Source organism: Rhipicephalus microplus, chromosome X (genome assembly GCF_043290135.1).
Source record: "Rhipicephalus microplus isolate Deutch F79 chromosome X, USDA_Rmic, whole genome shotgun sequence".
NCBI lineage: Eukaryota > Metazoa > Arthropoda > Arachnida > Ixodida > Ixodidae > Rhipicephalus > Rhipicephalus microplus.
In genome coordinates this window covers 213,511,745-213,655,923 of record NC_134710.1, presented here as the reverse complement: position 1 = coordinate 213,655,923, position 144,179 = coordinate 213,511,745, and the positions used below count along the sequence as shown (strand labels likewise).

Sequence of the window (144,179 nt, the reverse complement as noted above, 5' to 3'; positions counted from 1 at the left end):
ACGACTTCGTCTATAGAGACAAAAAATTTAGGTTAGGGCCAAAGCTATTTTCTGGCGACTTTCGACTTATATAGGGGCGCAGTTCATAGCCATTTTTATTGTTTCCAGATAAAATACCAAGCAAGCCCAATAGCTACCCTTTGTTTCTAAGCTTTTCTGACGGTAATGTCGATGCATGCAGCACCCCCCCCCCCAGCTATCTGATGCTCGTCGACACACCTCAACGCAACGCGCAGCGCGCCTTCTAAGCATGAGTGACGAAGTTCTTCTTCTGATTGTCCACTCAGTGCTCGTCACGAACATTGTGTGGGATCGGAGAATTTAGTGGTTTTCCACATTAGCATATAAATCCAAGCGGGAAGGTGTAATTTTAACCTGCAAATAAAGAAGAAAATTATTCGCGCCTTCTGGCTATCAGACTGGCGATGTAGCGTGCCAAGTCTTGTCTACTGAATACTATCGATCCTCATATACATTGCGCATATTATAGGTGTGTGTATGTTGGTTCTTGTTAGCATGTGTTTGAGACACCCTGTGGACTTGCAGATTGCCTTGAAAACATTTCATCTATATTGTGCTTAGTCATTTGTGTATGCTCTTTCCTTGTTCTATACACAATTTCCGTGTGTTCGTATCGTCGTACGATGGAGTAATCTTTTTCTAAAATATCAAGATGTTGGTCGTGCTCCAACAAGGAGGATCAATTCTCCTTGTGCCGCAAGGAGCAACATAACAAACAAAATAAACCATTTTACTAGCTGCACGAGGTATGTTAATCACGAGGAATTGATCTGGAAGCAACATTATTAATAACTCCTGATGCTTAACGTCCAAACACCACGATGTGTTTATGAGAGATAAAGCAGCACAAGACTCTGAATGAAAATGCGCATGAATATGTGACGTAACCATTTCACATGTAGGCACGGCACATAAAACACGTAAACACGTATGGGACACAATTACAACAATACCCCCGCCCCTCGCTCACCGGAAAAAAAATTGTTGCACCTTTGTTGTGAAGACTAAATATGCAATGACATTATAAGCTGCTATTCAGCTTTAGTCAACACTCCGGTTTCTTGCAAGTATTTTATAACCTGCCCCAAAATACACATTTCGACGTGTTTCCAGAGAAGTACTTCCTATGGCAAGCATTTGATGAATACTCGGACTACAAGTAACATGAGGTACATAGGAGAAGCACACACACACACACCACGAAAGAAGCACTTGTTTTGTATTTTGTGTTTTTCTCCGCACGTCACTTGCGGTGTTTTCAAGGGTAATTTCTGTGTCGTTTGGGTGGTCAGCCTATTTAGTTTCGCCATCTGGCTATTACCTGTTTATTTTTCAGCTCTCGTTGTCATTTTAGCGAGGCAAGTGCACTGTCCAAGTAGAGAAATTCGCGAACATAGAATGAATTGAGCTCGCTCACAGTATTCGAAATATTTCTCAGAGAGGCCTTCGTCCTGCACTGGACATGGAACCGGTCGAGGGTGAAGATTATGATGGCAATCATTATTTGATTTGTTTATTTGTTTGGTTGTTCAATTCTTTGTTCGTTCGTTTATTTATTTTTTCTTTCAATCGTTTGTTTCCTTGTTTTCGAATGAAGAATAAGTTTCTCGAAGCAGGTGACCTATTGGTTCGAAATCCTTTTTGTTGCAAGATCTCAGAAGGTTACTAATAGACTTCAGCTCGTGCTGTTGTGTAATGAGTTTCAAACGTTTAAAAACTTTGCAAATTGTCGGACATGTACTTCTTTTTCTTGAGGAAGTACTCGAAAAAGTATTCCCCTCCCATTGAAGTAATTGAGCTCAAGGATACCATTCTGCGATCGGCCACCAACGTGATTAAGAATTCCGTAACCATGTAATGTAGTAACAAAAAGCGGACACCACAAATAATTATTGAAACCTGTGTGAGAAGTGGCAGTACACAATATTTGCGACTCGTCTGCTGCGTTACAGCGGAAAGCGAATCAGGAAAATCTGAGCTACAGTTTGCTCTGGCCTGCTTCTTTAGATTGGCGAAGGGTGACTGGGGAGTGAGAAAGTGGTGACTGACCATGCTAATGTAGGGAAATGAGAAGATGGTCTTGTTAGGTTGGGGTAATTCTACAGGCGTGCATCCAGTCCAGTGGCTTCTAAAAACGTGACAAGGATTCCTATCACCACATTTGTGCTGCTTGCGTCAGGACAACGATTCTAACAACAATTTACTTATTCACAACACACATGTAATGTCCACGTTACCTTCATCGCTGACCTAAAAGACACAGCACATACCTTACAAGTTAGTCTTTTCCAACAGAATGGATATCTGAAAATGCCCTACAGTTTATTAAAATATGGATATTTTCATTGTGATGTTCCTGTTAACTTCACGTGCTGTAGTCACCTCAACGGTAATGATGGTTTTATTGACAATAATGCTTTTTCGGTGCACTATATATAAAAAGACACCTTCAATCATGACCGCCCTTGCCTCCGTAGAGCTGATTACTCTCATTGTTGATATTCATAGCAACGCTATGGAAATACGAATGCCAGCCTTGCTCCCCGTAATAAATGCAGCGTGGGAGATGACAGTGGGAGATGAAAGATGCTTCGAGAAAAAAAGAGCTTTCAGCTGTTTGGGGAACACTCTAACCAGGCCTAACGTCACAATTAATCAGGCGGGACTGCAATATTATCGTTTATTTATAAATCCAGTGTGACCAAAAGGTAAACAACTTCCCCGAAGCAGTACTTGCTGCTGTACGGCGTATGATAAAGCACACCCGTTTTGGTCATCCGTATATAACGTTCAATTTGTCCAAGTACACGGCGAATTCATGCCGTGAGTCCCCTGAGCAGCCGCTGCACACATGGCCAACACACAACCTGGAAAGGCGCATTGCTATCTTGCAGGAAGCCTTCAGGAAGTGAGAAGCCACTCACGGCGACCCTGCAGTCCGTGCGTTTTTAAAATGGTTGTGCAGGATCTCGCAGGCCTCTTCAAGGAATAAGAAATGTGGTACTCGACACGCATGGCGGTACCAATCCAGCCGCACATGGTGCTCAGGGAGCTGTGCGTCATCATGTGGCCCAGCAAGAAACTGGACATAAAACCATGATGCTGGCCGGTGAAGTACTCTGTGAGTAGCCGCAGATGCTTGACGTAGCTCAGGCCGTGTAGTTGACGCAGAATGCATGTGCCGGCCTTGAAGCACACAGAACGCTTCCCTCGCTGACGTCCCCACGGTAGTGCTTCCACAACAGCCGAGGGTGACAGCAGGACACGACCGGAAGGCGTTTCGCGAAAAAGGCACAGGTGCGGAGCCGAGGCACTTTGTGAATAAGCTCGCGGCCGTGCATGACGATGTCCCATGCTTTTCGCATGAACCCCGCAAGTAAGAAACGGCGCTTCTGACACAAACGCCAGGTCTTCAAGGTCCCCCTGCGCTCTGCGCTTCGAGATGGCGATGCCGCCGTCGTGTTGTCCGATGCGAACACGGTGTCGCTGGGTAGGCTCACGAAGCAAAGACATGCGTAGTCTTGTGTCTTCACGACGCTTTACGTTAAACGGGGGAGACAACAAGGTCTCGTTCGTGCTTGTGGGCACCTGTCGAAAGTCGCGACGAGCACATGCTGAAAAATGCCGGTCGAAGAGTTGACTCGGAGGCTCCAACATAATAACGAGCGAGCTGACGTGGAGCGCCTTGCAGAACGAACGACAACGCGCATATGACACGCGCGCTCGCTAAGATCTACGTAGCAATTAAGAAAAAGAGGAAGGCCAACGAAAGCACTAAGGATGATTCACCGTTGCGGGTAGTGCCATTCTTACGGGAATCACCATCGTCATTATCATACGCGAAGTGCAGGCCTCACGGTGGCTAGAATAAGGCGCGTACGTGCCAGCCCCGCAGCAAAAAGTCAATCTATATGTAGGCTTTCCCGAAAATTCCTTTCTGTCTCTCTTCCTTTCTTCCTGCCGTTGTTTGCGCTGTGTTTTTAATCATGTATTTGAACCAACTCGCCCAAGCTTTAACCTTAGCAAATGGTGCATTTAGTTACTTTGTTTCTCTCTCTCTCTCTCTCTCTCTCTCTCAGCCTTTCTAGCTCTATAATATGCCTCTTTTTTTTCTTTATATTTGTTTTCGTGTTTCTAAGTATTTCTTGCGCTCTGTACTGGTTATATCGAACATCCGTGTTAACTGCACTTCACGTCGGACAAGTGAGCACGCCCAGCGGGTGAGCGCATGCCAGGTGCACTTGTTTGGGTGGCCAAGCAGAAAATGAAGGAGAACGCGAACAGGCATCACAGTGTTTGCGAATGTGAATCGGAGACTTTCCGAGGAGGTGAAGGCCTTGCTAATCAGACTTTTTAGCGTGTATTATTTTTTGCCTTGCGCAGAGAAATATTGTCTTTTTTCCAGCAAGTCAAGCAAAGTTAACTGTTTCAACAGCTCTGTGGTTATTTATAAGGAGGCGTCGAAATTGAGGGCAATGGTCGTAGCCGTGTGCAATGGGCGGGGACATGCTAGGGGGGGGGGGGAGGGGTCTTGGTGTTTTAGTCACTGAGGGCGAAAACGCTGTCCCACAATTTCATAATAGGGGATGGGAGTGCTGTGAGGACCTTTCACCTAAAACCCCTGAAACTTTGGAAAGTAGCGGCGCTCGAGACAAGCATGTAAAGACTTGATGAGTTTCGCCCTTAATGAGGCTCTGAAAGGCCGCTCTTCCAGCTTTCGCTGTGACAGCCGTACTCGTTCCGCACAGGCCTGGTGCTTTTTCTTTGTTTCTGGCAATTACTCCTTATATTTCTACATGAGGTATATGCGGGCGCCCTGAACTTATGCTTTGTTCATTTATTTGCAATTTTCTTATGGTTCGAAGATCAAGGAAGAAAAGAAAAAACTGTGAGCCAATTCTATTCAATCGCTCTTTGAAAATGATATTTTTCATCGTTCAATGCCACAAACTTTTTTTTTTCATCAGGCCGCTTTTCGACCATTTGGCTGCAAGAGCGATGAATTGAACGGCTTGGCCAGTATGGCAACCTTCAGCTTGAGTTCTGGCTCGTTTTCCAGTCCACCCAATGGCAACCCTCGTGGCGTTGAATAACAATGATTTATGGACGGGCAAGCGGTCTTCCCACCAATACCCTTATACAGGACGTTTTTAAATACGTAAAGAAGATATTTATTAAAACTGCTACATCCCAGTCACCTGCTGATGGCACCTGTCATATTTGTGCACGAACAGTACTGGCCAAAAATATTTGCGGCACCTAAAGTTACACAGAAATGAATGATTAACAAGAACTCAGTTAACTTTTTTGTTATCAACCCAAGGGCAGTCATATATGTTATCATTCTCTTTTTAAACTATAAGAAAGCGATAACACTTAGCAGCAAGGATGCCAGTTGGATTTTCTTGTGCTCACAGACTTTTTCGCAGTTTGGAAACCAGTCTATTTCTTGTTCTGATAGCTGCTGGCACTGTTCACATGGCCGTTATTTGTTTCATTTTCTAGTCTTGGCGTAGCTGTTTGTTTAGAGGATGTCGAAGGAGATCAAAACTCTTTTTGACAAGATAAACCGGGAACATGGGAGGAGTTCATATATTTCAAGGAAACCATCGAGTTAGATTTTCGCAAGGAACTAAGAGATAATAAAACGTTTTTGGCTACGGTAAACTAGAAGAATGAAAACATTTGGAAAGAAAACCAAGCCCAAAGAACCTCAAATGTTGAATTAAAGGTGTAGTGCCTAGATTTCGCACGGCAGGAGAATGACCATGAGAATAGAACACTTCTGGACCCTCGACGATGCTCTAGTGTTCAAGGTGCTTGACTGGTAACCCGAAGGTCGCGTGATCAAACCCCGGTTGTGGCGGCTGCATTTTCCAAGGAGGCGAAAATGTTCGAGGCCCGTGTACTAGATTAAAGTGCGCGTTAAAGAACCCCAAGTGGTCTAAATTTCCACATCCCTCCACTACGGCACCTCAAATAATGATATCGTGGCGTTGAGATGTTAAAGTCTCGATATTCTTATTAGAGTACATTGGGCTGAACGTTATTCTCTAAGGGCAATTGGCAAAATGAAAAGCACTCCTTACTAGTCCTCCAAAGACCTTGTTGAAGTGATAATACATATTGGGAAAAAGGTGGGCGGGCCACCTACTTGTTGTGACTGATATCAAACGAACACAAAAAGTTCCATCGTCCCAAAGCTCAAACAAAAACCTTGTGGTTAAGCCATTCAAGTAGAGAATTGAGTTATATGATTGATATGTGGAGTTTCACGTCCCAAAACCACCATACGATTATGAGAGACGCCGTATTGGAGAACTCGAGAAATTTCGACTACCTGGGGTTTTTAACGTGCACATAAAAATTTTAGCACACAAGCTACAACATGTCAGCCTCTCTCGGAAATGCTGCCGCCGAAGCCGGGATTCGATCCCGCGACCTGTGGTTCAGCAGCCGAGTACCTTACCCACTAGACCACCGCGGTGGGGCATTCGAGCAGAGACTATGGCGGGATAATTTTTTTATGAATGCTTGCACAGCAAGCCTGACGAAGCTTCTCTGACGAAGGCTGGTCCACCAGCTGAAAACGTTAGTAAAGGCGCTTCCGTGAAAGTTTCGTCGTCTCTTTCTTGCATACAATACATCGGGTCCAGCGTGAATGACGTTCAACGAATCTGGTATATATATATATATATATGGGTGTGTGTGTGTGTGTGTGTGTGTGTGTGGGTGTAAAAGCAAGAAAAAAACATGAAATTTTGGGGACCCTGATTCGCTTTTAAGAGTTTAATGCGATAGCGAAATCTGGCCCCTAGTGCGGCCTTTAACCGCTAAGTGCATACTAATAATATGTTTTGTTACATACACACACACGCATTCACGAACACACACACAGACACACACACACACACAGTAGATTGTACCAGCGCACGCATGCGAATGGTTTATATAGGTTTCCGATCTAAGCAAGAGTCGCAGGGCCTCCTAGATACACGCAGCACGCTTGCCATCTGGGAGGCCGTAAAGAGTCCGACAATGCCTCACAGAATTATCTAGCGTTCGCAGTTTGCTTGATCAATGCCTGTGAAAAGGAATGACATGTTTTCCGCAAGGTGGACTTAGTCGTCCAATTTAGAGCTGTTTGAAAGTTTCTGTGTGTTTTTAGTGGTGATTGCTGCAATATCCCAGCCTTTTTCGCCGTAGTTTGAGGCCTTCCAAATGCACCTATAAATTGCCGAACGGGCTGGTTTTCGTCGTCACACCTGTCGAACAAATTAGTTAAAGGGGCCCTGAGCAGCTTTTTTTAATAACCATGGCATACGTTGACTAGAAAAGCTTACTGCCTCACGAATTCAACGCCGCAAAAATTTTAAGAATCCGTCCATTGCGAGTGGAGTTACAAAGGCTTGTCACATGCTGCAATTGCATTCTCTCTTCTCTCGTCCCGACGAAAGCGTTGGAAGCCAAGCAGGGAGAGGTGACACGAGCAAAGTAACTACATCACCTGCGCCTCGTGACCTTGAGCACTCTTTACTTCTTTTTTTTTCTTCAAATATGAGGCTTTCTCAGTGTAATCGCGCGCACACGCGTGGACATGTAGCGGCCTCCCGCGGCGATCTCCGTAACGAGCTTTTTCGCTCACGGACGATTTTACTCTCACAACCAACGAAGCCGAGCCGACGGCGGAATTTCTGAAACACGAGCTCTGACCACGGCTTGCAGCATCGCACTTGGGACCTCTGCATCGTGAGTGCGAGGCGTTAACCACTGCACCAGAGAGGACCTCCTCCTTCAACGTGTAAACGGCAAGCTATTTATATCTACCACTTACCGCTGGTCACGGGCATCTCGGGGAAAGTACTATCATGTTTTCAGCAGTAGCAGCGAGATGACGCAGTGAGCGCGCGTAACCAGATTGTCATGACGCGGCGGCGCTCGCTCTCATCTTCCTCGCGTACTTTGCCCCGCGGAGAGGGGACGCTCTCGCGGGCGCTGGCTTATCTCGCAGTGGGGAAAACTGTAGTCTTATGGCTTTCACGGGAACGATTCTGTTAGTTACCGGGTGCACAAAGGTCAGTGCAATCGTTGTACAGTCTCCATTTTGTGAAAAGGGCGCGCTTTTCAGAGATAGCGAAGTAACAACTGAGACGTTCATGTCTACCTGTGTTCGCGTTCATGTTGTGACTGTGAGTACGTTTTGTGCTTCATTTGTGCATGAGAAAAGCGGGGAACGTCATGATATGCTTGCCATTCTTCACGCGACCTTCCAATTTGTTGCTCTGGCATTCATTACTTCGCCTTTGCGGCAAATCTGTGACTTTTTTTTTTCAATGGTGCAGCTATCTTTACTCGAAACTTTGTTCGATAAGAATAATTGTCGCTAATTTTGTGTTTGACCTGTCGCCCCAACGCACGCTTTTAGGATGCATGATTTTCGCGATTTGCACGGTTTTATGCCCTTCTACGCACGAGTTCCTGTTGACCTATCAGCACTTAAAATGAGCACTTCTACCGTGAGTCCATAAGAGTTATTGCCCAATACGGTTGAGAAATGCGATTCACATCTTACTTTTATTCATCCTAACGTGCAGTCAACAGGCTGCCAACAGGGTGATTTATGTATATTTGTTAGTGATTTCGGCTTCTCGTTTTCTTTTATTATGTCGACAGAAACGTGGGTTTCGCCTGATTATGAAATACACAGGGAAAGTTACATAACACAGTTTGAAAATAGAAATGCCTCAGAACAGGTGGAGGCGTATGCATGTTCAGTAAACGTGGTATCAATTATGAACTGCTTTATGATCTATTTTTATGTACTTCAGATAAAGAGGTAATATGTTTTAAATGTGGAAAGTTTGATTTCACTGTCTTGTGCGGTCCATACGATGGTAAATTAAGTGATTTTTGGAGCATCTCGACGACATATTTTCTCGTGTTAATACACAGTGGTATAAATTAGTTCAGCGTGGTGACCTAAGCACTGACGGTTTTTCAAATACACCAAAACAGGTTCAGTTGTGTATGCTTCTTGATTCGTATTTGTTGTCAATCGTGACACTGCAACCGACTCTCGTTTCAGTAACTATAGCGCAACACTCAAAGAGAAGATCGAGTAAAGAAAGGCGACTTTTTGTCCCACAAAAATAATGATCATATATATCTAGAGTTCCTGTCTTTTGACTATCGCCGCGTGGCCGGCGCTTTCAAGTCACGAACCACCTACGCCTTACAGGGGTACAATAGCCTTCTTGACAGGAATGTGGGCAGCACTGAGTTTTCAAAATGTAAACGCAAGCCAGATGGTGATTATGGTTGATTTGTGGGGTTTAATGTCCCGAAACCACCATATGATTATGAGAGACGCCTTAGTGGAGGGCTCCGGAAATTTCGACCACCTGGGAATCTTTACCGTGCACCCAAATCTGAGCACACGGGCCTACAACATTTCCGCCTCCATCAGAAATGCAGCCGCCACACCCGGGATATTATCCGGCGACCTGCGGCAGCCAAGCACCTTAGCCACTAGACCACCGTGGCGTGGCCAGATGATGATTACACTAAAGCGCTTACCTGGGCCAGTTAGTACATGATTCGCTTCGTTGGATAATGATCATTGTTGTGGGACAAAAAGACACCCTTTTTACTCAATCTTTTTTTTACATTGTACGTTATTAGACATTTAAACTTAACACATGAAAACCTGCTTTCTCGGACAGTCGACATAATTCCTAGTTATTTGCCGGGCTTGGTGGCATGCAAGCAACGATCATTCTTCAACGCTACCCGTTTCTTCTCATGCAGGTGCTTTCGGTGGTGTGCTGTTCGCGTGTCCTGATTCCGCGCGGAGTCAACCGGTGTCATCCCGTGGTGTCCTCATGCCATTGCGGGCAGCACGCTCTCCTGGGGGAGGCTACGGCATCGAGTGCATGCCTGTAGGAACACCTATACCGGGCGACCCCTTCGACTAGTAACCCATGGCTACTACCTTGCGGTGAGCCTTGCCTAAAGCATGGATGTCCCACCCCGGATCAATATGTGCCATCTCCCCTTCCGCGAATGTCAGCTCCAGAGACCGGAACATCTGATCTGCCACCTATATGGCTGTCTTTCGATAAAACACGTGTGCATCCCGTGGCCGCTTCCAGTGGGCTTGGTGGCACGCAAGCAACGAACATGCTTCAACGCAACCCGTTTCTTTTCATGCAGGTAACCAATTGCCACTGGCTATTTGCTAAGCGAACTCATTTTGCTGGTTTAGTCGTGCTACGAAGCAAACACACTCTTCTTACTATATTTAATGATTGCGCTTCTGTCGTATCACATGTTTGTCAGTCCGGAAATATTGAACGAAATACTGGACCCAACACATGCTCTCCTGGCGATGTGTCTTCTCTTCTGTGTCTGACCTTCTCGCTGTCCTAAAGGAACTGAAAGATGGTCAAATACAGCTTTTTTTCGAAGTAAAATGGATTCGAACTAAACCGGCGACAAATGACAGCACATTAAACGAAATTCAACAAAGACTCACCAAAATAGAGGAGGACTGTAGCTCGATTGGTACAATCAAAACTCAGGTGTAGGAAGCGCAAGCTTTCGCAGAAGGCAACTCAGACAAGATAGCATCTCTCATGGCCCGTTTAGATGATGCGGAATATCGCGCGTCGTTGTAATTTAATACTTTTTGGATAAGAAGGTGTAAAAGGGTAAGGCTAGAAGGATTCTGAGAAAAAGTAATGGATGTTTGTTCAATCCATTTCAAAGACGCAATCCTCCCCAAAGAAATTGAGCGCGCACACAGACTTGGATCCTTTACTGCAAACAAAAACAGACCCATTCTTGTAGAACTGGCTAATTTTGAATACAAAGAACAAATTCTTCAAGCTAGCAGAAAATGCAAAGCTCCTGGGACTAATGTTAGAGAGGATTTCTCTGCCAACACGCGTCTCGCCCGTTGACACCTGAATGAATTTAAAAAGTTGCAGCCTTTTGAATCAAAGCTGCGACATCATAGACTTACTGAGGGTAAAGACACGTATGTTTTACACCATGCCAGAAACGAGGTTGTCCGTAAAACATCCTGGCAATTGAAAGAGCCAGCCAGTTCCTGTGTAGACAAGGATCTATCTTTTCAATATACTAACATTACGAGAGCATTACCTAAGCATGGAAAATTGTGCAGCGTGCTAGAACCACCAAATTCACATCTCTTGCTATTAACTGAAACATGGCTTCAGCCCTTCATCAATGATTGCGAAATTCCGCCTTCTCGTCCTAACTTCGACATATTTAGACGAGACTGTGAAAATAAACGAGGAGGACGCGTACTCATCGCCACTCACAGTGACCTAACTGCATTCCTAGATCAGTTTCCTCAACCCTCGAAATCGCCCCGCCGCGGTGGTCTATAGTGGCTAAGGTACTCGGCTGCTAACCCGCAGGTTGCGGGATCAAATCCCGGCTGCGGCGGCTGCATTTCTAATGGAGGCGGAAATGTTGTAGGCCCGTGTGCTCAGATTTGGGTGCAGGTTAAAGAAGCCCCGCTGGCCTAAATTTCCAGAGCCCTCCACTACGGCGTCTCTCATAATCATATGGCGGCTTTGGGACGTTAAACCCCGCATATCAATCAATCAATCAATCAATCAATCAATCAATCAATCAATCAATCAATCAATCAACCCTCGAAATCATCTTTGTCATCTGCAAGGCCTCTATCCTCTTATCGTAATAGGTGAGTGCTATCGGCCGCCCGATTCAGAGGTGTCATTTGTCGAACGTTTTCATGACGCCCTTCATCACGTAACATCTGTATACAGTCATGCTAGCATCTTGCTCTTTGGTGATTTTAACTACGCTGCAATTACTTGGTCCAATCTGTCATGGGCGACAGTGAAACAAAACAGTGAAAGTGATTTTATAAACACGTTCCTAACATTCAGCATATCTGAAGTTTTACTTCCATCACTGGTGGCACTACTACATCGAACATTCTTGATCTCATACTTACGTCCGATCCTGAGAACATACCCCCTCTCACTTATCTTGATAGAATAAGTGACCACCTAACCGTTCATGGATGCTTCCATTGCAAACTTACACGTCCCCCAAAAGATAAAAAAATGCTCACACTTCATGAAAAAGGAGATTATAAAAATATGAATAGGGAGCTTAATGAATTTTGGCATTTTTCATCAGTTCACTTCTCATCACGGTCCGTTGAAACAAACTGGCCCTTTTTTTTAAAACAAAAATACACAGGCTTATCAAAAAGTACATTCCCACAGTTTCCGTTCAAGACCGTGCAACGTTACCTTGGTTTAACCATGAGCTAAAAAGGCTGAAGAATAATTAAAAAATAGAAATTTCAGGCAGGCGAAAAATTCTAACGCCCACGCGCTTTGGGCAAAATATCGCACTACAGCTAAGGTATACGACGCTATTCTAGCCCAGACCCAGCGCTCTTTTGTTTAATTTCACTCTGCCTCAATTCTTGGTTAATAACCCCCAACAATTTGGGAAGATTATCAATCCAAAACAGCATATATCCTCCTTATATCTCGAAGACGACACTGGTAATGCCCTTCCCAATGCTGCCGTGGCGAATACCCTGAATTTTGTGTTTTGCTCTGTTTTCACCAAAGAAAATCATAATAACCTTCCTCGATTTCCGCTCTCAAATCACCCCATTATGCCCGAAATTACAGTCTCATCCGAAGGTATCGTCAAAATCATTGATTCACTAAAGGTAAGTTCATCTGCCGGACCCGATGGTATAAACTCCAAAGTGTTAAAAAATACCAAGTGTTTAACCAGTGTTATTCTGTCTCATATTTTTCATTAGCCATTGCCATCCAACACCCTGCCACATGATTGGAAGTTGGGTAAGATTGTTCCAGTCCCTAAGTAAGGCCCCTCGAGCTACCGCGCTATCTATCTAACCAGTGTCTGCTAGAAAATCATGGAACATATCACATATACCCACACTGTCGCTTTGCTAAATTCTGTAAACTTTTTTAAATCAGGGTCAACATGGGTTTCAAAGGCTTTTTTCCTGAGAAACCGAACTTGCGCTTTTTCTCCACAATTATCCATGTTGGCCTTGATCAGAACATCTCCCTAGATGCACTTTTCATTGATTTTGAAAAAGCTTTCGATAAGGTGCCACATAAACGCTTGCTATTGAAACTTTCTCGACTTGACTTATATTTCCTTGTTTTCGGTAATATTAAGAAGTTACTCACTAACCGACAGCAATTTTTGCATGTAAATAATTTATCATCGACTTCATCCCCTGCGTTATCTGGAGTGCCACAAGGCATTGTACTGGGCCCAATCCTTTTCCTCATTTACATCAACAATTTTCCCAGCAACATTTCTTAAACCACACGCCTTTTCGTCGATAACTGTGTTATTTATCGCCCGATCATCAACGTCACCGACAACTAAGCGCTCCAAAAGAACTTACGAATATTTGATAAATGGTGCAGTGACTGGTTGATGGTGGTGAATACTAACAAAACATCTCTGGTTTAATTTATTAGACGGACAGACTACCAGGCATTATAATATTCTCTTAACGGCAGCGTCATCTCCTCAGAACTTATTGCTGAATACTTGGTTATTATTCTTCATTACGACCTCACTTGGGCTGCTCACATTACTAAAGTTACTAATGCCACTAACCGTACTTTAGGCTATCTTGAGCGAAATTTAACAAATGCATCTCCTCCCGTAAAATCACTAGCTTATAAAATACTAATTCAGTCTAAATTAGTGTATGCTTGTTCCGTCTGGGATCCCCCTGAACGCGTTTCAACCAATCTAATAGAATCACTCGAAAACCGCGCGGTGAGATTTATTTATTCTGATTATTGTTACACGACTCGTGTACCTTACCTAAAGAAAAAGGGAGGTCTAACTGCTCCCCAGACTAGGCGCAAATATGCAAGGCTTTCACTCTTTCAAAAGTTTTTTCATGTGCTACGTAACTTTTCTCCCATCAATACATCATCTCATCTCTCAACGCATCAGTCATGATAAAGCCGTATACCCTTCCCGCCACACATCTGCAATCATTCTCTGTCAAGACTGCCATTGACTGGAACAATCTTCCCCCAGACATGGTCTTTCACATCAGCCATGCTCATTTCGAGAACTGCGTTGAGTCACGCTTTGTAAATATTAACTAACTTGTTTGTTTCTCCTACGCCATCATGTAAAACACTATGATGTATAGAGGGTCCTTGAGGTATTTCCAATAAATAAATGAAATAAATATGTTTAGTTAGTAATAAACGCCGAATTGAATCAAACCCTAAATAAAACTTTTGGTACTAGAATATAACCGAAAACCCTCATTCGCAGTTTCGAGATGAAATTCGTCAAATCTCCAGAACTACTTGAACAGCAGTGTTTTCTGACTCATCAGTGTTATGCCTGCGAGTCGACAGCGAACGTCCGTGCCTCTGAAAAAGGCAATCTGATTCAAGGCCAGCCCGCGAGCCCCGCCTGACGCGAACAACTTAACGGCGTCATCACGCCACGGCGCCTCTCTGGCGTGCACGTGCAGTGAGTCACCTTAGCAAGCGAGCCCGACGAGTAAACAACGGGCGTCTTCATGCCTGGGGGTCTGACGCAATGCGCCGCGACGTCACTCGTCCTTGGGTGCAGCCACCTGCAGCGCAGCCTCTCCAGATTCGGTGAGAAAGAATGACGCGGCCCAGCGGCGACCCCCATTGGAGGAGTCTGACCTGACGACCAGCGGCGCTTCTGGTTGGACATTTGGTTTGGACCCGGTGCATATAAAAGAAGCCCTGCGGCGCGTCGAGGGAGACTCCCTTTGACAGCAGACCCATTTGAGAGTAGAGCTATGTGTTAGAGAGAAGAGCTCGGCTCTTCGCGTCTCTGTCGGCCCCAGTGCCGAATTTGTAACGCCTCTGTGTATATATGCTGTACATAAACCTTGTTTAACTCACCGTCGTCTCGTCCGCTCGTCTATCAGCTCAGCGCAGAAGCAGTCGCGAGCTGAGAAACCTACGCTACCAAACGGCTGGTGACCTTCCCTGCGGAGTTCGAAGCAGTGGCGCTTTCGGGACCGTGTTGGCGTCGCCGTCTTTCGCGGTAAGTGCCTGATGTTTTCCCCTCAGTTCACTAGACTACTCTAGCTCAGGTTATAGTAGTTTAGAGAAGGGCTGTGTGAAGCATTAGAGTGAGCTTTAATCGTTTCAAGCCAAGTCGAAGCGCTTTGAAACCAAAGTTAATGCGGAGGGGGTAAACACGGGAGTGTGAAAAATTGCTTGCGCGTCTTGCTAGTTGACTTATAGTGGGTACGGCAAGTAAATTGTTAACAGGGGCAAACAGCAAGAGGCTAGTGTGAACGATGGAGAACCTTAAAGTGAAGGAACTCATCGAAATTTGTGAGGAACTCGGCATTACTTTGGGCCGTGCGAAACGAAAGCAAGCGATCCTTGAGATCATGAAGGATGAGGGAGTGTCGGCTGAGGAAGTCGATGAGGCCTGGGTGGATATCAAAGCACGCCGCGAAGAGGCTGAAAGGCGAGAAGTAGAAGCTCGCGAACGTGAAAAAGCTGAAAGGCGAGAAGCTCGCGAACGTGAAGAAGCTGAAAGGCGAGAAGTTCGCGAACGTGAAGAAGCTGAAAGGCGAGAACGCCGCGAGGAGGCCGAGAGACAGGAGCACCTCGAGTTGAAACGACTAAAATTGGCAATACTACAGTGTTCACAGGCGCCTAGCGTAGCTTCTCCGACGATTCAGGTCAGTGGTTTTAGAATTTGGGACCAACTGCCACCGTTCGTAGTAGGCGAGGACATGGCGAAGTTTGAACACGTCTGTGAGCGAAACGCTTTGGAGCGGTCTCTTTGGGCGCAGAACCTATTAGCTCTTCTTCCCGGCGAAGTGTCCGACGCGATAACTTGCTTGTCGAGGGAAGCGTTTGAGAGCTATGGCGAGGTTAAGGAAGTGCTCTTGAGACGTTATAAGTTGTCACCCGAGGCTTTCAGGCAAAGGTTCCGGTATGCTAAAAAGGGGAATGAGTCACACGTTGACTTCGCGTTTCGTCTTAAATCCGATTCAATTGAATGGCTCAAGGGCGAAGGTGTTTATGACGACCGCGATAAAGTGGTGGAATGCGTTGCATTGGAGCAATTCTACCGCTGCATCGAGGAGGATGTCAAACTTTGGCTGCAGGACAAACTTGGTGAAGTACAGCTAAACAAGGCAGCAGAGTTAGCTGGGGAGTATTGTACTCGCCGAAAGTTGCACAGCAGGGCAGTGCGCGTTGAAAGGGATGAGAGAAAAGAGGGCTTTTCAAAGAAACCTGATCAACGGAGACCCGCTCCGCACCGTAATTTCAAGAAGGACCCGTCTCTTACGAAGGACAGTGTAGGGGAAGGGCAAACAGAAGCGGAGAAATCGAGTGAGGTTCCTAAACAACGCACTGATACCACACGGGCATTTGAATCACGGAAGCCGCTAATCTGCTACAACTGCAAAAAGGAAGGACACATCGCGATAAACAATCAGGAAAAGTTTGCCTTCGCAACAATCCGAGAATCAGAAAAAAACATGTGGTTGTTGGAGCCGTATCTCCAAGAAATTAGGGTGAATGAAAAAACGTGCCGAGCACTTAGAGACTCAGCGGCAACCATGGATGTTGTCCATCCTTCATTGGTGTCTCCGGATGACTTTACAGGAGAATGCGCGTGGATCAGGCAAGTCGCTGAAGAGCTGAGTATTCGCTTACCAATCGCCACGGTTGTCATTGAAGGCCCGTTCGGTAAGCTTCGCACCGAAGCGGCTGTGTCTGCCGCGCTAAACGATCGTTTTCCTTATCTTTTCTCCAACAACTCAGAGCAGCTTCTCAAAGAGCAGGGTAAATTGTTCTTCCCCAACTTAGCGTACATGGCCCTCACGCGATCGCAAGCGCGGAAGCTTTCGCAGAAGCTTGATCTTGTTCAATGCGGTGAACTCTCAAGTGACCTTGTCGGCGGGTCGACGGAACCCCAGAAAGGAAATTTTCCGCGTGAGTCATGTGAGCAGTCACGCGAGCGGCCCGTTGCCGAAGCGACCGGCGCGGTATGCGTAGAGGGAGACGACATGGCGCCATTGAGTCAGAGCGAGAGGGTTGCAACGCTCTCGCCTATAGCGGAAAGTTCGAGCGAGCGTTCAAGGGATGATCGAGAGACGCCCATTCAAGAGCAGCGCGAGGACCTCTCGGTTAAAGCGCCAGTTGAAAGCCACATGAAAGCTTCACAAGTGTTGTCGAAAGAGTACTACGACAAATCGGCGAAGAAGCGCGGTTTTGAAGTTGATAATAAGGTAATGCTGCTGCAGCCGTCCAAAAGGAACAAGCTTGAGATTCATTGGGAAGGACCCACCAAAGTGATATCGAAGCTTTCCGATACCAATTATGAGGTGAAATTAGGAAGGCGGCCGAACAAAATTTACAATTTGAGGAAACCATACGTTTAACGTCAAGCAGTCGTAAATCTGCTGTTGATTGCTCCAGAGGAAGAGGGAGCAGAAATTTTTAGTTCTTGTGAGGTAATCGAAGGGGGATCGAAAGTAATCTGGGAGCAGATATACCTAGAGCCTACGTTAAGTGAAGTCCAGAAGGACGACCTGAAAAGGAGTGTTTTCGAGTTTGGAAACGCGTTTTCGGACCGCCCCGGAAACACGAGGGTGATCGAACACGATATCGAGCTAAGCTGTGAGGAGTCAATCCGTAGCGAGCCGTATCGTTGTTCCCCTGTGCAACGTCGCAAGTATGAGCCGCTCGTGGTACCACATAGGTATCGTCGCCTAAAAGTGGCCGGTTACTGAGATGGAGCGTGATACTCCGACAGCGCAACTTTGACGTTCGCTAAAAAAAGGAAAGCTAAATACTAATGCAGACGCATTGAACCGTGCGTTTAGTTAGTACCTTCTCAACCTTTCGGTTTCTCGCTGGCAATTCGGGGCAAAATTTTGACCTCATCACGACCTTTGCTGAGCGCTCTCGTTCAGAGTGATCTCAACGAGCCAACTTTATGCTGTATTCTAATTCGTTACGTTGTTGTACGTGAGAAAAAAAATTGAGTTGTCATTTTAAGAGTCTTGTGTCCCACATGTGCCTCTTGATGTAGAGGGAACGAAATTCCGATAGACACGTAGCTAGGTATATGTTGTACTATACTTTGTTTGGTGTTCTGTCGGGTGACCGAGGGCACTTGCTTGTGTCGTGTGTTGTCTGTTGTCGAACCGTTCTTGACAAGTTGCAGAACCATGGACAAGTGCTGAAACCAAGGATCCTCAGAAGAGACGAGCGAAGCTGGCCGGCAAGTTGTGGCGACAAGCCAGTGGAGCTGGGATGCGTCCTCAAGAATGGGATGTGTTCCCGGAACGGAGTCTGAAGCTGCATTCTCCCCATGGCCCTGGAGGCGAACCTGGAGGGACCTGGCGAACGAGCGCACCTGACATACGAGCCCCATGGAAGCAGCTCATCTTTTCGGCGCATTGTCTGGTGGCGGGGGTGCTGTTATGCCTGCGAGTCGACAGCGAACGTCCGTGCCTCTGAAAAAGGCAATCTGTGTCAAGGCCAGCCCGCGAGCCCCGCCTGACGCAAACAACTTAACGGCGTCATCACGCCACGGCACCTCTCTGGCGTGCACGTGCAGTGAGTCACCTTAGCAAGCGAGCCCGACGAGTAAACAACGGGCGTCTTCATGTCTGGGGGTCTGACGCGATGCGTGGCGACGTCACTCGTCCTTGGGTGCAGCCACCTGCAGCGCAGCCTCTCCAGATTCGGTGAGAAAGAATGACGCGGCCCAGCGGCGACCCCTATTGGAGGAGTCTGACCTGACGACCAGCGGCGCTTCTGGTTGGACATTTGGTTTGGACCCGGTGCATATAACAGAAGCCCTGCGGCGCGTCGAGGGAGACCCCCTTTGACAGCAGACCCATTTGAGAGTAGGGCTATGTGTTGGAGAAAAGAGCTCGGCTCTTCGCGTCTCTGTCGGCCCCAGTGCCGAATTTGTATCGCCTCTGTGTATATATGCTGTACATAAACCTTGTTTAACTCACCGTCGTCTCGTCCGCTCGTCTATCAGCTCAGCGCAGAAGCAGTCGCGAGCTGAGAAACCTACGCTACCAAACGGCTGGTGACCTTCCCTGCGGAGTTCGAAGCAGTGACGCCTTCGGGACCGTGTTGGCGTCGCCGTCTTTCGTAACATCAGTCAACCCAGCATATTTTTTTATTTTTTTTTTATTTTTGATACTGCCAGTTTCATACGAGACCAAAGCAGAAGGGCATCAGTTCTTGGATACACAATAGAGTTTTCAGTTTCACATTTGTTCAGCGCCATATTTGTCAGAACATTTAAGAGTGACTGGAGGCAGAAATGGCTGAAGGGGCCTCGAGGCCATTACAAAATTCAATAGGTACATTTTGAAAAAATGGCGTTAATTGCATATAAACACTGAACATTTCGACGTGTTTCCAGAAAAGTACTTCCTATGGCATGCATTTGATGAATACTCGGACTACAAGTAACATGAGGTACATAGGAGAAGCACACACACACACCACAAAACAAGCACTTGTTTTGTATTTTGTGTTTTTCTCCGCACGTCACTTGCGGTGTTTTCAAGGGTAATTTCTGTGTCGTTTGGGTGGTCAGCCTATTTAGTTTCGCCATCTGGCTATTACCTGTTTATTTTTCAGCTCTCGTTGTCATTTTAGCGAGGCAAGTGCACTGTCCAAGTAGAGAAATTCGCGAACATAGAATGAATTGAGCTCGCTCACAGTATTCGAAATATTTCTCAGAGAGGCCTTCGTCCTGCACTGGACATGAAACCGGTCGAGGGTGAAGATTATGATGGCAATCATTATTTGATTTGTTTATTTGTTTGGTTGTTCAATTCTTTGTTCGTTCGTTTATTTATTTTTTCTTTCAATCGTTTGTTTCCTTGTTTTCGAATGAAGAATAAGTTTCTCGAAGCAGGTGACCTATTGGTTCGAAATCCTTTTTGTTGCAAGATCTCAGAAGGTTACTAATAGACTTCAGCTCGTGCTGTTGTGTAATGAGTTTCAAACGTTTAAAAACTTTGCAAATTGTCGGACATGTACTTCTTTTTCTTGAGGAAGTACTCGAAAAAGTATTCCCCTCCCATTGAAGTAATTGAGCTCAAGGATACCATTCTGCGATCGGCCACCAACGTGATTAAGAATTCCGTAACCATGTAATGTAGTAACAAAAAGCGGACACCACAAATAATTATTGAAACCTGTGTGAGAAGTGGCAGTACACAATATTTGCGACTCGTCTGCTGCATTACAGCGGAAAGCGAATCAGGAAAATCTGAGCTACAGTTTGCTCTGGCCTGCTTCTTTAGAGTGGCGAAGGGTGACTGGGGAGTGAGAAAGTGGTGCCTGACCATGCTAATGTAGGGAGATGAGAAGATGGTCTTGTTAGGTTGGGGTAATTCTACAGGCGTGCATCCAGTCCAGTGGCTTCTAAAAACGTGACAAGGATTCCTATCACCACATTTGTTCTGTTTGCGTCAGGACAACGATTCTAACAACGATTTACTTATCCACAACACACATGTAATGCCCACGTTATCTTCATCGCTGACCTAAAAGACACAGCACATACCTTACAAGTTAGTCTTTTCCAACAGAATGGATATCTAAATATGCCCTACAGGTTATTAAAATATGGATATTTTCATATTGATGTTCCTGTTAACTTGACGTGCTGTAGTCACCTCCACGGTAATGATGGCTTTATTGACAATAATGCTTTTTCTGTACACTCTATATAGAAAGCCGCCTTCTTCAATCACGACCAACCTTGCCTCCGTAGAGCTGATTACTCTCTTTGTCGATACTCATAGCAACAATATGAAAATCTGGGTGCCAGCCCTGCTGCCCGTAATAAAGGCGGCGTGGAGATGACAGTGGGAGATGAAAGATGCTTCGAGAAAAAAAGAGCTTTCAACTGTTCGGGGAACACTCTAACCAGGCCTAACGTCACAATTAATCAGGCGAGACTGCAATATTATTGTTTATTTATAAATCCAGTGTGACCAAAAAGTAAACAACTTCCCCGATGCAGTACTTGCTACTGTACGGCGTATCATAAAGCACACCCGTGTTGTTCATCCGTATATAACCTTCAATTTGTCCAAGTACACGGCAAATTCATGCCGTGAGTCCCCTTAGCAGCCGCTGCACACATGGCCAACACACATCTTGGAAAGGCGCATTGCTATCCTGCAGGAAGCCTTCAGGAAGTGAGAAGCCACTCATGGCGACCCTGCAGTCCATGCGCTTTTAGGATGGTTGTGCAGGATCTCGCAGGCCTCTTCAAGGAACAGGAAATCTGGTACTCGACACGCATGGTGGTACCAATCCAGCCGCACATGGTGCTGAGGGAGCTGTGCGTCATCATGTGGCCCGGCAAGAAACTGGACATAAAACCATGATGCTGGCCGGTGAAGTACTCTGTGAGTAGCCGCAGATGCTTGACGTAGCTCAGGCCGGGTAGTTGACGCTGAATGAATGTGCCGGCCTTGAAGCACACAGAACGCTTCCCTCGCTGACGTCCCTACGGTAGTGCTTCCACCACAGCCGAGGGTGACAGCAGGACACGACCGGAAGGCGTTTCGCGAAGAAGGCACAGGTGCGGAGCCGAGGCACTTTGTGAATGGGTTCGCGGCCGTGTATGACGATGTCCCATGCTTTTCGCATGAACCCCGCAAGTAAGAAACGGCGCTTCTGACACAAACGCCAGGTCTTCAAGGTCACCCTGCGCTCTGCGCTTCGAGATGGTGATGCCGCCGTCGTGTTGTCCGATGCGAACACGGTGTCGCTTGGGAGGCTCACGAAGCAAAGACATGCGTAGTCTTGTGTCTTCACGACGCTTTACGTTAAACGGGGGAGACAACAAGGTCTCGGTCGTGCTTGTGGTCACCTGGCGAAAGTTGCGACGAGCACATTCTGAAAAATGCAGGTCGATGACTTGACTCGGAGGCTCCAACATAATAACGAGCGAGCTGACGTGGAGCGCCTTGCAGAACGAACGACCACGCGCATATGACACGCGCGCTCGCTAAGATCTACGTAGCAATTAAGAAAAAGAGGAAGGCCGACGAAAGCACTAAGGATGATTAGCGTTGCGGGCAGTCCCATTCTTACGGGAATCACCATCGTCATTATCATACGCGAAGTGCAGGCCTCACGGTGGCTAGAATAAGGCGCGTACGTGCCAGCCCCGCAGCAAAAAGTCAATCTATATGTAGGCTTTCCCGAAAATTTAGTAATATCCTGTCCCTATTGCATACTTCAAGCACTAAAATATATTTGAACTTGCGGTGCACCCACTACGTGGCCTTAGGGGAAAAAGCGTGGTGAAGTGTGTGCCTTTTGTAGTGGGTGATCGGCTTTAGACCATGAAGTCGTTATTTCTACTCCCATGCTCTGTCGCCCTATTTAACCTTGTATTGCTAAGCTTGTATACAGGACGCAATTGTTTGTAAAGCATGAAAATTACTTTCACTGCATTTCCAAGCAGAGGAAGTTGTTCTCGCTGTATTCACAAGCAGAAGCGTGGCTGTGTGGTAGACTTGCACATATCCCGGAATTCACTGGCGAGTACTGTACAAAGAAAAATTGGTGCACCTTTTCATTTGTGGCAGAAGGCTTGAACCAACTGGGAAGCTGGGCGGCTTTCCTTGATTCACTTTATTCTTTCTGTTCGCTCCGTTTTTTGAGGGGCGAAGCTCTTCAAGGCGTCTCCCGTTCGTCCGCATTATCGCTTGTAACCACTGCTTATTGAGTCTCCATTCCGTCCTGAAAGGGCACTCCTTGTACTATGTAGTGAAATTATATACGCTGAGAAACGCCAAATCGTCCCACATGAGATGGCGTTTTGTAGCAAAAGGTAATAATTAAAGGGGAGTTTTATGAAAACAAGATATACATCACACGTACGGAAGGAAAGAGAGATCAACACCACGGCGATTGCGTGTTCTTAGGTGGTGCCGTGTTGGCGCGCGTGCCAAATGAGGTTCGTGGACGAAGTATGAACAAGGCTGCCGAGCGGCGTGCGCGCAACGCAGCGGCGGCTCCCGCTGCAAGAAGCGACCCCGCCGTGCGGGCGCGAGAGGCCGAAGCCATATAGCCGTCATCCTGCGTGGCCGTGCCGCGAGGACCGTGCAGTGCGAGTTTCGCCCACTCACCATTATTCACCCCAGTGATATGCTGCGATTTTTTTTGTCTGTTCCTTCTTTGTCTCCGTGTCTGTCTATTTTTTTTCATTTTCTCCACATGTATTGATGGCTGTTTCTATCGTTTTCTCTTTCTGTAATTGGTGCATTTAGTTACTTTGTTTCTCTCTCTCTCTCTCTCTCTGCCTTTCTGGCTCTATAATATGCCTGTTTTTTCTCTCTATATTTTTTTCGTGTTTCTTTGTATTCCTTGCTCTATTTCTTCGTTTTCAATCTATGTCTCTATGTTTCTAAGTATTTCTTGCGCCCTGTGCTGGTTATATCGAAAATCCGTGTTACTGCACTTCACGTCGGACAAGTGAGCACGCCCAGCGGGTGAACGCATGCCAGGTGCACTTGTTTGGGTGGCCAAGCAGAAAATGAAGGAGAACGCGAACAGGCATCACAGTGTTTGCGAATGTGAATCGGAGACTTTCCGAGGAGGTGAAGGCCTTGCTAATCAGACTTTTTAGCATGTATTATTTTTTGCCTTGCGCAGAGAAATATTGTCTTTTTTCCAGCAAATCAAGCAAAGTTAACTGTTTCAACAGCTCTGTGGTTATTTATAAGGAGGCGTCGAAATTGAGTGCAATGGTCGTAGCCGTGTGCAATGGGCGGGGACATGCTAGGGGGGGGGGAGGGGTCTTGGTGTCTTAGTCACTGAGGGCGAAAACGCTGTCCCACAATTTCATAATAGGGGATGGGAGTGCTGTGACGACCTTTCACCTAAAACCCCTGAAACTTTGGAAAGTAGCGACGCTCGAGACAAGCATGTAAAGACTTGATGAGTTTCGCCCTTAATAAGGCTCTGAAAGGCCGCTCCTCCAGCTTTCGCTGTGACAGCCCTACTCGTTCCGCACAGGCCTGGTGCTTTTTCTTTGTTTCTGGCAATTACTCCTTATATTTCTACATGAGTTATATGCGGGCGCCCTGAACTTATGCTTTGTTCATTTATTTGCAATTTTCTTATGGTTCGAAGATCAAGGAAGAAAAGAAAAAACTGTGAGCCAATTCTATTCAATCGCTCTTTGAAAATGATATTTTTCATCGTTCAATGCCACAAACACTTTTTTTCATCAGGCCGCTTTTCGACCATTTGGCTGCAAACTGAGCGATGAATTATGGCAACTTTTAGCTTGAGTTCTGGCTTCTTTTCCAGTCTACCCAATGGCAACCCTCGTGGCGTTGAATAGCGATGATTTATGGACGGGCAAACGGTCTTCCTACCAATACCCTTATGCAGGACGTTTTTAAATAGGTAAAGAAGATATTTATTGAAACTGCTACATCCCAGTCACCTGCTGATGGCACCTGTCATATTTGTGCACGAACAGTACTGGCCAAAAATATTTGCGGCACCTAAAGTTACACAGAAATGAATGATTAACAAGAACTCAGTTAACTTTTTTGTTATCAACCCAAGGGCAGTCATATATGTTATCATTCTCTTTTTAAACTATAAGAAAGCGATAACACTTAGCAGCAAGGATGCCAGTTGGATTTTCTTGTGCTCACAGACTTTTTCGCAGTTTGGAAACCAGTCTATTTCTTGTTCTGATAGCTGCTGGCACTGTTCACATGGCCGTTATTTGTTTCATTTTCTAGTCTTGGCGTAGCTGTTTGTTTAGAGGATGTCGAAGGAGATCAAGACTCTTTTTGACAAGATAAACCGGGAACATGGGAGGAGTTCATATATTTCAAGGAAACCATCGAGTTAGATTTTCGCAAGGAACTAAGGGATAATAAAACGTTTTTGGCTACGGTAAACTAGAAGAATGAATAAAATTTGGAAAGAAAACCAATCGCAAAGGACCTCAAATGTTGAATTAAAGGTGTAGTGCCTTGATTTCGCACGGCAGGAGAATGACATTGAGAATAGAACACTCCTGGACCCTCGACGATGCTCTAGTGTTCAAGGTGCTTGACTGGTAACCCGAAGGTCGCGTGATCAAACCCCGGCTGCGGCGGCTGCATTTTCCAAGGAGGGGAAAATGTGCGAGGCCCGTGTACTAGATTGAAGTGCACTTTATAGAACCCCAAGTGGTCTAAATTTCCATATCCCTCCACTACGGCACCTCAAATAATGATTTCGTGGCGTTGAGATGTTAAACTCCAGATATTATTATTAGAGTACATGGGGCTGAACGGTATTCTAGAAGGGCAATTGCCAAAATGAAAAGTACTCCTTACTAGTCCTCCAAAGACCTTGTTGAAGTGATAATACATATTGGGAAAAAGGTGGGCGGGCCACCTACTTGTTGTGACTGATATCAAACGAACACAAAAAGTTCTATCGTCCTAAAACCTAAACAAAAACATTGTGGTTAAGCCATTCAAGTAGAGAACCGATTTATATGATTGATATGTGGGGTTTCACGTCCCAAAACCACCATACGATTATGAGAGACGCCGTAGTGGAGGGCTCCAGAAATTTCGACCACCTGGGGTTTCTAACGTGCACCCAAATCTGAGCACACAAGCTACAACATGTCCGCCTCTATCAGAAATGCTGCCGCCGCAGCCGGGATTCGATCCCGCGACCGGCGGTTCAGCTGCCGAATACTTTAGCCACTAGACCACCGCGGTGGGGCACTCGAGCAGAGACAATGGCGGGATAATGTTTTTATGAATGCGTGCACAGCAAGCCTGACGAAGCTTCTCTGACGAAGGCTGGTCCACCAGCTATATATATATATATATATATATATATATATATATATATATATATATATATATATATATATATATATATATATATATATATATATATATATATATATATTCATATATGTGTATGTGTGTGTGTGTGTGTGTGTGTAAAAGCAAGAAAAAACTCATGAAAAATAAATTGGGGGACCCTAATTCGCTTTTAGGAGTTTAATGCGATAGCGAAATCCGGCCCCTAGTGCGCCCTTTAACCGCTAAGTGCATACTAATAATATGTTTTGTTACACACACACACACACACACACACACACACACACACACACACACACGCACACACACGCACACGCACACGCACACGCACGCACACACACACACACACACACACACACACACACACACACACACACACACACACACACACACACACACACACACACAGTAGATTGTACCAGCGCGCGCGCGCGAATGGTATATATAGGTTTTCGATCTAAGCGAGAGTCGCAGGGCCTCCTAGATACACGCAGCAAGCTTGCCATCTCGGAGGTCGTAAAGAGTTTGACAATGCCTCACAGACATTATCTAGCGTTCGCTGTTTGCTTGATCAATGCCTCTGAAAAGGAATGACATGTTTTCCGCAAGGTGAACATAGTTGTCCAATTTTAGAGCTGTTTGAAAGTTCCTGTGTGCTTTTAGCGGTGATTGCTGCACTATCCCAGCCTTTTCCGACGTAGTTTGAGGCCTTCCAAATGCACCTATAAATTACCGAACGGGCTGGATTGCGTCGTGGCACCTGTCGAACAAATTCGTTAAAGGGGCCCTGACACAGTTTTTTTAATAACCATGAAATATATTCACTATAAGAGCTTACTGCCTCACGAATTCAACGCCGCAAAAATTTTAAGAATCCGTCCATTGCGAGTGGAGTTACAAAGGCTTGTCACATGCTGCAATTGCATTCTCTCTTCTCTCGTCCCGACGAAAGCGTTGGAAGCCAAGCAGGGAGAGGTGACACGAGCAAAGAAACTACAACACCCGCGCCTCGTGACCTTGAGCAGTTTTTTCTTCTTTTTTTCTTCGAATATGAGGCTTTTCAGTGTAATCGCGCACACACGCGTGGATATGTTGCGGCCTCCCGCGGCGATCTCTGTAACGAGCTTTTTCGCTCATGGACATTTTTACTCTCACAACCAACGGAGCTGAGGCGACGGCGGAATTTTCGCGACACGAGCTCTGACCACGGCTTGCAGCATCGCACTTGGGACCTCTGCATCGTGAGTGCGAGGCGTTGACCACTGCACCAGGGAGCACCCTCCTTCAACGTTTAAACGACAAGCTATCCATATCTACCACTTAAAGCTGGTCCCAGGCATCTCGTGCGAAACTACTATCATGTTTGCAGCAGTAGCAGCGAGATGACGCAGTGAGCTCGCGTTGCCAGATTGTCATGACGCGGCGGCGCTCGTTCTCATCTCCCTCGCGTACTTTGCCCCGCGGAGATGGGACGCTCTCGCGGGCGCTGGCTTATCTCGCGGTGAGGACAAACGCAGAAATTATGCCTTTCACGGGAACGATTCTGTTAGTTACCGGGTGCACAAAGGTCAGTGCAACCGTTGTACTGTCATCGTTTTCTGAAAAAGGCGCGCTTTTCAGAAATAGCGAAGTAACAACTGAGACGTTCCTGTATAACTACGTTCGCATTCATGTCTACCTGTGAGTACGTTTTGTGCTTCATTTGTACGTGAGAAGTGCGGGGAGCGTCATGATCTGGTTGCCATTCTTTGCACGACCTTCCAATTTGTTGCTCTCGCATTGATTACTTTGCCTTTGCGGCAAAGCTGTGACTTTTTTTTTCAATGATGCAGCTATCTTGACTCGAAACTTTGTTCGATAAGAATAATTGTCGCTAATTTTGTGTTGACCTGTCACCCCAACGCACGCTTTTAGGATGCATGATTTTCGCGATTTGCATGGTTTTATGCCCTTCTACGCACCAGTTCCTGTTGACCTATCAGCACTTTAAATGAGCGGTTCTACCGTGAGTCCATAAGAGTTAATGCCTAATACGGTTGAGAAATGCGATTCACATCTTACTTTTATTCATCCTAACGTGCAGTCAACAGGCTGCCAACAGGGTGATTTATGTATATTTGTTAGTGATTTCGGCTTCTCGTTTTCTTTTATTATGTCGACAGAAACGTGGGTTTCGCCTGATTATGAAATACACAGGGAAAGTTACATAACACAGTTTGAAAAGAGAAATGCCTCAGAACAGGTGGAGGCGTATGCATGTTCAGTAAACATGGTATCAATTAGGAACTGCTTTATGATCTATTTTTATGTACCTCTGATAGAGAGGTAATATGTTTTAAATGTGGAAAGTTTGTTTTCACTGTCTTGTGCGGTCCATACGATGATAATTTAAGTGATTTTTGGAGCATCTCGACGACATATTTTCTCGTGTTAATACACAGTGGTATAAATTAGTTCAGCGTGGTGACCTAAGCACTGACGGTTTTTCAAATACATCAAAACAGGTTCAGTTTTGTACGCTTCTTGATTCGTATTTGTTGTCAATCGTGACACTGCAACCAACTCTCGTTTCAGCAACTATAGCGCAACACTCAAAGAGAAGGTCGAGTAAACAAGGGCGCCTTTTGTCCCACAAAAATAATCATCATATATATCTAGCGTTCCTGTCTTTTGACTATCGCCGCGTGGCCGGCGCTTTCAAGTCACGAACGACCTGCGCCTTATCAGGGGTACAATAGCCTTCTTGACAGGAATGTGGGCAGCACTGAGTTTTCAAAATGTAAACGCAAGCCAGATGGTGATTATGGTTGATTTGTGGGGTTTAATGTCCCGAAACCACCATATGATTATGAGAGACGCCGTAGGGGAGGGCTCCGGAAATTTCGACCACCTGGGGTTCTTTACCGTGCACCCAAATCTGAGCACACGGGCCTAAAACATTTCCGCCTCCATCAGAAATGCAGCCGCCACACCCGGGATATTATCCCGCGACCTGCGTCAGCCGAGCACCTTAGCCACTAGAACACCATGGCGGGGTCAGATGATGATTACACTAAAGCGCTTACCTGGGCCAGTTGGTACATGATTGGCTTCGTTGGATAATGATCATTGTTGTGGGACAAAAAGACACCTTTTTTTACTCAATCTTTTTTTACATTGTACGTTATTAGACATTTAAACTTAACACGTGAAAACCTGCTTTGTCTGACAGTCGACATAATTCCTAGTTATTTGCCGGGCTTGGTGGCATGCAAGCAACGATCATGCTTTAACGCTACCCATTTCTTCTCATGCAGCTGCTTTCCGTGGTGTGCTGTTCGCGTGTCCTGATTCCGCGCGGAGTCAACCGGTGTCATCCCGTGGTGTCCTCATGCCATTGCGGGCAGCACGCTCTCCTGGGGGAGGCTACGGCATCGAGTGCATGCCTGTAGGAACACCTATACCGGGCGACCCCTTCGACTAGTAACCCATGGCTACTACCTCGCGGTCAGCCTTGCCTAAAGCATGGGTGTCCCACCCCGGATCAATCTGTGCCACCTTCCCTTCCGCGAATGTCAGCTCCCAAGACCGGAACATCTGATCTGCCACCTATATGGCTGTCTTTCGATAAAAGACATGTGCATGCCGTGGCCGCTTCCAGTGGGCTTGGTGGCACGCAAGCAACGAGCATGCTTCAACGCAACCCGTTTCTTTTCATGCAGGTAACCAATTGCCACTGGCTATTTGCTAAGCGAACTCATTTTGCTGGTTTAGTCGTGCTACGAAGCAAACACACTCTTCTTACTATATTTAATGATTGCGCTTCTGTCGTATCACATGTTTGTCAGTCCGGAGATATTGAACGAAATACCGGACCCAACACATGCTCTCCTGGGGATGTGTCTTCTCTTCTGAGTCTGACCTTCTCGCTGTCCTAAAGGAACTGAAAGATGGTCAAATACAGCTTTTTTTCGAAGTAAAATGGATTTGAACTAAAGCGGCGACAAATGACAGCACATTAAACGAAATTCAACAAAGACTCGCCAAAACAGAGGAGGACTGTAGCTCGATTGGTACAATCAAAACTCAGGTGTAGGAAGCGCAAGCTTTCGCAGAAGGCAACTCAGTCAAGATGGCATCTCTCATGGCCCGTTTAGATGATGCGGAATATCGCACGCGTCGTTGTAATTTAATACTTTTTGGATAAGAAGATGTAAAAGGGGAAGGCTGGAAGGATTCTGAGAAAAAGTAAAGGATGTTTGTTCAATCCTTTTCAAAGAAGTAATCCTCCCCCAAAAAATTGAGCGCGCACACAGACTTGAATCTTTTACTGCAAAATAAAACAGACCCATTCTTTTAAAACTGGCTAATTTTGAATACAAAGAACGAATTCTTCAAGCTAGCAGAAAATGCAAAGCTCCTGGGACTATTGTTAGAGAGGATTTTTATGCCAACACGCGTCTCGCCCGTTGACACCTGAATGAATTTAAAAAGTTGCAGCCTTTTGAATCAAAGCTGCGACATGATAGACTTACTGAGAGTAAAGACCCATATGTTTTACACCATGCCAGAAACCAAGTTGTCCGTAAAACATCCTGGTAATTTAAAGAGCCAGCCAGTTCCTGTGTAGACAAGGATCTATCTTTTCAATATACTAACATTACGAGTGTATTACCCAAGCATGGAAAATTGTGCAGCGTGCTAGAATCACCAAATTCACATCTCTTGCTATTAACTGAAACATGGCTTCAGCCCTTTATCGATGATTGCGAAATTCTGCCTTCTCGCCGTAACTTCGACATATTTAGACGAGACTGTGAAAATAAACGATGAGGACGCGTACTCATCGCCACTCACGGTGACCTAACTGCATTCCTAGATCAGTTTCCTCAACCTTCGAAATCTCCCCGCCGCGGTGGTCTATAGTGGCTAAGGTACTCGGCTGCTAACCCGCAGGTTGCGGGATCAAATCCCGTCTGCAGCGGCTGCATTTCTGATGGAGGCGGAAATGTTGTAGGCCCGTGTGCTCAGATTTGGGTGCACGTTAAAGAACCCCAGCTGGTCTAAATTTCCCGAGCCCTCCACTACGGCGTCTCTCATAATCATATGGTGGCTTTGGGACGTTAAACCCCGCATATCAATCAATCAATCAATCAATCAATCAATCAATCAATCAATCAATCCTCGAAATCATCTTTGTCATCTGCAAGGGCTCTATCCTCTTAACGTAATAGGTGAGTGCTATCGGCCGCCCGATTCGGAGGTGTCATTCGTCGAACGTTTTCATGACGCCCTTCATCACGTAACATCTGTCTACAGTCATGCTAGCATCTTGCTCTTTGGTGATTTTAACTACGCTGCAATTACTTGGTCCAATCTGTTATGGGCGACAGTGAAACAAAACAATGAAAGTGATTTTCTAAACACGTGCCTAACATTCAGCTTATCTCAAGTTTTACTTCCATCACGCATGGCACTCATACATCGAACATTCTTGATCTCATACTTACGTCCGATCCTGAGAACATACCCCTCTCACTTATCTTGATGGATTAAGTGACCACCTAATCGTTCATGGATGCTTTCATTGCAAACTTACACGTCCCCCAAAAGCTAAAAAAATGCTCACAATTCATGACAAAGGAGATTATAAAAATATGAATAGGGAGCTTAATGAATTTTGGCATTCTTCATCAGTTCACTTCTCATCACGGTCTGTTGAAACAAACTGGTCCTTTTTTTTAAAACAAAAATACACAGGCTTATCAAAAAGTACATTCCCACAGTTTCCGTTCAAGACCGTGCAACGTTATTTTGGTTTAACTGTGAGCTAAAAAGGCTGAAGAATAAAAAAATAGACGTTTCAGGCAGGCGAAAAATTTTAACGACCCGCGCACTTTGGGCAAAATATCGCACTACAGCTAAGGTATACGACGCTATTCTAGCCCAGACCAGGCGCTCTTTTATTTAATTTTACTCTGCCTCAATTCTTGGTTAATAACCCCAAACAGTTTTGGAAGATTATCAATCCAAAACAGCATAAATTCTCCTTATATCTCGAAGACGACACTGGTAATGCCATTCCCAATGCTGCAGTTACGAATACCCTGAATTTCGTGTTTTGCCTTGTTTTCACCAAAGAAAATCATAATAACCTTCCTCAATTTCCGCTCCCTAATCACCCCATTATGCCCGAAATTACAGTCTCATCCGAAGGTATCGTCAAAATTATTGATTCACTAAAGGTAAGTTCATCTGCCGGACCCGATGGTATAAACTCCAAAGTGTTAAAAAATACCAAGTGTATAAACAGTGTTATTCTGTCTCATATTTTTCAATAGCCATTGTCATCCAACACCCTGCCACATGATTGGAAGTTGGGTAAGATTGTTCCAGTCCCTAAGTAAGGCCCCTCGAGCTACCGCGCTATCTATCTAACCAGTGTCTGCTAGAAAATCATGGAACATATCATATATACCCACACTGTCGCTTTGCTAAATTCTGTAAACTTTTTTAAATCAGGGTCAACATGGGTTTCAAAGGCTTTTTTCCTGAGAAACCGAACTTGCGCCTTTTCTCCACGATTATCCATGTTGGCCTTGATCAGAACATCCCCCTAGATGCACTTTTCATTGATTTTAAAAAAAGCTTTCGATAAGGTGCCACATAAACGCTTGCTATTGAAACTTTCTCGACTTGACTTATATTTCCTTGTTTTCGGTAATATTAAGAAGTTACTCACTAACCGACAGCAATTTTTGCATGTAAATAATTTATCATCGACTTCATCCCCTGCCTTATCTGGAGTGTCACAAGGCATTGTATTGGGCCCAATCCTATTCCTCATTTACATAATAATTTTCCCAGCAACATTTCTTAAACCACACGCCTTTTCGTCGATGACTGTTATTTATTGCCCGATCATCAACGTCACCGATAACTAAGCGCTCCAAAACAACTTACGAATATTAGATAAATGGTGCAGTAACTGGTTGATGGTGGTGAATACTAACAAAACATGGCTGGTTTAATTTATTAGACGGAATGACTACCAGGCATTATAATATTCTCATAACGGCAGCGTTATCTCCTCAGAACTTATTGCTGAATACTTGGTTATTATTCTTCATTACGACCTCACTTGGGCTGCTCACATTACTAAATTTTCTAATGCCACTAACCGTACTTTAAGCTATCTTGAGCTAAATTTAACAAATGCATCTCCTCCCGTAAAATCACTAGCTTATAAAACACTAATTCAGTCTAAATTAGTGTATGCTTGTTCCGTCTGGGATCCCCCTGAACGCGTTTCAACCAATCTAATAGAATCACTCGAAAACCGCGCGGTGAGATTTATTTATTCTGATTATTGTTACACGACTAGTGTAACTTACCTAAAGAAAAAGAGAGGTCTAACTGCTCCCCAGACTAGGCGCTAATATGCAAGGCTTTCACTCTTTCAAAAGTTTTTTCATGTGCTACGTAGCTTTTCTCCCATCAATCCAGCTCATCTCATCTCTCAACGCATTAGTCATAATAAAGCCATATACCCTTGCCGCGCCCGCACTGGCACGCATCTGCAATCATTCTTTGTCAAGACTGCAATCGACTGGAACAATCTTCCCCTAAATACCGTCTTTCACATCAGCCATGCTCATTTCGAGAACTGCATTGAGTCACGCTTTGTAAATATTAACTTACTTGTCTCTTTCTCCTACCCCATCATGTAAAACGGAGTGATTTATAGAGGGTCCTTGAGGTATTTCCAATAAATAAATAAAATAAATATGTTTAGTTAGTAACAAACGCCGAATTGAATTAAACCCTAAATAAACCTTTTGGTATTAGAATATAACCAAAAAACCTCATTCGCAGCTTCGAGATGAAATTCGTCAAATCTCCAGAACTACTTGGACAGCAGTGTTTTCTGGCTCATCAGTCAACCCAGGATAATTTTTAATTTTTTTTATTTTCGATACAGCCAGTTTCATATGAGACCAAAGGAGAAGGGCATCAATTCTTGGATACAAAATACAGTTTTCAGTTTCACATTTGTACAGCGCCATATTTTTCAGAACATCTAAGAGTGACTGGAGGCAGAAATGGCTGAAGGGGCCTCGAGGCCTTTACAAAATTCAATAACTACATTTTGAAAAAATGGCGTTAATTGCATATAAACAATGAACAATTGGTACATACTTAAAGACGGCATACAAGACCGTTCTTATCTAGTAGACAATACAACACTAGTTGTACACAAACACAAGAGCACTGGGAACAATACACCAGAAAAATACACACTTAGGTAACTTACAACCAGTTACTGCACCCAGCAAAACAAATTCGTTTACGCGCAATTGAACACGAGCCTTTATTCCACAAAAATAACCGCTAGAAAAAACGATGATACGGCTTATTAAAAGAGAAAAAGATAACTGGAAAATGATTTGCAGAACACGTCCTCGATTTTTTAGGTGAACTATGACAATGATTGTATACTGGTAATCAAGGAATCTAGATTATTCCATTCTCTTATTGACAGGGGAAAGCATGAATGATTGAAGCAATCGTTAATAAAGGTGTATTTTGTAATTGTGAACGCATGTTTGTGTCTTAGTTCTCTGGGTTCAGCCAGGGAGATGTATTTTGATGCATCGATGCGGCTGCGATTATGAAGCAGGTTGTGTAGAAATTTTTAATCGTGCCAGTTTTTTTCTTGTCGCTAGCGTAGGAAGACCGCAAAAGGTTAGTGGGGGAGTGGGTGCGTTTATATACTTGTTGTAGATAAACCTTACGGCCTTCCTTTGTACCCGTTCTAACCTTGAAATAGGAGTGGCATATCGAGGGAAGCAAGCAGTGTTCGCGTACTCTGAAATTGGACGAACGAATGTTGTGTAGGTCAAGAGCCTAGTTTGTGTCGGTGCAAGTGGGAGACGCCCTCTTAAGAAAAACAGCTTGCGCAAAGCGGCAGCTGTGACGTTATTTATGTGCGCTTCCCATCTCAGATCGGAAGTTAATGTGACACCGAGAAATTTCTGCAGCGTGACTCTTTGTAAAGGTGTGTTGTTTATTGTGTAAGTAAACTCAGAGGGTGTCTTTTTTCTGGTCACCATCATACAGACTGTTTTTGTTAAGTTTATTGACATGTGCAATTCTTCACACCAGTGAGCAAGTTTTCCAATGAACTATTCTGTGCTTTGTGGTCATCGCTGTCTTTAATTTCTCTATAAATAACGCAGTCGTCCACGAAAAACTCAATTTTGCAGTCTATGCCGGCTGTAATTTCTTTTATATAGGTAAGAAATAATAATGGCCCAAGGACGCAGATTTGGGGCATACCTGTCTTTACAGATGCCGTCCCTGATAATGCGCCGTCGTAAAACACAAACTGTTGGCGATCGCTGACAGCTTTATGCAGATAATTTCTTGTATTTACACGCGGTGTTTTCACTGCAAAGAATTAAAAGACTGAAAACGTTCGCGGAAACCATGGCTCACACAGAACGTGTTAAACATGATGAATGAGAAAAATGGAGTTTATCAACTGTTCTCGAAAATCGTTATCCAGGCGCACCGGATTCCCTTCGCAAATGTAGAAAGTTAGTAATTTGAATTTGAGACAAAACCAAAATGCACTCATTATTCTTGCATGCTCAAGGATGTTTCAGGGGCAGGAAGATGAGGAGCTAGTTAATTTAATTTCTGCATTACATAAAGCTAACTTCAATGTATAAGAGATCACTGAAGGCAATCGAACATACATGGCCAAAGCTTTGGCTTCATGACATGAAGCTAGCTTTAGTGTAGAAGGGATAATTTAAAGCAATAGAACATACATAGATAAATAATTGACTGAGAAATTTAACGATCGCCTAATAATATTCTTTAGTGGATCATGTCAGCGACACTACAGCATTATGTTACATGTCCGCACAAGCAGTAGCATCGTCGATTTATGTTTCCCCAACAGATTAATACAAAGTTATCAGTATTTAAAAAAAATAAAAGAAAATAATTCTGAAGATATTGGTGGTTTAAAGATGGCAGACATTTTGGGAAAATTTAGCAGAAATTTAGGTGGTTCCGAAGATATTTTTTGTACTTTGCTTATTTCTACATTTAGTATTTCTTCGAAGAGTATAGTTTTGCAAACATTTCTGATTCGTATTTCTTACTGAGTGCACGTATTTTCAACTATATATTTGTGTCTGCTTACTTGTTTAGACGGCTTCATGATTGCTGTCGCTCTTTAAGCCTTGTACTTCGGGGATGTGGGGCTAGTCAAGCTTCGTTCGTACCGCAGTTTTTTTCCCACATTTATCACCGCACATAGTATCTTATTTCATGAATGACAGCAAAAATGTTTTAAAATATGTAACAGCTGTGGTGAAATAACCTTCAAACATTGCGCTCAACCTCCGCTGTACAATACATTACCCGGCCATGGCCTGGCTGCACGCGATCATGCCCATGGAAGTCGTGCGGTTGTTACGTTAACCATCAATGCGCATCGCATGCAGAGGCGTGTGCCTGCGTGTGAAACAGGCTTAGTTAACGTGTCTTTGCGAAAAAAGAAGCGAGAATTCGGTCCAGAGAAACAACAAGGCAGAATGATATATGCATTCTGAGAGGGAGAGAAAAGACATTAAAGTGGAACAACGTTTTGTTGGGCTAGTTGGTGCATGTTTTACGAAACGAAAAAGGCGCAAATGAGAGAAACCTAAGAGGAGACGTGGACAAACACCTTAGGCGTTCGTCCAGCCATGTCTCTTCCTATATGCTCGTCTCAGTCGCGCCTTACTCTTTCCATAAAAAAAAAAGATAAAAGGCAGGACAAAAAAACAGTGATGGTATGCTGATTGATATGTGGGGTTTAACGTCCCAAAACCACTATATGATTATGAGAGACGCCGTAGTGGAGGGCTCCGGAAATTTAGACCACCTGGGGTTCTTTAACGTGCACCCAAATCTGAGCACACGGGCCTACAACATTTCCGCCTCCATCGGAAATGCAGCCGCCGCAGCCGGGATTCGAACCAGCGCCCTGCGGGTCAGCAGCCGAGTACCTTAGCCACTAGACCACCACGGCGGGGCCAGTGATGGTATGCTGTGCGCAGGAGTACAAAGGCTGACATCAGAGCATAGGCAGCTTATTTTTTTTGAGGGGGGGGGGGGAATTAGCGCTGTTCAGAAAGGAATATGGTGGCGCCCAGGGGGCTGCCAGTGAAAAGATCTAAACATTTGCGCCCGTAACCAGATGAAGTAGGAAATTATTCCAAGCATCAAGATGTACTAATAATAGTATGGTGAAAACCCCGTGGAGTATCAGTATTTCTTGCCGTGTATATGGAGGTATATAATCGTCCTCTTTGGTTTCTAAGAACAACAAAAAGAGATTTATTTTTTTTTACAGAAAAGCAAGGAGATCGGCCGGGGTTACAGTTTGCACTGGCCTGCTTTTCTGCACTGGAAAGGGTGACTAGGGAGGGAAAAAGTGTTGATTACCGATGGTAAAGTAGGGTGATGAGAAGATGGTCTTGTTAGGCTGGGGTAATTCTTCAGACTTGCATCCAGTTTAGTGGCTTCTAAGAACACGACGAGGACTCCTATCACCACATTTGTGCTGCTGGCGTCAGGACACGGTATAAAAGTATTCGAAATATTTCTCAGAGAGGCCTTCGTCCTGCACTGGACATGGAACCGGTCGAGGGTGAAGATTATGATGGCAATCATTATTTGATTTGTTTATTTGTTTGGTTGTTCAATTCTTTGTTCGTTCGTTTATTTATTTTTTCTTTCATTCGTTTGTTTCCTTGTTTTCGAATGAAGAATAAGTTTCTCGAAGCAGGTGACCTATTGGTTCGAAATCCTTTTTGTTGCAAGATCTCAGAAGGTTACTAATAGACTTCAGCTCGTGCTGTTGTGTAATGAGTTTCAAACGTTTAAAAACTTTGCAAATTGTCGGACATGTACTTCTTTTTCTTGAGGAAGTACTCGAAAAAGTATTCCCCTCCCATTGAAGTAATTGAGCTCAAGGATACCATTCTGCGATCGGCCACCAACGTGATTAAGAATTCCGTAACCATGTAATGTAGTAACAAAAAGCGGACACCACAAATAATTATTGAAACCTGTGTGAGAAGTGGCAGTACCCAATATTTGCGACTCGTCTGCTGCGTTACAGCGGAAAGCGAATCAGGAAAATCTGAGCTACAGTTTGCTCTGGCCTGCTTCTTTAGATTGGCGAAGGGTGACTGGGGAGTGAGAAAGTGGTGACTGACCATGCTAATGTAGGGAAATGAGAAGATGGTCTTGTTAGGTTGGGGTAATTCTACAGGCGTGCATCCAGTCCAGTGGCTTCTAAAAACGTGACAAGGATTCCTATCACCACATTTGTGCTGCTTGCGTCAGGACAACGATTCTAACAACAATTTACTTATCCACTAAATACATGTATTGCCCACGTTGCCTTCATCACTGACCTAAAAGGCACAGCACTTAACCTGCAAGTTAGCCTTTACAAACAGAATGGCTAACTACAAATGCCCCACAGTTTAAAAAAATATGGATATTTTCATTGCGATGTTCCTGTTAACTTGACGTGCTGTAGTCACATCAACGGTAATGATGGTTTTATTGACAACAATGCTTTTTCAGTGCACACTATATAGAAAGCCGCCTTCTTCAATCACGACCATCCTTGCCTTTGTAGAGCTGATTACTCTCATTCTCGATATTCATAGCAACAATATGAAAATCTGGGTGCCAGCCCTGCTGCCCGTAATAAATGCGGCGTGGAGATGACAGTGGGAGATGAAAGAAGCTTCGAGGAAAAAAGAGCTTTCAGCTGTTTGGGGAACACTCTAACCAGGCCTAACGTCACAATTAATCAGGTGAGACTGCAATATTATCGTTTATTTATAAATCCAGTGTGACCAAAAGGTAAACAACTTCCCCGAAGCAGTACTTGCTACTGTACGGCGTATCATAACGCATGCCCGTGTTGGTCATCCGTATATAACGTTCAATTTGTCCAAGTACACGAGAATCCATGCCGTGAGTCTCCTGAGCAGCCGCTGCACACATGGCCAACACACATCCTGGAAAGGCGCATTGCTATCCTGCAGGAAGGCTTCAGGAAGCGAGAAGTACCCTCACGGAGACTCTGCAGTCCATGCGTTTTTAAGATGGTTGTGCAGGATCTCGCAGGCCACTTCAAGGAACAGGAAATGTGGTACTCGACACGCATGGTGGTATCAATCCAGACGCACATGGTGCTGAGGGAGCTGTGCGTCATCATGTGGCCCGGCAAGAAACCGGACATAAAACCATGATGCTGGCCGGTGAAGTACTCTGTGAGTAGCCGCCGATGAGTGGCGTATCTCTGGCCGAGGAGTTGAAGCTGAATGTTCGGGATGGCTTTGAAGCAGCACAGAACGCTTGCCTCACCAACGTTCCCACGGTAGCGATTCCGCAAGGGCTGAGGGTGACAGCAGGACACGACCGGATTGCGTTTCGCGAAAAAGGCACAGGTGCGGAGCCGAGGCACTTTGCGAATGAGCTCACGGTCATGCATGACGATGTCCCATGCTTTTCGCATGAACCCCGCAAGTAAGAAGCGGCGCTTCTCAAACGCGATTACCAGGTCTTCCCCGTCACCGTGTGCTCGGCGCTTCGAGGTGGTGATGGCGCAGTCGTGCTGTCCGGTGCGAGCACGGTGTCGCTGGGAAGGCTCACGAAGCGAAGACATGCGTAGTCTTGTGTCTTGGCGGCGCTTTACGTCAAACAGGGCAGACAACAAGGTTTTGGTCGTGGTTGTAGTCAGCTGGTGCAAGTCGCGACGGGCACATGCTGAGAAATGCAGGTCGAAAACTTGATGCGGAGGCTCCAACATGATAACGAGCGAGCTGACGTGGAACGCCTTGCAGAACGAACGACCACGCGCATATGACACGCGCGCTCGCTAAGATCTACGTAGCAATTAATAAATAGAGGAAGGCAAACTAAAGCACTGTGGCCGATAATCCGTTGTGGGTAGTGCTATTTTTACGGGAATCATCATCATCGTTATCATACGTGCAGTGCAGGTTATGCAATGGCTAGAATAATGCGTGCGCGTGCCAGCCCAGCAGCAAAAACTTAATCTATATGTATGCATTCCTGAAACTTAGTGATATATCCTGTGTCTGGTGCATAGTTCAAGCACTGAAATATATTCGAACTTACTGTGGACACGCTACGTGGCCGTAGAGGTATATGTGCAGTAAAGTGTGTGCCTTTTGTAGCGGGTGATCGGCTTTGGAGCATGAAGTCGTTATTTTTAATCACATGCTTTGACGCACTATTTCACCAACGTTACTAGATCCTTCTTTCAGTTTGCAAACTGCGCCGCCGCAACTAGGTGTCACCCTTCGATGCACCCCCACTAGGGGACACGCCCGCCGTTTTTTGACCAGTTTCACGAGGCTCTCGGTGGTTAGGCGCACGCCACCGACCACGCCGGCGAAGTGAAACAAATGCTTCTTCGTAGCGTGCAAATATAGTGCAAGAGTATTCCATAGCAATTGCTGTCATTGTGTGTCTCGGCGAGATCGACGACACTCGCGCAGTTTGTGCTCCCCTTGATGCTTACAGCGGTATCATGGTGACAATTGACGTTGTGTCTCACTTGCTATCAGCTCTGTTGTGTTATAGCACCGGTTGTTAGCTGCATAGCTTTCATCCGTCGTGTGATGGTTTTTCGATGTTCTAAAACATGCCTCACTGCTTTATCACTGGTTACCGAAGCGGCTACGACTCAACGAAATCTGCGACCGAAAAAAAGGCATTTTTTCAAGCCACCCATTGATGAGGAGGGTCTTCAACAGTGGCAACGACCAATACCGAGATTGGAATAAGAACTATCAAAACCTTGCGCTGTGTGCGACCACCACTTCCAGGAGGACAATATCCTGAAGGACCACGTGTACAATGTTCACGGTGTAGTAGTTTTGATACCGCGTGAACAAAAGTGACTTCCAGTTTGTTCGTTGTAGCGTTCAATAAATTGTGTTTATAAGACTTTGCTGAACTCATTGTGTTTTACATTTTATAGCCTTATAAGAGACACACAACTATTGAATTCGTGTGGTATCTTTTCTTTAAAATAAACGATCGGATCGTGAATTTCAGGTAATTTGAACTAACAAGTTGTTCAATGCTTTATACTTCCAATATATCCGGCGGCATTAGATGAATGTTGTGTGTGTCTCATCACATAACAATAACTAAGGTCATATGATTATGAGGCACGTCGTGTTGAAGAGCTTTGAAAAATTTGGCCGCCTGTGGTTTCTCTAACATGCACCTGAATTCAATTGTACAGTCCTCCAGTGTTTACCCTTACGCCGACTGCAACGGTTTTTTAATATATACGGTTCAATTTTAAACAACAAGAACTCAATACGGCTAAATTAACACAATGTCCGCAAGATTCAGGCATCGCACTCGCATCTCCGCCACGTGGCACCACATTAGCCGCACAACTCGTGCTTTAATTGCCTCGTAATAACCTTAGTGCACCATCACGGAAAATAACTCCCGCAATGCCAAATTAATGGCAATAACTCCGTTTAACACTGTGCATAGGATCCATTACGTCGCGGCGACCGGTCAAATGGCATCGCGAGTGCCACCTAGGGATAGGGAAACGAAAGGGGCCGCGTTTCGCCGCCTCGTCTTAGCGGAGTTTGACCGCTGAAGTAGAATCTAGTAACGTTGCTATTTCACTTTGTATTGTTCAGTATGCATACAGGACGCGCATGTTTGTAAAGCATTAAAATTACTTTCACAGCATTTCCAAGCAAAGCAAGTTGTTTTCGCTGTATTCACAGGCAGAAGCTTGGCTGTGTGTTAGAATTGAGCATATTACGGAATTCGCTGGCGAATGCTGTGCTAATAAAACTGGCGCACCTTGCATTAAGGGCGGAAAGCTTGACTAACTTTGAAGCTGGGCGGCTTTTCTTGATCCTTATTATTTTTTCTCTTCGCTCCGTTTTCTGAAGGGCAAAGCTCCTCAAGGCGTCACGCGTTTGTGCCCGTTATTACTTTTAACCACCACTAGTTGAGTCTCCAATTCGGCCATATATGGCCCTCCTTGTACTATATAACGAATACATATACGCTGATCGCCCCACATTAGAAGTGTTTTGTATGTAGCAAAAGGTCATAATTAAAGGTGAGTTTTATGGAAACAAGGTTTACATCACACGTACGGAAGGATGGAGAGATGATCGTGCCACTGAGATTGCATGTTCATCGGTGGCGCCGTGTTGGTGCGCGCCAAATGAGGCTCGTCGACGGACGATGAACAAGGCTGCCGAGCGACGTGCGCGCTGGGCGGTGGCAGCTCGCGCTACAAAAAGCGACCCCGCCGTGCAAGTGCGGGAGGCTGAAGCTAGCCGTCATCCTGCAAGGCCGTGCCGCGAGGACCCTGCAGTACGAGCTTAGTCCCTTCATCATCATTCACCCTTGGGATATGCTTTCATTTTTTCTGTTCCTTCTTTTCTTTCGTTTCTGTCTATTTCTTTTATTCCCGTACATCTATTGGTTTTTAACTATTTTCATCTTTTAATCCCTTCTCTAACTGGCGCTTCCTTTTATGTTTCTATCTCTTTGCCTTTTTGGCCAATTTGATTTGATTTGATTAATTACTGATTGATATGTGGGGTTTAACGTCCCAAAATCACCATATGATTATGAGAGACGCCGTAGTGGAGGGCTCCGGAAATTTTCACCCCCTGGGGTTCTTTAACGTGCACCCAAATCTGGGCACACGGGGCTACAACATTTCCGCCTCTATCGGAAATGCAGCCGCCGCAGCCGGGATTCGATCCTGCGACCTGCGGGTCAGCAGCCGAGTACCTTAGCCACTAGACCACCGCGGCGGGGCGCCTTTCTGGCTGTATATCTGTTTGTTTTTTCATATAATTTTTTTCAAATTTCTTTGTAAATCTTTCTCTTCTTTCCTGTCTTCGTTTTGAATCTATGTGTCTATATTTCTAAATATTTCTTGCACTCTGTGCTGCTTATATCGAACATCCGTGGTACTGCATCTCACGCTGGACAAGTCGACACGCCCAGCGGGTGAGCGCACGCCAGGTGAACGCGTTTGGGTGGCGAAGCAGAAGATGAAGGAGAACGCGAACCGCCATCATGGTGTTTGCGAATGCGAATCGGGGACTTGCCGAGGAGGTGAAAGCCTAGCTTGTCGGACGTTTTAGTCTGTATTATTTGTTGCCTTCCGCCGAAATTTACTAATTTTTTTCCTACAGATGAAGCACAGTAAAATGGTTAAACAGCTCTGTGGTTACTTAAAAGGAGGCGCCGAAATTGAGCGTAACGACTGTAGGCGTAGGCAGGGGGCTGGGACGGGTGCAGGGGGGGAGTGGAGTCTGCTAGTTCTTTAGGGCGCAAAGGTTGCCGCGAATTCGCATAAAAGAGGAGGGGGGCGCCGCGATGACCTTTGGCCTAAAGGCTCCGAAACTTCGCAAAATAGAAACACTCTCCTTCTCCGCTCTCGTTTTTCCTCTTCATCCTCTCCTCCGCACTCTCTTTTCGAACGTGGCGCCACCTGGCTATCTCCTGCATAGCAGAGGCCCTTTCTTGAAGAGAGCGCTTGCTTGCCAGACAGCGCGATCAGAGCATTCGCGCCAGCTGTTCGACTCATTCAAAACTTATCTAAATGTGTGCAACCTTGGCGCACGACACATTTCTGTAGTGCCACATATGGTATACAATATGTGCAGAGAACACACGAAATGACCGTCGGTGGAAACAACAGCTCGCGTCGACGCTTTCGAAACGAGATGGCGAAGTCGCCGATGGACAATTAGCGTTTGTTGAGGCATCTAAGTTTTTCACCCTAATAATGTGCTGCTATAAGGCGTACGCCGTGTATAGTTAATGCGTTAATCAGCTGTAGTTGCTTTGTGAGGTGGTTATACAATATAATCATATTTTGCAAGTGCAAATTGAGGACGTATCTGACTTGCGAACTGCATCATTGAAAGAACCAGCTAGCGAGTGAATCAACTTAGCGTGTCACCGCACCTTGCGAGAGCTTCGGTCGCGAATTTATACTTTCACACGAAATAGTACGTTAACCATCGCACGAAATGGCACGTACACATGACGTTCGTAAACGATGCAAGCACCAACGACTCGAAGGCATGGATTCTTCGCTTAGCTGCCCTCCCATGGAAAGTCCCTCTGCTGAACAGTCCTCGTAAGAGAGCCAGAAAAAGCAACTTCCTGTGAAACATACGAGAACACAACAAAGGCCAATGGAGGCTACTCATTTTGAGTTTATGAACTCACCTTTTATTTATTCGGATGAACTGCTCGGTATATGAAGTTTCGAAATAACATTTTCGATCATCCTTTCGCGTGCGTGCTAAGCGCACAAACTGGCGCTGATTATCATGCAGTAAACGTAATCATGTATTGTGAACAACAAAAATAGACCCCGCAAATAATTATTGAAACCTGTGTGAGAGGTGGCAGCGTATTGCACATTAATTGCGACTTGTCTGGTGCGTTATAGCGGAAATAAAGCTAATAAAGCAAACTTCGACAAATATTCAAAGTGAGAGACTCGCAACGTCACAAAATTGAGTCTAAAACGGCCGGATTCTAAGCAACCATGTCTTTTGTCGCAACTCGTTGCTCTTACCGGGTGGTATCATGGAGAGCTTTGCTGTTGCTATACTTGTTCTGGCATAAGAAGGTGCACCAGCCGCACATGACAACCAACAGTGACATAATTATTTAGTGAAAAGTATTTCACAGCACAAAGTGCCCGGAAGGTCAAGTTCGTATCCGTCAAAAGATTTGCGCTTTACCACAGTGAGTCCGCGTTTCGAGAGCAAAGATGGTAGTCGAGAGCGACTGTAACAAACCGACGCGCGTCGAGCTGTCTCATTTGACGGCATGTAGCCAATAGGGGGTATTCATTGACGCGCATTGCGCGACGCGTTATGAGGAATTCACCATTTTGAAGTTTTCAGTCAGCTCTCGCTTGCTGGATTTCGGGCCGACCGGTCGTGCGCTCGCGCGCTCCGCGCGCTTGCGATCTCCCGCGTCATCGTGGCTCTGGCCGACTGGGCTCGCCCTACGTCATCTCCTGCCGCCGACAACCTTCCACCTCCGACGACAGTGCAGCTCTGACTTACTGGACTTGTTCTACGCCATCCACCGACGCCGAAAGGAGCTCTCGCAGGTGCGCCCCGTCCTCGGACTCCAGTGACCGTGCTCCATCTTTCCTATCTCTTCTATCCCCTCGGTTTGTCCTCGCTCGCTGTGGCTCACCACACGTCTCTTCTTCTCTTCTCCTTCTTCGGCTTTCCCACATCTTTACTCCTATCCTTTTTATCCCTCCTTACCCCCATCCCTCGTGAGCTACTGTGGCGGTGTCGCTCATTGAAGCAGACAATAACGGGGCTCGCTTTTCTCTTCTTTTCTCTTTTTAATAGCCACTCCGTTTTCAGTCAGCCGGTGGAACACGGGAAACACGTTAACGGGAGCACTCAGCAAACTTATCATGGTCGTGTATTCTAATACTGCGTGCGGCAATGATTTACTGTGCGATAGTCGGTTGCACCAGCCGTGCGCAGAGCAAACAGATGAAAATAAAAAGCAGCAGCAAAGAAAGTCCCGAAAGCGCGCGCAACGGAGTGCGAGAAGACGAGGCTCCTGTCGGAAGAGCATTGTCGTGAGTGGATCGTCCGGATGAACCGCCCGGTAACGACTGACATCGACAAGTACCGAGGGTGTTAAATACGTTTTATATCGGATACGTAAGCGTCATTTCGCAAGTTTAGCACCATGTGTAAAAAAAAACAAAAAAAACAAGAGACCGAGTGGCAACATCACTGTGCTCACTGCGTGAAGAAAATTGTGATGCGCCTTTAAGATGTGTGTAGGGCGTAGCGGGGTAAAAAGAATATGTATCGTGGGAGCTTATGTTGACAGCAGCTTATTGGCAATAAAACAATAAATATTGTCAAGGTTGCTGCTTTTGAGAGAGCGACGTAGCATAACATGCGAAAAAAAAAGAGGGGGGGGGGGGGGGGCTGTGGAAAGAAACTTTTTCGTGGTGGCTCGCGAGCTAGCAGTCGTTCGGGCTGCACGTCAGAACGACGCCCAAGAAAATTTCGAGTCCAGACTGCGAAAGCACTGTTGGATAAGTCACACCCAAGTGAAACATTGAGAATTCAGCTGTGTATGTGTGTGTGTGTGTGGGTGTGTGTCACACCCAAGTGAAACATTGAGAATTCAGCTGTGTGTGCGTGTGTGTGTGTGTGTGTGTGTGTGTGTGTGTGTGTGTGTGTGTGTGTGTGTGTGTGTGTGTGTGTGTGTGTGTGTGTGTGTGTGCTCACGCATTTCAACACCCCCTTTTCTCGCACGCAGGTTCACTTGCCAAACTCCGTGACGACTGTGGTCGTACATGTCTGTGTATCAAAAACGTCTTTTCTTTTAAAACGCAGGTTCACCTGCCAAGATTTTTGATGAATGTAGCCTTGACTGGTCTTCTTCGCTAAACCTGGGCTATGAAGCAACGCCTGCCAACACGAAAGCAGGTACAATTACCTGAAAGCACGGCTCAACCGGAGCCTGCAGCAACAAGTTTCTGCAGGTGAAAATTGGCTATAGTATTTTATATCCACTTACATTTGCCTGTAAAAACAACGTAGATGATTTTTTTTTCAAGTTGCAAGTGTGGACATCCCAGCTGGGATAAGCGTGGACAAGGAGCGAGCAGTGCCTGACATGCAACTTTGCCACCGTAATTTTCTTCTTTGAGGCCTTCAAAATCCAATAAAATGAATCTGTCAAGTTACATTTACCAGGCGTATTCAAAATACCATCTGTTTTATCAGCTAATGCGTTTTTCCTGGCCTGTCATTGTAGCGACTCAATTTATATTCCAGCTAATGAGCTTCTGAAACTGACTAGTCTGTTATGCATTTCCTTTCTGGCTAGGCATCAGCTGCCAATAGATTCGACAGGCAACGACATCCAGCCCCTTCAAGATGCGACACCCAATCTGCAGAACGAGCTCACAAATGTCACGCTGAATTTGTCAGCACCTAAATTCTCGGAAGACAGCTTTAGGGAAAATGACAAAAAAGTGGCATTTTACGCCAGTTCTCCTTATTTTGTAATGTTGCCTTCATTGTTCAACATTCTGAAAGATCACGCCTCGCACTGCTGAAGGAATGCCCTCATCCAGTTCGATGAAATGGTGTTATTTATGATGCTGAGGTTGGGGCTCCACACTCAGGATCTTACATATCGTTTTATTGTGTCAACGCCCACTGCATGTAGAATCATTGAAAAGTGACTAGATGTCTGCTATGACCGGCTCGGTTTACTGATGTATTGGCCAGAGAAAGAACACATTATGAAAGCTATGCCAGTTGCTTTTTTTTAGAATTTCGGCTTGAAGGTACGGGTAATCTTGGATTGTTTTGAAATATTCATTCAGAGACCCAGCTCATTATTACAAGGGCAGAGACACTGTCACAATACGAGCTCCACAATACCGTGAAATTTCTTATAGGCATCTGTCCACCAGCCATGATTACATTCACTTCAAAATCCTTTGGTGGACGTGACAGTGATGATGATGATGTGTAGGGCTTAATGGCGCAAGGGCCCATCGATGGCCAAAGAGCGCTATTTCAGTGACTAGAGATATGGACAATGATATGATGCGTGGCTGTATAGGGGCCTTCAAATTTCTCGCTCTAACGTGGGTAAAAATATAACTATTGAAATCATGACAATGGCGTGATATGTATAGTAAAAACGGGCGACAAAAGGTTTTGATAGTAAAATCGTGTGTAAAACTATTTTGCACTAGCACAAATGCTTCATAAGCGCTTAAATGTCATCAGGACATCTCTTAAAAAAGCTAGCAACGATTTATGAGTGAAAAGTGGTTATCCACCGACGAACATGGCAGGGTGTAATAGTATACGTTTTCGGTGGAGTAATGAAAAGTGTTGTGTTTTTAGAGTGTCAATTGTTCACACTGGATTAAAATGTGAAGACCTGTTAGTGCTTCTCTACATCTGTCACACAATGGTGGATCGCCACCGGACAGAAGATATGAGTGTGTCGTGTATGTGTGTCCTATACTGAACCTCGTTAGTGTTACCTCATTACGACGTGATTTTGATACTGGCAGCCAATGACCAAGGTGTGGCTTAATCACGTGTAGTTTGTTTTGTGTGTGTCTGTCCCACTCGCTCTGCCAGTAGTCCCTGAGCTTTCGTTTGATAGACGGTTTAAGATCAAGGGCCGGGATTGATATGAGTGTAGTGGCAGTGCTTTCGTGGACGGATGCAGCAAGCGGATCCGCCATCACACTGCCTTGGATATCACGGTGCCCTGGTACCCAGCACACTACAACATGTTTGAGTGTGTAGAGTGTGCATAAAATAGAGTAAAGTTAGATGACGACAGGGTTTTTTTAAGTGTTTGCAGTGCTGTTACCACAATGAGGGAGTCCGTATTAATCACTGCTTTTTATAGTTGTAATTGTTGGATGCGTTTAGCGGCCACGAGTATCGCGTAAGCTTCCGCGGTGAAGATACTTGTGTCTGGACGTAGAGGGCCAGCATACGAGAAGGATGGGCCGACCGCAACGTAGGACAGAGAGGAGTGAGACTAAGAGGCATCTGTAAAGAACTCGGGACGTGTGCATTTGTGTTGATGTTCCAGGCAGTATGTTCGGCTATGGAAAATGGGCGCGTGTGTTTTAACTTCTAGGCAAGACGCATCGCAGTCGATAATCTGCCTCAGCCATGGTGGCGGCTATTCTACTGTAATCAAGTGACACACCAGTTTCCTCAGCTAGACTATTCAGGCGAACTGAGTAGGGCCGCTTCATCGAAGGCCTGTTTTGAAACAGAATGGAGCTCGACAAATCATTAATAGTGGAGTATGAGGAGTGCTTCTTGTGTGCTTTCACCTTAAAGAAATATACAAAGGACATGTAAGTTGTCTGCAGATGAAGCGACCACTCATTTGACTCAACGTAAAGGCTTTCTGCGGGGCTGGTGCGAAAAGCACCCGTAGAAAGGCGGATGCCCAAACGGTGCGTAGGGTCCAGCCTCTTCGAAGCACTTTGAGTCACAGACTGACAAACAACGGCCCCATAGTCTAAGCGGGTGCGAGTGAGGCTTCTATACAAATTTATGAGACATTGCCTGTCACTACCCCACGTAGTACGTGACAACACTTTCAGAACATTTATGGCTTTTACACGTTTCGTATTTAAATACTTGATGTTCGGTATGAAGGTTAGCTTGTGGTACAAGATTAGGCCCAAACATTAATGCTCGGCATTAACAGACAGACGTTGATCATTCAGTTGAATGTTAGGTTCTGAGTGCATGCCTCTCTTTTGGGAGAAAAAGACACACCTGCTTTTTTGTGGGTTGTCAGAATCCATTTTCTTCTGCCAATTTGGAGACATTGTTTAAACTTAGCTGAACCTGCCGCTCACACATTGCCAGGTTGCATGCCTTAAAGCCAAGCTGGACATCATCGATATTACTACAATAGAACATATTGTGGGGGATGGACAGGCGCAAGGAATTCATTTTGATAATAAAAAGTGTACAACTAAGTACACCGCCTTGTGGTACTCCCATTTTTTAGACAAATGTTTCTGTGAGAACACTGCCCACACAGACACGGAATGTCCGATAGGACAAGTAACTCTAGATTATGGAAAGCATTCTGCCGCGCACTCCCAAGTGAGACAAGTCTCTTAATATGCCAAAACGCTATGTTGTGTCGTAAGCCTTCTCAATATCGAGGAACACAGAGACGAAGTATTTTTGTGGACGAAAGCATCTCGAATCTCTGCCTCTATACGCACCAGATGGTCGGTGGTGAATCTACCCTCTCGAAACTCACACTCGAATCGGTCGAGCAGATTGTGTGTTTCAAGAAAATGTAAAAGTTGGCGGTTTATCATCTTTTCAAAAAGTTTACAAATACAGCTTGTAAGTGCAATGGGCCTATAGATTGAAATTGAGAAAGGGTCTTTGCCCTCTATTAAAATGGGAAAAATTATAGCCTCTTTCCAAATTATAGGGATAGCGCCAGAGAACCAGATAGCATTGTACAAGCAAAGTAGAGTTTCTTGCTTTTCGATTGGTAGGTTTTTCAACATTTCGTACACCACACGATCAGAGTCTAGGGCAGAATGGCTGCAGGAGTTTAGTGATGTTTGGAGCTCAGCTAAGCTGAAAGCTTGGTTGTATGCTTCGTGTTTTGTACATTTGTGTTCTATTTTCTGCTTTTCAATTCTTGTTTTGTATCTTTGGAAAGCTTCACTATAGTGTGACGAGCCGTAGACTTTTTCGAAGTGTGCGCTGAGAAAGTTTTCTGGATCTTCCAAGCTGTTACCTTGTGTGTTTACGAGAGGGAGTGAATGTACTTGTATTCCTGCTATTCTCCTAATCATGTTCCAGACTTTAGCCTCCTGTGTATGTGAATTGATGCCTGAAATAAAGTTGTGCCAACTTTCCCTTCTTGCCTGTCGGCGCGTCCTCCTGCCTTCAGACTTTATGTTTTTAAAATTTGTAAGATTCTCCGCCATCGGAGAATCTCGAACCAGCTTTCATGCTTTATTTTGCTTTCTACGTGCATTCCGACACTCACTGTTCTAACAAGGAACGTGTAGCCTGGTAGAGCATCCAGTTTGTGGGATACAATATGTTGCAGCATCAATAAGAAGTGCTGTCAGGAAGTGTACTGCTGCACCTATACTTAATTGACATATGTCCGACCAACTTAATCGAGTAGCTTCTCTGAATTTTACCCAGTCCGCTTTGTCTGTCTGCCATCTGGGAACATGATGGGGACCTTTTTCTAGTGGTGTACTTAGAATTATCCGAAAGTGATCACTTCCGAAAGGATTGCTGATTACTTTCCATTGAAGCAGGGGTACAAGCGATGGGGACACAATGCTGAGATCTATGCATGGGTAGGTTTTGTTGGCGAGGTTAAAATATGTTGGCTCTTTTCTATCCAAAAGACACGCACCCGAAGAAAAAAGAAACTGTTCGATTAGACGACCTCGTTCATCGCAGTGAGAGTCGCCCCCTAAACCATTGTGTGCACTGAAGTCCCCAAGGACCACATAAGGTTCCGGTAGTTCATGTATCAGTGACTGGAATTCGTGTTTTTCGACACGGTACTGTGGAAGTATGTAAAGAGAGCAGATGGTTACAAGTTTGTTCAAAAGAACTACTAAAAGACCGCGTTCCTCACCACAGATTACTACTAAAGCTAGAACAACTTAACATTCACCCTATAGTTCTTGCATGGATAAAAGCTTTTCTTTCCTCCAGGTCTCAATTCACCTTTGCTATGAATTTTTATTCTTCCTCTTTACCGGTAACATCTGGTGTACCCTAAGGCAGTGTTCTTGGTCCTCTACTCTTCCTCGTTTACATTAATGATCTACCGAATTCTTTATCTTCACACGTTCGACTTTTCGTGGACGACTGCGTAATATACCGTAACATTTCTTCTGATTCTGACCGCTTAGCTTTGCAATCTGACCTTAACAAAATTAATCATTGGTGTTCAACTTGGCTTATGTCGTTAAATGTTTCTAAAACAAAGTGCATGTCCTTTACTAACGCTGCTACACGTTTTCCAAGTCAATACTCGTTGAATAATATGACACTTGAGTTAACATCTACCTACAAGTACCTCGGTCTCCACTTTCAATCGAATCTATCTTGGCACCATCATATAAAAGTCACTCTTGCAGCTGCTAACCGGTCTCTCGGGTTACTGAAACGAAATCTTAAACAGGCTCCATCGCAGTTAAAAAAACTTGCTTTTACCAGTTTAATTCGCCCTAAAATAGAATATGCCAGTGCCATTTGGGATCCTCATCAAGCCTACATCGTATCAAATATTGAATCTTTGCAAAACCGAGCTGCTCGTTTCATTTACTCAGATTATTCTACCTATTCCTGCGTAACTAACTTAAAAAACCGTGCTGAGCTAGAGGATTTGGCCATTCGTCGGAAATATGCACGCCTATCACTTTTCCACAAACTTTACAATCACCCATCATTACATGACAGTTTCTTTGAACCCGCCTGTTAATCTTTCCCTGCCGTGATCATCCCAACAAAGTCAAACGCCCGCTATCTCGCACACTTCGTTTCGCTCAGTCATTCATCCCGCGCACTATTATCGAGTGGAACAGTTTGCCTGCACATATTGCCACCGAGAAAGACTCGGTAAAGTTTTCAGAGCTCATGCGCACTACGGTGACTAACTAAATATTTTTTGATTTTGTTGTTTTGTTTTATTTCGTTTTTTAACTATTGTATAACGCCATGCAGTTGCTGCCCGTATTCATGGTTTGTGCTTTGTTGTGGTTGTCAGGTTGCACTGTATCTTGCTGTAAACCATGTTGTATTGCCCCCCCCCCCTATGTAATACCCTCTTCTAGAGGGCCTTTAGGGGTAACCTGAATAAATAAATAAATAAATACTCGAACAGCCACTGCAAGGAATGTTTGTAGTGGTAGATGTGTACATGCTACGCCCTGATTAACTATAATGGCCACACCAATACAGCGTCATTGCGGTCCTTTCTGAATATTACATAACGACGTAGAAATTTGGTGTTCCTGGAGTTTAAGTGTGTCTCTTGTACACACAGCATTTTTGGGGAATGTTTGTGTAAGAGTTTCTGAGTATCGTCGTGGTTTCTAAGCAGTCCTCTCACGTTCCATTGTATTATTTGTGTATCCATTATGAGTGTAAATGAGTGCTGTGTGTACTAAAGAAGTATTGCATTAAGTCAAAAGCCTTTGTCAGGCCACGTAATGATGGTTTTTGATTTTCTGGCGCGCTCCAAAGAGTCGCGCCTGTCCTTCGGTGTCGAAGACACCGTTGGACGACTTGCTGTTGTGTCCATCAAATCGGACGAGGCGCTGGATGCCCAGTCTCGGTTCGCGCGTGACAGCACGGAGCTAGGTCTTAGGGCTATCTGTCGAGACAGAAGGCCCTGGGGCTTAGAGACCTGATCCCTGGAAGCCTTTTGGTGGCGGAAGAGCCTGTGCTACTTCCACTGAGGGGGTGAATGCGCTGCCGCTCATCCACTCTGTGTGGTACGTGCGGGCGCCGCGGATTTTGGTGGCACTGCCCCCTTTCGTGCCACCTCCGCCAACGAAGCACCCTGCATCAGTAGACGCTTGCGCGCCTCCCTAAACGAGATGTTTTCATTTACTTTCAGTGTGAGTACTTCTTTTTCATGTTTCCATGTAGGGCATGTGCTAGAATAAGCGGGGTGTCCACCATCGCAGTTCGCGCAGTGGATATACTGTGGTCTATAGCAGGTTCATGCTAACTGCACTTTGCACAGGTTTGATGGCCGCAGAAGCTCTGAAAACCATGGCCGAATCGCTGGCACTTGAAACAACGTCTGGAGTGGGGGATTTAGGGTCGAACCTTTAACTTCAAAGAGTCTGTTTCGATATATTCTGGAAGTGTGCTTGTGCAAAATGTAAGAATGGGGTGCTTGGTCGGGCTTTTTTTTTTTGTTGTTGTCGAGCCTTACCGTAATTCTCTGTACATGCGTTACATGCTGTTCGTTCTAGCCCTCAAGGAGCTCGCTCTCTGTCAGGAAAATTAGGTCTTGATCAGACACTAACCCCGCCACGGTGGTCTAGTGGCTAAGGTACTCAGCTGCTGACCCGCTGGTCGCGGGTTTGAATCCCGGCTGCGGCGGCTGCATTTCCGATGGAGGCGGAAATATTGTAGGCCCGTGTGCTCAGATTTGGGTGCACGTTAAAGAACCCCAGGTTGTCGAAATTTGCGGAGCCCTCCACCACGACGTCTTTCATAACCATATGGTGCTTTTGGGACGTTAAACCCCACATATCAATCAATCAATTGATGAGACACTATGCTTTGGGAACGGTTCAGGGAACGGTGTGGTGTGAAAGGTACAGGTGTGATTCCAAAAGAGGTAAGTTTTGCCAAATTTCTATACGGGGTTTTGGATGGGACTTCGAGAATAAGGTCCGCACTAGCCATACGTGTAGCCTGATACCCTGGACCAAGGGTACTGGTGAGACATTTGAAAACGACAAACGCAGAGATGGTTCTTGCGTTCTTTTTTTGTGTTTCGCAGTGGATCACATGGAAGCGCGGGAGAATTTCTTTGGCTTTATGAATACATTCAGTGTTGGTTCGGTGCGCCTCCTCTTAGAAAGAGGGCGATCAGACAGTTTAGTAAATGAAAAAAGAGGCCATAAAGTATATATTAATTCTGCAGCCATGCCAGCCACCCACCATCGAGCCCAACATGGGGACGCGGCAGCACAATTAAAAGGCATGCCAGCACCAGCTGTACAAAGCAACTATAACCCAATAATATATGACCAAGAGAGCGCATATATACACAAGGTTAACCTTTGCCACCTTGAAGATGGAAGTAAACAGAAGGGAGGAGTTGATAGGAAAGATTGGAAGAGAGAAAAGACGAAGATCAGGAGGGAGAGAGAGACATGACAGTGACAAAATGATCACAGAGGATAGAAGGGTACTCCAGCATCTAGACAAAGACGGTGTTGTATTAGCAGACAGGGGTTTCCTAATAGCTGAATGTGTTCGGATGTGTTGTTGCACAGTCGCCATTATTGCTTTTACAAAAGAACAAAAGCAGTTCTCCAGCACAGAGGTCGAATAGACGAGAGAAATCGCCAATGTCCAGATTCATGTGGAGCGAGTCTTCTGAACGGTACGAAATAAATATACCCTACTTAAACACACATTGCCCGTGTAAATGCTGAAAAATTGCGGTACGAATGGATGCCATATTGACAGGATTGTATAGGTAGTTTGTACCCTAACGAGCTTGGGCAACTTTGACGTGCCATTTAATTAAACATCTCGGGAAGTGACTGTGGTATTCACGATCGCAGCAATCAAAGAACATTGTCTGAAAATGTTCAACATATGCTGTGTAAAAATCTTTTGAAGAATTATGATGTGTGGGCCCTTTGGTTAGGTCTATGACCTAGAATTTTGGTTTTATGCAGTTACGTTGCGTTATCTCTTCGGTTGTACATGAACATTTACATATATTTGAGTACTGTGACTTTGTATGTGATATCTCGTGCGTCAATGCTTATTTTTGTAGTTTCACAGTTAACAGCTTTCATAATATTATGTAGGAAAAAAGAATCCGCTGGTGCAACTTATAAACATGAATCCCTCTGAAACGCACTGACAAGACACCGTGATACATAGCAATACTAGTAAATGCGTTTATTACGGCTGCCTGATCACCGCGAAATTCCTTTTGCCAGTAGAGTTCGTGAACAGAAGTGACAACGGTGTGTGTTTTGACAACATTGCAAAAGTTTGCTGTGCAGTAACTAACCTGTATACGTCAGTGGTTCCAGTTGGCTAGGTATCGTTTGTGTGTTGTGGAATCTGACTTCACAGATACGCATTGGCCTGTTGCTTTTTACACATGTTGCTGTTATTCAAGCATCACCCTAATAAAACAAGACCTCGCATTATTGTCACTGGGTAATGCCACGTAGTCGCCCTTTTATGTTTATTTCATAGGTACATCTACAGTAACAAATGCCACTGTTTGCCACTTCATGTCCCTTTGCGCACATCTCGACGCATTCACAACGCACGTAGTTTCATACGCATTCATAGTCACACACTGGCACTTAACTAACCAACATTATATCAAGCCTAAGCACATTGCACCAGCCTTCCAGATCACATCTTATCCATCTCTAACAGTGATTTTTTTCATAATAACCTGATTTAGTTGCGTTTTTCTACTGTATAACTTTGCTACATTTTGGTGTTTATCAATTGTTTGCTTTTTTTTAGTTGTTTCCTTGTTCTTTTTTACTTTTTCTCTGTTTATTGCAATGTAAATACTGATGCCCCCCTTACTCAATGCCCTTCAATGGAACTCTAAGGCATTTTGAATGAATAAATGAACAGTGTTATTCAATGCAATTTTTTTTTCACTTTTCATGCATCTCCATTCTTTAAATGTTTTTTATTGTGTTATGCCGCCACCTGTAGAACTAGTGTAAATATTACAACTTTGATGAAGATACAAGTGACGGCTCTTCAATAAACACGCATTGGCAACATTTTTGCACTCGTTTTAACAACAGCTGTGCAACTGGATTTAATTTCGAGCTTTATGCTCAGAGCATGATTCGCAAAACCAGTGCTTGTGTTTCGGCGCTCTCTTCATCCCGACTCCGTCAAAATGGAACCACTTGACTTCACAACTGGAACCATCACAAAAAATCATTCTTATTTCTTCTAGCCCTTTGCATACACAAAAGGTATCGGGATCCTCCATGTCACCGTGAGGACTGCTGTTATCGGCATTTTGTCCATCACGTGCGGGCAAGACTCTAGTAGAGCTGGTGTCTACACTCATTGTTGAAATGGCCATCTTGCTCAAGTCATTCTTTTTATGGTTGGTGAGCCAGTGCGCAACCAACTGTGTAATAAAACACTTCTGTAATAAAACTTTCTGGCAGTGTCAACTTGTGAGATTGCGAAGGTTTCATCCATGTAAATGTGCTTCACGTTTATCTCAATTTGTTCTAGAGGACAAAGTCAGTGTAACTTGTCTTGCACACGAACATTTGCAAATGAACTTGGTAGTAATACCGATGAGTTTTTTAAAGCTGTCCATCTACTTCGGCCACGCAGCCGTTTGTGCCACTTAGCAGGTCACTGAGTTGCCCATCTTTTACTTTCCAAGGGTACTCTACCTTTACAACACCTGCCCCACAACAGTTTCAGTCAACCAGCAAGGCTGGTGTTGCACCTAAGTTTACGTGCTCAGTTGGTATAAAAAGCCCTGCTTCTTTGAAATGGGCACGTTCATGCAGATTTTCACTTCGGCTTTTGTATTTAAAAAGTGCCTCTGCTTCCTTCTCCCGCCCATAATTTATTGGAAGAGTGGAGGGCTTGCCGTATAGACGAGGCATACAGATGATCTTCACGAGACACGCAGATGGTGACTCTAACCATGTGTGACACACATCATATAAATTTGATGCAGTGATGCGGCCGGTACGATATGCATACCAGTTGGCGCTTAATGCCTGACTCCTCGTCCTGGTCTGAATGCTCTCACAGGCTTGTTGCGTGATGACGAGGCTGTCAAAGATCTTTCACACAGCTGCATAAGATCCTTGTAATCCAAGTTCTTTGCAGGGCAGTCGTAGATAAGGCGAAAGTTTGAGCCGTTACAGGCCGTTATAACCGGTACAAACATGTAACTGTAGTCTGGATGGGTACTCAGTATTGCTGGATGAAGTCCTGAGGCAGCTACAGCGTCATACAGTACCTTCCATTCCGCTTTTGTTGGGGAAGGTGCCGCAAGCTTCGACCGACCATTTGGCGTGTTCCTTGAGCGACACTCACCATCCAGAAGCATCTTCTTCATCGTAGACGAAGAAAAGTCCATTTGTGCCACTGGCCGCGCTACGATGGTGGGAGCCGTATGGTGGGAGCCAGCTGTTGGCGACATCTGTGCAGGAGTCGCCGTCTTGCGCGCGCACGCCGTACTCAATAAGTGAAACAGCAGGGCTGCCATATGAGAACACGCCTCGTCATTGCCAGCCATACATAGGCAGAGGGCTGCGACTACTTCGCCATTGCTTTTGGACAAAATGCATGCCTTGACAAGAGGAGCTGACAAGCTCTGTGAGTGGTTTATCTGCGTACAACATAAAACAGCGAGTAAATAAAATTAACACCCTCCGCGATGGGCAGCATATATGTATACAGCACAGCGGCGAAAAACAAAAAACAAAATTCAGCTACTCGTGGCCACGTAGTCAATAAAACTAGCAATTCAGCAAGTTGGCTACTTTAGCGAGGAGATAAAAATACGACAAAAAGAAGCACTTACTTGTACAATTACGATAACGTGTCCGCAGAGACTCGTCCCAGCAGCGGTTCCTGCAAAATTCAGCCGCCGTGACCGCCACTGCCAAAATGGTGGTCATCAACGATCACACCTCCAATTTACAAGAAATTTTAGCAGGTGTGCCCCAAGGCAGTATCTTGGGACCCCTTTTATTCTGCGTATATATTAGTGATATCGCAATCACAGACGCATCTGTAAAGTATGTTATATACGCAGATGACACAACCTTACTTCTCACTGCTCAACACTATAAAGATTTATTCAATGACGCAAACCAGGTATTAATAAAGCTAGTGTCTTGGACATGCAATATTTTTTTTTAAATTAAACTCTTCACAAACGAGAGCTGTTCACTTTAGGCCTAGAAGCAAACCACCACCTTTGTATGCCCCGTTAATTCTTGGCACCTCGGAACTTCAGATAGTACCAAGTGGTAAATGTCTAGGTGTAATCTTCAATGAACATATGTCATGGAATTCCCACACTGAAAAGCTGTCTTCAAGTTTATCCAGAATAACTGGAATCTTGTCTAGGGTGCGTTTCCTGCTCCCTAAAAAAGTTAAACTTCTCATTTACAAACCGTTGTTCTTATCACACATAAATTATTGTCATCTGGTTTGGGGCACAACAACATTAACGAACATTCACAAATTAAATGTCATACAGAAAAGGCCAGTTCACGCCATTGCAGATGTTCCGTATGGAAGTCACACGTCACCGCTTTTTGAAGAAATGAACTTATTAACCCTACCAGATTACTATCAAACAAGTCTTATGAAACGCTATTACGCCGGACTGAAAAGTGATAACTTTTTTGGCACACTTGCTCGTATAAACCAGCTGACCCTTTTTTATAACACTCGTCATATTCACACGTGGTTTTTTCCACGCACGCGCACGAACTACGGCAAGGAGATGCTGCGCTTTCTATTGCCGTTCCATCTGAATTAACACTGTGAAAATATTGCGTGAGATGCGTTTTTGTTCTACCTGTGTTAATGCCATTGTACTTCTTTTTTCATTTGTACACTCTCATTGTTTTTTATGTGATTATCAAAATTGAAGTTGGTACATTGTTTCAAAGGTTTATTTTTCGATCTGTTTCACTTGCATTATCTGTCTATATATGTTCATATGTATATGTTTATGCATTCCTTTACAGGTCTAATTGAGCGACATAGTGTTGTCTGATTTACTTTATACTATAATGTACACTGGCCTATCCCTGCCACTTTGTACGGGGTCGTTGTCAAGTTCGTGAAGAGGCTTTTTGACCCCGGCCCTCAGCATCCCAAATGATGGTATGTTGGAATAAATAAAGTTCAAAGTTCGAGTTCACCCAGCCGCTCGTCACGCAATTCTGGCCCTTCATAGATTTGTATGTATTGAGCTGCTTTCGAGTGACGAAAGTTGTCCTCAAAACAAGAAAATCCATAATGTCGCATTTGTGCACGCGTGGCCGAAGGTCGACGTTCGCAACATATTGTAAGCCGGTATCGAAAAGGTCCACGTCACACAGTTCAATTTTTGACAGATATGTAGGGTTTAACGTCTCAAAACCACCATATGATTATAAGAGACGCCGTAGTGGAGGGCTCCGGAAATTTCGACCACCTGGGGTTCTTTAACGTGCGCCAGAATCTGAGCACATGGGTCAGCAGCATATTCCGCCTCCATCGGAAGTGCAGCCGCCACAGCCGGGATTCGATCCCGCGACCTGCTGGCAAGCAGCCGAGTATAAGCAGTAGACCACCGTGGCGGGGCCACAGTTCATTTTTTCCTCGTAACGCTGCCTGTCAAAGCCGCACAATGTACTAATATACGAAGCGCCGCTTTGTGTCGCCTTCCCACTCACGTAATTAACACATGAAGAGCCGAAAACACAAAAGAATCAGCACCAATGTTTACATAGCGTTGATGACTGAACCACTGTCGCCGCCAGAGCCGCCGATCCAAGGACGCCAAAATGGCGGAGAACAGTAGGTGACGTCCGTGGTTACGTCACGTGAATACGCCCTATACCGACGCGGCGCCCGCCTTGAATTAGATAGAAGAGGAGGCGCGCGTACCACATACGTCGCTACTTTGTGAAGTTTCGTACCCTGCTGCCCCGCGCACGACACCGCGGCCTTTTCACTGTGCTCAAGTTTCTGGAAGTTTCACTGGCACAGGTTCAGGCTTGTTGTTAGTGTATATATTATGTGCCAAATTGGCTACTTCACGACTTCGTCTATAGAGACAAAAAATTTAGGTTAGGGCCAAAGCTATTTTCTGGCGACTTTCGACTTATATAGGGGCGCAGTTCATAGCCATTTTTATTGTTTCCAGATAAAATACCAAGCAAGCCCAATAGCTACCCTTTGTTTCTAAGCTTTTCTGACGGTAATGTCGATGCATGCAGCACCCCCCCCCCCCCAGCTATCTGATGCTCGTCGACACACCTCAACGCAACGCGCAGCGCGCCTTCTAAGCATGAGTGACAAAGTTCTTGTTCTTGTTGTCCACTCAGTGCTTGTCACGACCATTGTGCGGAATGGGAGAATTCGGTAGTTTTACACAGCATAGAAATCAACAACGGAGAAGGTGTGATTATAACTTGCAAATTAAAGAAGAAAATATTCGTGCATTTTGGCACTCAGTCTGGCGATGTATCGCACCAAGTCTTGTAAATTGAATACTATAGATCCCCATATACATTGCGCATATTATAGGTGTGTGTATGTTAGTTCTTGTTACCCTGTGTTTGAGACACCCTGTGGACTTGCAGATTGCCTTGAAAACGTTTCATCTATATTGTTTTAGTGATTTGTGTATGCTCTTTTCTTGTTCTACACACAATTTCCGTGTGTTCGTATCATCGTACGATGGAGTAATCTTTTTTTTAAACAATCAAGATGTTGGTCGTGCTCCAACAAGCAGGATCAATTGTCCTTGTGCCGCAAGGAACAACATAACAAACAAAATAAACCATTTTACTGGCTGCACGAGGTATGTTCCGCTCGAGAAATTGATCTGGAAGCAACATTATTAATAATTCCTGACGCTTAACGTCCAAACACCACGATGTGTGTATGAGAGATAAAGCAGCAAGGGCCTCTTATGAAAGAAAATGCGCATGAATATGTGACGTAACCATTTCGCATGTAGGCACAGTACATAAAACACGTATGGGACACACTTACAACAATACCGCCCCCCGCTCTCCGAAAAAAAAATGTTGCACCTTTGTTGTGAAGACTAAATATGCAATGACATTATAAGCTGCTATTCACCTTTAGTCAACACTCCGGTTTCTTGCAAGTATACTATAACATGCCCCAAAATACACATGTCGACGTGTTTCCAGAGAAGTACTTGCTATGGCATGCGTTTGATGAATACTCGGATTACACGTAACATGCGGTACATAGGAGAAGCACACACACACACACACCACGGGACAAGCACTTGTTTTGCATTTTGTGTTTTTCTCCGTACGTTACTTGCGGTGTTTTCAAGGGTAATTTCTGTGTCGTTTGGCTGGTCAGCCTATTTAGTTTCGCCATCTGGCTATTACCTGTTTATTTTTCACCTCTCAATGTCATTTTAGCGAGGCAAGTGTGGTGTCCAAGTAGAGAAATTCGCAAACATAGAATGAATTGAGCTCGCTCACGGTATTCGAAATATTTCTCGGAGAGGCCTTCGTCCTGCACTGGACATAGAACCGGTCGAGGGTGAAGATTATGATGGCAATCATTATTTGATTTGTTTATTTGTTTGGTTGTTGAATTCTTTGTTCGTTCGTTTATTTATTTTTTTCTTTCATTCGTTTGTTTCCTTGTTTTCGAATGAAGAATAAGTTTCTTGAAGCAGGCCATCTATTGGTTCGAAATCCTTTTTGTTGCAAGATCTCAGAAGGTTACTAATAGACTTCAGCTCGTGCTGTTGTGTAATGAGTTTCAAACATTTAAAAACTTTGAAAATTGTCGGACATGTACTTCTTTTTCTCGAGGAAGTACTCGAAAAAAGTATTCCCTTCCCATTGAAGTAATTTAGCTCAAGGATACAGTTGTGCGATCGGCACTTATTGTGATTAACAATTCCGTAACCATGTAATGAAGCAACAAAAAGCGGACCCCACAAATAATTATTAAAACCTGTGTGAGAAGTGGCAGTACACAATATTTGCGACTTGTCTGCTGCGTTAGAGCGGAAAGCAAATGAGGCAAATCATAGCCACAGTTTGCTCTGGCCTGCTTCTTTAGAGTGGCGAAGGGTGACTGGGGAGTGAGAAAGTGGTGACTGACCATGCTAATGTAGGGAGATGAGAAGATGGTCTTGTTAGGTTGGGGTAATTCTACAGGCGTGCATCCAGTCCAGTGGCTTCTAAAACGTGACAAAGATTCCTGTCACCACATTTGTGCTGCTTTCGTCAGGACAACAATTCTAACAACAATGTACTTATCCACAACACACACGTAATGCCCACGTTGCCTACATCGCTGACCTAAAAGACACAGTATACCTTACAAGTTAGTCTTTTCCGACAGAATTGATATCTAAAAATGCCCTACAGTTTATGAAAATATGGGTATTTTAATTGTGAAGATTCCTGTTACCTTGACGTGCTGTAGTCACATCACCGGTAATGATGGCTTTATTGACAACAATGCTTTTTCAGTGCACTCTATATAGAAAGCCGCCTTCTTCAATCACGACCATCCTTACCTCCGTAGAGCTGATTACTCATTGTCACTATTCATAGCAACAATATGAAAATCTGGGTGCCAGCGCTGCTGCCCGTAGTAAATGCGGCGTGGAGATGACAGTGGGAGATGAAAGATGCTTCGAGAAAAAGAGAGCTTTTCAGCTGTTTGGGCAACACTCTAAGCAGGCTTAACGTCACAAATAATCAGGCGAGACTGCAATAATATCGTTTATTTATAAATCCAGTGTGACCAAAAGGTAAACAACTTCCCGAAGCAGTACTTGCTACTGTACGGCGTATCATAACGCACACCTCTGTTGGTCATCCGTATATAACGTTCAATTTGTCCAAGTACATGGCGAATTCATGCCGTGAGTCCCCTGAGCAGCCGCTGCACACATGGCCAACACACAACCTGGAAAGGCGCATTGCTATCCTGCAGGAAGCCTTCAGGAAGTGAGAAGCCACTCACGGCGACCCTGCAGTCCGTGCGTTTTTAAGATGGTTGTGCAGGATCTCGCAGGCCTCTTCAAGGAACAGGAAATGTGGTACTCGACACGCATGGTGGTACCAATCCAGCCGCACATGGTGCTGAGGGAGCTGTGCGTCATCATGTGGCCCGGCAAGAAACTGGACAAAAAACCATGATGCTGGCCGGTGAAGTACTCTGTGAGTAGCCGCAGATGCTTGACGTAGCTCAGGCCGGGTAGTTGACGCTGAATGCATGTGCCGGCCTTGAAGCACACAGAACGCTTCCCTCGCTGACGTCCTCACGGTAGTGCTTCCACAAAAGCCGAGGGTGACAGCAGGACAGGACCGGAAGGCGTTTCGCGAAGAAGGCACAGGTGCGGAGCCGAGGCACTTTGTGAATGGGCTCGCGGCCGTGCATGACGATGTCCCATACATTCCGCATGATCCCCGCAAGTAAAAAACGACGCTCCTGACACAAGCGCCAGGTCTTCGCCGTCACCCTGCGCTCTGCGCTTCGAGATGGTGATGCCGCAGTCGTGCTATCCGATGCGAGCACAGTGTCGCTGGGGAGGCTCACGAAGCAAAGACATGCGTAGTCTTGTGTCTTCACGACGCTTTGCCTTAAACGGGGGAGACAACAAGGTCTCGGTCGTGCTTGTGGTCACCTGGCGAAAGTCGCGACGACCACATGCTGAAAAATGCCGGTCGAAGAGTTGACTCGGAGGCTCCAACATAATAACGAGCGAGCTGACGTGGAACGCCTTGCAGAACGAACGACCACGCGCATATGACACGCGCGCTCGCTAAGATCTACGTAGCAATTAAGAAAAAGAGGAAGGCCGACGAAAGCACTAAGGATGATTAGCGTTGCGGGCAGTCCCATTCTTACGGGAATCACCATCGTCATTATTCATACGCGAAGTACAGGCCTCACGGTGGCTAGGTTAAGGCGTGTGCGTGCCAGCCCTGCAGCAAAAACTCAATCGATATGTATGCTTTTCCGAAAATTTAGCGATATCCTGTCCCTACTGCATACTGATGCTGATGCTGATGACCTCTGATGGATGGCGCTTACCCAAAAAGGGGGATGGGCCAAGAACCGGGCGGCAGGATACTTAAATGAAACTAAACTGAAAATAAAGCCAATCTGAAAAAGTAGCTTAAAATAATACTACCAAAAAACAAAAATGTGTGCTGAGCAAGCGGTCAAACCATCTTTTGTTTTTGAAAGACATAACTACGAATTATAAACTAAAGATCTGAAAAGGTAGTGGTTCACTAGCATGGCAATCTTTTAGTTGCGTTGATGTAATCAAACACAGCGGAGCATACATCCCTGTGGCAGTAACCAAATGAAGTTCCGCCAAGTGATAAAATTACTGGTAAATTTACTTGTATTTCTAGCACTTCAAGCACTTAAATATATTTGAACTTGCGGTGCACCCACTACGTGGCCTTAGGGGAATAAGCGCCGTGAATTGTGTGCCTTTTGTAGTGGGTGATCGGCTTTAGACCATGAAGTCGTTATTTCTACTCACATGCTCTGTCGCCCTATTTCACCTTGTATTGTTGAGCTTGTATACAGGACGCGATTGTTTGTAAAGCATGAAAATTAATTTCACTGCAGTTCCAAGCAGAGGAAGTTGTTCTCGCTGTACTCACAAGCAGAAGCGTGGCTGTGTGGTAGAATTGCGCATATACCAAAATTCGCTGGCGACTACTGTACAAATAAAAATTGGTGCACTTTGCATTACTGGCCTGAATGACTGTGAATCAGAAAGCTTGAATCAACTGTAAAGCTGGGCGGTTCTTCTGGATCCACTTTATTTTTGCTCTTCACTCTGTCTTTTTTTTTTTTTGAGGGGCGAAGCTCTTCAAGGCGTCACCCGTTCATCCGCGTTATCGCTTGTAACCACTGCTTATTGAGTCTCCATTCCGTCCTGAAAGGGCACTCCTTGTACTATGTAGTGAAATTATATACGCTGAGAAACGCCAAATCGTCCCACATGAGATGGCGTTTTGTAGCAAAAGATAATAATTAAAGGGGAGTTTTATGAAAACAAGACTTACATCACACGTACGGAAGGAAAGAGAGATCAACACCACTGGGATTGCGTGTTCTTCGGTGGTGCTGTGTTGGCACGCGTGCTAAATGAGGTTCGTGGACGAAGTATGAACAAGGCTGCCGAGCGGCGTGCGCGCAACGCAGCGGCGGCTCCCGCTAAAAGAAGCGACCCCGCCGTGCGGGCGCGAGAGGCCGAAGCCATAGCCGTCATCCTGCGTGGCCGTGCCGCGAGGACCGTGCAGTGCGAGTTTCGCCCACTCACCATTATTCACCCCAGTGATATGCTGCGATTTTTTTTGTCTGTTCCTTCTTTGTCTCCGTGTCTGTCTATTTTTTTCATTTTCTCCACATGTATTGATGGCTGTTTCTATCGTTTTCTCTTTCTGTAATTGGTGCATTTAGTTACTTTGTTTCTCTCTCTCTCTCTCTGCCTTTCTGGCTCTATAATATGCCTGTTTTTTCTCTCTATATTTTTTTTCGTGTTTCTTTGTATTCCTTGCTCTATTTCTTCGTTTTCAATCTATGTCTCTATGTTTCTAAGTATTTCTTGCGCCCTGTGCTGGTTATATCGAAAATCCGTGTTACTGCACTTCACGTCGGACAAGTGAGCACGCCCAGCGGGTGAGCGCATGCCAGGTGCACTTATTTGGGTGGCCAAGCAGAAAATGAAGGAGAACGCGAACAGGCATCACAGTGTTTGCGAATGTGAATCGGAGACTTTCCGAGGAGGTGAAGGCCTTGCTAATCAGACTTTTTAGCGTGTATTATTTTTTGCCTTGCGCAGAGAAATATTGTCTTTTTTCCAGCAAATCAAGCAAAGTTAACTGTTTCAACAGCTCTGTGGTTATTTATAAGGAGGCGTCGAAATTGAGGGAAATGGCCGTAGGCGTGTGCAATGGGCGGGGACATGCTAGGGGGGGGGGGTGTCTTAGTGTCTTAGTCACTGAGAGCGAAAACGCTGTCCCACATTTACATAATAGGGGGTGGAAGTGCTGTGACGACCTTTCACCTAAAACCCCTGAAACTTTGGAAAGTAGCGACGCTCGAGACAAGCATGTAAAGACTTGATGAGTTTCGCCCTTAATGAGGCTTTGAAAGGCCGCTCCTCCAGCTTTCGCTGTGACAGCCCTACTCGTTCCGCACAGGCCTGGTGCCCTTTCTTTGTTTCTGGCAATTACTCCTTATACTTCTACATGAGCTATATGCAGGCGCCCTGAACTTATGCTTTGTTCATTTATTTGCAATTTTCTTATGGTTCGAAGATCAAGGAAGAGGAGAAAGAACTGTGAGCCTATTCTATTCAATCGCTCTTTGAAAATGATATTTTTCATCGTTCAATACCACAAACTTTTTTTTTCATCAGGCCGCTTTTCGACCATTTGGCTACAAACTGAGCGATGAATTGAACGGCTTGGCCAGTATGGCAACTTTTAACTTGAGTTTCGGCTCCTTTTCCAGTCCACCCAATGGCAACCCTCGTGGCGTTGAATCGCGATGATTTATGGACGGGCAAGCGGTCTTCCTACCAATAACCTTATGCAGGACGTTTTTAATTAGGCAAAGAAGATATTTATTAAAAATGCTACATCCCAGTCACCTGCTGATGGTACCTGTCATATTTGTGCACGAACAGTACTGGCCAAAAATATTTGCGGCACCTAAAGTTACACAGAAATGGATGATTAACAAGAACTCAGTTAACTTTTTTGTTATCAACCCAAGGGAAGTCCTATATGTTATCATTTTTTTAAACTATAAGAAAGCAATAACACTTAGCAGCAAGGGTGCCAGTTTGATTTTCTTGTGCTCACAGACTTTTTCGCAGTTCGAAAACCAGTCTATTTCTTGTTCTGATAGCTGCTGGCACTGTTCACATTGCCGTTATTTGTTTCAGTTTCTAGTCTTGGCGTAGCTGTTTGTTTAGAGGATGTCGAAGGAGATCAAAGCACTTTTTGACAAGATAAACCGGGAACATTAGGAGGAGTTCATAAATTTCAAGGAAACCACTGAGGTCGATTTTCGCAAGGAACTAAGGGATAATAAAACGTTTTTGGCTACGGTAAACTAGAAAAATGAATAAAGTTGGAAAGAAAACCAAGCCCAAAGAACCTCAAATGTTGAATTAAAGGTGTAGTGCCTTGATTTCGCACGGCAGGAGAATGAACATGAGAATAGAACACTTCTGGACCCTCGACGATGCTCTAGTGTTCAAGGTGCTTGACTGGTAACCCGAAGGTCGCGTGATCAAACCCCGGCTGTGGCGGCTGCATTTTCCAAGGAGGCGAAAATGTGCGAGGCCCGTGTACTAGATTAAAGTGCACGTTAAAGAACCCCAAGTGGTCTAAATTTCTATATCCCTCCACTACGGCACCCAAAATAATGATATCGTGGCGTTGAGATGTTAAACTCTAGATATTCTTATTAGAGTACAATGGGCTGAACGGTATTCTCGAAGGGCAATTGCCAAAATGAAAAGCACTCCTTACTAGTCCTCTAAAGACCTTGTTGAAGTGATAATACATATTGGGAAAAAGGTGGGCGGGCCACCTACTTGTTGTGACTGATATCAAACGAACCCAAAAAGTTCCATCGTCCCAAAACTCAAACAAAAACATTGTGGTTAAGCCATTCAAGTAGAGAATTGAGTTATATGATTGATATGTGGAGTTTCACGTCCCAAAACCACCATACGATTATGAGAGACGCCGTAGTGAAGGGCTCCAGAAGTTTCGACCACCTGGGGTTCTTTAACGCGCACCCAAATCTGAGCACACAAGCTACAACATGTCCGCCTCTATCAGAAATGCTGCTGCCGCTGCCGGGATTCGATCCCGCGACCTGCGGTTCAGCAGCCGAATACTTTAGCCACTAGACCACCACGGTGGGGCATTCGAGCAGAGACAATGGCGGGATAATGTTTTTATGAATGCGTGCACAGCAAGCCTGACGAAGCTTCTCGGACGAAGGCTGGTCCACCAGCTTTATATATATATATATATATATATATATATATATATATATATATATATATATATATATATATATATATATATATATATATATATATATATATATATATATATATATATATATATATATATATATATATATGTGTGTGTGTGTGTGTGTGTGTGTGTGTGTGTGTGTGTGTGTGTGTAAAAGCAAGTTGGGGGACCCTGATTCGCTTTTAAGAGTTCAATGCGATAGCGAAATCCGGCCCCTAGTGCGCCCTTTAACCGCTAAGTGCATACTAATAATATGTTTTGTTACATACACACACACGCATGCACGAACACACACACAGTAGATTGTACCAGCGCGCGCGTGCGAATGGTATATATAGGTTTTCGATCTAAGCAAGAGTCGCAGGGCCTCCTAAATACACGCAGCACGCTTGCCATCTCGGAGGCCGTAAAGAGTCTGACAATGCCTCACAGACATTATCTAGCGTTCGCTGTTTGCTTGATCAATGCCTCTTAAAAGGGATGACATGTTTTCCGCAAGGTGGACATAGTTGTCCAATTTTAGAGCTGTTTGAAAGTTCCTGTGTGTTTTTAGTGGTGATTGCTGCACTATCCAAGCCTTTTTCGACGTAGTTTGAGGCCTTCCAAATGCAACTATAAATTGCCGAACGGGCTGGTTTTCGTCGTGACACCTGTCGAACAAATTCGTTAAAGGGGCCTGACACAGTTTTTTTAATAACCATGAAATACATTCACTAGAAGAGCTTACTGCCTCACGAATTCAGCGCCGCAAAAATTTTAAGAATCTGTCCATTGCGAGTGGAGTCACAAAGCCTTGTCACATGCTGCAATTGCATTCTCTCTTCTCTCGTCCCGACGAAAGCGTTGGAAGCCAAGCAGGGAGAGGTCACACGAGCAAAGAAACTACATCACCCGCACCTCGTGACCTTGAGCACTTTTTTCTTCTTTTTTTTTATTCGGATATGAGGCTTTCTCAGTGTAATCGCGCGCACACGCGTGGACATGTAGCGGCCTCCCGCGGCGATCTCTGTAACGAGCTTTTTCGCTCACGGACGATTTTACTCTCACAAGAAAGGAAGCCGAGCCGACGGTGGAATTTCTGCGACACGAGCTCTGACCACGGCTTGCAGCATCGCACTTGGGACCTCTGCATCGTGAGTGCGAGGCGTTGACCACTGCACCAGGGAGGACCACCTCCTTCAACGTTTAAACGGCAAGCTATTTATATCTACCACTTACCGCTGGTCACGGGCATCTCGTGCAAAACTACTATCATGTTTGCAGCAGTAGCAGCGAGATGACGCAGTGAGCTCGCGTTGCCAGATTGTCATGACGCGGCGGCGCTCGCTCTCATCTCCCTCGCGTACTTTGGCCCGCGGAGAGGGGACGCTCTCGTGGGCACTGGCTTATCTCGCAGTGGGGAAAACTGTAGTCTTATGGCTTTCACGGGAACGATTCTGTTAGTTACCGGGTGCACAAAGGTCAGTGCAATCGTTGTACAGTCTCCATTTTGTGAAAAGGGCGCGCTTTTCAGAGATAGCGAAGTAACAACTGAGACGTTCATGTCTACCTGTGTTCGCGTTCATGTTGTTACTGTGAGTACGTTTTGTGGTTCATTTGTGCGTGAGAAAAGCGGGGAACGTCATGATATGCTTGCCATTTTTCACGCGACTTTCGAATTTGTTGCTCTCGCATTCATTACTTCGCTTTTGCGGCAAAGCTGTCACTTTTTTTTCAATGGTGCAACTGTCTTGACTCGAAACTTTGTTCGATAAGAATAATTGTCGCTAATTTTGTTGTTGACCTGTCACCCCAACGCACGCTTTCAGGATGCATGATTTTCGCGATTTGCACGGTTTTATGCCCTTCTACGCACGAGTTCCTGTTGACCTAGCAGCACATAAAATGAGCACTTCTACTGTGAGTCCATAAGAGTTAATGCTTAACATGAGAAATGCGATTCACAACTTACTTTTATTCATCCTAACGTGCAGTCAACAGGCTGCAAACAGGGTGATTTATGTATAATTGTTAGTGATTTCGGCTTCTCGTTTCCTTTTATTATGTCGACAGAAACGTGGGTTTCGTCTGATTATGAAATACACAGGGAAAGTTACATAACACAGTTTGAATAGAGAAATGCCTCAGAACAGGTGGAGGCGTATGCATGTTCAGTAAACATGGTATCAATTATGAACTGCTTTATGATCTATTTTTATGTACTTCAGACAAAGAGGTAATATGTTTTAAATGTGCAAAGTTTGTTTTCGCTGTCTTGTGCGGTCCATATGACGGTAATTTAAGTGATTTTTTGGAGCATCTCGACGACATATTTTCTCGTGTTAATACACAGTGGTATAAATCAGTTTAACGTGGTGACCTAAGCACTCACGGTTTTTCAAATACATCAAAACAGGTTCAGTTTTGTACGCTTGATTCGTATTTGTTGTCAATCGTGACACTGCAACCACCTCTCGTTTCAGCAACTATAGCGCAACACTCAAAGAGAAGATGGAGTAAAGAAGAGCGCCTTTTTGTCCCACAAAAATCATCATCATATATATCTGGCGTTCCTGTCTTTTGACTATCGCCGCGTGGCCGGCGCTTTCAAGTAACGAACGACCTGCGCCTTATCAGGGGTACAATAGCCTTCTTGATAGGAATGTGGGCAGCGCTGAGTTCCAAATGTAAACGCAAGCCAGATGGTGATTATGATTGATTTGTGGGGTTTAACGTCCCAAAACCACCATATGATTATGAGAGTTGCCGTAGTGGAGGGCTCCGGAAATTTCGACCACCTGGGGTTCTTTAACGTGCACCAAAATCTGAGCACACGGGCCTACAACATTTCCGCCTCCATCAAAAATGCAGCCGCCACAGCCGGGATATTATCCCGCGACCTGCGGCAGCCAAGTACCTTGGCCACTAGACCACCGTGGCGGGGCTAGATGATGATTACACTAAAGCGCTTACCTGGGCCGGGTGGTACAAGATTCGCTTCGTTGGATGATGATCATTGTTGTGTGACAAAAAGACACCCTTTTTACTCAATATTTTTTTTACATTGTACGTTATTAGACATTTAAACTTAACACGTGAAAACCTGCTTTCTCGGACAGTCGAAATAATTCCTAGTTATTTGCCGGGCTTGGTGGCATGCAAGCAACGATCATTCTTCAACGCTACCCGTTTCTTCTCATGCAGGTGCTTTCGGTGGTGTGCGGTTCGCGTGTCCTGATTTCGCGCTAAGTCAACCGGTGGCATCCCGTGGTGTCCTCATGCCATTGCGGGCAGCACGCTCTCCTGGGGGAGGCTACGGCATCGAGTGCATGCCTGTCAGAACACCTATACCGGGCGGCCTCTTCCACGAGCAACCCATGGCTACTACTTTGCGGTCAGCCTTGCCTAAAGCATGGGTGTCCCACCCCGAATCAATCTGTGCCACCTCCCCGTCCGCGACTGTCAGCTCCCAAGACCGGAACATCTGATCTGCCACCTATAGGCTGTCTTTCGATAAAACACGTGTGCATCCCGTGGCCGCTTCCAGTGGGCTTGGTGGCACGCAAGCAAAGAGCATGCTTCAACGCAGCCTGTTTCTTTCCATGCAGATAACCAATTGCCACTGATTATTTGCTAAGCGAACTCATTTTGCTGCTTTAGGCGTGCTACGAAGCCCACGCACTCTTCTTACTGTTGTTAATGATTGCGGTTCTGTCGTATCACATGTTTGTCAGTCCGGAGATATTGAACGAAATACCGGACCCAACACATGCTCTCCTGGCGATGTGTTTTCTGAGTCTGAGCTACTCGCTGTCTTAAAGGAACTGAAAGATGGTGAAACACAGCTTTTTTCCGAAGTAAAATGGATTCAAACTAAACTGGAGACAAATGACAGCACAATAAATGAAATTCTGAAATGAAGACTCGCGAAAATAGAGGAGGACTGTAGCTCGATTGGTACAATCAAAACTCAGGTGTAGGAAGCGCAAGCTTTCGCAGAAGGCAACTCAGACAAGATAGCATCTCTCATGGCCCGTTTAGATGATGCGGAATATCGCGCGCGTCGTTGTAATTTAATATTTTTGGATAAAAAGATGTAAAAGGGAAGGCTGGAAGGATTCTGAGAAAAGTAATGGGCGTTTGTTCAATCCATTTCAAAGAAGCAATCCTCCCCAAAGAAATTGAGCGCGCACACAGACTTGGATCCTTTACTGCAAACAAAAACAGACCCATCCTTGATAAAATGGGCTAATTTTGAATACAAAGAACAAATTCTTCAAGCTAGGAGAAAATGCAAAGCTCCTGGGACTATTGTTAGAGAGGATTTCTCTGCCAACACGCGTCTCGCCCGTTGACACCTGAATGAATTTAAAAAGTTGCAGCCTTTTGAATCAAAGCTGCGACATGATAGACTTACTTCAGGTAAAGACACGTATGTTTTACACCATGCCAGAAACGAGGTTGTCCGTAAAACATCCTGGCAATTGAAAGAACCAGCCAGTTCCTGTGTAGACAAGGATCTATCTTTTCAATATACTATCATTACGAGTGTATTACCCAAGCATGGAAAATTGTGCAGCGTGCTAGAATCACCAAATTCACATCTCCTGCTATTAACTGAAACATGGCTTCACCCCTCCATCGATGATTCCGAAATTCTGCCTTCTCGCCCTCACTTCGACATATTTAGACGAGACTGTGAAAATAAACGAGGAGGACGCGTACTCATCGCCACTCACTGTGACCTAACTGCATTCCTAGATCAGTTTCCTCAACCCTCGAAATCGCCCCGCCGCGGTGGTCTAGTGGCTAAGGTACTCGGCTGCTAACCCGCAGGTTGCGGGATCAAATCCCTGCTGCGGCGGCTGAATTTCTAATGGAGGCGGAAATGTTGTAGGCCCGTGTGCTCAGATTGGGTGCATGTTAAAGAACCCCAGCTGGTCTAAATTTCCGGAGCCCTCCGCTAAGGCGTCTCTCATAATCATATGGCGGCTTTAGGACGTTAAACCCCACATATCAATCAATCAACCCCCGAAATTATCTTTGCCATCTGCAAGGCCATCTATCCTATTATCGTAATAGGTGAGTGCCATCGGCCGCCCGATTCGGAGGTGTCATTTGTCGAACGTTTTCATGACGCCCTTTATCACGTAAAGTCTGTCTACAGTCATGCTAGCATCTTGCTCTTTGGTGATTTTAACTAGGCTGCAATTACTTGGTCCAATCTGTCATGGACGACAGTGAAACAAAACAATGAAAGTGATTTTCTAAACACGTGACCAACATTCAGCTTATCTCAAGTTATTACTTCCATCACTCGTGGCACTCATTCATCGATCATGCTTGATCTCATACTTACGTCCGATCCTCAGAACATACCCCCTCTCACTTATCTTGATTGAATAAGTGACCATCTAATCATTCACGGATACTTTCATTGCAAACTTACACGTCCCCTAAAAGCTAAAAAATGCTTACACTTTATGAAAAAGGAGATTATGAAAATATGAATAGGGAGCTTAATGAATTTTGGCATTCTTTATCAGTTCACTTCTCATCCCGGTCTGTTGAAACAAACTGGTACTTTTTTTTAAAACAAAAATACACAGGCTTATCAAAAAGTACATTCCCACAGTTTCCGTTCAAGACCGTGCAACGTTACCTTGGTTTAACCGTAAGCTAAAAAGGCTGAAAAATAAAAAAAAAGACATTTCAGGCAGTCGAAAAATTCTAACGACCCATGCGCTTGGGAAAAATATCGCACTACAGCTAAGGTATACGACGCTAATCTAGCCCAGACCAGGTGCTCTTTTTTTTTTTTTTTTCACTCTGCCTCAATTCTTGGTTATAACCCCAAACAATTTTGGAAGATTATCAATCCAAAACAGCATAAATCCTCCTTATATCTCGAAGACGACACTGGTAATGCCATTCCCAATGCTGCAGTGACGAATACCCTTAATTTCGTGTTTTGCCCTGTTTTCACCAAAGAAAATCGTAATAACCTTCCTCAGTTTCCGCTCCCAAATCACTCCATTATGCCCGAAATTACAGTCTCATCCGAAGGTATCGTCAAAATTATTGATTCACTAAAGGTAAGTTTTTGCCGGACCCGATGATATAAACTTCAAAGTGTTAAAAAATACCAAGTGTATAACTAGTGTTATTCTGTCTCATATTTTTCATTAGCCATTGTCATCCAACACCCTGCCACATGATTGGAAGTTGGGTAAGATTGTTCCAGTCCCTAAGTAAGGCTCCTCGAGCTGCCGCGCTATCTATCTAACCAGTGTCTGCTCGAAAATCATGGAACATATCTTATATACCCACACTGTCGTTTTGCTAAATTCTGTAAACGTTTTTAAATCAGGGTCAACATGGGTTTCAAAGGCATTTTCTTGCGAAACCGAACTTGCGCTTTTTCTCCACGATTATCCATGTTGGCCTTGATCAGAACATACCCCTAGATGCACTTTTCATTGATTTTGAAAAAGCTTTCGATAAGGTGCCACATAAACGCTTGCTATTGAAACTTTCTCGACTTGACTTATATTTCCTTGTTTTCGGTAATATTAAGAAGTTACTCACTAACCGACAGCAATTTTTGCATGTAAATAATTTATCATCGACTTCATCCCCTGCCTTATCCGGAGTGCCACAAGGCATTGTATTGGGCCCACTCCTTTTCCTCATTTACATCAACAATTTTCTCAGCAACATTTCTTAAACCACACGCCTTTTCGTCGACGACTGTTATTTATCGCCCGATCATCAACGTCACCAATAACTAAGCGCTCCAAAACAACTTACGAATATTAGACAAATGGTGCAGTGACTGGTTGATGGTGGTGAATACTAACAAAACATCTCTGGTCTAATTTATTACACGGAATGACTACCCGGCATTATAATATTCTCTATAACGGCAGCATCATCTCCTCAGAATCTATTGCTGAATACTTGGTTACTATTCTTCACTACGACCTCAATTGGGCTGCTCACATTACTAATATTACTAATGCCACTAACCGTACTTTAGGCTATTTTAAGCAAAATTTAACAAATGCATCTCCTCCCGTAAAATCACTAGCTTACAAAACGCTAATTCAGTCTAAATTAGTGTATGCTTGTTCCACCTGGGATCCCCCTGAACACGTTTCAACCAATATGATAGAATCACTTGAAAACCGAGCGGTGAAATTTATTTATTCTGATTATTGTTACACGACTAGTGTAAATTACCTAAAGAAAAAGGGAGGTCTAACTGCTCCCCAAACTAGGCGCAAATATGCAGGGCTTTCACTCTTTCATAAGTTTTTTCACGTGCTACGTAACTTTTCTCCCATCAATCCAGCTCATCTCATCTCCCAACGCATCAGTCATGATAAAGCCGTATACCCTTCCCGCGCCTACACTGCCACGCATCTGCAATCATTCTTTGTCAAGGCTGCCATCGACTGGAACAATCTTCCCCTAGATATCGTCTTTCACATCAGCCATAATCATTTCAAGAACTGCATTGAGTCACGCTTTGTAAATATTAACTTACTTGTTTGTTTCTCCTACCCCATCATGTAAAACGCTGTGATGTATAGAGGGTCCTTGAGGTAGTTCCAATAAATAAATAAAATAAATATGTTCAATAGTAACAAACGCCGAATTGAATTAAACCCTAAATAAAACTCTTGGTACTAGAATATAACCAAAAAACCTCATTCGCAGCTTCGAGATGAAATTCGTCAAATCTCCAGAACTACTTGGACAGCAGTGTTTTGTGGCTCATCAGTCAAGCCAGCATATTTTTTATTTTTTTATTTTTGATAGTGCGAGTTTTATATGACACCAAAGCAGAAGGGCATCAGTTCTTGGATAAACAATACAGTTTTCAGTTTCACATTTGTACAGCGCCATATTTTTCAGAACATCTAAGAGTGGCTGGAGGCAGAAATGGCTGAAGGGGCCTCGAGGCCTGTACGAAATTCAATAAGTACATTTTGAAAAAAATGGCGGTAATTGCATATAAACACTGAACGATCGGTACATAGTTAAAGACGGCATACAAGACCATTCTTATCTAGTAGACAATACAACACTAGTTACAAACACAAGAGCACTGGGAACAATACACCAGAAAAATACACACTTAGGTAACTTACAACCAGTTATTGCACCCAGCAAAACAAATTCGTTTACGCGCAATTGAACACGAGCCTTTATTCCACAAAAATAACCGCTAGAAAAATTGATAATACGGCTTATTAAAAAAGAAAAAGATAACTGGAAAATGATTTGCTGAACATGTCCTCGATTTTTGAGGTGAACTCTGACAATTATTGTATACTGGTAATCGAGGAATCTAGATTATTCCATTCTCTTATTGACAGGGGAAAGCATGAATGCTTGAAGCAATCATTATTAAAGGTGTATTCTGTAATGGTGAACGCATGCTTGTGTCTTAGTTCTTCGGGTTCTGCCACGGAGTTGTATTTTGATGCATCGATGCGGCTGCAATTATGAAGCAGGTTGTGTAGAAATTTTAATCGTGCCAGTTTTGCTCTTGTCGCTAGCGTAGGAAGACCGAAAGATTCTAAAAGGTTAGTGGGGGAGTGGGTGCGTTTATATACTTGTTGTAGATAAACCTTGTGGCCTTCCTTTGTACCCGTTCTAACCTTGAAATAGGAGTGGCATATCGAGGGAAGCAAGCAGTGTTCGCGTACTCTGAAATTGGACGAACGAATGTTGTGTAGGTCAAGAGCCTAGTTTGTGTCGGTGCAAGTGGGAGACGCCCTCTTAAGAAAAACAGCTTGCGCAAAGCGGCAGCTGTGACGTTATTTATGTGCGCTTCCCATCTCAGATCGGAAGTTAATGTGACACCGAGATATTTCTGCAGCGTGACTCTTTGTAAAGGTGTGTTGTTTATTGTGTAAGTAAACTCAGAGGATGTCTTTTTTCTGGTCACCGTCATACAGACTGTTTTTGTTAAGTTTATTGACATGTGCCATTCCTCACACCAGTGAGCAAGTTTTCCAATGAACTATTCTGTGCTTTGTGGTCATCGCTGTTTTTAATTTCCCTGTAAATAACGCAGTCGTCTACGAAAAGCTCAATTTTGCAGTCTATGCCAGCTGTAATGTCTTTTATATAGGTAAGAAATAAGAATGGCCCAAGGACCGAGCCTTGGGGCATACCTGGCTTTACAGATGCCGTCCCTGATAATGCGCCTTCGTAAACCACAAACTGTTGGCGATCGCTGACAGCTTTATGCAGATAATTTCTTGTATTTACACGCGGTGTTTTCACTACAAAGAAATAAAAGACTGAAAACGTTCGCGGAAACCGTGGCTCACAGAGAACGTGTTAAACATGATGAATGAGAAGAATGGAGTTTATCAACTGTTCTCGAATATCGTTATCCAGGTGCACCAGATTCCCTTCGCAAATGTAGAAACTTAGTAATTCAACTGAATTTGAGAAAAAACCGAAACGCACTAATTTATCTTGCATTCTCAAGGATGTTTCAGGGGCAGGAAGATGAGGAGCTAGTTAATTTAATTACTGCATTACATAAAGCTAACTTCAATGTATAAGAGATAACTGAAGGCAATCGAACATACACGGGCAAAGCTTTGGCTTCATTACATGAAGCTAACTTTAGTGTAGAAGAGATAACTTAAAGCAATCGAAAATACATAGATAAATAATTGGCTGAGAAATTTAACCATCGCCTAATATTATTCTTTAGTGGATCGTGTCAGCAACACTACCGCATTAGGTTACATGTCCGCACAAGCAGTGGCATCGTCGATTTATGTTTCCCCAACAGATTAATACAAAGTTATCAGTATTTAAAAAAAAATAAAAGAAAATAATTTGGAAGATATTGATGGTTTAAAGATGGCAGACATTTTGGGAAAATTTAGCAGAAATTTAGGTGGTTCCGAAGATATTTTTTGTACTTTGCTTATTTCTACATTTAGTATTTCTTCGAAGAGTATAGTTTTGTAAACATTTCTGATACGTATTTCTTACTGAGTGCACGTATTTTCAACTATATATTTGTGTCTGCTTACTTGTTTAGACGGCTTCATGATTGCTGTCGCTCTTTAAGCCTTGTACTTCGGGGATGTGGGGCCAGTCAATCTTCGTTCGTACCGCAGTTTTTTTCCCACATTTATTACCGCACATAGTATCTTATTTCATGAATGACAGCAAAAATGTTTTAAAATATGTAACAGCTGCGGTGAAATAACCTTCAAACATTGCGCTCAACCTCCGCTGTACAATACAATACCCGGCCATGGCCTGGCTGCACGCGATCATGCCCATGGTAGTCGTGGGGTTGTTACGTTAACCATCAATGCGCATTGCATGCAGAGGCGTGTGCCTGCGTGTGAAACAGGCTTAGTGAACGTGTCTTTGCGAAAAAAGAAGCGAGAATTCGGTCCAGAGAAACAACAAGGCAGAATGATATATGCATTCTAAGAGGGAGAGAAAAGACGTTAAAGTGGAACTTTTTGTTGGGCTTGTTGGTGCATGTTTTACGGAACGAAAAAGGCGCAAATGAGAGAAACATAAGAGGAGACGTGGACAAACACCTTAGGCGTTCGTCCAGCCATGTCTATTCCTATATGCTCGTCTCAGTCGCACCTTACTCTTTCCATAAAAAAAGGATAAAAGGCAGGACAAAAAAACAGTGATGGTATGCTGTGCGCAGGAGTACAAAGGCTGACGTCAGAGCATAGGCAGCTTATTTTTTTTTTGGGGGGGGGGGGGGAATTAGCGCTGTCCAGAAAGGAATATGGCGGCGCCCAGGGGGCTGCCAGTGAAAAGATCTAAACATTTGCGCCCGTAACCAGATGAAGCAGGAAATTATTCCAAGCATCAAGATGTACTAATAATAGTATGGTGAAATCCGCGTGGAGTATCAGTATTTCTTGCCGCGTATATGGAGGCCATCAAACCTATCGCCCAATAAGGAGCTTTAAAATAGGGCACGTAAAGCATTGCGTTAAGGTTTGTCACTTCTCCGCATGCGTAGCACGAGACCTTCTTGCAGGCCCCCGTTAAAGGAGGTAAAAAGCGGGTGACCACCACGAACGCTATATTTTAAAACTACTTCATGACCTCTGTACGTTTTAGGTCTATACAATATGAATGTTTTTTTAAATTTTAAGCACATTGACGTAGCGGAGAAGTCCCAAGAAAACTGCAATTTCCACCTTTTCTTTGCGTCAAACTATATTTCGGGGACTATCACTGGGGACTATTTCTCGCAGAGAAGATGAGGAGTTCTTCGCACTTTCTCATTGTTTAAAAAAAAACGGATATCACAAACAGTTGCGTTCATTTGAATAACAAAAACGTTATTTAACAAACTTTTCTTAAGGATTCAATTGAAATCTTAGGTGGGGCAAAATATTTTTGCCTCGGCGTTATAGGTATAAGCTCCACGCAGCAGTAAAGAAAAAGCAATATAAACTTGTCCAGCCACTTCAGTAGGAGCGCAAACAGCAGCACCATGTTGGGGCCTGTTACCGTATAGGCAGTGCTGTTAAAACAGGCCATCTCACAATTACATCATACGGCTGCATTATACCTCGACGCGGTAGTGCGTGCACGCGCTCTTAATGGTGATGGTGGAAACTTATTATACTTGCAGTACTGTACTCAATTTTGCGGTGGAGGGAGCTCAGACCAGGGCTGCAATGCAGGATGGCCCAAGCTTCTCGGGCAACCGAGTTTGCTCCGAGCTCTCTTGCGGTGGTGGTTGCATGAAGACGCAAAGTGCGTGATAGCAGCGTTGAAAAAATGGCTACACGAACGTGCATAGCGTTGGAAACGCATGTGGGACATTTGGGGTGGTTATCAAAGAAACGCGCGTGCTAGCACGTCAGCGTTGCCTCCGACTCAAAATTTTAGCAGTGCAGCGACGTCAGCGTGATTGCCGTGCTATATTTTTGTTGACTCAACACGCGCCTCCCACAGGCGTGCTTGTATGCGTATATGCTCTTTCGCCCAAGTTCTTTCATTCCACCAGCAGCACGGAAAATTCCACTCCTGAATACAGCAAGACTGCACAGGCAGCACCAGCGTGCTGCTCATTTCGCTTCTATCAATTGTTGCGGATAAATGCAAGGACAGGTGGTCGCCACGAGCGCTCGCATCTTGTCCGCAACGCGGCTGCAATTGGATATGAAACTCCAATCGGTGGAATTTAATTCGAGACATAGGGCGGTTTTTAGAATAATGTTCGCAGGTGTTGCGGGAGTCGCTTTAGTTACGGGCGCCATATATGAGCTTTAGAATAGCGTTTGCTTCCCCTCGGAAAAAGTCTAGAGACATTCGCCCCGACTGCAAACCCGAATGCACGGAAGCTACACACAGCATTTCGGGGGCCTCACGGGCCGCGATCGCGGAACGCTATTTCAGATATTCTGCGGGCATGCCACGAATGCGAACGGCGGCTCGCGTCATGACACATGTGCAGTGGCAGCGACCGCACCGCAAGGGCTTGCGGTGCGCTATTCTAAACATCCCTTCTTGTAGCCTTATGGTGACATTACCTTTACTTCTGCGTGTGTGTGTGTGCATAACCAGCTCGACAAAGCTGGTAGATGAATCGTGCGTTCCCTGGCGTTGCGGCGTGAACACTGCTCCTCGGCAAGGGCAAATGTGGTGGGTGGATTCGATATTTGCCGCGGGGGTCTGCCAATCAAAATGATAGACGCAGAACCTCGGATACAAACTCGTTTATTTTGAGAAGGCCCGAGTTCGACACGTGACTGTGATGGTGCCGATGTGACTGTCAAGCGTTTGATGCGGTGAATGCTACGTGGCCACAGAGAAAGAGCACCCCTGCGCACATGCGACGCGCTTTTTATTCCCTCTGTCCGTGCCCGCGCTTCTCCTCAAACGCCGACGGCGTGTCACAGCGTTCGTGTGCGACGTAGACCGAGTATCACTGGCACGCCGGTGCGCGTTCCTTGCAGTGCACTTGGTTGTGTTCCCGCGCTCTAGTGGGACGCAGACAGCGTTCTCGTCGACGAGCACCGCTATAAAGAGCTCAGCTGATGGGGATCTCTTGCACTGCCAGTCCCCAGTCATGACAGTGAACAACCGGCAGAAAAAGCGACAATATTTTTTTGCAAAAAAAGCAAAATTACGACAACTTGAGAACAGTAACGTCAATCTTGACGCATTATAACATGAAAAAAAAAAACAGGGGGATCCTACGTAATGTGGGAATCGACCATATTATGAAGGACGAATGATAAAGATTGATATGTCACTTTAATATCAGCTCAACGCCACTTTGATATATATCTATCCATCTATCTATGTATATATATATATATATATATATATATATATATATATATATATATAAGGGAAAGAAGTGTATACCTAAGGGCTCGTTTTTTCGTGTTTTAACACAATATTAATGAGATATAACAGACAGTAATGCCAAGGAATGTACAGAGGAAGTTATTAAAACCAATGGAATGTAAATAAGAAGAAAGAAAAGTGGATGAAAAAATTACCAACTGTGAGCAGGAATCGAACCTACGACCTTCGAATTACGCGTTCGATGCTCTAACCACTGAGCTATCACAGCGGCCCTCCCTCCATCCACTTTTTGGGGTTTATCTGTGAATTTAGAAGTAGGAGCGACAGTCAGCGCCATCTATAAGCCAAACAACGAGTGTGAAAACACTCTTATGCGCATGTTTGGCGTCACGTAGCACGTGAACTTATTATGAGCGGGCAGCTGATTAATTGTCCCTCTTATACAACCTAAACACACCAAGTCTGCCAGTACGAGACCCTCGTTCAATGAAATAAGGGAAAGAAGTGTATACCTAAGGGCTCGTTTTTTCGTGTTTTAACACAATATTAATGAGATATAACAGACAGTAATGCCAAGGAATGTACAGAGGAAGTTATTAAAACCAATGGAATGTAAATAAGAAGAAAGAAAAGTGGATGAAAAAATTACCAACTGTGAGCAGGAATCGAACCTACGACCTTCGAATTACGCGTTCGATGCTCTAACCACTGAGCTATCACAGCGGCCCTCCCTCCATCCACTTTTTGGGGTTTATCTGTGAATTTAGAAGTAGGAGCGACAGTCAGCGCCATCTATAAGCCAAACAACGAGTGTGAAAACACTCTTATGCGCATGTTTGGCGTCACGTAGCACGTGAACTTATTATGAGCGGGCAGCTGATTAATTGTCCCTCTTATACAACCTAAACACACCAAGTCTGCCAGTACGAGACCCTCGTTCAAAAAAATAAGGGAAAGAAGTGTATACCTAAGGGCTTGTTTTTTCGTGTTTTAACACAATATTAATGAGATATAACAGACAGTAATGCCAAGGAATGTACAGAGGAAGTTATTAAAACCAATGGAATGTAAATAAGAAGAAAGAAAAGTGGATGAAAAAATTACCAACTGTGAGCAGGAATCGAACCTACGACCTTCGAATTACGCGTTCGATGCTCTAACCACTGAGCTATCACAGCGGCCCTCCCTGCATCCACTTTTTGGGGTTTATCTGTGAATTTAGAAGTAGGAGCGACAGTCAGCGCCATCTCCTACTTCTAAATTCACAGATAAACCCCAAAAAGTGGATGGAGGGAGGGCCGCTGTGATAGCTCAGTGGTTAGAGCATCGAACGCGTAATTCGAAGGTCGTAGGTTCGATTCCTGCTCACAGTTGGTAATTTTTTCATCCACTTTTCTTTCTTCTTATTTACATTCCATTGGTTTTGATAACTTCCTCTGTACATTCCTTGGCATTACTGTCTGTTATATCTCATTAATATTGTGTTAAAACACGAAAAAACGAGCCCTTGGGTATACACTTCTTTCCCTTATTTCATTGAACGAGGGTCTCGTACTGGCAGACTTGGTGTGTTTAGGTTGTATAAGAGGGACAATTAATCAGCTGCCCGCTCATAATAAGTTCACGTGCTACGTGACGCCAAACATGCGCATAAGAGTGTTTTCACACTCGTTGTTTGGCTTATAGATGGCGCTGACTGTCGCTCCTACTTCTAAATTCACAGATAAACCCCAAAAAGTGGATGGAGGGAGGGCCGCTGTGATAGCTCAGTGGTTAGAGCATCGAACGCGTAATTCGAAGGTCGTAGGTTCGATTCCTGCTCACAGTTGGTAATTTTTTCATCCACTTTTCTTTCTTCTTATTTACATTCCATTGGTTTTAATAACTTCCTCTGTACATTCCTTGGCATTACTGTCTGTTATATCTCATATATATATATATATTGCCACCTAGAGTTGTGAGCCGGCAAGCCCTAGCGAGCCGAAAAGGGCAAGGAGAACGAAGAAGAAGTGTGGTTAGCGCCTCGTTTCGAAGATACACGCTCGTGTCTTTCTGCCCCGCTGTTCCTGTCCCTTCTCTACGGCTCTTGGTACGTGACAAACTGGTGGAAGTGCTGGGTGATCTATGCACCGTACCCCTCCACATACCAGGAACACAAGCGTCGTACCGGTGGTCACTCCTGTGCACCGCGCCAGCAGAAGGATCCGAGGGCAATCCCCTGAGTTTGGACTGCTCGCAAACAACATGGCAGCTCCGACCAGCCATGCCGACACCAACCCAACCGGTACGAACGGCACAACGCCGCTCCATTGCACATTACTCACACCGCGAACGCCAAATCCTTTTCATGGCACTGCACTTGAGGATGTGGAAGATTGGCTTGTCCATTACGAGTTCGTTGCCGTGCACAACCAGTGGGACGACGCAGACAAGCTGCGGCACGTCTATTTCAGTCTTTTGGACGGCGCACGTGTCTGGTACGAGAACCGGGCAGGTATTCTTACATCATGGGAAGACTTCAAACGCCGACTTCTTGCGACATATGCAAGCCCTGACCGTCGGGAGAGAGCTGAGCGCGATCTGCAGTCCCGCATACCACTACCAAATGAAGGGGTTGCGATGTATGTCGAGGAAATGACGCGCCTCTTCCACCGAGCTGACCCCGGCATGCCAGAAGAAAAGAAGGTACGGTACCTCATGCGCGGTGTGAAAGAGCAACTTTTCGGTGGGCTTGTACGCAGTCCACCCAAGACTGTGTCAGAATTTCTCACGGAAGCTGTCACCATCGAAAGCACCCTTAGGCACCGGGCCCCGTCATACGAGCGGCACGTCAATGCTTCAACTACGGACTACTTTGGAGCTTTCGGTGGCCAAATGGATTTTTTCCGAGAGCTCATACGTTCAGTCATCCGCGAAGAACTCCAGAAGCTGTCAGTGCCCTCGCAGCCCCCTACCTCTTCGTTCTCCAGCGTTGTCCGAGATGAAGTCCAGCATGCTTTAAGAGAACCATCTTGCATGCGGGATTATCAACCACCCGGTGACTTTCCCCGCTTGTCGTATGCTCAAGCTTTGCAGCAACCTGTAACACCCGCAATCCCGCATCCCACCGTGGCCCCAGCTATGCTGCAGACGGTCCAAGCGGCGCCATATTACAGCGCACCTCGCCCGATCCCGCGAAAATCAGACGTCTGACGTGCGCCTGATCGACGTCCTCTCTGCTTCCACTGTGGCGAAGCTGGGCATTTTTACCGACACTGTTCTTACCGGCAACTTGGACTACGCGGATTTTCGACGAACTCACCACCACCCAGGTTCGGTCAGCGGCCCCCTGATATTGAAGAGTATGTGGCTCAACAGCGCGGAACTTCGTCATCCTTTCACCAGTCACGCTCCCCGTCGCCGCGGCGATTTTCTCCTAATCGCCGCACCTATTCGAGCGTGGCGCAGGGTCGGTCCCCCAGTCCGCGCCGGGAAAACTAACCACAGCGACCTTCGGGGGCGAGGCCGCTCATACTGGACAAGCTCAAGGCCTCCTACCGACGCTTCCGCAAACTGAAGATTCCCCGACGACGACGACACCAGCTGGTTCCGAAAAGGTTTCATTAGATATTCCAGTGCTGCTCGACGGTCGCAAAGTCACTGCTTTAGTTGACACGGGTGCGGATTTTTCTATAATAAGTGAAAAACAGGCTGCTCTTCTAAAGAAAGTGACGATGCCTTGGAACCTCAAGCCAATTCGTACTGCTGGCGGGCACATCGTCATGCCACTCGGCGTTTGCACAGCACGAATACAGATTCGTGGTTCAACCTTTGTTATCAGCTTGAGCGTTCTCCGTCAGTGTTCTCGAGAACTGATCATTGGCATGGACTTCCTGAGGGAGCACGGTGCTATCATCGACATTCGACAACGCCTCGTCACGTTCTCAACAAAAAGCGCCACACCAGAGCATAATCCCGACCACGATCGAGTATGTCTGCGGGTAATTGACGATGCTGTGACGATACCACCGCGCTCAAGTGTTATGGTTCAAGTGGCTGGTAACAAATCAGCACACGGTGAAATGGTGGCGGAGAGCAATCGATCCCTGCTCTTTTCCCAAAGTGTCTGCGTAGCACGAAGCCTAGTAGACCTTCACGATGGCCATTGCGAGGTACTTGTTACGAACTTCAGCTACGAGCGCCGACACCTTTTCCCTGGTACTGTCATCGCCTATGCCTACCCAGTAACTAATGTGACTGAGTGTTTTGCTTCCGAGGCAACCGATAATACCGAAGCACCTCTCCGGGGCGTCGACATAAATCCAGCGCTTTCTGACGAAAACAAACGAAGGCTTAACGACCTGTTGATAGAATTCCACGCCTGTTTTGCACGTTCATCGAGAATCCGCCAAACATCGATTACCAAACACCGTATTATCACCTACGGCGACGCGCACCCTATACGGCAACAGCCTTACCGCGTTTCACCAACCGAACGACGCGCGATTCAAAAGCAAGTGAAGGAAATGCTTCAAGACGGTGTAATACAGCCATCAAGTAGCCCTTGGTCATCGCCAGTGGTCCTTGTAAAGAAGAAGGATGGTACACTTCGCTTTTGTGTCGATTATAGGAAGCTGAATAACGTCACAAAGAAAGACGTGTACCCGTTGCCTCGAGTGGACGATTCTCTTGACAGGCTGAGGCGAGCAAAGTACTTTTCCTCAATCGACCTCAAAAGTGGTTATTGGCAAATTGAAGTCGATGAACGTGACCGCGAAAAAACGGCTTTTGTAACTCCTGACGGCCTGTATGAGTTCCGAGTGCTCCCATTCGGCCTCTGTTCCGCTCCGGCCACATTCCAACGAATGATGGATACCGTTCTCGCTGACCTCAAGTGGAAAAGTTGCCTCGTCTATCTAGATGATGTCGTTGTCTTTTCAAAAACGTTTGACGAGCACCTTCATCACCTTCGGAGTGTTTTTGAAGCCATACGATCCGCTGACCTTACCCTCAAGCCAGAGAAGTGCCATTTCGGCTACAATGAACTGAAGTTCCTCGGTCACGTTGTGAGCGCTGCAGGCGTTCGGCCCGATCCCGAGAAGACTGCCGCTGTGGCCTCTTTTCCAGCTCCGACAGACAAAAAAAGTCTTCGGCGATTTCTGGGGCTCTGCGCCTACTATCGCCGTTTTATTGAAAACTTCTCTAAGGTTGCGGAGCCTCTCATCAGACTTACGCGTGACGACACCCCATTTCAGTGGACTGACGAACAAGCGACTGCCTTTGCGGAACTGCAACATCGATTGTGTTCCCCTCCTTTACTCGGTCATTTCGATGAGGACGCTGACACAGAGGTGCGCACTGACGCAAGCAACATTGGTCTCGGAGCTATCCTGCTGCAAACACAAGATGGGATTGAACGTGTGATTGCCTACGCGAGCCGCACTCTATCACGTGCCGAAACCAACTATTCAACGTCAGAGAAGGAATGTCTCGCGGTAATATGGGCGATTACAAAGTTCAGGCCTTATCTATATGGGCGCCCATTCAAAGTTGTGAGTGATCACCACGCTTTATGTTGGTTGGCTAACCTCCGAGACCCCTCTGGGCGATTAGCACGATGGAGTCTGCGACTTCAGGAGTTCGATATCACCATTGTATACAAGTCGGGTAGAAAGCATGAAGACGCCGACACGCTATCACGAGCACCTCTGGAGTCCGACCATACAGCTGTAGAAGACGACAGCACCTTCCTGGGGACTCTCAGTGGGGCGGACCTCCTCAGTAAGCAACGAGCGGACCCCGAGTTAAGACCCATCATCGATCATTTAGAAGGCAGCACCGCGTCTGTTCCTCGTCCCCTTTCACGTACGTTGCCGTCATTTTGCTTACGACACGACATATTATACAAGAAAAACACTGGTGTTGGCAGCAGATCTTATCTTTTAGTCGTCCCTCATGACCTTCGTGATGACATCCTATTAGCCTGCCACGATGAGCCGACATCCGGCCACCTGGGATACTCACGGACACTCGACCGGGTTCGAAAGCTATATTTCTGGCCAAAACTCGCAGCTTGTGTCAAACGCTACGTGAAAGGATGCCGCGAATGTCAGCGTCGCAAGTCACCACCTGTGAAGCCTGCAGGCCTCTTACAACCCATCGATCCACCGCGTACGCCGTTTGACCAAGTTGGGATGGACCTTCTTGGACCGTTTCCTATGTCTCACTCCGGAAACAAGTGGATCGTCGTCGCAACTGATTACTTGACGCGTTATGCTGAAACGAAGCCATTGCCACGCGGTACAGCATCTGAAGTCGCCCAGTTTTTCATGCACCACATTGTGCTTCGTCATGGTGCCCCGTCATTCATCATCACTGACCGAGGGACAGCGTTTACGGCAAAACTGTTGGACGACATCTTCAAGCTCAGTTACACGAACCACCGCAAGACAACCGCATACCACCCCCAGAGTAACGGCTTAACAGAAAGGCTGAACAAAACGCTGGCGGACATGATTTCTATGTACGTGGATGTGCAGCATAAAACGTGGGACGAAATCCTGCCATACGTAACGTTTGCGTACAACACCGCAACCCAGGAAACGACAAGGTTCGCACCCTTCCGCCTCGTTTACGGTAGAGACGTGCAAACCATGCTAGACGCTATGATTCCTTGTGACATCGACCAGCACGAGCTACTAGCTCCCGATGTCGACGATTACATTCAGCGTGCAGAGGAAGCACGTCAATTAGCTCGCGTGCACATAAGATCGCAGCAATGTGAAGACGCCCGAAGGTACAATATCCACCACCGACAAGTCTCCTACCAACCTGGCGACCAAGTGTGGGTTTGGACTCCTGTTAGACGGCGAGGTCTCAGCGAAAAACTCCTGAGCAAGTACTTCGGACCCTACAAAGTATTACGGCGGTTGAACGAGGTCAACTATGAAGTTATTCCAGACGGAGGCTCGGCAACGACACAGCGCCACTCACCACGAACAGAGATTGTGCATGTCGTCCGCCTAAAACCTTATATTACGCGGTGATACTCGTCTTATTATGCCCAGGCAGCAAACATTTTCGTTTTTTTTTTACATTGCCCGTTGGGTCTCGAACGAACTGTGAACTCTGTTAATGGTTTTTTTTTCTCTTATGACCTACCTCAGACAATTTTTTTTTTTTGCACCTGCATATGCCCTGTGTGCTATAGCTACCGTTTCTCTTTTTTTTTTTCCCTTACCGACCCTGCTGTCCCCTTGTGTATGAGCATCGGGTCGATGCTCTAATGGGAGGGGGAATAATGCCACCTAGAGTTGTGAGCCGGCAAGCCCTAGCGAGCCGAAAAGGGCAAGGAGAACGAAGAAGAAGTGTGGTTAGCGCCTCGTTTCGAAGATACACGCTCGTGTCTTTCTGCCCCGCTGTTCCTGTCCCTTCTCTACGGCTCTTGGTACGTGACAATATATATATATATATATATATATATATATATATAGTTATGGCGTTTATTAGCAGGCACAATGCGACAGACACAATGCGACAAGACAGAATGGCGACAGTAACGGCCAAGCATGGACTCTCAGCGGGAGCGGCGTCCTTTTTGGGTAGACCCACTAGAGAACACTTGAGAGTTTGACCCACTTCAGTGTTCGGCGGCTTCTGTACTATTACCCCGGTGTCGAAGAGGGAGCCGCCTGGCGACCTAACAGCTTGTCACTACGAGCGGGTCATAGTAAACCTTCAGGCGCTCCACGTTGACTATGTCGTGCCCGTGACAGCGCATGTCCGAAGATTGTTCAATTGGCTCGACAAGATAGTTGACTGGAGATGTGCGCTCGATCACACGGTAGGAACCTTCATATTTCGGGAGTAGTTTGGAAGAAAGGCCAGCTACAGAGGTCGGGATTGAGAGCCATACAAGGGAACCAGGAAGGAACGTGGGTTCAGAAGTAGCGGAGCCATCCCGAATACTTTTCTGCCGCACTTGCTCATGCGTCGTAAATGTCTTGGCCAGCTCGTGACACTCTCCAGCAAGCCTGGCTGTCTCGGTAATAGGTGCACACTCAGATGGATACGGCGTGTACGGGAGTATCGTGTCGATGATGTGTGACGGGTTCCTTTCGTACAGAAGAAGAAAAGTGAAAAACCGATCGTACTCTGAGGGGCGGTGTTGTAGGAATGGGTGACGAAGGGCAGTATAGTATCCCAATTCGTGTGGTTGGCAGCGACGTACATCGAAAGCATGTCGCCGAGGGTGGGGTTAAAGTGTTTGGTCAGACCATTCATCTGCGGGTGGGAAGCAGTTGTTTTGCGGTGGACACAATGGCACTCAGTGAGAATGGCATCGACGACTTCTGACAAGAACACACGGCCTCGATCGCTGAGAAGCTCCTGGGGTGGACTGTGGCGCAGTATGAATCTATGCAGTAGGAAGGACGCAACATCCTGCGCAGTAACCGCAGGGAGAGCGGCGGTTTCGGTGTATCGCGTTAAATGATCTACGGCGACGATGGCCCAGCGGTTGCCAGCGGACGTCAGAGGGAGTGGTCCATAAAAATCGATACCTATGCGCCCAAATGGACGGTCAGGGCAAGGTAACGGTTGCAGACTGGCTGGTGATATGTGTGCAGACGGTTTGCGGTGTTGGCAAGCGAGGCAGGAGCGAATGAACTGCTGGACGAAGCGGTACATCCCGCGCCAGAAGTAGCGTTGTCGAATGCGATGGTAGGTTTTGAATACCCCAGAGTGCGTGCATTGCGGATCAGAATGGAAGGATTCACATATCTCTGACCGCAGACTGCGGGGTATCATGAGTAGCCACTGCCGGCCATCGGCGTCGTAATTGCGTTGGTGTAGGAGGCCGTCACGAATGGCGAAATGGTGAGCTCGACGACGCAAGGCACGCGTGGATGGCGTTGCGGATGTATCAGAGAGCAGATCGATCAGTGGGGCGATCCAATTATCCTTTCGCTGTTCGGTAGCGATGATGTCAACATCAATGGCAGAAGCAGCAACCGAGGATACTGAGCAGAGCACGTCAGCTTCAGGCAGAGGGGAGCGCGAGAGGGCGTCGGCGTCAGCATGCTGGCATCCGTTGCGGTAGAGCACGCGGATGTCATAGTCTTGTAAGCGAAGAGCCCAAAGGGCGAGACGGCCTGAGGGATCCTTCAATGATGACAGCCAGCATAGTGCATGATGGTCGGTGACGACATCAAATGGGCGATACAAATAAGGTCGAAACTTTGTAAGGGCTTAGACGATCGCCAGGCACTCTTTTTCGGTGACGGTGTAGTTTGTCTCGGCTCTCGTGAGAGTACGGCTTGCATATGCCACGACATAATCAGGGAATCCAGGTTTGCACTGCACCAGGACAGCGCCGAGGCCTACACCGCTGGCGTCCGTGTGCACCTCCGTTGGGGCCTTAGGGTCATAGTGGCGTAGAATGGGAGGAGACATCAACAAATGGCGGAGCTTTGTGAATGCGTCGTCGCACTCGGATGACCACGAATTAAGGGGCCCATTACCTCCAAAGAGCTTCGTAAAGGGTGATATGATTGTGGAAAAGTTTCGTATGAAGCGTCGGAAGTACGACCACAGGCCCACGAAACTATGCAGTTCTTTGACGGGCGCAGTTTGGGGAATTTGGCTATGGCCCGAAGCTTGGCTGGGTCAGGAAGAATGCCATCTTTCGACACGACGTACCCTAGGATGGTGAGTTGGCGTGCGGCAAAGCGGCACTTCTTCAGATTTAGTTGCAAGCCGGCATTGCTCACACGTGCGAAAACGTCTTTTAGACGTTGGAGATGTGTGAAAAAATCTGGAGCGAAGACAACAACATCATCGAGGTAACACAAGCACGTGTGCCATTTCAAGTTGCGCAGAACGGTGTCCATCATGCGCTCAAATGTCGCAGGTGCATTACACAGACCAAACGGAATGACGTTGAATTCATACAAGCCGTCGGGTGTGATGAAGGCAGTCTTCGATTGAGCGTCATCAGCCATGGGTACTTGCCAGTACCCCGAGCGCAGATCGAGAGAAGAAAAAAATTGGGCTCCGTGAAGGCTATCAATTGCGTCATCGATGCGCGGCAGGGGGTAGACATCCTTGCGAGTGATCATATTGAGCCGTCTGTAGTCCACAGAGAACCGCACAGAACCATCTTTTTTCGCAACAAGAACAACAGGAGACGCCCATGGACTGTCCGAGGGCCGAATGACGTCGCGTCGGGGCATATCGTCAACCTGCTCGTTAATTTCCCGGTGTTCAGCAGGCGACACGCGGTATGGACGTTGCCGTAATGATGGATGGGCACCAGTGTCAATACGATGCGTACCAGTGGACGCGCGACCAAGAGAACTTCGCCCAACATCGAAAGAAGAACGGTATTCTTGCAGCAGGTCCAGAAGCTGGGAACGCTGTACTGACGTAAGTTTGTCATCAATGTATGGGCCAAATACATCAGGAGATGATGGATCAGAAGTAGAAACAGCACTGATGGTACGCGAATCGGGAAAACGCGAGTCTTCGGGTACGTTCAGGACTTGTGCGTGGTCTTGTGACTGGTTCCACTCTGCCGAGACATTCCCCTCGAACCAAGGTAACAGTGTACGGGGATGGGTTGGTCACAAAAATAGCGGCGTTGCCCTGGGTGATTTGCACTGTCGCGAAAAGCACTACCAACCCTTTCCTTCTGGAAGCACGGTCGGATGGCGAAACGAGTGTGGTAGACCGATACACTTATCGTCGAGCTTGGAGGCACTATAGTATCGTCTTTCACGAGAATCTTGCTCAGTGTCGAGGGAACGTCTTCTGGCGTCAAATGCAAGAAGGGTGAGATTTCAATTTTTGCGGCGGCACAATAGAGGACGGCGTCGTTAAGGGAGAGAAAATTCCATCCCAGGATGACGTGCGAGCTGTGCACCCTGCTGTAGGATGATTACGATGCGAACTAGCGGTACACTAGGACAACCCAGAAATTGGCGTCGTCACTTTTCAAAGCAAGCGGCAAAGGTTATCGTCCATAACATATACGGCAGCTCCAGTGTCAATAAGAGCAGATGCGTGAACACCGTCCACAAGCACGTCAATGATATTAGATGGGCGGCTCTGATGGCTTTCACAATACGATATCGTCTCAGTCCTTGCCTCGGGGACTGCGACGACTAGTTTTCCCGCTCGTGAGCAGCTGAACTTTGCCACATGGGGGACGGGGAACGACGTCGTGGAGACTGTGACCATAGAGGAGATGGAGCTAGGCGAGACGGCAGTGGCATAGACAGCGGTTCGTCGTGATAGGGGCCGCTGATCTGACCAGCAAGAGGCGATGAGATAGGGATCATCTGTACGCGAGGGCAATAACGTGCTACGTGGCCGGCGTAACTGCAAGCAAAGCAGATGGGCCGGTTGTCGGATGTGCGTCATCAGTTCGCCGGGGTAAGTCTTGTCCATCACGCAAGAGCCGATGGACGGAACGGTGGCTGGAAATGCTGCAGGGTGGACTGGAGCTGAGTCTGAGGGGTCGCGTCAACATACGTAGCGGGCATACTCGCTGCAAAAGAGGGAGGTCAAGTGGCAGCTTCGGCGCAAGTCAGTGGGGCGGGCGCTTGAACGACTGGAGGCGGCCTGGCGACCACTTGGGCGTAACTTGGGGGTGCTGGGGCCGGAAGTTGTTGTGATTGGTACGCAGGCATGACCTCCACTATTTCCTGCTCAATCGCTCGGCGGATGGGTGGAAAAATAGTAGTTGCTGATTGTTGAACAGCCGGTGGGTGGGAAAAGGGAAGGAGAGAGAACTGGCATGCGATTTCCTCACGTATGAAGGACTTTAGGTCTGCCAGCAGCGCCACCTGATCACATCTCGCCTCCAAGCCAGCAAGCCCTGTATCTCGTGGTGTGGAGTGACGGGTCATCGAACGCTGCCGGCGGAGCTCCTCGTAGCTCTGGCACAGTGTGATGACCTCAGCTACTGTGCCTGGGTTTTTGGCAAGCAGCATCGTGAAGGCATCATCGTCAATGCCCTTCATGACGTTCAGGATCTTGTCTGATTCGGACATGCTGTCGTTGGATTTCTTGCACAGGTCCAGGACATCTATGTTACTGGTGAATGATTCACCGGCCTGCTGAGCGCGTTCGCGTAAGCGCTGCTCGGCTTGCAGCTTACGAACGGCAGGGCGGCCAAAAATGTTGGTGATAGCGGTCTTCAAATCAGACCAGGTTGCGAATCGGACGTGTGGTTGTTGTACCACAAGCTTGAAACGCCCGCAAGGTAGAACACCAAGTTTGTCAACTTGCCGTCTTTGTCCCATTTGTTGGGGACGCTCACGGGCTCGTAAATGGCGAGCCAGTCCTCCACGTCAGTGCCATCGGCGCCCGTGAAGATGGGTGGATCTCGGATCCTGGGGACACCGGGACAAGGGGGTGGCATGGGAGGAGGCGTTTGCTGAGAGGCGTCGTGGGACATGGTAGATTGCAGGGTACGTGAGCGCAGTTCTAAGGGCACTGAAGGGGATCGTAGCACTCTCCACCAATTTGTTATAGCGTTTATTAGCAGGCACACAGCAAGTATACACAATGGCGACAGTAAGGACCAAGCACGGACTCTCAGCGCGAGCGGCGTACTTTTTGGGTAGACCCACTAGAGAACACTTGAGAGTTTGACCCACTTCAGTGTTCGGCGGCTTCTCTACAATAAATATATATATATATATATATATATATATATATATATATTTGCCCACAAACTTCGCCCCCAACCTTTACATATACTTGCGGAGCCCCTGCACACGTCATGATTATCATGTTCGGACGTGTCATTTACCTTCGTCGTCCTTTCGCGTCACGTCATACCAAATTTGGTATATGTGAAGCCAGCGAACTGACGAGAGCTTCATGGGCGTATGGCATGTAGTCATGTCTTACATGACATGCATGTCATGATTTTCATGTAAGGGCCTGTCACTTATATTGGCAATGCAGTCGTGTGATACCATACCAGTTTTGCAATATGCGATGTGAACGAAACCACAGCAAGAACAGCAAGACCATTACATTTGAATAATGACATTCAAGGCACACATGTCAAGATTTTCATGTTATGAAGAGTCACCTATGCTTCTCGTCATACAGTCATGTTAACCCACACCAATTATGGTGTAGATTCGATCATCGAAACGTCCGGGAAGCTATAAGTCGTAGGCGGCTAGATGATAGATGTATTGATTGATTGATTGATATGTGGGGTTTAACGTCTCTAAACCACTATATGATTATGAAACGCCGTAGTGGAGGGCTCCGGAAATTTTCACCACCTGGGGTTCTTTAACATGCAGCCAAATCTGAGCACACGGGCCTACAACAATTCCGCCTCCATCAAAAATGCAGCCCCCGCAGCCGTGATTCGATCCCGCGACCTGTGGGTCAGCAGCAGAGTACCTTAGCCACTAGACCACCGCGGCGGGGCAAAATAGATAGATAAATGGATGGATAGATAGATAGATATGCTCAAAGTTGCTGAAGTTTGGTAAGAAATGCTCCGCATTTAAAATTGCCATCAAATGTAGTCGAACTTTCGTGGTGTCTACCTTTTACATGTGCTTGTTTTGATGCGTGCTTGGCATCTCGACAGTTTGGGTGAACCTCAAACACTGTCTGCACTGGCTGGGGTAGTAAAGTTCAGATTTTCCCGATAATCTCATCTTCATGACCCAGGATGCGATAGATCACTCCAAGCTGTAGCAGAAGATTGAGTGGATGCTGGTGACCATAGTTCATGACAGCAGAGATGATGGATCTTATTTTGCTGACAGCTGCAGGGTAAACAGTCGCGTTCTCCACGTGCATATCCACGATTTTCAACGATTATGTTTGGCGTGGAGAACTATGAAGAAAGCTTCCCAGGAACAGCAGATAATCTAAACCACACGTGTTCACCAACGACGAAGTTGGGGTTTCTTGATTCGGTCGCTTGCTGCATTTCGTGCCGACCGTTTGTGCCCCTGCTATATCCGACGACAGCGCAGTTCTGGCGGACTGGCTCGCCCTACGCCATCTCCTGACATCGACAAGAGCTCTCGCTGAGTGGTGCCCCGTCGTCTGACTCCTGCGACCGTGTTCATAATTTCTATCTTCTCCTTGCTTCTGGGTGTCGCTGTCTTTGCACCACGCTCTCTCCTTCCCCCCTCTTGATCTCTATACTTTTTAATCCCATCCGTTTCATCCCTCCTTACCCCCATCCCTCGTGAGCTACTGCTGAGGTGTCCTCCCCCTGAGAGACAATAACGGGGCTCACTTTTATCTTCTTTTCATTTAGGAATCACTTACTATTCTAAATTCCGCGTCTTGCATATGTATAGCTCTTCGACCTTGTTTGCTCATTTGTCACGCGCTCATAACTGCTCAAGCACCCCTGATGGGTGCATGCTGAAGCATTTGTCAGGCATGCCAACTACGTCGTCTTGTGCGAAGTCGGCGTCCATCCCTCTTAAAAAAAAAGGTAGTGCTACTTACTAACTTTGAGGTAGTAAATTACTGTCACAACATTCACTACCCAAGTCATAACTGTAGATAGTAAATGATAAGGTAGTGAAGTTACTACCATGCCATCTACTAGCTGCAGTTACTACCTACCGGAAGGTAGTAACCTAAAGTTAGTAAATGTACTACTATAACGGCTCTTAGCTCTTGTTACTACTTAGTGAAAGGTAGCAAACTAAGCTAGTAATATTACTATCATGATGGTAACTAGTTCTTTACTACTTACTGGAAGGTAGTAAGCTGGGCTACTAAGTTTACTACCAAAAAGGTTACTAGGTTGGTTACTATACAAGCAGGAAAGTAGAATATGTAAATTAACTTCCACAGTAAATCTTTACTATTGCCGAGTAGCGATGCAGACTAGTGACAACACTTGACAACATTACTCAAGTTCATGAACTATAGTGTTGCCAAATAGTGTAATAAAATAAAAAACTGCATGGTACTATATATAAAGAAAATGCATCAGCTTAACTCACAGAAATTTAGGTTGGACAAAAAATATGAGTGGCGATTCATTTCATAACAAGTAAGCATTAACAAACACTCAGCTTGGCAGTAAAAACTAAGATACAAACTATGAATGAAACATTTGTTTAAATTTTGGGGCTCCTCAATCTTTTGCTATGTTTCTTTTATAGAGCTCCGATTATCCACTTCCCTTGTGGTGGTATTGATGCACACTTTAGCCCCCAGAAGCGTTCCAGCACAGGAAATGTGTTTTGGTTGTACGGTGCATATTGCACTATAAATGCATAATATATCTGCACGAGGGCTGTCACACCAGCAATGACATCCAGGATCTCCACTGACAAGTCTTCAAACTTTCCGACGATCCCCACTGCATTTCGGGGCCTTTCAGGTCCAATGAGGTGTAGGCATTCTGTAATAAAAAGCAAATAAGCAAATGATGCACATCACACGACTGAATATCGGCATGAATAAATATCAACAGAATGAATATTCGCTTCAGTTAAACTTCCTGCCTTTCTGCTGTTAAAAACTTAATAAATTCGATAGTGTTATGATTAGAAAGCCCAACATTGTGGAATATCGAGCTTACTTTTGGCCGACGTTCATTAATGCATGCACCTAAAGCTCATTGTTGCTGCGAATTCTTGTATTTTTGTGTTGCTACATATTTATAACATTCCTCATTCATGTTCCAAATTTTTGTAACTTTCGTATCTTATACTGATTTTTTTTATTCTCACTGACATTTCTGCACCCCCCCCTTCTTGGGCCTAAATAGGGCCTGAAGTATTTGCAAATAAATAAAGACTCACGAAGAGGACACACGATAGAGGCGCTAACTTCAAACATAGTGTTTATTAACACCGCACGCTCGCCTATATCACCAGAAGAATGTCACATGACATATATGATGAGCACAAAAAACATTAATTTCTTAAAAAATACAATTCCTTATCACTGAGCATAAGCGAGGGAGTGATGACACACTTAGACCTCAGTGATGCGAAAGCCTCAGCCTCAATAGTATCTCCAGTCAGCTTGTCAAACATTCTCTTGATAACTGTGCATGCATTGAATATCGGTGAGCAGCCGCAGGATTTACAATGACTGGCCAGCCAACTCCCTTGGCCATTTTTCATTTTATTACAATGTTCTCTTAATCTATCATTAAGGCAACGGCTCATCTGTGCAATACACTATTTACCACAATATAGCGGGACAGATAAACAATGCAAATGACGCAGGGAACAAAAACAGTTCGATGCTTTTATTGCAACCTTTGGGTTTTCTGTCGTAGTCATGAAGGTCACAAAGGCTGGCCAACTTCTTGTGAGTTGAAAAGTCACCGCTAACTTCAAAGCGCTTAGCTCATTTCCTTAGGTTGTGCAATATCTTGTGATAGTATGCTATGACGACTAGGTGCTTCAGTTTCTCGGCATCATAAGGCGCTGTAGATCCCGGGTTGCGAAGCGTACGAAGCAAGCCTGCTGCAACCAAAGTTTGAACGTGCAGAGCATAACCTGCTTTTGACAATCAGTCTCGCTGATTATGAAAACTTTTAGCGATTTTGTGCTCACAAAATTTGCTTAATGCATGACGGAAACAATGATTGATAATGCCTCTTTTTACTAGTTTGGAATGAGCCTATTGGTAAGGAAGGACCGCGGTTTGTTTATGCATGAATGGTTCGCCCAACAAATGCAGTTAGGGTAAACGGTGAAGAAGATAATGAGGAACTTTATAGCATCGCTCTCAGGCAGTTGGATCGAAAGTAAGAGTCAAGGGTTTAAAACACTCAGAAAATTGCTAAGCTTTTTTTTACCAAACTTGCCTCATATGCTGCCGTGTGGTTAGTTAGCAAAACAAGATAACCATCGACATACCTGAATATTTTCTTGACGTTCAATTTATCAAAATGTATAGGTTAATCGATCTGTCAATTGTACTTTAGAATATGTCGCATAAAATAGGCACTATGCATGACCCAATACAAATTCCGCCCTTTTGAATAAAAGGCTTCTCATCCCATGAAATGTACGTCGACTTGAGGTAAAATTATAAAAATTTCCAGAAACCGACTCTTAGGAACACCACACTCGGTTTGAAATCTAACAGAGCCAAACAAATCTATGCACTCTTCAACCGCAGAAAGCAACAGATCATGCAGGATAGAATAATACAAATAATTCCCCATAATCTGTTGCTTCCTGCGGTTAAAGAGTGCATAGCTTTGTTCAGCTGAGTTGGATTTCAAACCAAGTGTAGTGTTGCTATCAGTCAGTTTCCAGAACTTTTACCATTCTATTTCTATGTAGTATGCCGTTAGCCCTTATAGCGATTTGTGCATGCATGCTGTACTTAATCTGCATTTGCCGGAGTTCCTGTAACTATGCTTAATCATGTTTATTCTGAGCTTTACAGCTACTTCTAAAGATAACAAGCCATTACAATGAGACGATGTGGCTTTCTACAGCTTTTCTACAATTAACCTCTATATAGCATGGCATTATTATGTTATGCAAGGACAGCGCCACTTTAATGCGCACTACAAACTTAGGCGTATTAGCCAGGAGGGGGGGAGGCAAGAGAAGTGCAACCCCCCTCTCTCGCCCCACAGAGAAAAGTTGGGGGGACTGAGCCCCCCTACATTTGACCGTGGTCACTGTCGGTTGCACGCTGGGGAAACCAACAACTAAGGTGAAGCTTTGCTTCACCACAGTAATCCCTAAATTACCGTTGTTACGAGGAAATGAAAATATTACCTGGGGATGATTTGATACAGAAAACATTTTCCGAAATTTCTGATGTGACAATTGTCCCTGAAGTCTCCTTGTGGTGCGATACTGAATATATACAACTGATGTTAACAGGACATGACGTTCATCAATATTGTAGGAGTTTAGCCACACATGGCGTGCATCTGTATAGTAGGAGTACATATGAAATATCAATCTTTTGTTATAAATTTAGATAGCTAGAACGGTAACCATAATCACTTTGCACCAACTTGTTATCTGCACAGTACCTTTACCAAAGCAGATTAAACACGGTGTGTGGTTATGTCGTAGAATACACGACTACCACACGAAATGCTGGATTTGGACTCCTTCTGGAACCTGATTTTTATTCTTAGCACTCATCGTGTCAATGCTGCCAATGCCAGATTTTTGAAAGGTTCCCGCGTTTAGATTACAAACGTCTGTTGTTGCTGCTCCTACGTAGATACAAACTTTAGGGCGCATACCCGCATGCCGCAGCCTGTGGTATACAGGTATGGGAAACATGACTGAAAGAAAGAGTTTCACGACGTACACATGATTTTCACGTTATTTCGTCAGTATACGCATGTTGTCATGTTTTCGTGCCCCCTACCATGCCGATTTCGGTCTGTACTAAAGTGATCAGGCAAATACGAGAGTACCAACACGTAGCTAACGAGATATATAGATAAGCAGCTAGAAATGCTCAAAACAGTTTGGTTCTCTAGAGATTGCCTTGGATTTAAAATTCCGTGTCTTAGTGACCTGCTTCTAATCATTGAACATTCATTCAATAATGCAAATATATTCTGTTGGGGAGGTCGACAATACCATAACTGTATTCATGCGGGAAGTTGCGAGATAGTGCTTAAATATCGTCTCATGTAATACTATTGTGTGCAAGACACAAGACCCACATATATACACATGTTGTCCCAGTGCATGCCATTTATATCTCGCTAAGTGTCCATTTTTTACGCTTTTCAACCAGCGCGGTGTGTATGAAAAACCACACAGTGGAATTGCGTCCGGCTGACGAGTGAGGGAGGGTATTTCCTCCCCCACTAACAAAAGAGTTGGTTCATCAATCACTAACACATGCATATGTGTACATTTTTGTGGACAAAGATCTTTTACTACAAATAAGCAAACAATAATTTAACATTAACAAGGTAATTGTTGACCATGTGCACCAGTCTACTGTCACTTGACAGTGTACATTGAATAATTGAGCTCTTGCCATTAGGTGGCGCCACTGGCCCTTTCTCACGATTTTCAATGACATAAAGATATTGCCCCGTACCACTGGCATAGCGATAAACACGACGAACAAGAGGACTACAGCAGATAAACTGCCCGCGAGCTCTTCGCATTGGCAGTTAGCTGAACAAAACAGTTGTGTGTGTGTGTGTGTGTGTGTGTGTGTGTGTGTAATATATACATATACCTTAAACTCTGTGCCCGTGGGGTCTGTTTTCCAGGTAACAATACAGCTCCACTTCTAGCGCGATAAACAGGGTTGGTTTGAGTCGCCACGAGGGATGATTTTTCCATCCGTGTAGTCATATTATTTTATGTTCTGGGTGGTTGTCCGTCCCTTTATTTTTAATGGACGGTGCGAGAATCTGAGGCGCGCCTCGACCATTGGGCAGGCACTCTCGCCGTACTGCCGCTTCGTTGCCTCTTTCCATGCTCTGGTGACGGCACGTGGTGATACACGGCGCCACGTGGTTGCTGTGCCGAAAAGTTGCGTGTTTTTGATAGTGAGGCGCTCAGCAGTTTCTTGGAGAGCCTTCATACGGTAGCAAAAGTATGTGTTGACCGTGCTGAACGTGCTCTTTTCGTACAAGATGTCGTTGAATTGTTCTGTTGGGTCTTTGCCCAACAAACGTTTTAAGTTTTTGTAGTCCATAAGCTCACTTTTTTGCTCCTGCACTTCCCTTCGTAGAGCTCCTATTGTTGCACTCTAACTGCCTTGGTTTGCCGTGATGCGCTTCTCGATACTGGCTTGATTCGCTTGGCTGCGGGTACTCAGCATCACGATGTCTCATTCCCAAGGACCCAATCGTTCAGCACTTTTTGGCCAATCTTGCCAGGCAAAGCCACAAGCATGTAAATAATTTGCAAGCAGTACTAGAGCGAACTTATGAAGATGATGAATTTTCTAGCTTAACTCATATCCACTGATGGGGGATCAGGGAAAAATTTATTTTATAATTAAGTGAGACATTTTCGGTATTCAATATCTATTCCTAAAAAAAAACAACGTACATAAAACGGAAGGAGTGCAATGACTGTTTTTCAATCGTACAGATCAGCCAGTACAGTCGTAATCAGTGACAGAAATTTGTATGAACAAAGAAACCCATTTTATGTTAAAATATTGTTGCAGGAATATTACTCACACAAGTAGGAACTTAATTTGTTAAGTTTCATGAAAGTAAGTACAAACGGCATACAAGTGTTCTTGTGGCTGAAGGCTATAGATCCGAAGCACCGAAAAAAAGTATGTTCTCACTTGTGAAGTGCAGCCCCAGGTTAACGAATGAATTAACACAAAGCCTTTTTTTCTTTTTCCTTAAAGATCATTTTTCACTCTTTTCACTTGTTCCTCTTCTAACTATAGTTTGGCGCATCCACAAGGTAATAGTATTTATAACTTGAAATGATTAAAGGCAACATAAGTTACAATATGGCCACTTCCGCCACATGAAACGGCTGTCTGCCAAAGCTGAACCTTCGACAGTGGTCTAGTGGCTAAGGCACCCGGCTGCTGACCCGCACGTCCCAGAAACTAATCCTGGCCGCTGTGGCCGCTTTAATGATGGAGTCAGAAATTCTTCGGGCCTGTGTGTTTAGATTTAGGTGCACGTTAAAAAACACCAGGTGGTCGAAATTTCGAAGCAATCCCCTATGGCGTATCTCATAATCTTATGGTGGTTTTGGGATGTTAAATCCGAGCAAATATCATCATAATTATTATTTACTATTACAATAGCTATTACCACCTCTGACCTAGGGATCCCAGAAGAATATGAAATTTTGTTCGCAACCTGGCATAAAGGAGACTTGTTCAGAAGACAAGTAAGCCCGGACACTTTCGTGGACGACATCTGCACTCTCATATTCGTTTCGGCGTCTGCACTAGCAGAAACATCCCCTGCATGACGAGGGCACCCAAACGGCACCACCATGAGCCAGTTGAGGAAGTGCAGGGTGAAAGGAATGTGCCTACAATTTTATTCAACCAGTATTCTGTTTATTTGCTACGAGAATAATCAGTGAACATGTTTTTCTAGAATGCTAAGAGCACGGTGACATTATTCTTGCATCGTAAACTGAAATAAGGAGGGCTTCTATGATGACTGGCTCCATGATACTTGCAAAGAATGGAAATATATCTAGCTCTACACAACAGCCCCAGAATAAATATTCATGTCCATGAAAGTACAGTTAAACCTGCTTATAGCGAACCTCCATATAACCCATTCCTCGATATAACGAAGTTTTTCTATTTCCCGCCGTTGCTCCATGGAAGCACATGTTTTAGCGACCTCTAGGTAACAAAGTAACAGCAGGAGACAACTTTGATATAACCAATTTTTTTCACGGACAATCTAAGAATTCAGCTCCGCATTTTGGAAATTTGGTACGAGTATGCATCTTGTGCGGCTGCCCCGCTGCCAACGAAGAAGCAACGGCGGAGCGCATGGCGCACCAGGCGAGAGTGAGCGCTTGTGACCGCTCTCAAACCAGCGCACCAGGCGAGAGTGACCGCTCTCAAACCAAAGTATTTTAAAAAGAAACTACATTTGCGTGTTGGGAGTACTACGCTTTTAGTTAGCGTCACATATGTGGGGTCGCCCTGCATATGTAGGGCGCTTTACCGAATAATTTTCCACGGTATCCGTGTCTGTGTCGTTCGCTCTTAATTTGTTTTCGATGCCGTGCGTGCGTGCATAGTTTCACTGCACGCGCATAGTGTGGCCATCGGCGATGTTCAGCGTTGTTTTTTTTTTTGCGATAGCAAATACATGGACAACCTCTGCAGATTTTTTTGCCATCACCGCCGTCATTCACCGTATATGTATACGTATCTATATGTATGAAAACTTAAAAACAAAAAAGCCGCCCGCACTCGGCGCCCAGCTTGTCACGATGCCCCGACGCGCGCCTATCTCTCACGCGTACTTCGCTCCGCGAATGGCAGGGGGGGTAGATGCTTGTGTGCGCATGCGCTTATGGTGGGGAGAATCGCGCGCCTTCGACCCAAACGATAGCAAGGCACTCCTGCTCGGTGATAGTGTAGTTCTTTTCTGGAGCGGTAAGAGCGCGACTGAGTTTTTGTCTCACTGCAAGAGTACCGCACCTAGACCATGACTATTTGCGTCGGTGTGAAGGATGGTGGGTGCGGTGGAATCGAAGTGGTACAGTACCGGATCTGACGTGAGGGCTTGCTTAAATGCCGTGAAAGCGCTTTGGCAGTCTTCGGACCAAATGAAGGGGACGTTCCTTGCGAGGAGTTGATGGAGCGGAGACGCAAGTTCGGCGAAGCCACATATAAAGTGCAGGAAGTAAGAAGATAACCCAAGAAAGCTGCGCAGGTCCTTTTGACGTAGTAGACGAGAAAAATTGAGGACGGCTGCAAGCTTCTCGGGGTCCGGCTGAATTCCTATTTGCTAACAAGGTGGCCGAGAACCTTGATTGTCTTGCTAGCAAAGTTACATTTCTTGGTGTTAAGCTGAAGAGCGGCTTTTGCAAGGCATGTGAGGACTTCGTCAAGACGATGTAGATGCTGCGATAACGTGGATAAAAACACTACTATGTGATCGAGATAGCAAAGACATGTTTTCCATTTCAAACCACGCAATACGCCGTCTATCATGCGTTCGAAAGTGGCGGGCGCATTACAGAGTCCAAAAGGCATCACATTAATCTCGTACAACCCATCTGGCGTTAAAAAGGTGGTCTTCTTTTAATCAAGCTCTGACATTGGTATTTGCCAGTAGCCTGACCTAAGGTCGAGGCTAGAAAAATACTCAGCTCCCTGTAATCAATCCAGTGCATCGTCAATCCGAGGGAGAGGATAAAGATCTTTGCGCGTTATTTTGTTTAGCGCACGGTAATCGACGCAGAAACGCACTGTCCCATCTTTCTTTTGAACGAGAACAACTGGGGATGACCAGACACTCGAGGAAGGACGTATGATGTTGCGTTGTAGCATGTCTGAGATGTTTGCTCGATAATCTTGCGTTCTGCCTAAGACGCGCGATATGGACGCCAATGTACAATACGAGAGCCATCAGTCTGGATGCAGTGAGTAGCGGTGGTAGTTATGCTGAGGCGAGTTCACGTCAAATTGTGAACGGTGTCTATTCAACAGGGCGAGCAAATCTTCAGTTTGGTAGTTCTGAGACATGCCGGTGTTAACGCACTTGCATAGTGCAAGGACATCTTCAATATAGGAAGTGTAACATTCACCCGGCAGCTGCGTGCGTTCAGCGAGCTTCTTCTTTGCTGCCTCAGTGCGAACTGTAGGGGCACCAAATATTTGACGAATTTGCTGCTCGAAAGTGTCCCAGTCGGGAAGATCCAGGTGGTGGTTCCAGAACCAAGTTTTTGCAACATCGGACAAGCAAAATGGGACGCTGCGCAACTTCTGTGGATTGTCCCCCCCTGGTCAAATCGCTGAAGAGGTCGTAGTTCTTGATTCAGTCTTCGTCATCATCGCCTCGGAGACTGGAAAACACAGGTGGATCTCGCAGGCAAATCTTGTTGGGCGGAGCGGGTGGCGGTGGCTGCAGTAGGACGGCGACGTTGGATGGGCCAGGGTTTTCTTGGGCCGCCATGGCTGGGGGTTGTATGCGACGACCCGAGCGAAGCTCAGGTGAGAACGGGTGAGAGGACTTGAGGGAATGAAAAGCACCGTCCACCATAGTGAGGAACCGGTTTATTCAGCCAGGCTCGAGTTAAATCACACTGGTGATGATATTTACAGATGATGAAGATGTACAGGTGATGATGATATCTAAAGAGAATGAAGAGTCAATCGCTTGTCGCGCTCACAATATTTGGAAAACCGGAAGTGATCAGCCCTGTGTCCTCAAAAAATAAAGAATGCCCTTCGGTGCTCATGCCTAAAGAAATGATAGGGTACGATGGAAATCATTCATAGCGAGTCCATCCATCTATGCAGAAAATTTTAAACAGTGTCTTCTGATTTGCAGCGAGTTTTTGTGCTTCTTTCTGTAATTGTTAGATAGTGCCGATTTTCTGGTTAGGATTCTTTTTCTTCCTGGAATGACCTTTTGACAGTTGTCATTGGCAGAAACGCATCTGTATCCTTGCCGTGCCGCTGCGCTTCACCTTAATACACATCTTGTGAGCAGTGAATCCAAAATGTTACATTCTTTTGCTGTTACTAGCTGCACTCTGAAGGTTGAACTTGTCTTCTTGTTTATACGCATAGCAGCAGCATTTCCTGTATCCACGAAAATAAGTATATCACCGAAACTTACGCATGTCCTCCATGAATTAGTAATCTTGAATTTTTATTTGTCTGCTCCGAAATCCTCCGAAACACAATTTTTTTTCTTACGCAAATTTTCTCCGAAACAGATTTTTTCTATCTGAATAAAGCTAAATTTTACATGATTATAACACTACTTCCACCCTTTAAACACATAACAAAATTTTGTTTGAGATTACAGAGAATTAGGTAAAATATGAGTGACTTAGGAATACACTAATGGCGAGGGGTTGATTGATATGTGGGGTTTAACGTCCCAAAACCACCATATGATTATGAGAGACGCCGTAGTGGAAGGCTCCGGAATTTTCGAGCACCTGGGGTTCTTTAACGTGCACCCAAATCTGAGCACACGGGAATGACGAGGGGTGATCTGGGAGCAAATTTTTTCTACGAAGGGAAAACTGGGACGTATGTGTTCTGCTGTTGCACAAACTATCTACAGTTTGGCAGAAGTTTGGTATCTACAGAACAAAATATCTACAGTTTGGCAGTTTTCAAATATGTCTCCTAGTTTATGAAAAAAAGTCTTTAGTGTTCTTAAAAATGATACGATCTTGACATTATACAGAACACATATTTTTTTTCAAAATGTGGCCGTGTACTTTTCCTCTCTTCCATTGCTTTGATCGTTCTTGTTAGCCAAAATGCACTGCATCATTGGCTCTTTCTATGAAATTGCTCAATAAGCTTACACTCCAGCTGTGACACTAAATGTCTCAAATAAGAAAGAAAAACTATACAACCACTCAAGTGGTTGTTTATTTTTTCTTTCTGAACCCTTTCGCCCCTTGCTGGTCTCTGTAGAGCTTATTGGCTATAAATGTTTCAGATAATATAACCAACTGTCACTGCATTCTAACTTGACTTGGTCAAGTTAGAATGACTTAGTCAAGTCAATGTAATTTTTTCATTTTCTTGTAAGTCACGAATAGAAGTGTTTTATATGCTACTTTTATCCAAGCCCTTTAGAGCATAAGAAAAATAAAAATGAGTTAGCCAGTAGCATTTCTGCATCATTTTCATTACAAAGCTAAAGTGCAAAGAGTAATCCACTCTTAGCTGCATGAAAGTTCACTTATAGATTTCACGTAGAATAGTAAATGCTTGGTTTTTCACAAGCCCGAAAATTGGTAGGAAAAAAAAAAATTGTCAGCCACTTATTCATTCTGTATTGCTTTCTGAAAAAGAAAGCATACACGCTGAAGTGCAATTTATTCTTGTCAGATATGAAGATATCCTCAGAAGTACCAATGAGTGTCCTGTGAGAGAAATTTAATGTGCCTGTGTGCCTTGCTACTTCTAGCGTCACTTTACCTAAAACATTCTTTTATTTCTCTTTTGCTTTGAACATGAACTATTCAAAGGGACATTAAACAGAAAATGATTTTTCGTGTATTAGTAGAGCACAATTTTACAATCCCAAGAACAACACTCTTATTGCAACGTGACCCTTGATAAGCGAGAAAACGCGTGAAAAGAAAATGCGAGTGGAGAGGCCACCTTCAGATTTCCGTACCAAACACTATGACGTCATAAATTTTGAAGACTTCTACTGGGTTCTACTTAGCTTCTAATCGATGAAAATGAAGTAATTGGCATTTGTTGGTGCTATAGACCTAGTATATCAAGTTTCAGAAAATTTCATTGAGCCTGCACCAGAAATACAGTTTGAAATTTCAGATGTCATCCACGAAGATTTCGACGTGACATTTAAAAAATAAAAGATGAGCTTCGATTTTCACCACTAATAATGAACTTATGAATCCCAATGATACGCCGCACTCAATATATGGTAATAGTCTCCTCACTGTGGAATCCAGCAAACAGATGGGGCTCGCAATGGGTCCCAGAGAGAGCAGCTGCGGCAGTCGCACACGAAGTGGTAGATGAAGTGTCTGAGGGTTTGTCCTGCGAAATGCTGGTGGACAAATGACCCAAACAGCGACCTGAGAGAAGCTCTAGGAGTTAAAATGGGTAAGCAGAGATAGGGACTCGAGGAGGAACCTCGACCACTTGCGATGTAGTACTTTACATGCCTTTATTATGCCTGGAATTACGGGACAAAACCAGTAACAGCTGAGGCACAGAACAAACTTAAGAGGTCTCTTCACAAGCGATGAAGATGAAGAGCACCATGTGACGGTGGTTTTTATGTACAGGTGATAAAAAAGCGTCCTATAAATGTCCACACTTATAGTGAAACATATAGCATTGGAGTTTTCAGGGTGCAGTTTATCAATCTAAACCAAGTCATTGTTTCTTTTAAGCGTCTCTTTAATGGGCATTCCGAACTGCTGCAGGCATATCTAAATAATTTATGTGTCTCCAGTTTGCGTCTTTTCTGTTCATTTCTCTGCTATGAGCCTCTACAGTTAAGCTTCTAATAATGAACTGCACAGGAATGTGAGCATCTATGGTAGTGTAACCAATGATTAAATGGCATCTTAGGCAAGCACACCAGTACACATGTAACAAGTTCTGGCCTTGGTCCAAGAAACATGGTTAGACTACTATATGCACATACATAGCAAAGCACACCATATGGCTGGCTGGTTTCGCTAAAGTAATTATGTGTGTGACATGAGAGACACAACTGACGAGGTCATGTACTATGCAGTAAAAACAAAACAAAAAACCCCACCTCTAAGGTAATTAGAAATTATTATGTGGAACCAATACGTAGAAATGAAAAATTTGCTGTTGAGTTTTGGAACCCTATTTAAAATTCCAGTGGGTCTTATCCTGCCCCTCCCCCCTTTTTTAATGGGTCTGACCGAACCACTGAATCTGTAACACAATAAAAATGTAAATGGCTGACAAATTAAACTACTAGGTGCACATCAATCCTTGAAAAAAATTGTGCAGTACTCATTGTATTTCTCAGTCGTGTCCAAAGGGCCTAGACAATCAGGACACTAAAGAGAAAGGAACACTAAAAGGAAAAAGAAAATTTTTGTGTATTAGTAAAATACGATCTCATAATCCTGAAAACACCATCCTTACTGGGAGAAGATGGCAGAAAATGCGTGCAAAGAAAATGCGTGTGAGGATTCCCGCACCAAACACTGTGAAGTTAGAATTTGAAGATGTTTACTGGGTCATACGCAGCTTATAATCGAGAAAAAGAGAAATACATAGTCATCTGTGGGTGCTATAGACGTCACACACAAAGTTTCAGAAAATGTAATCTAGCCCATTTCGCGATAAGATGAGAAAACAATTTTGAAATTTTTGACTTCATGCGTGGAGATTTTGGCACAAACATTAAATATTTATTTTGACCTTGATTTTCACGAGCCCTTCTCTTACAGAATCCATCCAAGTATCTTGGGCCTGAGGAAGCTTTTGCCCCTGCTTGCTCCGTAAAAATCTCTTTATGCCTAGATACTACCTAGGAACACGTGCTGAGTTGTTTATCTCCAGGAAAGCCTGTTGCTTCATGGCGCGTGTGTTGTCCGCGAAGTTTGTGTGTGCGTGGATGGTGTTCTGCGTAGAAGTGGGGTGGTTTGGGCTAGTTGGTATGACACGACGATAGTTATAGCGTGAGAACAGAACGATGACCAAGGGACAAGAATATGAGCACTTGTCTCCTTCATGTCCCTTTGTCGTCGTTCTGTTCTCGTGCTATAACTATCGTCATTGTGTCCTGCCGGCGAGGTGTGTATGATCGTGCACGTCCTCCTGTCACGCTGTTGCTTTCCTTCTGTTCCGGTTTTTACGACCATCGAACATTTCGAGATCGCTAATTGCTTGCTTTACTTAGGGGGCTTCGCAATTTCTGAAGTCGATCGCGTAGGCGAACTCTTTGCATGAGGGTATGCACTTGATTTAAGTACCGTATCTGAACGAGCCAAGCTTCTGTCCAGGACTCCGGGACTTGTGTTTGCCAAGTCCCAGAGTGCTGGCACAGTTGCAGAGTGAGCTGTTAGGGGTCGAATCCTGCGTACATTATGCAATCCCACCACTGACAAACATACGTCCTTAATATGAACGAAAGCAGCCTTGCTACTCAAAACATTAATTTTCCTCTATGAAGATGTATTCTTGTCACTGTATGTCCACAGCTAGCAGTTTGGCGTAACCAGCAGTTGCAATTATTTTAGGTTACAAGCTGACGTCTAAGGACTGCTCAGTTTTCGTTTCTTTTTTTTTTTCAATAGAAGCATTGAAAATTACGTTAAATTGAGTTCACATGCTCTTGATTATTCGCATTACAATCACAGGCATGGGCAGGATAGCTATAGCCGTTGTCACACGGCTACTTTTGATAACGATCAGGGTCGACCGAGACCAGATTTCTTGATCACGATATACAATCATTGTTGCTAATCGGTTCAAACTAATCGGGATCGAGTTCGGCGCAGCAGTAATTCAAACCTCAATCGGAAGCTAGATCACAGTACACAAACCGCGATTATTAGTGTCCATGAATTAACACAAAATACAGATCGAGCCTGATCGCAATAAAATTTGCTCGTGTGACACGAGGATAAGCGAATTTCTTTCGTTCATGCCAATTTGCTGAACACTGATACTCCATGGCAAAAAAACGCATCTGGTGCCGTCTTTGGAAGCTCTCGGAGTGGTACACAAGAGTAAAAACAAACATGGACGTTAAGTGAAGGCATGCAAAGCTACACATCTCGTCGGCAGATCACGTACGCACCGCACCATTCGCCAACAACATCAACAAACCTCGCGCGCCAACCCCAAAAAGACAGCAACAAGCTCGCCGAGAAATAAAATGTTCCTAGGTGGTTCCTAGGCATAGGGAGATCTTTAATGAACAAGCAAGGTGAAAGCTTCCTCAGGTTCAAGTTACCCGGATGGATTTTGTGATAAAAGAAAGGCTCATTTGATTTTCTGTAGCTGTTAATGTACTTGGTCTAAACAACTTTGTTATTTCCTTAGTGGTTCTGTACACGATTCATAGAAGAGACATAATCCGAATGGTTTGACATATTAGTTTAACTGGCCAGGCCATTCTATTCCACTGGCAATACCAGTAACCCTGAATTACCGGTCTCGCTTTTTTTTTTCTCATTACAGACTCATTGATAATGCTATAAAATATTTTACTGTCAAGATATAAAAAAAAACGCCCTGGTGAAAAAACTGTAACTGGTTCTAGATGGTTCTAGGTAGAACTAGTTGAACTATATTATAGAATAATGCTCAGCTGGAACCAGTTGCCTACAGGTTGCCCAGTTGTAACTAATTGAAAGCTCATCCTAATGAGTATTTCTTAGCTTCTGGTCACAACTCGGACTATTCTTGACAAATACCAAGGACACGAGTACCAAATATTGAAAGAGAGAACACACTATCATGAGCAAAGAATTTTCACAAGCACCAGAGATGCGATACCAGAACCAATTGCTAGAAACTGTGCCAAGATGATACCTGCGACATTCTGCTGCATTCTGGAAAAAATATTATATCTCTGTCAATTAATGGGCCAAAGGCATAGTTAGTATTGTATTTCGGAGAGAAAGAAGACGGCAGGCACTTGTTATATCTCTGTCAATTAATGGGCCAAAGGCATAGTTTGTGCTGTATTTCGGAGAGAGAGAAGACGGCAGGCACTTGAACTTTACAAGTCACCAGTGTAATTTTAGTGGTAATTGCTGTATAAAAAAGTACTATGTTAGTTGCTTGATGCAAGTCTTCCAGTCACCCGTACAACAGAACTTACTGGGTAAATTTCATTTACTGTTAGGGTTATGAGCCCTTTAATGAAGCAAGTAGGGATGGCAGGAGGCCTTTTCATCACCCCTTTTTAGGAATTCATTCCAAATTTGTCACCACTCACTGTTTTCAGCATTTCTTACTTTGTCCAAGCTTTGGGTGTTCAGGGAACTTTCTTGGGAAGTCATATCTCGCACTGTTTGGGGGGTAACAAAACTGATTGTGTGCCTCTGTAAGCCAGCTGGCCTTTCTTGCTTTTTGTTTTTTTCTTCACTTCCTTGTTGTAAGGATGTCGCAGAGTTCAGTTCCTAATATGAGTTATTTTTTTTTTATTTATAAAGTACTGCAGGCCATAAAAAATGGCCCAAGCAGGAGGGGGAGGTGGTACAATCATGATATGACCAATTAATAGATGTACAGTTGTGGAAAAAGAAGAAAAAACAAAGAAAACAGCAACGACAACGACAGAAAAATTAAATCAGACAGGTGTACAATATATTTGCGGGTTACAAAACTCACACTTCAAAGTAATTTTCTAGAGATTTTAGTACATTTGCAGACTCAAAAATATGGTGTGGCAGCTCGTTCAAGCTTGTTATAATGCAAGGGAAAAAGAATACTTGAAGTTGCTAGTGCGCGCAAAGGCAGGTGTGGATTTGTAAGAATGATATCCTCTAATAGGACGTGAAGATAACGAAGTGAGGACGTGCGAAAGGTCTATGATAGTGTTTTTCTTAGATAGGTGAAAAAGAATTATAAGTCTAGCTAGTTTTCTTCGAAATTCTAAATTTGAAATATTGTTATTATTAGTTCTGTCGGGGGAGTCAGACCGGTGGAAGCGGTTGAAATAAACGGAACAGCTAATTTTTGGACTTTCTCAAGATTATTATTATCTTTTTTAGTGTGTGGATCCCAGACTTGAGATGCGTACTCTAAACAAGGTTGGACTATTGTGTTAAAAGCAAGGAGTTTAGTTTTAGGGGGAGAGCTTTTGAGGGTGTGCCTTGGTAACCCTTATTTTCTACTGGCAGAAGAGCAAATCTTTTCAATGTGGCAGGACCAAGTTAAGTTGTTGGTGATTGTGACGCCAAGATATGTATAACTTTGTGTAAGTAAAATTGGAGTTCCTTTAATACTGTACGAGTAAATTAGTGGTTGTTTTCTGTTAGAAATGTGCATAGATACAGCTTTCTCTGGATTTATGTACATGTCCCAGCACTCACAACAGGTATTAAGTGCATGAACACTTTGGGGAACTCCGGAGTTAATGGGAAGAGGATTGGAGTAGGTACCGTTTATATGAACAAACTGAGTGGGAGAAGACAGATACGATGTTACCTGTTTACCAATGGTCGCGGTAACCGCAAACAAGTTAAGTTTGTGAATTAATTTGGAGTGAGGCATTTTATCAAATGCCTTGCTGAAGTCAAAAAAGATGACGTCCGTTTGGCTGGATTTATCTAGGACTGAGGAGAAAGAATGTATACAGGAAACTAATTGGGTTGTCGTGGATAGACCTTTATGGAAACCGTACTGGAATGGTGATAGTACATTGCACTCAATTAGAAAAGTAATCATATAGTTAGAAACTATGTGCTCTAGAAGTTTACAACAAGTGCTAGTAAGTAGTATTGGTCTGTAGTTAGACAAAAAAGTGTTATTTTCTTTTTAAAGTACCGGAATTATTCGAGCGATGCGCCAGTCTAAGGAAACAATGCCTTGAGATATCAATAAATGAAAGATTACTACAAGGAAGCGGGAAAGTGATTCAGCGTAACGACGTAAAAAAGTATTTGGCAGGTTGTACGGACCACAAGAAGATTTTGTTTTAAGGTTCAGAAATATGGAAAAGATACTTTCAAACATTATGAAGTCAGGATCAATTTCTACAGAATTACTGCCAATGGTACTATAAACGAGCATGGATTGAAAAAAACAAAGTGAAAGTAACGGTTATATTCTGTGGCCATTTGTTTCTTATCTTGAATAATTTGATCTCCAAGGACAGTGCAATCTGCAGTTTTCTGTTGTTTAACTTTTATGTGGCGCCACAACATGGCTGGATCAATCTTAAGGAATTGGGGCAATTTAACAGAATAAAATACATGTTTGCTGGACCGTATTCTTTCTGAAAGCGTTCTTTTTAATTTCTGAATAGGCAATTCTTTTGAGTTATGCTTTCTCATACGCTTTACTTTCCATGCAATTTGAATGATTTCTCCAGTTATCCATAGATTTTTGGGATGTTGGTTTTTTAGTTTTGTTAGGAATAAAACTGTCAAGGCAATAGCTACAAAGTGATCGCAAGGTATTCCACAGATAGTTTACATCACCAGAAAAGCGATCAAAGGCTACATCGAGGTAATCTAGAACTGTCTCATCATGGGCTCTAAAAAAATATTTGAGCACTTTGTTTCTCATGCATATTGTCAGATCGATTACCAAGACGGAGTGTGATCAGGCAGACCATAATGAACAGATACATGTACATCAGAAAAGAATTCGTCATGAAACACAAGATCTAATATAGACGATGTATCATCCTGCACCCTTGTCGGCCCATTCACAGCTTGTTCGAGATCGCATGCCAGCATTAAATAAAAAAACAATGTGGTCACTTGAGGATGAAGAACATAGTTTGGACCAATTATTATTGGGTAAATTCAAATCCCCTGTTAGTATTAGGTGGCTTCCAGAATATTCAACACAGAAATCATAAATTTTAGACAAGAAATCATCACCTGAAGCCGGAGAGCAGTAGGCCGCTACTAAAATAATAGAATTTCCAAACATGTTTAGTTAAAAACATAAGCTTTCATGGCCATCTATTTGGTTCAAAGGTGTAACCATCACATGAGAGCTCAAAATAACGGCGACACCTCCGCCACGCGATAGTCTGTCCCTTCTATACACTTTAAACATGACAGGAACAATTTCAGCATCACTGACACCTTCGTGCAGCCAAGTTTTAGTCAAGACCGTGATGTGAGGAGAGTATGCTAACAATGTGCTCACTAGTTCAGCAACATTGTTGATAATGCTTCGTGCGTTGATATTAACAAGACGCAAGGTTTGATTATATAGAGGCGGGATTTGTCAGGTGTTTTCCGGGGGCTTAAGTGCCGGTGATAAACTTGGACGGGTAATGGTTGGATCTTTTACTCGACGATTGCTGCCGTCATCCCACATGAACGTGTCGTCATCGATACGGAGCTTATCATGCAAAAGATAGGGTTTCTTGCCGTTAGCCTTATAGTTTTTAGCACTGTCCCATAGCAGTTTACGCCTGCAGAGCGTGCAGCATGAGTAATCCTTGTGGATAAAAATTTCAGTGCCTTTGAGCTTCTTGGCATTCATTAGTACTTCTTGTTTTTCATTGTAATCCTGTAGGTACAGAATTATGGGATGATTTCCAGTTTTCCTTCCAAGTCTGTGTATACGTCCAATCGGCTTGCACTCAACGCCAAGCTTTTTGCCAAATAGTTCCTTAACGACCTCATTTTTTAGGTGAACTTTCGTTTCCTCCACTTTTTCTACAACACCGTTTATGACTAAGTTTGAACGGCGGCTGCAGTCTTCTATATCAACGATCTTTTCTGATGTTCCTACTACGGAAGTCCTTATTTCTTGAAAGTTTGAATCGAAGAGATTGATCTTGCTTGTTGAGTCTTTTGTTTCGGTGACCATTTTTTCTCTCAGAGAAATTTTTTCAGCCATAACCGCAAAAGAGGATTTCTGGACAGCCTGTTCGCTGTTCAAATCGATTAGGCTTTTCAAAATTTCACCTTGCTGCGCCAGGATTTCAGTAAGTATCTCTTCTATTTGAGGACTTGGATTCAACTCTACATCTCCACAAAGCATAAGTTTGCAAGCATGGAAACAATCATACACAATACAGATGCACTTATGTGGACATGGCACAACAATCGAAAACCTATTAATAGAATGTACGCAGCTGTGTTTGCTACTAACCTGGATATCAAAGGGAACAGACATGGTCAGCATTGCTGTTTTGCTCACTTTGCCATGCCCACTGAAGTGAAAGCATTGTAGGCCAGGCTTTATAGCCCACGCTGAGGCTGACGTCATAGGCAAAAGCGCCATGGAGCAGTCGACGGGCAGGAGACTATAAAGCACGTGCCTGGGTTCAGGCATGCGCGGTGGTGTGGTAGTCGATGACGAGGCAGGCGAGGGCAGGAATATGGACTTCTGATGACAGACAGACTGGAAGAAAGCGCTACCAAGCAGGATTGCCTGGATAGCAAAGGGAACAGACATGGTCAGCATTGCTGTTTTGCTCACTTCGCCATGTCCAGGTCATGTCTGAGTTTTTGAGATCACTGCATGCTTCCTTTCATCCTGCCACTACAATATACCATACCCAAAATCTTTGCGAATGTATGTAGACAGTCCACTTTCATCTGTGTAATAAATTGTGGTAATAATGCACAAATTGGCCAATTATATAGACCATGACCATGACCTTGTTGCACCTTGCAATTACATCAAGCAGGTGCACTTTCACCCATCTATCTGCCTGTCACTAGAACATTCTGGTCGAGTACAGTCAAGGTACCAAAAGCAATTAGTTGTACCCACTGAACAAGGCATATCTTGCAATTCTAAATTATTATAAAGTTTTTATGTTTTCATCTTCCACTTCATTGAACTTCTAGTTCCTGGCGTTCTGAAATTTGAAGCATTTTGTTCTTCACTGCTGCCCTTTCTCTCATCGCTTCTGTAGCTGCCGTTGTAACCATGATTGCTAAAAACTCGGAACCATAAGAATGTGAAAGATCGGTATGCAAAAGTTTTTGCATTTTTTTCTCAGTCAGGTACAGTGATAAGGTGGTCATCACATGCACAGGCACTAATTGGGAACATTGAATTTAAACATGTATTACCTGTAATTTAGAACACAGTTTATGCATAAAAATCTATTACAAGTGGAGATCATCCAGCTGTGTTGTCATGCAAACTGGGTAAAAAAAACTTCGGTAAAGAGCCTTTGGATAATGAGTCACACCAAATAGGACCAACTGAGAAGAAGTGCACTTTCCAGGATGTGTCTGTTTTTTTTTTACTGCACAAGCTTCGCTCATGTGAGGTACCTTTGTGCCCCTATTCAGTCTCTGCTATTTTAAGAAGCACACTATGTATTTATGCATTCCAGGTATTTTTCTACAGGTTAACTACAACTATGATAGCCACCTATATAAGCCACATTCACACAATGTATGCTTGATTCACAGATATTACATGTGTTACGAACAAATGCTCATAAGTATTTCTATAATCTTGATCCTGAATATATTTATATATTCATTTAGCTATTTATTTATGCATTGTACCCCACTGGCCCGGAAAAGCATCGAATAGGAGAAGGGGTTATAGAAAAATCACAATAAATAAAGCATAAAAAAATACTACACGAAAGATGAAATGAAGAAAATGTGTACAATGAAAGAGAAAAGAACAAACGCTACAATATAATGCAGTAAAATACAAAATGAAAAAAAAAACAAATGTTTATATAGAAATTAAGGGAACGTACAAACTTCCAAACGCTCATGAAATTTCTCAGGGTCTCTTAATGAAACAATTTCACCAAGAAGATTATGCCAAAGTGCGATGAGGTGAGGCAAAGCAGAATTATTGAATGACTGTGTGTGGCCGAAGACGCGTCTGTAACTGAGATTAATATAAAGACGATATATATATGAAAGAATTTCAATCCAGAGACGACTGGTTCACAAGTACAAGTGGTACTGATGGAAGATGCATAGAAGGCTGACAAAGCGGCGGAATCGTAAGTAAAAAATCGATGTTCCCTAATTAGTCCTTAACATCCTTTGTGTGTCTATGCTATATTGGAACTGAAAAACTACATAGCAAAGTGTTGGCAAACACTAAAATGCATGTATCACTAAGCAGATTGCAGACTTTTCCAGAACTCACTTGGTTAACTAGAATAGCATCTGCTAATTATATTTCAAGAGGTGAAGATTATGTCCACCAGCATTACTTGTGGTGAAGGTAAAGTGATCATAGGCTGATCCCAAGCAAATGTGTTCTCCACGACAGATCAATAGCATTCCCAATTGAAAAAAAAAAATGGAGGAAATTTCTAATGTAGTTGAAACTGGCTCCATTTATCAGTACCTATATGAGTATTATTAAGTATGAGTATTTGTATGAGTAAGGTTGGATCAATAGCTTAATGCCACATGAGTTAAATGGTGCAGTTAGCACAAAACTAACGGTGTAATATATACCTGCTGGCATGTGAATTTATCAAACTACAATATTCTTACAAGGAAACGTATAATTGCGGACATTTACGGTGTTTACTTGCAATGGCAATGGCTGACACACTGGTGGGCTGGAACCAGTCTTTATCCACTACGTAGTCTTTTCTTCCAAGCAGAGATCCTCTACCGCTTTATGCCCCAATCCCACTACTGCCTTCTGGCACTACCCCGGGGCAAAAAAGCCCCGACCCGGCGCTTGTCACGAAAGTGGAGTGTTGGGCGACATATAAGGCTTCAGTCTTACGACGTGCACAAGAGTAGATGGTGGTGGTGTTGAGAGCTCTTCATCGACGATTTGCTGTATCTCCTAGGTGAGGTTAGTGACCTTGCGTAGGACTTTGTATGGTCCGTCATACCGAAATAAGAGCTTTGCTGAGAGGACGATGTGACGGCATGGGGTCCACAAGAGTACTAGAGAACTGGGTGCATATGAAACTTCACGGTGGTGACGATCGTACCGATCTTTATGAGGGGCTTGAAAAAGTAAGAGTCGTTCTCGGGCAATATTGTTGTATGGCATCGCAGACGTATGTGACAGGGGAGCTTGAACCAGCAGGAAGGAGTGTATCCCATAAAGAACGTCCACAAAGAACGTAGAACGGGGAATAGCCTGCGGTGTCATGTCTGGAAAAGTTGTATGCAAAGGTGACGTAGGGTAACGTTGCGTCCCAGTCGCGGTGGTCTGGAGAAACATACATCGACAACATGTCGGTGATAGTGCGATTCAGGCGCTCTGTAAGTCCATTAGATTGTGGATGGTATGCCGTTGTGAATGTGTGGTTCGTGGAACAGGAACGTACAACATCCTGGACAACGCGAGATAAAAAGTATCGGCCTTGGTCAGTAACGAGCTGTCGAGGAGCTCCATGATGCAAAATGATGTCCTGCAGTAGAAAGTCGGTGACATTGGTAGCGCAGCTGGTTGGGACAGTGCGGGTGATCGTGTAACGTGTCGTGAAGTCGGTCGCCACGGCAACCCATTTGTTTCCGAATGGAGAAGTGGGAAATGGCCTGAGAAGGTCGAGCCCTACCTGGTAGAATGGTTCAGCAGGGATCTCAATAAGGTGAAGGAGGCCAGCTGGAAGCAATGTTGGTCGTTTTCGACGTTGACAAAGGTCGCAGCTGGCGACATACTTTTGCACAGAGCGATATAGACGCAGCCAGAAAAAACGGCACTGGACGCGATCATAAGTGCGGGTGACTTCCAGGTGACCAGCGGCAGGTTCATTGTGAAGCTGTTGGAGAACATCTACACGCAATTGGAAGGCACGACGAGAAGGCGATCAGGACCATTAGGGCGCATGTTGTGGCGGTAGAGAACCCCTTCATGAAATACAAGTTCAGAGAAGTGGGTGGAGTAGCGGAACTCAGGCCTTCTATGATGGGAAGTAAATCCGGGTCGCGGGGGTTGCTCAGAAGCGATATCAAGAAAGTCTGATATTGATGGGACGCAAGCCTCAGTAGCTCTGTCTGTGGCGTCTGGCGGATCCACTGGATACCGTGACAGGCAGTCGGCGTCTTGATGGAGGTGACCGTATTTATACACAACCGAGAAGGTGTATTCTTGGAGGCCGAGAGACCAACGACCGAGACGTCCCGTGGGATCTTTGAGTGACAAAAGCCAGCAGAGCGCATGATGATCGGTTAAAACAGTAAAACTGCGGCCGAACAGGTACGGGCGAAATTTAGTGGCAGCTCAAACAAGAGCAAGACGCTCTTTTTCGGTGATGGAATAGTTCTTCTCGGCAGGGGACACAAGGCGGCTGGCGTAGGCGATGACGCAGTCACGTCCATGCTGACGCTGAGCTAAAACAGCACCAATTCCGTGGCCACTCGCGTCAGTACGAACTTCTGTTGGTGCGTTCTGATCGAAGTGTGCTAATATTGGCGTAGTCGTGAGGGCTGCAATGAGCGCCGAAAATGCAGCACTTTGAGGTGAATTACAAGTAAATGGGACGTCTTTTTTAAGAAGGTCGGTGAGAGGCCGCGCAAGATCAGCGAAATTCCGGATGAAGCGGCGGAAATATGAGCACAAACCAAGGAAGCTCCGGACATCCTTAGCAGAAGAGGGTACGGGAAATTGAGTCACTGCGCGAATTTTGTTTGGGTCGGGCTGTACCCCACATGCCCTAACGAGGTGACCAAGTACAGTTATTTGGCGATGGCCGAAACGGCATTCGGAGGAGTTTAGCTGGAGACCAGCGTTGCGGAATACTTGAAAAATACTGGACAGTCGCTCAAGATGGCTTGCGAACGTCGGTAAAAAAAGAATTATATCATCCAAGTAGCACAAGCAAGTAGACCATTTGAAGCCGCGCAGAAGGGAATCCATCATGCGCTCAAAGGTGGCCGGCGCATTGCAAAGCCCAAACGGCATTACTTTAAATTGATATAACCTATCGGGGGTTACAAATGCTGTTTTTTCTCGGTCTCGTGGGTCAATAGCGATCTGCCAATAACCGGATCGAAGGTCAATGGACAAAAAAAACTTTGCGCCATGAAGGCAGTCAAGGGTGTTATCTATTCTTGATAAGGGGTAAACGTCTTTTTTAGTGACCTTGTTGAGATGTCTATAATCGATGCAAAACCGCCATGTGTTGTCCTTCTTCTTGACAAGCACGACCGGGGTTGCCCACGGACTAGATGACTGTTCGACGACGCCTTTGGCGAGCATTTTCTCGACCTCTTTCTGGATGACAGAACGTTCGGCAGCGGAGACACGGTAAGAGCGGCGATGTATTGGGTTGGCATCGCCAGTGTTGATGTGATGGGCCACAGCTGATGTCTGGCCTAAAGGGGGGTTGTCTAGATCAAAAATGTCCGCATAAGATGTCAAGAGACGGTGGAGGTCTTGTGCTTCAGAGGGCAAAAGATCTGGCGCTATCATTTTGGCAATGTCAATGCTTGAGAGGTTAGGCGCAGTGAGCAAGTTGACGTGAGGAATAGGTTGCTCAGCTGACAATTCAGAGATATCACACTCTTTCAATGACGACACGACGCCTACTTTAATACCAGCAGGCAGCACGTGCACGGAGAAAGAGACAAATAGGTCTGGTGGTGGCGTACTCTCACGGCGGTGTGCGGGACAGCAATGGAATACTTTAGCACAACTTCGATAATGGGTGAAACGACATATTCACCATCGCGCACAGGCAGATCACACACGAGCTGCACGTTAATCTTGGCTTGCTGCGGAAGATGCAGGAACTCGGTGGCGCAAAGGCGACTTTGAGCATCACGGGCAATAGCCGCGTCAAAAAGCAGTTCCAACTGAAGAAGGCCCATCGAGCAGTCGATAAGAGCGGAGTGTGCAAAGAGAAAGTCGAGACCGAGAATAACGTCATGTGGGCACTGCTCAAGCACGGTGAACAATACGATGGTCTGACGGCCAGCAATACACACGCGAGAGGTGCACATGCCGAGAACGGTAGATGTGCTCCCATCGGCAAGCATTACTGCACACTTAAGAGGAGGTGTGATCACTCTTCGCAGTTTCATACAGAGAGCAGCGCTCATGACTGAAATTTGTTTGCCTGCCAGTGTCTATGAGGGCTGTAACGATTACGTCATCCACCAAAAGGTCCAAATTATTGCGGCGTGTAGGAATCGTCAACAGAGGATTTGCAGACCAGGTCGTTATTGCAGCGCCACCTTTGGGAGCTGCATGGTCTAGTTTCCCGAGATTGAGGGCCCAGGTCGCGCAAGGAACCTGGATCGAGGAATCATCGGTGAGAGAGATCGGCGGCCTAGGAAAGATGGTGACCGGCTGAATCTTCGGCCCTGAACGTTAGTAGCAGTAGGCTGGGGATCGTACAGAGTAGAAAACCGACGAGAGTTTTCTTCAAAGCGGCGCCATGTCCCAGTGTTTCCGGATGAATTGCACGTCCAACGATTGCAACAGTAGCGCGCAATGTGTTCGGCGAGAGAGCAGTGAAAGCAGGTCGATCGATCATCCGGCGTCCTCTATTCAGCAAAGTTCCAATAGCGGGAAGAGTAGCGTGAAGGGTACACCGGGATCTGGTTAAGCGAAGCCGAACTCTCGGTAGTGCGAACAGCACAAACAGGTGCGATGCCGATATTTGCTATTTCTTGGCGAACGACAGTTTGGATGAGGGAAATAGTGGGTGCGCTAATTGAGGGCCGTTGGAAGCGATGGCTGCAGGAGCCATTGCTTCGATTTCGCGGCGAACGATGCGGGTGACATTTTTGGATGATGTAGCTTGCGTGAACCTGGGGCACTCTTCGCAGGTCGAAGTGGCTGCAGAATTGGGCAAGCTTGCAAACTGGTGGGTTATACGACGGTTCTTGGCGTGCTCGAAGCGCTGACATTCCTTTATCACCGCATCGACGGTGGCGCAATCTTTAATGATCAACAGGTTAAAGGCATCGTCGGCAATTACTTTTATTATGTGGGCAATTTTGTCAGTTTCGCTCATGTTCTCGTCCACCTTTCGACAGAGGCCCAATACGTCCTGTATATAAGATACATACGATTCCGTCGATGTCTGCACGCGGCCTTCCAGGTCTTTTCTTGCGGCCTGCTGTCGCACAAATGGCCTGTTGAACAACTCAACAAGCTTCATTTTGCAAATGTCCTAGCTGGTCAACTCCGACTTATGCGTTTCATATCAGGTGAGTGCCGTATCCCGCAAGTAAAATACAACGTTGGCCAGCATCGAAGTGGGGTCCCATCTATAGTATTCGCTCACGCGCTCGTACAATGCGACCCAATCTTCGACAATCACCTTGTCCTTGTCTGTGCCCGAGAAGGTTCCGGGGTCTCGTGGAGACAGGAGTACCAGAGGCGGCAGCTGCTGCTGTGGCTGCTGTTGCTGCGGCTATTCAGTCTTTGCAGATCGTCGGCCATTTGAATGAAGACGTGCTACGCAGTAAGTTACATCGCTTATGAGTCCAGAACAACATAAGGTCCCGAATAGTGTGCCAGCAATTTTTCACACAACCCACGTTTCCTATTTGGCGTCCACAGCAACACGTGGTCTCCGCAATTATACGTCACGTGTCGACGTTGACGGTCGAAACGTGTCTTCGAGCGATCTTACGAAGTGAGGGTGCGCAGGTAAGCAAGACGTCGGGCTTCTTGTGCACGGCAGACGATCTCGGATATACCGGAATCGTGGTGGTCTATGAACGGGAAGATGGTATCTAGAGTATGACGAGGTGGCCGAGCATACAGAAGGAAAAACAGACTGTAGCTGGTAGTCTCATGCTGTGCGGTGTTAAATGCGTAAGTGATGAAAGGTACCACGCCATCCCAGTTCTTGTGATCTGCTATGACATACATAGAAAGCATGTTCGTGAGAGTCCTGTCAGTTCGTTCCTTCAGGCCATTTGGGAATGATATGGCGTAGAGAGCGGAAAGAATTGTCGCCCACGATCACTGATAACAATTTTAGGAGGTCTATGTCGTAGAACCACAAAACCCAGCATGAATAAACACATGTCAGCTGCAGTAGCCGATGGTATAGCAGCTGTCTCGCAGTACCGTGTTAAGTGATCGGTACATACGACCATCGAGCGATTGCCATTAGAAGACCTCAAAAAGAGACCTAGAAAGTCAATCCCAACTTGCTCGAATGGAGTTCTAGGGGCTGGAATAGGATGTAGTCGCCCTGGAGGAGCACTGGTAGGGCGCTTGCGGCGTTGGCACTCGTTGCAGCTAGAGACGTACTGTTCCGTCGTCTGGCGCATTTTCGGCCAGTAAAATCTTTCTTCAAGCCGGCAAAGAGGTTTTGCTGTGGCTAGATGGCCGGGAGTTTGGTCATCATGCAATGCCTGCAAGACGAAAATTCGAAGGCTCTTCGGAACCACAAGAAGATATCGTAAGCCGGTCGTAGTATAGGGTAGTTTTTTTTGTACACAAGCCCGTCGCGCATGCAGAAGCGAGTCACCGATGGTCTTGACTCGATAGGAAGGAGCTCCTGTATGGTGTCGTCCCTTTGATGCTCAATCTTAAAGGTGTTGGTATCAGGAAATGGCAGGTCCCATGGCGCGATATAGGTGTTGAAGTTGCCCGCGTCGCAGTCCGTCGATGGAAGCGGTAGTCGCAAAAGACAATCTGCATCAGCGTGACGACGACCACTTTTATAGGAAACTGTAAAGTCGTATTCCTGCAGACAGAGTGCCCAGCACGCTTGTCGACCAAATGGGTCACGAAGATTGACCAACCAGCAGAGCGAATGATGATCTGTCATGATGGTAAAGGGGCGTCCGTACAGGTAGGACTTACGCTCGGACTTGGTTAGCGAGCGACTTGCATACGCAACGACATGTTCTTTGGTATCCAAGCGTTGAACCAACACGGCGCCTACAGCGATACCGCTAGCGTCTGTGTGAAGTTCTGTGGGAGCCAGAGAATCGAAGTGTCAAAGAATCGGATGGGATGTCAAAAGGAATTTCAACTCAGAAAAAGCGGACATACATTCCGGAGTCCAGTCAAATGGCATGCCTTTCTGAAGCAGGCACGTGAGTGGGTGCGCGATATTGGCAAATCCAAGGATGAATTGACAGAAGAATGAGCAGAGGCCCAAAAAGCTGCGTAGTTCTTTCGCTGAGTGAAGTTGCTTGAACATCCACACTGCAGCCGTTTTCACGGCATTCGGCCGTATGCCTTTTTTGTTCACCAAGTGTCCAAGGACGAGTGTTTGGCGCTCTCCAAAATGACATTTCTTTGAGCTGAGCACCAAGCGTGCTTTGCTTAGGCAGTTCAGCATGAGGTCGAGGCGTGTGTTGTGCTCACAGAAAGTGCGCCCAAAAATCCCAACTTCCTCCAGATAACACATGCATACTTCCAACTTCAAACCATGCAGAATGTTGTCCATGAAGTGCTCGAAAGTTGCAGGCGCATTGCATAGTCCAAAGGGCATCACATTGAATTCAAAAAGACCATCTGGTGTAACAATTGCCGTTTTCGCTTTATCTTCCTCGTGCATTGGAATCTGCCAATACCCCGACCTCAAATCAACAGACGAAAAGTAGGAGGCTGATGAAAGACAGTCTATAGCATCATCAATACGTGGTAGTGGGTACACGTCCTTCTTTGTGATAACGCTGAGACGGCGGTAGTCAACACAAAATCACCATGTTCCATTTTTCTTCTTTACCAATATTACGTGAGCGGCCCACGGACCGCATGATTCCTGAATTACATTCTTCTTTAGCATCTCGCCAACCTGTTCATTTAACAGTGCGCGTTTCGAAGGGGATACCAGGTATGGCTTTTGTCGTAGAGGTCTATGGCATGCCGTATCTATGCAGTGCTTTACATGAAAAGCAGGGAATGACAGTGGAGCCTGTAGCTGTGCGAAATTGAAAAGACCAGCATGTTTGTGCAGAATACTCGCCAGGTCATTACGCTTGTTGGTGCTAAGAGACTTGTCAATCATTGCCATTATGGAGGTTTCCTTGGCGTGCAAATGATTGGAATCGGGCTTATCCGGAGAATCACTGCTCTCTCCAAGGATGGCAATAGAGAACACCTGACGTTGACGGATCTTAGGAAGTTGTAGACCCTCTGGCAGTACCAAAGGTTCATTGGAGCCGTTGATCACCCACAAATCAGTATGCCCTTGCGCAACTGACAACGTACAACAATAGGGTATTAGAACATTTTTCTTTATACAGCTGAGGTGAATGGGCTCTACGGTGGCATCAAATGTCGTCTCGGTTGCAGGGAAACTGATGACAGGAACACACTTGGCAGACAAGAGTTGTACAGCTGTGTCCATGGACACACAAAGGGTGCTTTCTGTAGAGGGCGGGCTTTCCATAATCTAGTATAATCTCTTGTGCAGCAATCGACAGTGGCACCACAAAGATTCAGGACATCGAGTCCTAGAATTACATATAAATTGAATGAAAGAGAACAGCAAAATCAGCGATAAAATTCTGGCCACCCAAACTAACAGTCACTGTGCAGACACCAACAGGTTGTAAGACAGGTCGTGACAAAAAAACCAGTGGCAACCAGCTCCGAATCTGAATGGCACGACAATCTTGAAGCTACAGTAAGAGATAGATGCATAAAACAGGCCACAATTATTGAATGGTGGAATGAAGAAGAAGAAATGAGAAAACTGCTCACTGACATTCAATAGGTGATTCGCAACATCGGCGTTGCGGTCAACAACCTCACTGCCTGTACAGGCAGGGTAGAATTTCACATTGACAAATTCAAGACTCGCATAGGCCTTCGCCAAGGGCAATCAATGATGCCTCCTGTGGGCCCTACCGTCATTCACAATAGCCCTATCTCAGATAGCACATATCCTGAATACCACATTGGCCAACTCCACTAACGAGCTTGTGGTGACAGTAGAACTGTCGGGGCTTCACTAAGAAGCAACCACTGCTGCAACAATATGTACGACAGGCACAACCCAAGCCTCACATAATCATACAGTAAACAGTGGGCACAATACCAAAACTTCCAGGTTTTAATGCACACGCTTACCCAATTCCCGTTGATTAAGGAATCCCAATTTTAACACGAAAAACAGGTTGTAAACATCGTGGGATTTTCAATAAGGTTGTTTCCATCCATCCATCCAAGTTCAGGGAGGTATGACTGCGGGCTTGGGTAAATTACAAGGTGTGGTGGAGTCGATCAAAGAAGAAAATATGAAAGAATGAACATGCATCCAGCAGCGCTGATGTATCCTATGCTGAGGAAAGATAGCCATAAGGAGCTCAGATGCACCCACCTTACACAGCAGTAAAAAAAAAATTCTCCAATCACTTCTGGAAGAGCAGAAAGAGCAGCACTATATTCGGCCTGTCACTATAGGCAGAGTTGTTTTAACATGCCACCTCACAATTATATCATTATAGCCATATCACTTGTCTCAATGAGGTAAAGTCTGTGCATATGCTTTTAATTATGGAGGTCAAAACCATCATTATTAAAGCCACCACCATCGACTCAGCTGATCGTCTAGGTTCTTGTTGGCCAGCGGCTGCTCCCATCACTCCATTGTAGAATGTTGCCCTACGCGATTATTTTTTTAAAATAGGCAACATTCCTCAAAAAAGTATTGAAAGCATAAAAGAAAGAGAAAAGTTCACTCGGTTAGCACGATTCGAACTGAAGTGGCACTTCAACAATGTATCATGTTGCAGTACACCAGTAACGTACCCACTGCGCTTAGAAAAATCAATGTGGTAGGGCTGTCTAACCACTGCCTCAAACAGCGACATTATTTTTTTGTACAAAAGCAAAAATTACCACTCCTTGAGAGCAGTAATATGATTTTTCAAGCATTCCCTAAAAAAAGTAAAAATAACAAAATGGGATTCGAGTTGATGACCTTCGGCCCGACCGCTTTCCAACTGCGCAGCAACCCCCTACACCACCAGAAGAGTTAGATGGTGGCGTCTGAAACGACTACAATCTTATGGCAACGGCCCCTGATTTTTATCCTCACACTACAGTGACAGGCCCGCTCACCGTAGTCATTGCTTCACAGTAACAGAGCCAGTCCTTACAGCTGCATTGCCATTATGACTGGCCCCCTCTCTTTAACGATAGTACTGAACTAATGAGCTCTGTCACCGTAGTCAAGATAGTACTGCGCTGATGGACCCCGTCAGTATAGTCACAGCCCTTTTCTTTTTGCCTGTTGCCGTGACATAGCACAAGATCTTACTACGAGCTGGCAGTTGACCAATAATACCTCACATACTACCTGGAGGCATCAAGTCTGCGAGAATGAGACCCGCGCTCTGAATGAAAGAAAGGATGGGTGGAGTGCATGGAAAACAGAAGCTTTTATTAAAAAAAATACCTAGTACTTAAGTGCTGCGTCAGACTCGTGGGGCATCCTGTTAAGCGCCACATGTGTAGCTGTCACTCACTCAGCCACCTGCAGAAACAATTAATAAAAGAAAGTATTTTGTACATTATGAATTCTGTCACAAAACTTGCTTGCATGAAAAGCCAGCCATATTTAGAAGATTGTATTCTATAAATACACCCGACATACAACACTTACAAAAATATTCCCCAAAAGAGTTAAAGTAAATTGGTAATGGGGGTTTAAAACTTTCTTTAATCTAGTGGTTCACCCATGTGAGAGTTTTGTGAGCACTCTCTCTGCAAATGCTCTTTAACAGCACTTGTAGGAGGCTGCCGTTTACACTGTGCCTACTTTGCGTACCTCTCCTTATATGCATTGATTTTCTATACTGTATCCTCCCTTATAATTAACCAACAAGCCATTCAACTGGTTAGGCATGCATTTAAGTAAGAGTAAATGGGTGTTATTATTAATGTAAGGCAGTAACAAGCCCTTCCAGACTGAAAATGAGTTATATTTTACACAAGTAGAAACATCATCAATAGCAGATGTTATGGCTTCTGCGCGTGACATGGAAGTTCAGATAACTAAGTGACATAAAATAAAAATGATGCTTGAAGCTCTTAAATAATTAAAGATTCACCAGGAGTATTTGTGAGAAATTATAAAAGAGGAGTGTTCCAATGAGCCATCAATTACAAATACAGCAGCCGCGTAACTAGATAGGACCGTGCCCATGGCAAATATATTTTTGCTCCCTTCGTGATGGTAAATACAGTGATTAATATTATTATTATTACTACTATTATTATAGTGCAAAAATTACATTATCTCCTGCTAAAGAGAACTATGTGTGGATGCCAAGCATCGGGGAGATGGTGAGCGACAAGCACAGACACTCGTTCATGTCGCCTTAAGCAGGCGCAACAACATTCAAAACATCCACCTCACTACCACTGCTGGTGACCATCGCTTCCACCACAAGAGCGACAACATGTACACGAACATGATGAACGAATTCAAACGCTTTGATAACCATTGTCTGGGCACCGTCAGTCAGTGTTACCTTCAACCCTTCTTTCAGCGCTGACTGGGAGAGACAGGGGGTCCGCAGGGAAGGAGAAAGAAAGAGGGAGGGGATGCACATGCGCAGTGAAGGTGTGGATGCAGTGGGAAGAAGCGAGGGACGAGGCCCCTGCCATAAGCTGCTTCACATGTAAAAAGCCATTTGTCTGTTTTGGGCAAGCGTATGACCAATCGCTTGATTGATTGTCCAATACAGTGAACTAAAGCCGTCTTGCACATCCATGCATCGTACGGCCCACCAGAAGTCCACAACGTTAGATAGAAAAAATGCGAAAGAAGAAATGGATGTTGCCAGTCACTTGTCTAGTTTCTACGAAATATACGAAGTTTGCAAATTACATCCAACCACATAAAAAAAAACGACAAAGTCGACTTGTAAAGGGTTCTTATTATTTTACCATAAAAAGTATTGTTCCAAATTATTTTTTGCATTCATCAAATCTGCATGCTATGCCTACATTTTTGTCAATTGTAATGATGCATTCAAATATTCGTTCTGTCAAACCTTGTTGTCACAAATTAGCATGCACACCAGTGCAAATTTTAATCGTGAACAATGGTTGTGAAAAAAGAAAAATGGGTTCTATATATTTCACATATGACATGGCGAACGCTCATTACAAAACGAACTGTCGCTCTCTGGTCATACATTTTCGCCATCGGCTGTGCTCTGTTCCCTGGTTCTCAAATACACGACCCGCAGATATCTTGAAGTCAAGCCCTGCTTGTACATGACTGTCTTCATCACACTTTTCATTTTTCCTAATAGGTGTGGTCATGGCATAACTAGTCTATACCATTTTTTTTTTCCTTGAAGGAACCACTGCAGTCAACATGTGTTGATGCATAACTGTGAAACAAAATTCTAGGATTTTGAATAGTCAGATTTCAGAATTGTCGAGATTTCAGTCTTTTTGAAGGCTGGTTTATGTCATTGCAATACCGGCACTCAATCGTCTTTAAAATTCACTGATGTATGAGATAAAGGAAAATATTTCAAATTGCAATGTTGGGCATTTTAAACATTTTAACCCTTTGTGGGTGCTTGTTTAAAGTCTTATTCGAGTATGATATACTAAATAATATGCTAATACCTTCTCATGTAGCCACCACAACCCGTTCACTTGAACCAACAAATGCAAAATCTTGAGCTTTGTTAGCAGATTATGAAGTGTCATTGTAGCTTACCGCCTCATTGGAGCCGACAGTGAGCTTGACGTTCATGATCCACTTTTTCTACGAGGTAGTAAGTGAAACATGAGTGTATAGATTTTTTCTGATCTAAATCTCCTCCTTGGGCGTCCAATATGCACATTCAGTTAGAGACCTTAAAAGTACGCTAACGATAAGTATGAAGTTTAGGTGGAATGAGCAGAGCAATAAAGAACGTGTCCAGATTTGGTAGGGTGTGAGAAGAGAAGTTATTAGTGGAGATAAAGAGTAGACCGCGCATCTCCTACTCAAATTCTTTTGCCTCAGACTCAGTGCTGAAGAAATGTCGTCATGAATCAGATTGCTTTCACCAATAAGAAAGTGCCATCACACGTCACGACACACATGAAATCGGCCACTGTTTGGCTGCGGTGAAGTGATGCCCTGGTTTTCATGATTGCCACTTTTAATCTAGTTGTAGACTTTCAACCTTGCCTTGAAGATCACCACATAGAACTAAGATTGCATTTCATTGAGTGTGCAAGGATCCCTCCCCGCTTTCGCGGTGGCAGCAGCTTTTTGCGAACAAAGCCTGGCTCTAACCGACAGAAAGCAAAGCGTCATTTTCTTTTACGATGTAGCGTTGCTGAATACTGTTTATGATTGTTCGTGTTTAGATTTTTCATTTCTATTAACACCATTTTCTTTTTGGAGAACAAGAGCAGAGGCCCGATGCTGTGAAGAAAATTGCGGAAGAGCAGCGAGAGCAAAGCCATGCATAGCTACTCAATCCGCCCCTAGAATACGGCACGCATCCGAACAGCACGTGAGTGGGTACCAATGAGAAGAAATGTACCATCAGATCAAAACCATCAAAGCCACACATTTTTTTTTTTGCAGGACAGCGGCAGAACACGAGTGAAATCAGCTGCAGAATCGGTACGAGGCTTGCTCGTTTAAAGGACGTCGACATTACCGGAGTCAAGCTACACCTGGATACTGTTACTGCCAATACCCTCACCGGCAGAAGCAAGAAATCAAAACAAAAGAATCAGGAAGATATCAAAATAAATAGCTCTTAGCAAATCACGGCTGAACTGCATTTGTGATCATTGAGACAAATGGAAAGGAGCATTAGTATTATCAGCATCAAATGAAACACAAACAGCCGCAAGCACCTCCAATTTATAGAGCGTCCCGTCGAGACATCACGGCGGACATGCTCAGTGCTACCAAACAGAACTGATGTGCAGCTATCAATGGTGATGACTGGATGGAGCGTACTATATGGTTTCTATTACTTGTCACTGTTTGCATTTCATTTGATGCCCACAGTACACGTAAATTCCCTTCAGTCTCTGGCATTTTTTTCACTTGGTAAAGTTCAGTTGACAGCAATAACGAAATGAATCCATAAATAATTGGATAAATTGCCATTGCAACTGCACTTTCTGAATTTGTTTTGCGTTATTTTACAAGAGGCTCACTACTGCCGACACGGGTGTAGGAGTCGACATGCTACGACATTATGATCAGGTGATGCCACCTTGCTTCACAGAACCTGGCTCTAAAGACAGGTAGCCAGCAGCCCGAGCGTGTCTATTCTCAGAGTTTACCCCTTCATGCAGCCTCCTTTCACAACCAGTTTTTGTGCACTGGCATCTAGAAACAACAAAAGCTTAAAAAGCATGACTAATGTTTTCACTGGTGCTGTAAGGCACAATTTGTGCATTGCACATGCAATAGAGCAGGGTACAATTTCACATTTATGGTTTTTTCTTCCCAAAAATAACGAACATCAGGACGCATGGCTGATAAAGCTAGCTTAGAAGGAGCAATTAGCCAGAGACACACGCAGGCATTTGCTGCACGCACTTTCAAGAAGGCGACTTTCTCTGCGGACTGGTGACAGAATTATCAATTTAGTGAATGACATTTACTTCCCACAGGACTTCTCTATTTCTATCAGAAGAAGCAAACACCTCGAAGTCTTCCAAAAAATAATTACTTCGGGTAAGTGATCCCTCATAGGCAACTCCAACCTATGCACGCTGATTGAGGAAAATGTCAGGGGGAAAGTACCAACACACAGAGAAAAACCAGTAGGGGCGACACAGTTTGATGGTAGAAAGCAGTTTTTGAACGAGTTTGTCACTTCAAAAGGTTAATAATGTAGCCTAACAAGACAACCTGTACTTAGTTTTATCCTTTCGTTCAGATATCTGCTCATGAAAACTCGCCGTGTAAGCTTGGAGGCTGACATGTTTGATCAGTTGGTAAAGAAATTTTTTATCACACCTCTTCAAAAAAGACTGAACACTGTGGGCAGCGCTTTTCCTTCCCAATTATCACTGGGGTTATGTACGTGCGGAAGAACCAATATTGTTTGGGCCAAACCCAAAGAAAACGAAGATTTCAAGAGACCAGTTCAATGGCGATGCTAGAAGGAGGCCAGGGAGGTTCGACCTCCCACTTCACGGATATTATTACATTTGTAAATGTATATACATGTCCTTCAATAGCAGCGGCGGCGTAGTGGATAGAGTATCAGTCTCGCGTGCAAGAGGTTCGTGGTTTGAATCCCGGATTCAATGTTTGATATGTGGGGTTTAACGTCCCAAAACCACCATATGATTATGAGAGACGCCGTAGTGGAGGGCTCTGGAAATTTTGACCACCGGGGGTTTTTTAACGTGCACCCAAATCTGAGCACACGGGCCTACAACATTTCCACCTCCATCGGAAATGCAGCCGCCGCAGCCGGGATTTGAACCCGTGACCTGCGGGTCAGCAGCCGAGTACCTTAGCCACTAAACCACCGTGGCGGGGCAATCCCAGATTCAAGCATTTCCCAACTGGATTTTAAAAAAAATCTGCGTGATGATGGTACTGCCCTAAGAGGTCTGGAGTGCGGCCTCACCAGTGACCACCACCAGTCTTTATCCACAGAAATATAGCTGTTAACATGACAGAATACTATAGCATTAATTGAAGGGTGGTAGGTATAGTAATTGAACTCAATAGGAGATACAAGATGAAGGTGGCACAGGCTTATGCGCCTACATCCAGCCACGATGACGCACTAGTTGAAAGCTTCTATAAGGACGTGGAATCAGCGGTGAGTAGGGTAAAAACACAGTATACTATACTGATGGGCAATATGACTGCTAAGGTAGGAAAAAAGCAGGCTATAGATCAGGCAGTAAGAGATCATGGCATTGATACTAGAAATACCAGAGGGGAGTTATTAGTAGAATTTGCAAAATGCAATTATTTACATTTCTTGAATACCTTCTACCGAAAACGAAGGAATCGTAAGTGGACATGGAGGAGGCCTAATGGTGAAAGTAAGAACGAATTAGACTTTATGCTGAGTGCACATCCAGGCATCGTTCAAAATGTGGAAGTTTTTTGCAGGATAGAATGCAGTGACCATAGAATGGTAAGGTGTCAAATTCGCCTAGACTTGAAGAAGGAACGACAGTAACTGATAGTTAAGAAGCCAATCAATGAGCTAGCACTGAGAGGGAAAGTACAGAAATTCAGAGTCTCGCTTCAGCATAGAAACTCGGCTCTTATCGAGGAAACCAGCCTCAGCGTTGACGAACTGAGCAATCATCTGACAAGTATCATTACGTAGCACGCAGTAGCAGTTGGAGGTACGGTAGTTAGACAGGACACTGGCAAGTTGTCCCAGGAGACAATGAGTCTCATTAAGAAACATCAAAGCATGAAAGTCTCAAACACAACAGATAAAAAAGAACTGGCAGTGCTTTCAAAGTTGACTAATAAGCGTAAGGTATCCGATGTAAGGAGGTATAACGTGGAGAAAATTGAACATGCTCTAAAGAATGAAGGAAGCGTTAATGTGGTGAAGAGGAAACCTGGGATAGGCAAAAACCAGATGTATGCACTAAGAGACCAGGAAGGCAAAGTAACTACCCATTTAAATAGGATTGTTGAAACAGCAGAGGACTTTTACAGAGATCTGTACAGTAGCAGAAAACACCATGACCGTAATGTAAGAACTAGCAGTATTCTATATGACATCCCGCCAGTAATGACAGAAGAAGTCAGAAAAGCCTTGGAGGGAATCCAGAGAGGCTAACCTCCTTTTCAGGTTCGGGTAACATAAGATCTGCAGAAGATGGAGGACAGCTTTTGTTAGAAAAACTAGCCACCCTGTTCACAAAGTGTTTCCTGGCGGGGAGGGTACCATAATCTTGGAAGAATGCTAACATCATCTTAATGCATAAGGAGATGACAAGGACTTGAAGAATTACAGGCCGATCAGCTTGCTCTCTGTGATATGCAAGGTATTTACAAAAGTAATTGCTAACAGAATTAAGGCAGCATTATAATTCAGACAACTAAAGGAACAAGCAGAATTTCAAACAGGCTACTCAACGATTGACCACATTCATACTATTTATCAGGTTATAAGGAAATGCTCAGAATACAGCCAAACATTATACACAGCCTTCATAGATTACAAGAAGGCATTTATTTAGTAGAAATATCAGCAGTCATGCAGACACAAGGGAATCAGGGCGTTGACAAAGCATTTATAAACATCCTGGAAGAAATCTATAGAGAATCAACTGCCACCATAGTGCTCCATAAAGAAAGCGACAAAATACCAATCAAGAAGGCTGTGCGACAAGGGGATACAATTTCCGCAATGCTATTTACTACATGCTTTCAAGAGGTTTTCAAGGGCCTAGAATGGGAATGGTTACAAAAGAGTTATTGGAGGGTACCTTAGTAACCTGCCCTTTGCAGATGATATTGCATTTTTGAATAACTCAGGGGACAAATTGCAACTCATGATTACTGAATCAGACAAGGAGAGCAGGAAGGTAGGTCTTAAAATTATTCTGCAGAATGCAAAAATAATGTACAACAACCTCAGAAGAGAACAGCGCTTCAAGATAAGTAATAGTGCACTTGAAGTTGTAAAAGACCACGTCTACTTAAGAAAGATAATAACAACGGAGCTGAACCTCGAGATTGAAATAACTAGAAAAATTAAGAATGAGGTGAAGCACATTCAGCAAGCACTCTCAAATTATGACTGATAGATTGCCACTATCCATCAAGAGGAAGGTATATAACAGCTGCATTTTGCCAGTACTTATCTACGAACCAGAAACCTGGAGGCTTGTTCAGTTTAAACTGAAGATGATGCAGTGAGCGATAAAGAGAAAAATGGTAGGTGTAACCTTAAGAGACAAGAAGAGAGCAGAAAGGGTCAGGAAACAAACCGGGGTTAAGGATATCATAGTTGAAATCAAAAAGAAGAAAAAGAACGGGGGCCGGGCATGTATCGCGTAGGCAGGATAACCACTGGTCATTGAGGATAACCGATTGGATTCCCTGGAAAGGCAAGCGGGTTAGAGGGAGTGCACAAAATTATGTGGGCAGATGGGATTAGGAAGTTTGCGTGAACAAAATGACAGCAGCAAGCACTGGACCGAGTTGACTGTTGGAACATGGAAGAGGCCTTTCTCCTGCAGTAGACATAGTCAGGCTGATGATGATGATGATGATACATGATGTGCACAAACATATGCCAGATCATCAATATAGAGAAGTCCGAACTCCAGCAAAAAAGTTTCTGTCTACTGCCAAGGATAGGTATGTTCATGACTAAAATTGTGCTTATGTGGAAACAGGCTAACACCAACCTATTTGTCTTAGTGCTTTTCACAGAATTGTCTATAAGAAAGAGAACAGGCTTCTTGCTCATATGAGCCACAAGTTCCCAGAAGCCACAGGCTCCCAAAGATTAAGTTTTGTTTGTTGAAGGTTAGGATTACCATTTAGCCTCTAGCTTCAAATGTAGTAGTAGTAGAGAAGAAGGTGAGGACGGGAGTGTTGAAACAGCGTGATGGCATGCCCTCACTGAAAGGTGAACCTGAAGGCTGACCCTCCCACTGGGCGAGGGGAGCTAGCACGCTGTTTGAGACTTCAGCAGGTCCCAGAGTACATGTTGAGCAGACTTGGCTCAGCGCCCCCTCAAAAATGACGCACGGGGCCCTTGTACCCCCTTGCACCCCCTTGCACCCCCTTAGTTATGCCACTGACTCACAGCGTATTTATGCAGTTTCATCACAGCAAATATAATAAGAAGAGGTACACTAAAACCTCATTATAACGAAGTTGCATATTATACAAAATAGGTTTGTTAAAACTGAAAGCTCGTTACATAAGTATACTCTAGCTAGCACTATAACCATTGCAGAACTGTTCTTTATTTATTTCGTCATAACAAATATTAGTTATATCTGGGTTTGTTGTATCGTGGTTTGAGTGTATAACTAAACTACGAAAACTTTTACGATTAACGGCAACATATCAACAGACACGCAAGAGGATGTTGATGCAGCGCAGCGAACATGCATGCATGTGTTCAAGGGGAGAAGGGGGAGTAGAATTTCTAGGTTTTGAGTGAATGCATAAGGCACATTCAGTTGAAGGACCACTGGACATAATATTGCGACGATCAATCTGGAGGCTACCGCTGTAAACTATCTGATATAATCCTGCTGCTCCCTTGATATATATATATATATATAGTGGAATCAAGGAGAACAAACTAATGAAATCATTCATTATGCAGCCAATTTGAAAAAAGAAAAACACATAAGCATGAGGTGTTTTTTATTAAGATTTATAAGTATCGAAAATATGTTCGTAAATGTCTCACGAGTCAACAATTGTACAAGTTTGCAAAATAGATGAAGAGGTCACGTGAGTTCTGTAAAAGTAGTTTTATTGGTGCGACTGAATAAAAAATTGTTTTTTGTGCATAAAAGAACTGCCATGAGAGGAACTGTGATGCTAAAGTGCTGCCCTTCTTTCAAACTGTGCCTACTTAGCTGGAGTGTAGTTGTACAAGTGCTGCTTGTGTACCTTATCAAACTTCAATTTAAACCGGCATTTTATCAATGTTGTCATCAGGTCATTATGTTCCTCTGGGATTCCAGTGGTAGTGTTTGAGCAAAGAGAAATTTCGTTAGAATCATTAAATTACTTTGCAATATTTGTTTGTGTACTACAATCTCGAGAAAATGGATGACTTCTGTATGCCAGGAAAGGTAACTGCAGAATGTGAATCTGCCATCACTTTTTTATATCACATTGTGGATGCAATTGGGCAATCACCCTTGCAACTGCGCTATACTATCAAGAAATTAAGCCTGCTGTATCCAGCTAAATTTAGGTGAAAATGAACAAATTTGTGTGGTCATACGCATTTTTTGTATTTTTTCTTTAAAGGCAGTCAAGAGCTAAAAATTCACACTTCAGTTCCAACTCATTTTTGATTCCCTATGCAAGCAGACGGGTGGGAGCTATGTATTTGAATTTACTAAAGGGACTATGTAGAGTTTCATTGTTTTAACCGACTGTACGTGTAAGCAAGGAAATTGCATTTGCCATCTCTTGATAAATTATGCGTACCATAATATCCATGCCTGACCACTAATTTCATACAGTGTTGCCCGTTACAGCCCCTTCCCTGACTTCATTGAAATGCACACACAATTCTATAAACTGACGACTTCAGCATCCATGCATGTGCCCTGCTGTAAATTGCACTCATGTCATTTGTGGAGTGAGAGTGCTTGCAAAATATTTGCGATGTATAAAAATACATGGAGGCGCACAAAGACTTGCAAGCTTCCAGCTTGTGCAGAAGCTTTATGTACAGCCACGGCCACGTCTATGTAGAACACGCCAACAGCCAGTTTTTGCTCCACGGTGCGAAAACTTGATACAGTTTCTGGCTCTAAAGTGATGTAACAGGAGCGTTCCTGTCCTAGTTGTGAGGCTGACCACATCAGAGCCTAATACTGCCTCAAGGTTTTGCCCCACAGAGAAAAAATCGGCTGCTTGCCTGCTCTACACACACGTGGCGGTGGCTGTACTGGCCTAGACAGTGATGCCTAAGGAAGGTGGAAGTTGGTTTTTCATGCATTGATATACACACAATAGAACATAAATTCTTTGTACCAAAATTTGAAGGTGAATTATGAAACAATTATTCACAAAATGCCTAGAATCAATTCAGTCAGTAGTCCTGTATCTTTTGAATAAGGCTTCTAAGCGAGCACAATTTCAACAAACATTTGCCATATAGGCCTGTTAGAGGAAAAAAAGGACCATTTTCGGCTAGAGTATTGAACCAGAAATCTTTCCACATTGAAATTGAACATTTTTATTCTTAGCATATTGTGCAATTTCTCTATTAAGTGGGGTAATAAGAGTAAATACCTTCTATAGAATTAGAGCAAATAAAACTTTGCACAATTACAAGTTTCTATAAAACAGCAGAATAACCAAATATGTTAGTTCTGTTTCTCGACTGCAGCAATATTTCTTGTAAAGAAACTTGTTCAAATTGGACATGACTCCAATTAATGTGATTCTGTAGATCTCTATGCCAATTTAATAAAGCAAAGACAAATAAATTATTAACTCTATATTTTTTTTTCAATACCTGTCCGCGGAGTTCAATCTCATCTATTCTGGACCAAATTGTCAGGGCGTTGACAGAATGGCAATTCTCGTATTGGAAACGCGCCAAATGGGACAGAATCATAAAAATTTCGTGTTGAAGGAAGTAATTGTGGATGTCATATTCATGATGCCTTACTACACTTTACCAAGAACACTGTGAGAGGACAGTGGTAGATATAAAAAGCATGTTTTTTCAAAAACGATAGAACTTCTTTCACTCTCTCATTCCCGTCTATGGAACAGCAGCCCAAGGCTTCTGCTCATAAGGTGGGACAGCATGGGCTCCACCGCACAACTTGAATGCCTAGCTTGTACTGAAAGCAAATCACGTCTTCACAAATAGAGTTCTTGATACGACAAGGCACAGTTGGCGCTTTAATACTGCAAATAAAACAACAGAGAGACAGACCCTCAATGAATTACAATATGCAATGATTATCAGGTTTGCCTGAGGTCAAGGAATTAAAAAAAACCTAGGGCTGTTAACAGGAAATTGAACATCAGTAAGTTTAATCTTCAGGGCCCCTCTAAACTAGGCATGCATGGATGCAGGTATAGGTGTACGCAGCCACAGATGTAGACCAGTTCATGAGAATTTTCTATTGGCAATGAAAAAGACACAAGCCCAATGTGCCACAGTCATTGAAGACTTGAATGAATCTGTATGAAGACAAGGAGAAGAAGAACAAGCAGTTGGTAATGTTGGTATCAATAGCAGGAGAGATGCTGAAATAAAACAAGAGAGACGCCGAAATAAGCGGTACTTTGTATCTAATGCATACCTTTTTGAAGAATTATAGAAATCGAAAGTGGAAATGGACAGGTGTTAATGTAAAAGCAAAAAATAAAACAAAAATAAACTATGTGTGATGACCATGCCCAGGCATCGTGCAGAACAAAAGAGTAATTGGCATGATGAAGCATAGTGATCACAGTTTAGTGAGGATGACCTTAAGAAAACATGCAAAAAAAATTTACTATGAAACAGGTTAACATAGATACAGTGAGGGTAAAACAAAGCGAATTTAGGAATGCTCTCAAGGACACAAACTGTGCTTTCAAACAAAATGGAAGTATGAAGGAATTGAGGGGAACATTATTAAACTTATTTTGGAAGCAGAAAGTGAAATGGAAGGTAAAACACAAAACAAGAAGTGAGCAACCTCTCTTTAAAACAAAAGGCACTCTATTAAAAAAAACGACAAAAGACGAAGGCATATATTACATCATTAGACTGAACATAAGTTTTCGAACTAGCAAAGCTTGTCTACAACAAAAAACTCTGTGTTGTACAGATTCATTTTAAAACTTGAGAAGGATGGACATCCAGTCTTGATTGAAATCCAAGTCGATTGGAACAATGCAGTTCCACAGATAGCTATTGATGATGTTAATAAGGATGCGTGCAACAAATAACCTGAAGGATAGTTACTGGAGATGCGACCTCATAACAGCTGATTTGATTAAAGATTGAGGGGATTCATAATAAAAACTTATTGTGACTCTGCATGCCACGTAGTGAGGTGTACCAGTGAGCTAGAAAAACAAGATAACAGTAATATATACACAAGAAAAAAAAAGTTCTTTCTCATCCTGTTCAAAATAATTGCAAAGTTAATGTCAAACAAAACAAAAAAAACACTCTGAGGCGAAGCTGGCTTCTGAAAAGGGTTCTCTTCAAGAGATCACTGGAATTCGAAAATGTGCTGCTTGATTATACAAAAAAATTTAACGGCATTCTACTCCCCAGAGATACCAGCAGACGTCAAGAAACATATGAAGCATAAGTGAATAGCCTTAGCCAACATCTACAATAAAAACAACTTCACAGTTACCCTGCTTCTACACAAGAAAAGCAATAAAGTAAAATTTTAGAAACGTGTCGTATTAGCCCAATGAACCACTGATATCCTGTCAACAAAGAAATGAGATCCATACGTCAACATCTATCGATAACATCAAATCAACATTCCCATAATATGCCATCTTTACAGTTTAGAGAGCCTACGTATTATCAAGATCGTATGCACTTCTCTCTTAGACAAAAACTAGACGTCGCAAATGATGTCTCATATACGTGCTCTAACCATCAGATGCATCGCAGAACTTTCTGCCTTTCAGAACCGTTTTAGTTGACGTTTAGAATGATAAATATATATTGGCACGTAAAATCTAGCAAGTGCTCGAACATAAATGGACATGTAGCATTCGATCATGCGTAATGCATACAGTTACATGAGCGAGGAGATAAAGCCTGCGAATCACTATAAAATTGACATGCACGTGGCGTGCTGCCGTACATGATAGCGCGAAATTACGCAGCCCGAAGGTGCTTTCTAGTGTGAAGCACTTTATGAGCCTCGGCTGTCATCGCTTGGTGTAATGCAAGCAAAACCATATCAAAAATAGAAAAAATGAAGCAAGTATGAAAGAGAAAGAAATAGAAAAGGAAGAAATAGGAAGAAAAATATAAACGGCAAGAGAAATAATTTTAAGAATAGAGGGAAAATAAAGGCAGAAAAAACTGAAAAAGGAAAAAAAAGAAACAGAGGAGGAAAGGAAGCTCAAGAGAAACAAAGCAGACTTATTCCCTGCCCTACACTTCTTTCAGGCATGTTGCATGTACAATTCAGTGTGCTAGAGACCTGCACTTCCACTGCAGTCTGGCTCTTAACTGGTGTGCTAAACTTACACAAGGCATCAATACCATAAGGCTGGCTTTAACGGGTACTGACACAAAATTTGGGGGCCGAGATTGCCTGCGGGGTCGATTCTCGTGAACATTCCTATATCAACAGCGAATATAGCAGGTATTTTAAATTAATTTTGAAGTTTGCGTGAGCGACCGACTCCATAACGGCATAGACACCCTCGGAGGGGACGCCGAGGGCACTGTGACTAACCTCGCCCCCTTCCCCCCTTGAAGGGGAACCCTGCGTACACCTCTGGTTTAAACACAAACTTGTGATAGTCTCAGCACAGCTACATAATGCAGGACAACCCTGCATATATGGAATCCATTTCAATTAGGTTTTTGAAAAAAAAAAAAACTGAAATGCTGCGTTAATTCTCGTGTTTCGTGTTGTTGTCCTCACATTGCAATCTGGTAGCCCCCGATCCGATGTGACCATTATCAAATAATAGATAGTGGATGGAACTACCGTTAGCACGTTGACTCTGAGACCTAAACTAAAAAAAACAATAAAAATGTTTTCTCAAGTGGGAAAGCAATACTTTCCGAGTAATCACTGTCACTTTCGGTGCAGTTTAGTGCGAAAAATTCTGCATTTGCAGCGCTTTAAATGTCTTCATATTGATGTTCAGTTATAAATAGACGCGGTCGCTACTAAACTTCAAAGAAGGAAAAGAAAGAAACAATATGTAGAAAGTTTTCTCCGAGAGAAACGTAATCGCATTGTAATCATAATTGTCTTGTAAAATGCGTGTCTTGCATTTGTCTCTATTAGCATGAACATAGTACACATCCATTTGCCAGATTTTCTCTTTTTTTTTTTATTGGCTGCAAAACGATAGCAGCAGATATGCGTTAATGTTACTCATCTTGAGGTGGGAAAAAACCTACAGGCCGGATGGGAGTCCTAGAACTGAGGCAAGGCACAGTGGTGGCGGTTTTCTAGATGAGAATTCATTGGCATCTTGCTAGGAGTAGACGCCGGAGATACGCAATTAGTGAAGGTCTTTAGAAAACACGTGTTCCAAGTGATAAACGTTTACGGAAGAAGTGTGGCAGCTTGGGCTAGTTGGTATGGCATGACGATAGTTATAGCGCGAGAACAAATTGACGACACAGAGACAAGAAGGCGTGTCTTCGTGTACTTCTTGTCTCTGTGCCGCCGTTTTGTTCTCGCGCTATAACTATCGTTTACGGAAGGCCGCGACTCGCAAACGACTTTCACCGTGCTTCGCAAAGTGTGCATACCGGACAGATGACTTGCAGAACTGGCGCAAATAGAACTTGAAAAGCATGGTGGTACAAGCAAGAAAATCGTACGATGTGATATTTCCGTTTGGGAAGTTTCAGACTAGCGCATTTTGGAACAGGCGCGTCGCGTGTACTGCCAACGCCTCCTAGATTTCTTGTGCCTGCCGGATTATCGGCGGTCACTTGGAAAGCGGCGGTTGTCGGAACTGCAGTAGTGGCGCTACTCAAGTAGGAATGTCTTTATAAAGGTTTTCACGTTTTTGGAGCTTATATGCAACAAATATTACGTAAAAAAGTATTAAAGGCGTAAACGTAAATATAATTAACCCTACTGAAGTGACGCTGTCATTCAGCCAGCCATTTTTGTTTTATTATAGAGCATTCTCTAAAATTAGTAGCAAACGCCAAAATTGCCGATCTCAAAGGTCAAGTACAAAAACGCTTATTCCTATGTAGGCAGCGTCGCCAAAGATGACGGGCATTTCGTGCTCATCCGGCAGGCATAGCAACTTTAGGAGGCGTTGATTCTGCGTACTTGTGCCACGTGTGCCGCGAAGATCAGTTTATAACATTATTACTAAGAACGCAACGGCATGCACTTAAAGGCTTGAAAAACATTTTGTTGAGGTTGTAAACAACCTTTAGCAATATTAACAAAACTGAACATTTATTCAGTTTGTTCGAAAATTAGGCCACCACGTCTATAGTCACATTTCAAAAACAGGCAACATTAACCACAACTAAAATTTTTGTGTGATAATGAATACAAAATATAAGAATAAATTGTTTTTAATTCAGAAATATTATAGTAATAACACTTAGTTTTATGTATTGGTTGTTTGTAATTTGTGAACATGAAAATCTGGCAACTACAAAATATCAAAGTTTGTCCACATTGCTAATAACGCATTTGGTAATATTATTGTATGGGCGTCATTGCTTAGCAGAAATCTAAGTCCTAAACCTGCAAAATTTGTGTCGATTGTATGTTTTTTAGCATAAATTGACAACAAAAATATTGCCTAACATCACTTCACCATGCAATGGTGGTTTCGTTTCTGTGGTTTAAAAGGCGTTGCGGCGAAAGTTGCTAAGAGCATGATCGCGTTCTTTGGACTTCGACAACGTCTGACGAGCTTGGGATAAATTTTCCCGACGCTGCAAGACGTATGATTCCTTTTTATGAAACTAGAAGGTTGATCAAACTTCAGCGAAAAGTTTTATCCCTAGTTAGCCCAGCGGTATTTTCAAGCAGACGACAGACATTACTGCGTGTTTGCGACAATGATGGCAGTGGGGCGAGTTCTGCATTTGGCACCTGCATGTGCCACGCGTGTTTTTGTAGCAATTCCCTCCCGCTTACATTCAAAGTCAGGTGGATGCATTGTTTATGCACAGACGCTCGTACATTTGGGAAGTCATTGAAGAGTGCTGGTGTTTTCGGTTTCGCATTCAGCAGTGAAAGCGAAACCAGTCGGTATTTCACAAGTGGCGGGTTTTTGGAATTCCCAAAGCGCCGATGCGCTGTTCGCAGGAGGGACTTTCATCCTCCTGTGTTAACTGATCACCTGCCTTATCTGATGAAAGAAATGAGTAAATAAATATATATTTATCTTTAACTACTGCCATAAATAATGCCATAGGCGGCGAGCAAAGGTGTCGCAGAACCCTTATTGTGGGTATTTTCGGACACGTTTCTTGAAGCGCCGTGCGTATATAGAAGCTTTGCGAAGAATCGAAAGGCGGACAACCGTGTTTATACACTATCGACAGCTGACAGCACACTCAGCAGGCAGCAAGGGGGATGCCGGAAGATTCAAGGGAGCTTTTATACTAGCTC

The 144,179-nt window shown here is 44.5% G+C and overlaps 1 long non-coding RNA gene and 5 other non-coding genes across 7 annotated transcripts; 2 read left to right on the top strand and 4 right to left on the bottom strand.

Moving 5' to 3' along the window:
* Positions 1 to 81,743: 81,743 nt before the first annotated feature.
* TRNAT-CGU (transfer RNA threonine (anticodon CGU)) lies at positions 81,744 to 81,816 on the bottom strand. Its single transcript has one exon. It is a non-coding gene; the product is annotated as a tRNA-Thr (tRNA).
* Positions 81,817 to 82,198: 382 nt separating this feature from the next.
* On the bottom strand, positions 82,199 to 82,271 carry TRNAT-CGU (transfer RNA threonine (anticodon CGU)). The gene has a single exon. It is a non-coding gene; the product is annotated as a tRNA-Thr (tRNA).
* A 382-nt stretch (positions 82,272 to 82,653) lies between these two features.
* Positions 82,654 to 82,726, bottom strand: TRNAT-CGU (transfer RNA threonine (anticodon CGU)). Its single transcript has one exon. It is a non-coding gene; the product is annotated as a tRNA-Thr (tRNA).
* A 122-nt stretch (positions 82,727 to 82,848) lies between these two features.
* TRNAT-CGU (transfer RNA threonine (anticodon CGU)) lies at positions 82,849 to 82,921 on the top strand. The gene has a single exon. It is a non-coding gene; the product is annotated as a tRNA-Thr (tRNA).
* A 382-nt stretch (positions 82,922 to 83,303) lies between these two features.
* TRNAT-CGU (transfer RNA threonine (anticodon CGU)) lies at positions 83,304 to 83,376 on the top strand. Its single transcript has one exon. It is a non-coding gene; the product is annotated as a tRNA-Thr (tRNA).
* Positions 83,377 to 95,737: 12,361 nt separating this feature from the next.
* LOC142777087 (uncharacterized) lies at positions 95,738 to 142,470 on the bottom strand. Of its 2 annotated transcripts, none has more exons than XR_012887921.1 (4): positions 142,337 to 142,470; positions 127,624 to 127,701; positions 115,485 to 115,766; positions 95,738 to 96,942 (listed from the first exon to the last, which is right to left on the bottom strand). It is a non-coding gene; the product is annotated as an uncharacterized LOC142777087 (long non-coding RNA). The 2 variants fall into 2 exon arrangements; XR_012887922.1 differs by lacking the exon at positions 95,738 to 96,942 and adding an exon at positions 107,633 to 107,742.
* Between the last annotated feature and the right edge of the window lie 1,709 nt (positions 142,471 to 144,179).